This window comes from Ptychodera flava, chromosome 6 (genome assembly GCF_041260155.1).
Source record: "Ptychodera flava strain L36383 chromosome 6, AS_Pfla_20210202, whole genome shotgun sequence".
Taxonomy (NCBI): domain Eukaryota; kingdom Metazoa; phylum Hemichordata; class Enteropneusta; family Ptychoderidae; genus Ptychodera; species Ptychodera flava.
In genome coordinates, this window is record NC_091933.1 from 14,474,237 (window position 1) to 14,595,030 (window position 120,794).

Below are 120,794 nucleotides of genomic sequence, written 5' to 3' on the forward strand. Positions count from 1 at the left end.
CGGACTAAGGCAGGTGAGTGACCCGCTGTCCTGAAACGTAGTGTAAAAATCTTGTCGAATCTTCCAGATAGAAATGAGAAACAACAAAGCAGATTCCATGTGGTCGCCAATCCCTTAATCTTCTACGTGCAGAAAAGTGGAACTACCCTTATATATTTACGCACATATTTTGCACATTTTCTTAAAGCTAATATGTGCTGTCTAACGTGCAATGTTTCTGATCAAGCAATAATTGACAAACCGCGAATGAAAGAACAGTAAAATCTAGTGATAAAAGCGCAAATCCGATTATTTTATTCACCTCTCAAAATAAAAACCAAACAGATGACATACGTCCCTACACTAAAAGACATTGCAGTAAGTTAGGATACATATCAGTTAAAATACTCCAGTATCCATTAACTAATTTATATCTGTAATTAAAATTAAGCTAAGTTCGCTTCTAGCTCGTCTTTGTTGCTCTCGTTAAATTTTGGTCCGCTGTCTACGTGTCTACGTGTACACGTCTGTCTTCATCTGATGTTGATCAGCTTGACACATGTACGCAAAAAAAGAAATCCATAAATACTCTGTGTAGTTTTTTATCTGCCGCCGTACTTTAGTTGTAAGACTCCATAATAAACTTAGACGGGGCTTTGAAGAAACACATATTTATCTGTAATAAGTCACGAATAGCACGGTACGCACTTCTCAAAAACGAAAGGAATTCTTTATCGTAACATCCCTACACAGATTCTCTCAAGTCTCTGAATTCAAAAATATTTCACACAATGCGATTCTGCTTTTAAATACATTGATCTCAAAATAATCAACCAAAACACTTTCCATCAGATAAAGTTCTACTGTATGAAATTGTTTTTTCTTTTGTTTGAGGTTTGGACGAGGCAAAAAATTTAATTCGAGTGGTAATCGTGAGTATGCACGCGTTGTGAATATAGAGGTGGCGAGTGTCATTCGGTTACGATCTTTGACCCATGTTTCCAAAGTACAATAGTGTATTGTTCAGAGCACTGTCTCGTCGGACAGGCAGCGATGTCTCGTGAATGTTCGCGCTGGGCGTGTGTTCCACTCCAGGTGTCATATATAGTTGCAAACATCATTGGAGCTTGGCGAGGTAGAGTTGGACACATGCCAGATCTATTATTGTGTTACATTTCGTAGAATGGTGATTGGGTCTAACATCGTCTTTCGTTGAATTTCTCAAAGAGAAAGTACTTGATTTGATTATTAAGGGAAAAATCGTTTCTTGAAAAAACAGATATCGATACTTCAAATCTATATCCAGTCTAAATCTTGACTTAGTGCATTTCGCGGAGTAGACTAAACCCTCAGTTTTTGCTCAGTCATATATAGAATCAGTGTAGATTTCTTTTGTTCAAAATGTGGATCAACCTATTGTTATCTTTCATACAATAGTGACTCGGTCTGACATCGACTTTTGCTGAATATCTTAAAGAGAAAGTAGTTTGACCATATTGATATAAAAAAAAACTTTCAAAGATTGGCTATTGTCAAGTATTTTTAAGATTTATCTGGACTCTTTATAAAATGTGAGCCTTTGCAGTATTTCGTAGAATAATGTCTTGGTCTAAACTAAACTTTTAGCCGTTGATTTGAAGATTTTAAAAACTGGATAGTTCTGAAACTTGATCTTAGTCTTGATTCTTTATCAAATTAATACGGGAAAGATATCTAGAAGCTTTGTTACCACAAACTAACTTTTAATTTTTCTACTTTTTCCAAAATGTGTTGATTTTACAGAATGATGACTCTTAGTGTATGCTAACATATATATACTGACAGGTAGATAATTTTTGTACTCTTAGCAATTGCAAAATGGCGTGAACTGTTTGTAAATCCTGTTAGCGTGGTTGCTATTCAACTAAAATTTTGATTTTTTTTCAAAGTGTATACTGATAAATGAATTTCGCAGAATAAAACTCAAGAAAGTTCTTGGTTTACAAGCTATGCACAAAGTTACTGCACTCTCTTACATACAGTCGAAATTACACCTTGTGCATTTTATGAAGAAAATGTAATACATGTACTGCTGAGTAATTTTCAAACTTGATTTCTCATAATTATCTCTAAATTTTAGCTTAAAATTCAAAACAAGGAGAATGATAATGATGTATAAGTTGAACTTTAACAATGAACTTCGTTCATTTGCACAACGATACCTTTTTTCAGAGTCCGGAAAACCAATGTTCTTGGTTTGAATCATATCTTAGCGTATCTCGCAAAGAAGACCAGTAGCTTCGTCACTTCCCAGTGATTTTGAAGCCTCTAACCACTGTCTTGCATTTCTACGGTCATTCATCTGCAAATATGCTTTCCCAATTCCCAGACATATGTAAACATTTTGAGGATCAAGTTGATTTGCCTTTCTGAACAATGAAAGGGCTTCTCTCGGTCTGCCAAGAAGTAATTCTTTCTGCGCTTTGTGCGCAACTGGCCAAGCATCTGTCGGGTTTTTTCGTTTTTCATCTTCAAAGTACTTGTCGTACTTTTTAGAAATTGAAAAGTTCATTCGACCTTCGTTTGCTAGGACGCCTTTCATCTCTTCATAACCTCTGTCGATTTCTCCCATTTGCAGAAGACATATGCTGAAGTGATACCGTATCATGGCCACATCCCTCGCATCATCTGGGTCGTCTCTGATTTGTATGGCTCGTGTAAACCATGCCTTCGACTCTTCGTACTTTTCTGCGGCACAAAGAGCCATGCCGAGACGGGTCATTGCGTTCGTGTTGGTTCTGTCAATCTCTACAGCCACTTTCAGTTCCCTAATGGCTTCTTCCAAATCAGCTTCACCGCCTCTCTTTTCATAACAAACCAGTGCACTTATACCGATGCTTTGATGAGCAGCACTTGACTTGTTCGGAAATCTTCGGATTATGTCTTTGTACACCGCACTGGCTTTCCCATATTGACCTTTTTTTCGGTAATGGTGAGCCAGTTTTTCACATACGTAAATATCTTCAGGAGCCAGCCTGTACGCTTCTTCGTAACTCTTCTCGATGGTCTCATCCGGATGCTTCCCAAAGAATTCTCTGATTGCTTCTTTACAATTATTGTAAGAGTTCGCCCTCTGCAATATTTCCCCACGCAGCGCATAGTACAGGCCTTCTGCCGGGTTCAGATCTATCAAACGGAGTGAGTAACCCACCAACTCCCTGACATATTCAGGAGCGTCTTCGTATTTTATAGTATAGCCCGACACTCTAGTCCGATCGAGACGGCGAGTCATCACTTGTATTAGGGATTTCAATCTCTCCTGTGATTCTGGTTCGTCACTGACAGCGAGACGTAGCAAGTTCTCGGCACGTTCGTAGTATTTTTCTCCGAAACGGAAATAAATGAAGCCTTTTTCGAACCGTGCCTGAGATTTCCTCCGCTCTTCGTCGTGTTTGGGTAATGATGTTAGTTTTCGCAGCCATTGTTCTGCCGTTGCCTCGTCTCCTTCGCATCTGCACACATACACCAGGCTTGTCAATGCTATGAGGTTGTCGGGTTGGATTTGGAGAACATATTCAAACTTTTCTTTCGCTTTTGCAGCAGCCCCGTGAGGTGGATCCGAATAGGCTATGTACCCGATGACGTTGTGGAGAGCTGTGTTTCTCGGTTCGTCATGTAACCACGTCTCTGCTTTCTGCCTTACCTTGGAACGCAGTGTTTCACCATGATCTAACTCCCAGAAGAAAGGACAGGGATACTTTTGCCGAAGTTCAGCAAAAGCTTGTCTTAGTTGTACGGGTAAAGTGTCAACGTGGGGCGTGGTGGTTGGTGTCTTTTCGCAATACATGTTGCTGTCGGCCTGAGAATATGTTGTGTTTAAAGAGGATTGTCACCCAGGTCTAAATATCCCTAAGTAGCAGGGGCGAGATCGTGGGCGACAAAGAGGCAGGGAGGGATGGGAGGGGCTTATCCGAAAATAATGATATAGGTATGATGCAATTTCACACATCCCGATTGATTGGTTTATATTTTTGGTTAGCTTATTTGCTTTAAGTCTCCCTTTCTAATGTCTGTGTTTGCTATGCGTGTCAATTCACTTTTTTACAAACAGTTGCACACGTCTCTAAAGCTTGCCCAGGTAAAAAGCTGGATACTTTCCAAGTGCGCCGTGATGAATTACGTAGGGCTGTGACAAAGTCTACCGTCTTTTTTCGCCTGATTAACAAAAGGAAAGTATATTTCACTATTATGATCGAAGTTTTTTTAAAAACCAAACATACCCATAGGTGTAAATTTTAACTTGCACGTTTTGCGAAATTACTAAAACCTTCATTAGCTATCAGAAAATGATATATCTCATTCCTTTCTAGGGGTACAGGTCTGTTGATACATTTAAAATTCGTATAATGGTGGACTGGTTGTAGCTTGCCGAGTGCCTAGCTGAACACTCCCTCTATTATTCTATCACCTAACGTGCCAACATTAAGCATACTGACCAGACCAACAATACATGAACAAAGAATACACGTAAGTAGAGAAAATCGACGTGAGCTAGGAAAACAACAAATCAAAAATCTCTAAATTCTTCCTGTCGTACGGGAGTTTCAATAATTGCTTAAATATGACCTGTTGAAGTCAAAGAGCGTTGCGCAGTATTGTCCCTACGGCAACAAAATGAATCGTACAGCTGCAAAGTTATTTGCGGTTATTTGGAGGAGGTCGCTTGCCGGTGAACCAAACTTTGTCGGCAATGTACAGCTTCTCGGCTTGCTGCATATTGGTTGGCTAATTATTAATGACATTGATGAGTCATTTCAAAATAGCCAATCAGGTGAACCATAGCGTTAGTTTCGGACTTCTTCTGAGTTGCTGCGAATAATTGCATTCTACCAATTAGCTATACGACCTTCCAAACCTCTACAAAATCGCCCAAACTTTGGGAGGATTATTCCGTCCGACAGTTAAACGGTCATCACGAACTGAAAGTTCTGAGTCGTAGTCCAGCGGGGACAGGTTACGGTATTTTTAGTCATAAAATCGCTATTCTCTAAGTTCCATAAGGGAAACTACTTATTCTGTGATTTTGTCTTATTTTGCAGTTTTTTCAGTTTATAGACTCTCTTACATACCATACTAAAGGAATAATTACAGGGATGTGCCGGGATGTCTATTACGGGTCTTGCTGTCTTGCTGACTCTCTTTGCAATCTCTTCAACATAGCTCAAGCATGCCTTCAGGTGTACTAATATTGAAGGGGTTCCCATTGAGACTTGCCTAGAGCCTATGCGTCGATTACGGCCTCTGTGCCTCCGACCCCGGGCATGAAGGCCGTAAGCGATGCATAGGGTCTAGGCAACATTGAAACATATGTTGAAGAGATTGCAGAGAGAGTCGGAAGTGAAAATGTCATTGCTGCATCTAGAATGAATAAGTCCGTTCTAATGTTTTTAGCAACACTCGCAACTGTCACAGGGTGAAAACAATAATTTATGCTGTATAAGTCGACCCATAAATTATCCATAAATTGTAATATGTGCGTTTATGCAAATTTTCGTCCAGTTTACGTCAAACATATACCGAAACCCCATTTAGTACAATTTTATGCACATTTTTTCGACTTAAATATTCTGAAATGCACAATTTTGTAGCGTTCTTAAAGGTAGTGAAAACACTTTCAAAATCAAGTATCACATTTTCCTATGTCATTAAATAGTAACATCGACTACGATGGGTTGTGCTTTAAGATGACATCTCTGAAAACAAACCAAACAAGAGCTTCTATATGGCAGCGTATACGTCGAAAATTAAATCCTAGGTTGAGGATAAATGCAACCTTAATGTTTCACGCACATTGGTATACAAAATCTACTTTTTGGCGTGTAGTATTCGGAAATGAAAACAATAAACTTTTTCTCTCATTTTCAGACCCTCAAGTTTGTAATTTTCAGGGTAATTTTTATTAATATCCAAGTTCGTTTTGTTTCGAACTTGGGTATATGTCCCCTGAAAGCGATCATATAGGCACCATATTTTTTTTCTAAAGCCATGAAAGTTCGACGAAACTTGTGACAAATTTGTAATCCCTGTTTTGCATTGCCAAGATGTTATATGATCTTATTTAATGTAGACCTAAACTGGTGCTACTCTTTTCTCTGTCAATACAAATTCTTTCACGACTTTTGCAAAAAATGAAAATTTAGTCTCTAAATTAATGGACGAATATGTTCCAATATCTGAGCTGAACTTTGTGCCTCGCATAACGACTTACGATGGGTATGTTGTAGAATCAAAGTTCGCTTTGTTTTGAGTTAGGTGTGGAATTGTGTCTATCGCCGTGTTCCTGTTCTAAAGTCTGTGTATTGTGAATGGGAGCTAAATAAGCTAAACACGGCCAAATTACGATAATAAGCTAAACACAGCCAAATTACGATAATAAGCCCGATCTAAATAGTGTTCTAAACTTTCTAATGTAGCTGGAGTTTAGATCGGTTCTGAAGAGTCAAAAAAAATTTCAAGCGATTTATGACAATTGCGATATTTACGATAATTTACAATATTTAGCCGGAACTGCCACTATGCTACTAAAAGCTCCCTTCTGTGCGGAAAATCTTTATTGTTGTGGCTCAAAAATTTGGTCATGGTTTAAAGACTGCATAAATTTGCCACATGGTGAGCTTGTAGATTTTGACAAGCTATCATACTTTGACGCTGACTGAATGCCGCAGAAATATTCTGTATCTGCAATATAGAACTCCACATAATCAACGCTGAAAGAGACAGGTTACTTTAAAAGGACAGAAATAGTGTTAAAATGCCGTCACGAAAACAAATTCTAGCTCCCGAACTTCACCTACGAACCTGCCATGGCATAACAATAGAACACTGCTTACCACATATCTGCGAATTAGAGAAACACTAATTGTCCGATGATCGTGTAACAGCGTGAAACTCTTGAGTCACAACAGAACGAGTTCATCATTATTACTTGACTATATAACTGAATCTCTCTCTCTCTCTCTCTCTCTCTCTCTCTCTCTCTCTCTCTCTCTCTCTCTCTTGTTAAGATATTTTGTTGTTGCGCTCTATATCGTATTATATCTTCATAAAGCGGCTTACATGTTGTGAGTATGAAATACTGAGTGCCCGTCAATCCCACAGCTGGCGCATCTATTAGTATTTGAAGTGACCCATACACAAATTATAGCAACAGACAGGTGAATTCTTCTAAACAGATCTCAAAGTTATTGCCAAATTTCGCCGAAAGAGTACTATAATTGGCGTCTTGTTATGCGGTTGGACAATTTCTTGGCAGTTTAGGATTGCACCAGTACAAAGAGTGCGGGATGTAATCCTTCCATTTCCCCTCTTAAAATGACTACTTTTTGTCACGTTCACAGATTGTCTCACGGCCTTAATTTGTTGAAAACGTCTCTTTCCAAGGAGAACTTCAGCTTTTAGTGGGTCAGCTCACTGAGGTAGGTGGGATATGTGGCCAGCTACGACGTATAACGTCGATGATGGGCAGACAGTAGAAATTCCCAGTTAAAAATCGACGTGAGAGTCTAAAGTTACCACTATACTCTTTCTAAAATACACTCATCCGGAGTCCTGAGGAAGGGTATCCTTCATCGCATACGACGGTTTATATTTTATTCAGTTATTAAGTATCATTTCTTGAATATACCCGTAAGCAAGCTAATAAACAGGAACACGACTCTTTATTGACAACACACACGAACAGAATACAACTCTTTATTGATTCTTTTCTCGAGGGTCTATGATTGAAAAAAATCATATGTAACATATAAATAACTCACAAAGCAAGCAAACAAACACTGAGCCAAAACACCCTTTGCCTAAACTGTACAAACGATAGAGACAAAGCAGAGATCGCAACTAGAACATCGTTCTGGGTGTGTCTCAAACATTTAAGATCACAATATATCAGCATGCAAGGCAAGATAGACTAAAAGGGGCATTTGATGCTCCCGATGTGGAGATACTTCTTTGGTGCCACTTTGCAGAGCGCAGTTTTCTCTTTTGATGAAAATATATCCCGATTTGGATACTTTTTCGTACATATGCAACAGTTTGAAAATGTTTGAAGTCCTTGACGTGAATTGGACGTAAAAAATAATGGAGTTGATTCATGTGGCTAACATATATACATTGTGTAAGCGACAAGTAACTGCATCTCTTTTGCGATAGAATATATCACAAATATTCATACAATTGGAAACATGAAGAGAAGCCAATTGCAATGGTTATCTTTTTTTCAGAACAATGGTAAACCTATCCTCAAACTCGATAATGAATGCGTCGGTACTTTTTAACCGCGCAAAGTGTCTATTAAAGTGCGCAGAGCTATTATCATGATTATGTCAAAAGTTGTCCTCATGTTTGAAGAGGGCCCTGTCATCGGGAGGCATTTTATCTCCTGGTCGGAAGATTTCTCCGCATCAGGAGAATGTCTCCCTTCTGGTTTACATTCCCCATTATCCCTGTGATTTCACTTGTTTGTATGACTAGTGCTTCAAATTTCTTGGGATGTGGAGGTGAGCGAGTAAGGCAGGTGAGTGACCCGCTCTCCTGAAACGTAGTGTAAAAATCTTGTCGAATCTTCCAGATAGAAATGAGAATCAACAAGGCAGATTCCATGTGGTCGCCAATCCCTTAATCTTCTACGTGCAGAAAAGTGGAACTAACCTTATATATTTACGCACATATTTTGCACATTTTCTTATAAGGCTAATATGTGCTGTCTAACGTGCAATATTTCTGATCAAGCAATAATTGACAAACGGCGAATGAAAGAACAGTAAAATCTAGTGATAAAAGCGCAAATCCGGTTATTTTATTCACCTCTCAAAATAAAAACCAAACAGATGACATACGTCCCCTTACACTAAAAGACATTGCAGTAAGTTAGGATACATATCAGTTAAAATACTCCAGTATCCATTAACTAATTTATATCTGTAATTAAAATTAAGCTTTGTCATATCGTCGTATTATTCCATAAGGTGATTGACACTTGGTAATCGTTTAACAATCAGATGTTGAGACAAGTACGTTCGCTTCTAGCTCGTCTTTGTTGTTCTCGTTAAATTTTGGTCCGCTGTCTACGTGTCTACGTGTACACGTCTGTCTTCATCTGATGTTGATCAGCTTGACACATGTACGCAAAAAAGAAATCCATAAATACTCTGTGTAGTTTTTTATCTGCCGCCGTAGTCTAGTTGTAAGACTCCATGATAAACTTAGACGGGGCCTTGAAGAAACACATAAATTTATCTGTAATCAGTCACGAATAGTACGGTACGCACTTCTCAAAAACGAAAGGAATTCTTTATCGTAACATCCTTACACAGATTCTCTCAAGTCTGTGGATTCAAAAACATTTCACACAATGCGATTCTACTCTTACATTGATCTCAAAATAATCAACCGAAACACTTTCCATCAAGTTCTACTGTATGAAATTATTTTTTCTTTTGTTGGAGGTTTGGACGAGGCAAAAAAAATTAATTTGAGTGGTAATCGTGAATATGCATGCGTTGTGATATACATTTGGCGAGTGTCATTCGGTTACGATCTTTGACCCATGTTTCCAAAGTACAGTAGTGTACTGTTCAGAGCAATGTCACGTCGGACAGGCAGCGATGTCTCGTGAATGTTCGCGCAGGGCGTGCGTTCCACTCCAGGTATCATATATAGTTTCAAACATCATTGAAGCTTGGCGAGGTAGAGTTGGACACATGCCAGATCTATTACTGTGTTACATTTCGTAGAATGGTGACAAGGTCTGACATCATCTTTCGCTGAATTTCAAAAAGAGAAAGTAGCCTACTTGATCTAATTATTGAGGGGAAAAGTCGCTTCTTTAAAAAAAAAGATCCAAATACTTCAAATCTATATCCAGTCTAAATTTTGACTTAGTGCATTTTGCGAAGTAGACTAAACCCTTCTCAGTCATAGATAGAATCGGTGTAGATTTCTTTTGTTCAAAATGTGGATCAACCTATTGTTATCTTTCATACAATAGTGACTCGGTCTGACATCGACTTTTGCTGAATATCTTAAAGAGAAAGTAGTTTGACCATATTGATAAAAAAAAACCTTTCAAAGATTGGCTGTTGTCAAGCATTTTCAAGATTTATCTGGACTCTTTATAAAATGTGAGCCTTTGCAGTATTTCGTAGAATGATGTCTTGGTCTAAACTAAACTTTTAGCCGTTGATTTGAAGATTTTAAAAACTGGATAGTTCTGAAACTTGATCTTAGTCTTGATTCTTTATCAAATTAATACGGGAAAGATATCTAGAAACTTTGATACCACAAACTAACTTTTAATTTTTCTACTTTTTCTAAAATGTGTTGTTTTTACAGAATGATGACTCTTAGTGTATGCTAACATTTATAATGACAGGTAGATAATTTTTGTACTCTTAGCAATTGCAAAATTGCCTGAACTGTTTGTAAATCCTGTTAGCGTGGTTGCTATTCAACTAAAATTTTGATTTTTTTCAAAGTGTATACTGATAAATGAATTTCGCAGAATAAAACTCAAGAAAGTTCTTGGTTTACAAGCTATGCACAAAGTTACTGCACTCTCTTACATACAGTCGAAATTACACTTGGTGCATTTATGAAGAAAATGTAATACATGTATCTTGGTTACTGCTGAGTAATTTTTAAACTTGTTTTTCTCATAATTATCTCTAAATTTTAGCTTAAAATTCAAAACAAGGAGAATGATAATGATGTATAAGTTGAACTTTAACAATGAACTTCGTTCATTTGCACAACGATACCTTTTTTCAGAGTCCGGAAAACCAATGTTCTTGGTTTGAATCATATCTTAGCGTATCTCGGAAAGAAGACCAGTAGCTTCGTCACTTCCCAGTGATTTTGAAGCCTCTAACCACTGTCTTGCATTTCTACGGTCATTCATCTGCAAATATGCTTTCCCAATTCCTAGACATATGTGAACATTTTCAGGATCAAGTTGATTTGCCTCTCTGAACAATGAAAGGGCTTCTCTCGGTCTGCGAAGGAGTAATTCTTTCTGTGCTTTGTGCGCAACTGGCCAAGCATCTGTCGGGTTTTTTCGTTTTTCATCTTCAAAGTACTTGTCGTACTTTTGAGAAATTGAAAAGTTCATTCGACCTTCGTTTGCTAGGACGCCTTTCATCTCTTCATAACCTCTGTCGATTTCTCCCATTTGCAGAAGACATATGCTGAAGTGATACCGTATCATGGCCACATCCCTCGCATCATCTGGATCGTCTCTGATTTGTATGGCTCGTGTAAACCATGCCTTCGACTCTTCGTACTTTTCTGCGGCACAAAGAGCCCTGCCGAGACGGGTCATTGCGTTCGTGTTGGTTCTGTCAATCTCTATAGCCACTTTCAGTTCCCTGATGGCCTCTTCCAAATCAGCTTCACCGCCTCTCTTTTCATAACAAACCAGTGCACTTATACCGATGTTTTGATGAGCAGCACTTGACTTGTTCGGAAATCTTCGGATTATGTCTCTGAACACGGCACTGGCTTTCTTAGACTGACCCCTTTTCCGGTAATGGTGAGCCAGTTTTTCACATACGTAAATATCTTCAGGAGCCAGCCTGTACGCTTCTTCGAAACTCTTCTCGATGGTCTCATCCGGATGCTTCCCAAAGAATTCTCTGATTGCTTCTTTACAATTATTGTAAGAGTTCGCCCTCTGCAATATTTCCCCACGCAGCGCATAGTACAGGCCTTCTGCCGGGTTCAGATCTATCAAACGGAGTGAGTAACCCACCAACACTCTGACGTATTCAGGAGCGTCTTCGTATTTTATAGTATAGCCCGACACTCTAAACCGATCGAGACGGCGAGTCATCACTTGTATTAGGGATTTCAATCTCTCCTGTGATTCTGGTTCGTCACTGACAGCGAGACGTAGCAAGTTCTCGGCACGTTCGTAGTATTTTTCTCCGAAACGGAAATATATGAAGCCTTTTTCGAACTGTGCCTGAGATTTCCTCCGCTCTTCATCGTGTTTGGGTAATGATGTTAGTTTTCGCAGCCATTGTTCTGCCGTTGCCTCGTCTCCTTCGCATCTGCACACATACACCAGGCTTGTCAATGCTATGAGGTTGTCGGGTTGGATTTGGAGAACATATTCAAACTTTTCTTTCGCTTTTGCAGCAGCCCCTGGAGGTGGCCCCGAATAGGCTATGTACCCGATGACGTTGTGGAGAGCTGTGTTTCTCGGTTCGTCATGTAACCACGTCTCTGCTTTCTCCTTTACCTTGGAACGCAGTGTTTCACCATGATCTAACTCCCAGAAGAAAGGACAGGGATACTTTTGCCTAAGTTCAGCAAACACGTCTCTCAGTTGTACTGGTAGGGTGTCAACATGGGGCGTGGTGGTGGATTCCTTTTGCTGCGACATTTCAATGTCGAATTCACGAACTGGCTGTCTCACCTGCTTAAATGTTGTTTACTGTCCCACGGTGACCGTCATTCATTCAGTCCATCACCATTTTATACATCCTTTTTAGTAGAGAAGATAGTCCAATTTTCCTGTTACAGAGAAGAAAACATGGAACCTCACGAATAAAGAAAACTGTGACTTTGCCCCCTTAGCATTGTTTTGTTGACTAACGATATGTCGAAATTTTTCTGTCGAAATGTTTACAAATTGGAGCTATAAATAGTTTTTGTAACATTTAAAGTATGTGGAAGTAAGCGTACCTGTTTACTTTCAAATGTATTAATAATTGGTAGTTGCATGGCAAGAAAAATCCTTTTCCATAATTCTTTCATTCCGTTCACTTACAATCACCTTGTCCTGGTAAGAAGCATTGTCATAGTGATTTGTTCTATCATCGCCCTCCATTGAAAATTACTGCATAATGGTAGAGTCAGCCTTCGTAGAGTGCTGTAACTGCCTATGGTGAGGACTTGGAACAGTCTGTCAATTATTTATTTATATTTCTTTCTCTGTACTTTGCATTATGGGTATTACACAGAGATAGACCTATATGCTGAATAGACAAGACACTTAGAAGATAGCTGCTGAAAGTGTGTTGGGTGTAAATGATTACAAAATCAAGGTTTTCTTAATGAAATCTTGTCTTCCAGATTCATGGCAATAGACCAGTGGCAGAGGGGAGTATCTGAGAGGCGTGCAGTTTTGTTGGAATGATGCCAAATGACGCTGTAACAACACGGTACTCGGAAAGGCCTACATGTCTATTATGGTCGGTCCCTTGCAAACCTCGAGTCCACCGATCTGCCAAAGGCTCGGGAGATAACGTGGGCATTTTTCCGTATAAATCGGTTTTTTTTTCACTTTGCAAATTTATCGCAATAAAGGTTAACTCAGACACTACTGATAACATTTGTTGTCCAGTGATTAGTACCACGATTGGAACTAATTTGGAATAATTGGATGGTGAAAGACATCAAATCAGGTCCAATAATCGTTATCATTCAAGGTAACTAAGAAATTTACCAGGTCCAAGGAACATATTGAAAATGACAAAGGCAATGGGGTCATCTTGAACCACAAAATAGTGGTGGTACCAGGTGTCCGGAATGGGTAAGCGTACCCTGCCAGCTAGCCGCACCCGTCAAGATTGACCCAAAGCGACAAATCCATTGTTATTTGATGAATTCACCAAATTACTTTTGTGAGTCAAAATTTGGTATGCTGTCACTCATCATTTGAGAAACAGACAGGTCATATTTTGATACAACATCTCCGTATCTACCATAGAACTTCTTAAATGATTTCACTAATCTACTTTCTGAGAATCCTTGCCTCACTAACTTTTGAGCTAATAGGCTGTGTCTAACTCGAAAGTCTTCATATGAATTGCATGCTCTACTGTATCTAAGGAGTTGTGAAATATACACACCATAAGCTGGAGATGATGGTATATTGCTCGACAAAAAGGGAAAGTTTATGATTTCAAAATTGAAATCGTCTCTTTTGTCATACAGCTTAGTATATAGTGTATTTTGTCTAATTTCAAACAATACGTCTAGGTATGAAGCCGAGTCCACACTTTCAGTTGTTTCTTTTATTTCTAAATCATCTGGGTAGATGTGGTGTAGATAATTGGATATACCAGGATTGTTTAAACTGATGAGATCATCGATATATCTGTGGGTGTTGTTAAATCGCTTGGCAATCCTTTTACACCCAGATTTCTGAAGTGATTGTATGAACTCTGCTTCATACGAATACAAAAATAAGTCTGCAAGAAGTGGGGCGCAGTTTGTGCCCATGGGAATGCCTATGGTTTGCCTGAATGTCATGCCAGCAAACTTGATAAATATGTTGTCAATTAGGAAATATAGCATTTGAATCACCTCAACATCACTTTATTTGAGTTTTGCATCGCTGTTGTTGGTGAAATAGCCCAAGTTGCGCTTGATGGCAATGTATTCATACCTACGACTACCATTCTTGTAAAAGAAGGCTTTCTTCACGAGAGATGATAGCCTGTCTTTAAGTTTGTTATGTGGGATGGTTGTGTACAACGTTGAAAATCAAATGTGTGGATTGAATTGTACATATTTTTGTTATTTTGTAAAATATGTAACAATTCTTTGGAGTTCTTTAATATCCACATTTGATTGACCCCACTAGTTTCATAAACTTTGTCACAATACCGTACCAAACCAGATTTAATGGTTGGTAAAACGATGGTTAAAAGTTGTGACAAGCGTTTTGTTGTACACTTACTGGAACCAGCTATGAAACGGTTGTTATAAGGATTCTTATGGATCTTAGGAATCCAATATAGATTAGGTAATACCTTGTCATCTTGCGCTAACTTGATGCCAAATTCACTCAAAACTGTTGAATGGTTCTGCAATATTTCCTCTTCAGATAAGGTTGAAAGAGTATGTTGTGCTACTCTCATCATCTGAGTTAATCTGAAGTTCGTTCTTTAAACATTGAATGTAATATTGCTTGCAGACAAAGATGATGTTGTTTGATGCTTTGTCTGCAGGCACAACAACATATTTATCGTGTAAAGCATCTAGACATTCCCGTACAGAAGGGTCATCAAAGGCAGATGTAGTGTTGATGACAGTATGGGAAGAACGAAGACGTGAAATGCGAGATTTTACCTTATCACGGACTGTGCGAAGCCAGTCCGAAAGACATCCAACGTCTTCGTCTTCGAGGGCAGCCCACTTCTTAGCATAAGCCTCAGCAGCATCCATGATTAACTTAAAGTTCCAGTTTACTTTGGGTGGCTCGCGATATTTTGGGCCAAACTGGAACAGCTGCCGAAGCTTATGATGTGTAACTATCTTCATGTCACCTGTTATTATATGACCGTGAGGTTTGTAACAAAAGGGAGATGACATACAATCACAAGTACCATCATGAACATTGTTCTTAATATCAATTTCTTTCAAGACCCTATTGTAATTAAACAATTTCCTACCTATGGTCTTAGAATAGGTATAGGACACTATAGGAGGGTCTTGAAATGTAAAATAAGGTGGTACTTTGTCCATAACGTCCTTGTTGTGTAAGATATTGCTGATGTTAATCATGTCAATCCCTTTGTTAACAAACCTCAAGGGGAAAAACAATCTCTGCTGACTGTTGATGCTTTCTGTCCGAACAGGTTTGAATAGGCGATATTTGCCTATATCCATAATAATGGCGATTAACCGGTATTCGGGCAGCAGAGGGTCGTATACATTCATAACTTCAACAGTCAGGAGAAGTGATCTTAACTTCTGCAAGGAGCATGCAAACAAGCAATGCAGTTCTTACCTTGTGAACACCCAAAGGTTGATTTAACATGGGTAGTAGATCACTGAACTGGGGATTACTGGTGTTATTGCTGTGTCGATGGCCATGACTTCGTCGTCTTCTCTGGTGAGAATTAAATAACCCATGACATTGACAGTCTTTCCCTGGGCTAGATAGGTTACCCACACCTAGTATGTTATCATTACAGCCATAAGGCATAGCTGTGCCAAGTTCAGTGATCCAGTGGTGTTCACGTTGTTTGCGATAACTCCTACTCAGTATTGAACTATTAGAAGGATGGTAATTTTTTTCTAATATTCTTACTTTCATATTCAATACTGAGTGAAGAGGACCATTGAAGTGAGTGGAAAGGCAGGTTGGCAGATTGTTGTTAATTCCTGACCCATGCCAACACATCCTCTTAGAAAGTTTTTCCCCGGTCTCTCCGACATATATAAGACCACACAAAGTGCACTCTATGCCATAAATGATGTTCTTAGATTGGCATGAAAGGGACTCAAATGCCTTTGTGTGGTACGACTTTTTGGACAGATTACTTAGTGTCACAGTGGCAGTGATCAGAATATCACATGTCTTGCAATTTCTAGTCAGACACTGTGACACAGAACAATCACATTCCATATTTTCCTTAAGAATGTCATGTAGATTTAGCCTAGGGCTCAGTCCAACTGATGAATTGTTTGCCCTATACAATCCATCAGAGGTAGTTTACTCTGTTTGTCTGTTTACTCTGCAAATGTGAGCTCATCTGCTTTTCTTTTAAGTAATACACTTGTTTTTGTGAGTAATGTGTAATATTGCAACATTCAGCTATGTGGCGCCGAACATTTTTGAGAAATCTGAAAAATATGACAATCCAATTCTCCCAAATCAGTTCCAATCGTGTTAACAGCCCTATTATGATTTTTGAAACAACTACAAATACCTTGGTTCCTTGCAAACAACTTCATGCACAATCGGAGCTTAAATTGACATTTCCGTATTTTTATATTTCTTTCCACGTTTTAGCCTACATGCTCATAATATCAGAATCTGCATACTTGATACCTGTACCCGTGGCAGACATCAGAGTGGTCAATAGAGCCACAATTATTACCCCTATCGCCCCTCCCCCAAATGATTCAAATTACAGTACCTCCTTGAAGCCACAAAATTCTGGGAACATTGCCTAGATATTAAAGATATCCGAGGCGAGGCCTAGCTTTTTAGTGCGTAATGGCACCATAGGCCACAGGGGTACGAGGCATTATCAGTAATAAAACAAATAATAAATTTATGATTATGAACACTGTTGAAAAAAATTATAAATATTTCTGTCATTATTGTATACTTGTATACTCGTAGTATATTGGACACCCTGGCCGGCCGTCTCGCCGGCGGTCCATGTCATACACAATTTATCCACATACAGCGTTTTTATCGAATGCTGCTCCGCAGAAAGGAAGCTCAACCCGAATGAAATACTAACTCGGCTTTAGCGATATCAATATTTCTTAATTACGATTTATTATTTTTAATAATTACGAAAATAATATCATATTTTTAGACTTAATGTCTAGTTCTCCTGTGCGTGTATCGGTTCACAAGTGACTGTGCTTCGCCTGCCCTCGGATAGCTTGTCGTGTCCGGGCAACGTTTCGAGAGCCTGAACTTAAAGCCAACAAAAAACTTCTTGGCGATTTTTGCCCCTGTCTGGTGCCATAATCATGGAGCTAGAAATGGAGCTCCATGGTGTAATGGAACTTCAGTACACATCATACGTAGCACATTGGTGTCTGCAGTGTCTGTAATGCCGCCCTCTATGTTCACTTTGAAAAATGAACTGAGTGGCAGTTCCAGCTCACTGCCAGGACAGACAGTTGAGACAAGATCGTGTCCTGAGTCCATTCATCACATCTGTAAAATGTCGTGAAGATGGACGTTGAAACTTTCTCTTCCGGGCACACCAAACAAAGAGAAGACAAAATCATAAAAATCAGCCTTTTAGGGAGCCGTCATTATTTACGGCCAAGGGGTCCGGAAAGATTTCATTGGAAACTCTGAAATTTCGAGTAAACTTCCCCTACCAATTACCCTGATGAATTTGAGTACCCCCCCCCCCAACACAGAAATTTTGACTTACCCCTCCCGTACTTAGAAAAGTTAAATATCAAGACGTTATTTTTGACTTATTTGCTCTGTTATATGCAGACGACATTGTAATTTATGCGGATTCCATTTGATACTTACAATTTCTTATAAATATATTGAAAACGTTTTGTGAAAGGTGGAAAATGGAAGTGGACTTAGATAAGACCAAGATTATGATATTTCGTAAAGTTGGGAGAAGAGCAAAGGGAGAAAAATGGTATTTTGGGAGCACTATTATAGAAGTGGTAACATATTATAAGTATCGAGGGTTAGTACTCTCATCAAGAAACATATGGTCCAAAGCTGTCTGTACTTTAGCTGGGCAAGCTAGCAAAGCTATGTATAGCTTAATTGCGGCAAGCAGAAAAATTGGTAATTTTTCATTCAAATCCCATTTTAAAGTATTTGATTTTATGATTTTACCAATTCTAAGTTATAGAGCAGAAATATGGGGCTTCCAATATTTTGACGAAATTGAAAAGGTACAAAGAAAATGGTGCAGACATTTGCTTTCTGTATCTTCAAGTACTTGTAATGAGGCTGTCATTGGAGAATGTGGGCGTGTACCAATTTTTGTTACCACCTTACGCAGATGTATTTCGTACTGGCTCAAACTAGTAGAAATGCCACCTACCAGACTACCTCGACAAGCTTACAATATGCTCTTCAATTTAGACAACTTTGGCAGACACAATTGGGCGACATCCGTCAAAAATATTCTTCTTTCGTACGGGTTTGGTCACGCTTGGTATTTTCAAGAAGTTGGCAACAAGAAAGTGTTTCTGTCAAATTTTACAGTTAGAGTAACAGATGTTTGCAAACAAATTTGGTCTTCCAACGTAACAAATAAACCAAAGTTACGCACGTATAACACCTTTCAGAGTCTGTTAGAACCAGAGAAATATCTTCTTTTAAGCTGCCACTGTAAATACAATATTCAGTCATTTGCTAGACTTAGAAGTTCATGTCATTCTTTAGCAATTGAGGAGGGGCGACATCTGGGATTTGACCCCATTCATAGACGATGCAGTATTTGTAAAACACAAGATATTGAAGATGAATATCATTTTTTACTAATATGTCCACTCTACGCACGATTGAGGAATGAATATTTACCATCTGAGAGTTATGTTGTCCCGAACCTTTATAAATTCAAAAGACTTATGGATTCATCAGATACAGAAATTTTAACAAATCTGTGCAAATTTGTCCACAAAGCAATGCATGGCACTGAGAAACGCAACTCTTGCGAATTTATCGTAAGAGATGGTTACTGTTATATTTTTGTAATTTTAGTATTTACGACTCAAAATTTAAGAATGCTCTGTATATATATGTTACTGTGGTTCTCCACTTGCATATGGGCCGGAGGCCTTTAAACGCAATAAACGCATTATTATTAAATATCAAGACGTGTATTTGTAAAATTTACAAAAATACAGCAATAGTAAAGACCTTTCATATCCTGGTGTACCCTGCTAGATTATCATCGGTTATCTAATGACGGTTGAAAATGGTGAAACCAACAAAATGAAAGTCAAGTCACAACAAAATGTATATATAAAAGCTCACGCTATAACCAGTATCCAAACATATATATAGTATTGTTTGCTTTGGATGGTATCATGACAGGGTTTTCACTAAGACATTTGACAGGGCGGAATTTGAAAGTACAGGGGGAGAACACACGGGAGGCTAAGGGGGAAGTGTCAGAGGAGGTTGTACCCTCTCTTGCGTGGAAAAAATTGAGAAATTGATGTGTGCAATTGTGCAGGCTGGTGCAATGTGAGAGGTGTTTTCTATTTGTATTTTTTGACTAACTGTTAGAACAACCAAGGGGGAGAGTGCGAAAGGGGGTGTCGCCCCTCTCGCTTCAACAATTTTAAGAAATTAATGTGTGAAATGGTGCAATCTGAGGGGTATTTCAATTCCTTTTGCTCCAAAAATTGAGTAACCCCCTTCTTTCGTAAATAATGACGGCTCCCTTACCCATGTGTCATCATGGCCTAGGAACTGCCCGTTGTAGTTTTCTATGTGCAGCGCCCCCAACGCAAGGGAATGTCAGGACAAGATACATGTTACCCCGGATGGCAGGAGGACAAAATAGCAAAAGGGCCTCCTTCACATCATATCTGGGATGCTCAATGTTGCTTAAAATGGTAGGTACATGCGAAAACGGATGTGTATAGGTCACCACAAACAGAAACTTTTGGACAATTTACTCCATTTTAGGCTGCATTCACAAAGACTAAGCCTTATAAAAGGGAGAGGGAATCCAAAAAAAGTTCTCGGAGTTTTTCAAAAACTTCACCTAACACAAAACGCGTTCAAATGTCTCCATCCTGAATTCCTATAATTTTGAAATCCCCTCAAGTTAAAACTGTCCTGATTTTGGAATAGATATATTTTTTCGATCTACGTCTGTTTTGTTTTTTGTTCGTTTGTTTTTTTAGGGAAGGAGGGCACTGGTTTGACATATTTTCTCTCACTTCCTTTACCCATCAGGAAAAGTAAACTGAACATAATTAACATAAAAGGGACATTATTAGCTGTACCTTTTGGCCATTTTTTTTAGTATTTGTTGTGTGTAACAACTGCAGTTTCTTCTTCTACTCCTCACAGCAAGCCAGAATTACAGATATTCTGTTTGGCAAACTATTCTTTATATGAATGAGTAGAGACCGTACTCATTGCTATTGATGACAAATAAATTCAAGTATTGACTTAAATTTTAAAACACTTCTGTTGACACAGAACAAATAGGCTGGGGCAGTTCTATGTGATCTGAGTTGATGCCTATGGATATGAGAAAGTACCTGTATGTTTGTGTATGTATTCTTAACAATAAATACACAACAGAGAATGTTTTTTCCATACAACTTATTTTTTGTGACTTTTAAGAGAAACCCTACACATACCAATATTTCAGTCAGAGAGAGTTTCGGCTATGTCGGGGTATTTGAAGTTTTCTGTAAGAGAAAATATGTCTAAACAGTGCCTTCCTTCCCTGGAAGACAAACACACACACATTTGAAAAAATGAGAACTTTTTGGTTTCTCACCCCCCCCCCCCCCCTACTGTGAATACAGCCTCAAAGGGAGTAAATTGTCCTAAAGTTTCTTTGTATTGACGTATACACGTCCATATTTTCATACATGTATAGCTCATGGTTTCCACGCATGTGACAAGATCTTTTGCTGACTTTTACACAATATTGAAAAACGTACATTATTGTGAAACCTCCATTAAAAGCATAGTTTCAGCCGCTCAGAAGCTGCATTGCAAGTGAACACTAGCGGTAAGTTGCTAGCGAGTAGCCGCCAGGTACATTTCTGAAGAGCGAGTGAGTATGCATGTGCTGGCGCAGTCGACTCTGCTGCAAAGTGTTGTTTCTTCATACGTGGTACATAAGGCAATGACCGTCCTGCTGCGTACCCATCTGTCTTCTCGTGAAGTTTGAGTCGGGTTGTTTGAATATCAGATGGCCATTGCTTTGCTATACTGCTAACTGTACCAACTTGTGTGTGCATCTGACCTACTACCACCATACACAGGGAGTGGAGTCTATTATGGTTATTACCTGGACATTTCATCTTCTTACAACAGATGTGTACAGCACATGCATTGAGAAACCCACTGTCAGTTTGAATTTTGGGAGTCGGTGATTTGTCATAGATTATTCCTAACTCCAGTCAGATGGAATGTAACTCCAATGGAATTGCAATAGACCTTTTCCTGGTTATCCCATCATGCTTTGCTGTGGCTATGTTTACACTGGATATACACTCAAAACATTGAAAATATACTGTTTTTGTATTGTACAATGGGGTGTTATGCAGGAATGACACAAACTTGCAATGCAAAATAATGCCCTGTGTATATTCTCTATCAATCAGCGACAAAAACATATTTCAGGGCGTAATCTGCCATGCCATAGAATTCTATGAATAACACCCTGTGGCTAAAAAGTTCTATGCGTATCATACACTTTGTATACCCTAGCTTGCACTGCATCATGGAACTGGTAAAAGAATATGGTGTAGATTCTTCACTCACATCCATGGGTGACAGATACGTTCATCCCAGGCATGGTAGATTAATCTCTCCATTGCCTCGACACACTGCAATCATATTTCACAGAATGAATGAAGACGGGGAAGCAAGTACAGCAATAATGAGAATTTATTGGACTAGACTATATTACAAGTACAATGACAATGAATATAACAACATTCCAAAAAAATTGACGAAAAAAAAAAGAAAAAACGAACGGTCAAAAACCTTAAAACAGATATGAGAACACATACATGAAGTGAAGTGTGTTGGTCAAATGTACAACCACAAGTCATTGAATCAACAGACTGAAATGTGAAGTTTACAAAAGTGGACTGAGAATGTCTGAAGAATCCGTGTGGCTCTCAGCATTTCCTATTTTGTTTTGCCTTTCTAATCCAAAATACTACAGAGGACGTATTCTGTGTACTTCAATAGCTCTAGGGAGTGCACTTGCATCTGCATGTGACACTTTGAATTTCTTCTCAGCTCGAAATCTTTGCTTGGACGTGAGTGCAACTTGTAATAATTTCATTGTCACTCCTTTTTGTCATGACAATGAACACAACAGCAGTATTTGACCAGGGTGGAACTCGCTATTTCAAGTACAGAAATTTTCAACCTGTCACATATCTCACTGTGATAACTAGAGCAATTTATTGGGAAATTTTGTATCGAACGTTGAGGATCTTCAACAACAGGCATGCCGCAAAATTGCCGTGTGACCATTGGATGGAAGGCAGAACTTAAAAAGGACACCGTCTTCTCTTAATTTGCTTTCAGTGTTACTAATACTGTTTTACAATTTACAGTGACAATGTTCAGATGAAGACTGCATTTGAAAAGGCAGGTGTTCCTTGGTCAACTTCTGCATGGTGTTGGCATGGCTTGTATAAGACAGGTTATTATTGCACATAGTATATGATATGAATGTGAAAAAAGCACATATCTGGCCATGTTTAAAATACAGCACTGCAAATATGCCGAATGACGAAAATAATAACATGACAGATGGCAAATTATGTGAAATTCCTACTTTGATGCACATACTATTTGCAGATAATTGATACAATACACTTTTTCACTAGATTGTTTTGCCATTCACTGGTAGAGATGTAAAACGAGATGTTGTTCCCAGTCTCAGGGCCCCCCAAAAAACCCCCTGGACTTCCTCAAAATAAGTCAAGAATTCCAAGCCATTCTGATTTTGTTTTTTTCGTTGGTGTTAAACAGTCAAGGCTTTGTGGTCCTCAAAAGCAATGCAAATTGCCAGATGCATCAATATCACCTGTTAAAATTACAGCTTTCATGAAGTTAAAATATTATTTTACTTAGCAATCAGCTTGGTATGAGGAAAATTTCTCCACAATTTTTCTCAGGCGCTGAACACATGTAAGCACAAAAAATTTCCTAATTGTTCACCTGTCAAGTCAAGAAATCGAACTATGTGCTAGATACAATTGAGTTGAAAGGCCATTTTACAATGTGTGACGGTGCTGGGGGCAGGGGGGAGAGAAAAAGAAAGAAAGCAACCAACCATTTCTCTCTGGCTCTGAACACATTTAAGCATACAAAATCTTATAATTGTTCACCTGTCAAGTCAAGAAATTGAAGTGTGCTAGTCACACAAAACTTGTCATGAGTTGAAAGGCCATTTTACAACATTGGTGGCGGTGCTGGGGGGGGGGGGGGGGGCAGGGGGCAAGAAAACTAAAGAAAACAACAACTCTGAGCTCCAAGCATTGCGGAGATTCTGCATTTCTTCACAACCCTGTTTGCTACACAATCCTGGTTTAAAATGCCTGGCACATCTATCCTCCACCAAGTTGGTCACTGCTTATCCCCTCTGCTCTCCAGTTGAAGTTGACATTCAACTTTCTGTATGCCCAAAAATTTACAGGTAACTGGCAGACAATTCCTTTGGCCATGGGTGTGTTCATGCCTAGTAAACTTTATGAAGGGACTCTCTTTAGCACTGTTTTACTGACATGTTTGTCCTCAGTGAAATGAGAGGTTTGGCAAAATGTACTGATTGGGGCTGAGATTTTCGATTGTTTTCTTCCCATGATTTGATCCCAAGGAGCAAGCTTTGAATCCTGGAATGTAAAAAGTGGTTTTTTTTTGTTGTTGGCCATTTTCTCAAGTTTTCCAACAATAAATTCTGCTCTAATGAAAACCAAGACCCACCTATACCATGATCATCAAACGGCAACAATAAAAAAGTTTCAAAAGACCATTTTCGGCAGAAACATACAGGGGATACACGGGACGGGAGAGTTTTCACAGGATTGAGTGAAATTTGAGGTTCTGGCTGCACTAGCTACCCTACTCAGTAGTATAATTAATCATTTCAAAACAATTTATTGCACAATCTCTCTTTTTTTTTTAAAGACAAATTCAGGCACCATTTGCTTGGTAAATTTGTGTAATTGCCGAGGCAGTGATTGTATGAAGGCCTTTCTTGATAAATCTGTCGTGCTTTATCACTGTTACTTCTGTTTATTGTACCTAGGACTCAGCTGACTGACTATGCCAGCACAGAATTCAAGTCGGGTCTCAATTCAAACATTTCAATGATGACCGTCGCAATGTATTTACGGTAGACTGTTGTCGTTATGTGGCAATCAAATGTGGAGCAAATTGCTAACTAGCAAACAACTACAAATATTAAGTAATGGTAGCCATCGACAATGGACAGCTCACTCAAATACTTTTTGACGGACTAGTTTGAAACATCCTTGTTGCATACCCTTTCTTAAGTAACATTTTGGTATCAAATCAAATATCTTTAGGCTATAAATAAAGCTACTGCTATGAAAAAACAAGGCCAAAATATTGTTTTCCATCATTTTCTCCCCTTGTAAAAGCTTACACGGTCAGTGAAAGGCCAACGCTTTTTGCTGCCCACTCTGATGAGATGAAATATAGACAAAATCTCACATACTGTTGTCAACAAGTAATGTGCACCCAATGAATGACCGTACTAAAGCTTTACTCATATCTTGGCTCAAGAAGAAAAAATGTCAATCTGTTTTCCAATAAAACTTTCCAAGTGGCCACTGTGCAAATTCATGTATCACAAAACAAAAACTGTCCTGAAGCTAATCAATACTATAAATTAAAAGTGGCTGCCATTCTGTGTTAAAAGGAAAAATGAAAATTATTGTTGGGTTTTTACACAAACAGGATGGTTGACAACCTGCTCTTTAATGTTTGAATGACTTGAGAAATTCTGTAGAGCTGCACAGAATGGTAAAATGTTGTGAATTTGCTGTTCTAAGAGCATCTGTTCATGAGGTACGATCTACTTTCACTGTAGACTTAAACACTAGAAACATTTTTGGTTTCTACGAGAGAAAGAGAGACCGACTGGGTAAAGGAAGAAAATGGGATTTCAAATGAGCTGACAAAATGGCACTATACCATCCCTACACAATTATAATTTGTGAATGCTTATCAGTATAAACGATTATTGAAATGGACTTAATCTGGAGTTTTAAAACACGAAAGGGCAACACACACTGCAGTTTATACCATAAAAAGACGCAGACAGAACAGCACTCGGCCGGAGCCACAAAAAAATATTTCATAACTTTTTTAAATACAGATGTACAGTAATGTTGATTCACTAAAAACAAAAATGAACATGGTTGTATTGGTGCCGGCAATTCACTCGTCAACTTTTATCACTAAATTCCATTGCTTTTTTCACTAAGAAAGCTGAATCCATTTTTGCATGTAGTAATCCATTAAATAAACATGATTCTCCTCTACATTTCTCTTCAAAACAACATGCCAGTGTGTGAGCGGTTTAGTTTTTTTTTTCATTTTTTCTTTAAATTTTTTTTTGTCTTTTAAGTATAACATAGGTAAACTGTTACATGCTCTACATGTAGGTCATACTGAATGCAAAATACGAATATGGAAAACTGACTTCATCGGGGAAGATTTTACCACACGGAGGGTGGAAACAACAAAAAAAGTACCATCAGCCGACTGAATAGTCGGAATATTACAGGCTGAAAAGAGTACAAACTTTTGAGAGATGATTATGCTTCTCGATGAAGTTTTATCTATGAAGAATACATTTGCCTATATATCTCTACCCTGGGCTTGGATCAATACGAAGTCAATTCCTCAGGCTATGCGCTGCATCTCCTGTGGTCAGAAGTTCTTGTAAACAAAATATTAGGACGGGTTACATAGAAAGCGTATGCTGAAATACTTAATAACATACTTCCATTGGCTAAAGTGTGGCAAGTGTCAAGAGTGAAAAAATCAGGATTGGAGAGAGACCTCATTTTAAGATTACACATACACACTGCGATAACAATTGAAAAAAATGAAGAGGACAGACAAGAGATAGGTTGTAATGCTTGAAATATGCTGTGAGGGGTTAGTTTCTTCTACTAGAAATCTAAAATTGTTGTCAACAACACTACAATACACTAACTTTGACAAATGCATCTATTTTTTTTTGTAACCAATCTACTCTTAAACAGCCGTCTCATTTTTTTTTTCAAATCAAGCCATATTTTTATTCTTTTTGAATTTTTTTGTTAAAACTGTTGTGTCTCTCCTAATCCCTACATTTGGATCATGATCAGAATATATTTGTTCTTGAAATATCAAGATAAAGAAGAATGCACTGCATCTTGTTGCTGACATTAAGGCAACGATTGGTTGCGTGTTTCCTCTCTTGACACACAGCTTGGACCATAAGGATTTCCCCTGTTCAGGTGATTCAGATATTTACTTTTCTTTAATTTTTTTTCATGGTGCCAGTTTCATAAACAACAAGAATGCTGCAGACTTCCGTATTTCATAATAATAAAAGCCAATATACATGTACAAAGATCTGTAACGAGAAAAAGACAGAGAGAAGAAAACTGTTTTCGTTATCCGCTGTTGTGGACAGTTCATACTGATGGGGCAAATGATGCACATTTTGTTAGACACAATAATTCATGAAATGCATGATCTTGCATTTAATGAGATGCATGCTACAGAAAATGTCGAGTTTATCAGAATGGGTACAGAAATGGGAAATGTCAATGTTGCTTTGCTAGCTCATGATACAATTTTGTCCATTTTGTATTGATATCAGTCAGAAAAACAATGCATGTCAATTTTTACTCAACTATACGTTGAAATACGAGACCAGCAAGTAAAATGAACTATAAATAAAATTCACATGATAGTAAAGCTTTTTTAGTGTTAGTTGAATATGTTTACTTTGTAGCAGTCAACAGTGATTGTACATGATTGCATCTCTAGACAAACTGGATATACCTACACAAAACACTCAAAACCCTTTCAAATTATAGATCCAAATTATAGACACAGTACGCCTAGAGCTGAATTTAACAGAGACTACCATAAATAATAGCAAGCTCTAAGGTTCATCACAAAAGGAGACCAACTTATGTACGTACAGTGGCCTTTCTCTACAGGATAGGTATAGCATTTCTTTCAGTGTAGGTGGTGTGCTGAGTGGTGAATTTAGGAACAGATAACAGCAACTATAAAATTTAATATCACGACACATGCATTTATTCTGAAACAATTTTGATGCGAATATAAAATGCTTTCAGTCTCTGCGTGTGTTTTTGACAGAGGTCATTCAGAGCCAGATATGCTGACCATTTTACTCAGGTTTTGTACTAAACTGGAGCAGTTAAACGTCGCCACTGACCTATAAGAGAGGTGGCTCTTTTGTAGCGGTGATTTGGCATGTAAATTGTAATGGAACTGGGACAAGGTGACCACACTATAAAGAGGAGACTGCTCTGTCAGGGTGACCACTCAGACAGATTGACTGCACTTGAATGTACATCACACCATGCATGGAGCAAGGAGATGGACACCTTTTAGATTTATCAGTCAAAACCCCGACAGTCATTCAGCTAACGTGCATAAAAAAAACTTGCTGAGACCCTACCTTTGTTTTAGAAGAGACCGCAGTCTTTAAGGTTGTTCTTAATGATGACATCTGTGACAGCGTCGAATACAAACTGGATGTTGTTTGTGTCTGTGGCACATGTGAAATGTGTGTAGATTTCTTTCTGGTCCTTTCTCTTGTTCAGGTCTTCAAACCTCATCTGAATGTAGGCAGCAGCCTCCTCATAGGTATTAGATCCTGCAAGACATCACACAATTCAACACCAACATAATGTCAATTCAATATTAAATGTACATGTACAAATGTACACTGACTGAAATCAGGGTGAGTGTTTCTGTCAGGTGTCCTGCAACAGTAACAGGGACCTCATGAAATTTTTGAATTAATAGTTGAAAACAAGTCTGCATGTGAGGTAATTATGAAGGTACCACAAAGAATGCACTTGTAAGCACAGCATATCACCTGACGCCTAGCAGATGTGGGGAGCCAACGTGTCTAAGAGTATTTTGTAAAACTTAATTATTGATCACAAAATTCTGCTATTCATTATGGTAGATGTACCACGATACATTGTATTGCACACAAGAAAACAAAGTACTCTAGCAGGTGATGAGAAGTCAGATGTGAGACGATATATTGTATTAGTATGAATAGAGTATGACTGACAGGATATAAGACACTGCAATATGACTTGTGATACGCAATATGTGTATGATCTGATCTGATGGTGGCTGGTTTGATTGATGCTGCGATGACAGATTTCATGTGTGACTTAACATCGACTGATCATGCTCTGTGGCACTTTCCAAGTACAACACATTTCCCTGATGAGTTGCATGATCACCGAAGCAGAGACTATATTAAGTTGTTGGACAATGGCGGATTTTTTACTGTGAGTAAGGTTGGAACTCTCAATTAATTAGAGGTGGGCCGAACGGTATTGTACACTGACCCAGATCAACAAAGAAACTTGTCACCCAAATTGGAAAGCCTAACCAAGAAGATGTGGAAAGTATTTGAGAGGGTGTACAATGACTATTGTCATTCTGGACATGTAGCTGGATTTGCTACTGAAAGGAAAGGGAGGCATAACAGCTGTGTAATACAGTCACACATTGTTACATGAGAAAACAATGCAGCACGAGTCAGTGAACTACATACAATGGTGGTGACAATGGCACTACAACACACACTATCTCTGTTCCCATTCAAGCGGTGTAAACGACTGACAAAGGCGACCAGACTTGAAACTAGGTTGAAACAAGGATTACGAAGAACAAACAATACTTTGCACAGTGAAAAATCAATCTGATTGATTTTTTTTTATTCTTTTCTAATTCACACAAAAAAGGAGTACAGGTGTACATGTTCAAGAATCCTGGATGGAGTATCACTGTCCAGCAAAACACAGAGTTTCTGTTATTGGCGATTACTAGGCTTCAATATGTAAAGTTAGGCAACTACAAAGCCTGGCAGAAAAATGCTGGTACACCCAAGCATGGATCAGTGGCATTTTGTGTAGCCCTGGGAGAATAGCTCAACCAGCAGAGGAATTTCACAGAACGACATTGGGATTTCTGGGTCCTATGCGACTGAGATAGCCAGTGGTATGAAGACGTACGTGCCATGCTGAACGTTGCAGATTTACAAATAAAGATCACATCATGTACTTGATAAACATGGAAACAGACACGGAACCTCACAATTCTGATTTGAGATATTACAATATCCCAGTGTTAGTAGAAAATGGAAACCAAATTCATGAGATTCCTGTGTATCATGCATCTGATTTTTCTATGTTAGTAGCTTCACAAATCCTCTAATGAATATTTTCATCAAAGCATTCAATCAAAGCACAGATATGATCAAGCAGAATCTGTAATGCTTTATATATATACAGCGTGTCTGAAGTCAATCAGTCCATACATAGACTAGCCAGGGGGTGAAATAGAGAATTACTTCTCTGACCTATAAATTTTATGGTTTGAGGTCACAGTTGGTACAAATACAAAGTCTGATCTCTCCTGCATACGTGGTCCTACTCAATGATGCTTCTATAAATTACACCCTGGAAACTGATATTGGAATGACTTGCATATTTATACTGGATCACATGCATAAATTTTATTTGTCAATTTTCAGTCTGAATCCTAACCATATGCTAGTAGAATCAATGTTTCACCTGCACATTCAGAGTTGTCAAAAACGGTGCAAATACACCAACTCGTGCCAACTTTACCTGTGTATTCAGGGAAGCAAATGGTCAAAGGAGACTTGACGATCTTCTCTTCGAATAAATCCTTCTTGTTCAAGAAGAGAATGATGGAGGTGTCTGTAAACCATTTGTTGTTACAGATGGAATCAAACAGCTTCATCGACTCCTGCATGCGATTCTGTGAAATGAAAACACATTGAAAAGAGTAACCAGGATGTGGAAAAAAAATGAAGGGCACATTTGTACAAGCCAGTGACTACTTACAAGACACATAGAGGAACTGTGTGTGTGTATGGGTAAAACTATGAATGATTGTTTTAATCTGGATTCGACTAAGATGAACATCCCAATGAGAATGAATGAGTCATATTCAAAATATAATCCATCACACATTTGATGAACCTTTGCTGAGACCATGAGATGCACAGGCTAAAAATCCATGTCATGTGTATCAAATCACATTTTCATTGTGAAAATCTTTCCTCTTTTTAATCTTATTAGTATTAGATGAGCCTTTGAAATTTTCAATGAGTGGTGGTTAGGGTTTTGCAGTCAACATCAACACAGCTTTTATACACTCAAAGTGACTTTTTTCAGCGAATTTTAAGGACAGTTTGAGGTCCAAAATACCATTTTCCAGGTATTATCATTACAGTATGTCATTTTTATACATCATTTTACATCTCATTTTTATGATATCATGACTGATTTTGTGATTTTCAAGAATTGTGGATGCCCCATACATTTGCAAGGACTTTTCAGTAGTCAATATCAGTCTCAAGGACTTTTAAGATTTTAAAGTCTTTGAAGGACTCTCTCCGAGCATATGGACCCAGTTAACACAGTAAAACTGACTTCAAAAATATTGCTATTTCAATGGCACAAGTCCCTGTCTTTGTTTCATGGGTCATGTTTGTCTTTTGTTTTTCTATGATGATCTGTATTAAATCTGTTCTTTAATTTATATTCATGCTAATACCCAAAGCAGTGTTCTCCCCAGGATCAAGCAAAAGCGTAGCGGCTAATTTGCATAATCATTTGCATATCATTTATTATATTTGCATATGGATATAAGCTTGCACATGCACCCACGCATTCATATACACTCACAACAAAATGCAATGGTAACACACAAGTATGCAATTTGAACATCATGGAAACTCTTTATTACACTTAAATAAATCATCACAGTATCGTACAATTGCAATTAAAATAGAAGATTCAAACAGTAACAGCAAGTTCAGATTGAAAGCAAGAAAGGTTCGTCTGATTGGAGTTTCATTAATACATATATTGCTAATAAAATTGTCAAAAATTGCCAACAAAGAGGAAAATTCACAAGTTTAAGCTTTACACAATTCAAATGTAATTGAGTTTTATATCATTTTTGAGCGACAAACACCGCGAATAATGTTTCATCACGGGGATCAATTTCAATTTCAACCAGCGCCCCCCCCCCCCCGCATAACTACCACTGCCACTGAACATCGTTGTTCGATTCTTGATTTTAAAAATACCACTAAGATGATCACAAGACATGAACTAAGTACGACTAGAATCACTTGAAAATCAGGTGTAAAATCTTTCAGAGAACGTGTCAGAGTGGAACCACACACGCGACGCCAGGATCAATGTCAACACGTTATAAACACGTCGGCCAACATGGCCGCCGCCATATTGGAATTTATGCAATGTGAACGCGATCGCGATCGTGATCGTACTCGGACAAAAAAAAGATCATCGTTGTAAAATCATAATCAACCTCACTAGTCAACTGCTTCTTTTGTTTCTTTTGCGGTCCATTTTGTTGATCAAAGCATGGGAATGTGATCAAAAGACCCCGCTAGTGCTACACCGCCTAACTCTGTGAATACCTATTACTTGTCCTCGATGTATACCGACTGAGTAATAGTCGTTGTAGAATGAAAACTTGTGAACAACCCAGCCGATTCTTCTATTGTTTTAACGTTCCTCTCAACACTTACGGACAACTTATCGGACGCATACCATACTTCACACCTTCCACTCTTTCACCAGGTTGAAAGTTGCAGTGAGCGCTAATGAGTAGACAATGCATGCAACAGCTGGTAGCTACGCGTATGCAGAGCGTGTGAACTAAAGGATGGCGGGAATATTTTAAAGCGTAGCGGGGAGAATCAAAGCGTAGCGGGGAGAGGCGAAAGCGTAGCGGGACCGCTACGCTAAAATGGCCTGGGCAGAACACTGCAAAGGATATTCAACTAAATGTACAGCTATATATTCTGCCATGGATACACTCACTGCACAGTAGATTCTCATCTACTATAGTACCATCACTTCAACAGGATATAATTTTCTGAGGTGAGACAAATTTGCCACTTAAAATTGTAACCAGAGAAAGCATTTCTAGTAATTCACATGGAGGTCACAAACCTCGTTTGAAAAGGTTGTGACACCAATGTCTCTTGCAACTTCTGATTAGGTTCACAGAACTATAGTATAAGTCACACCTATACTCTGAATTTATCATTTCATTTAGTAAATGAATAACGTCAATAATTGCTAGGAACATACGCAAATGAATGAAACAAAAGTGAACAGTAATTGCAGATCTGGGAAATCTGTTAATAACATAACAGAACAATTGTAAAAATTGCAGTTTTCCGAGCTTTTCTTTTGAAACATCTTGCCTGCCGACAATACTTTGTTTTTGACACAATTCTGTTATCCTTATCCTTACACAATAGTTACTAAGTATATACTTGAACACCTGCAGATAATGTTCGCTAGATCATAGATGTATTTTCCTTCGTAATGTTTCCATTATCAACACTAAATATCAAATTAAATCTTAGCAGATGAATCCTGATTATCACAAGTCAAATAAAAGTTCCACGTCGCCAGGGGTACACCAAATACACATCTCACATGATCTAGGTCTCTGATTTCAATACTCTTATCACAATCAGAGACTGTTGATAACCTGATAACCTGTTTTGTTGTGCCACAATTTCATCTTGAACAATTGCCTCGAATACCACCATATTCACGTTCCATTTCAATTTCTTCAAACATTATATTCATTGGTGAGCAGTCAATGGTTATGAATACAGCAATAGAAGCATATTGCTTATATAAATGCAAAACTGAAAATGACTCGACTGCTGATTTGCGACGATGACTCAGCTGATGTGATTAGTTTAAGCCCTTACTAATCTGTTATTGCATTACAGCAACAGACGAGTATCCGAATCAAGTGACATTTCAAGAAAACTCAGAAATTACCAGTGGGTAGTGGGTTACACAAAGAGGACATTCAAAGAAGGATGATTGGATAGTATATAATCCACGTAGTTACAAATATGAAATAAAATATGCTATTTGTATCTGCCTTTCCACCGACAGGGTCATCTGTTTTAAGTAGACAGACTTGACACCATGCCTGAGTACCTTGCAAGGTCTTGTCATGAATTGTGCTAATGTTAAATGGGGACTGGTGATCTTGTAAAGTCTGTTCAACAAATTGAAGGATGCTGAAAAACAGCTAAATGCTGTCAAATTTGAGCAGTATTTTGCTGTCCTTGAAAGCTATGTACAACTTTTAATTAACATCTTTGAAACGCTTTCTCTGAAACCAGGCTATGCTTGTTCTCCTCATTGTTCATAACTATTTAATACATAAATATCAAACAATATTATATATCCAACGTAAAGTATACATCACTGAGTCTAGCCAAGTTCATGAACCAACCACTTCAGAAAGTTACTTCTGATGCAAGAAAATTGTTCACAATTTACATACTGGTATATCTGATTGATGCAAAACAAATTTCAATAAATGTTGTTATTCACACAAGTCTATATATGACATGATTGCAAGTGAACATGTACCAGGTCATGTATTGTAATAACAATTTGTATTCGAGGCAGAAATTGCAAACAAACTCACCATCTCTTCATCCTCAGCTAACACCAAGTCATAAGCACTGAGAGCCACACAGAAAATGATGGCCGTCACACCCTCAAAACAGTGAATCCACTTTTTACGTTCTGATCTTTGGCCACCAACATCAAACAGCCTGCAAGCAAGGAATTGTTCAGAGTATTACAAATCAGACATACATACTCCAATTTCGAACGACTTTTGGAGTCAAAACCGAACATCGAGGAAAACTTTGATCAAACAGACATCATCAATATGCAGAGTCGAAGATAAATAATATTTACAGCAGATTTGAAACAATTTACATATCAACCTTATTGCAAACGTCAATGTGCAGAAAAATATTATGTGCATGTCAGTAGAGCTCATACAAATATCCAGGCATCCACGTCAACTTAATACAAATTTTGTCCATGCATGCCATATGGTGCATTAATGCAAAATTCAAGAAGCATAAAAGCGCAAACAAGACCATATTGCTCAATGTAGTGACTGACCTTTCTGAACTAATGTAGCAACGAAGTAATATGAAAAGTGGGGCAGCTTGCAGCAGTCTTGCAAATATTTATATGATTGACTGCTTCCTTTTAATGTGCTTATTTCTTGCACCGGTCTGTGAATTTGTACAATTAATGTCTCCATCTTATATACCAACTGACATTTTATTTTCTGATGCGCTGCGCGTCACCATGATGTCTGTCGAAACAACAATGCAAAAATGATGATATAACATCATTTATGTGCTGTACCACAAGACCACTTGCACACCGAGTAAGTAGACTTAGAGCATCTGCGCACACTCACTTGAAATGTAGATCCTTGTAAGTGAAATGAGTCTCCACGATGCCAGTTGTCTTGACTCGAGTTCTCAACACATCCTGCTGTGTTGGGATGTAACCAGGGGCTGCTAACCGGTCCAGAGCGTTCAAGTAATACGATGCAGAATCATTAAGTTGGTACTCCCTTGATCTGTTGAAACATGCCTGCACACCGGAGTCCTTCCATAGCCTCTTCATGCATGCCGCTAATTCCGGGCTAAGTTCACCTTCCTCTGCCTGGCCGGCTAAGGCAAATAATTGCCGAGCATCTTCCTGCGAGAAATGAACAGGAAAAGAAATTTATAACTGCTGCGAAACATTGTACATCACAACTGAATAAGATAGATATATTGATTTTGAAAAAAAAATTGAACACAGAAATTGACGTTGACCACTTTTATTATTGCCTACAGAATTTACCCCATTTTGGTTCCTGAATATTTTTCGGTATTACAAACTTTTGTCAACTTTAGACAATAAAAGCACTCCAAAGACCAATAATATTCAGAGAAAATACATTTTCACATGGGCTCACACTGGCTGATTTCTTGTAAATGGGTCAGAAATGATCATATACCGGTACATGACTTACCGCTCTGTCTGGATGCCCAAAGTCTATTTTCAGTGATCCCATGGCGCGGATAATTGCTATCATTGACTGAATTGTATTACTGTACACAACTGGCTTGTACTGTAAACAATCTTCCTCCGTATAACCTTCTTCATGGATGATTCTGGTAGAATGGTGAAAAATTTTATGAGGAATATGGTGTGAGTGTTATATTCTACACACTGTTGTTTGAGAAATAGCACACTAAAATTCGTTTCTCTAACATGACACTAATTGCCTGCTATTCCTAGCAACGAGCACTGCTAGAACCTGCTGCCATGACAATTACACTCACAATACTCTATTAGCAATGAAAACAGGTTTCATGCAGTCTGCATGTCTCTGAAGCATATTCCATTTCATACTACCAGCACGAATAAATACCATCTATTTTGGCAGCATATGCATTTGGTAGGCACCTCAAGTAGATCAATTTTTGGACAGCAGTGAGCTCCTGGATACCTTTGTCGACAAAATTGCAGCGTCTGAGCTTTTCTCTGTGTGGTGTAGTAGCATAGACAGCATAGTCGCATTCAAAAGACATGACTGCAAAGCACCTCTATTTACTTGTATCAAAATACAGGATGCATTTATGTTCACTCTAGAAAATTCACCTACAATACAAATCTTTTGTCATCCACAATCACTGACAAATTTTATCATCACACTGTAATTGCATAACAAATCATAAAATCCTGCGACATAAGTGTGTGGTAGCTGTATTTTTACAAACAGCCAAGGATATGTGTACCACAGATATTTCTGCAGGAACTTACTTCATCTGCTTGACAATTGTACTCTTTCCTGACTCTCCCGCACCTATCAAAAAAATCCAAAAGAAAAATATCATGTTAATGTAGTAAATACACTACCTCTGAGAAAATACCTGCAGTAATCAAGAATAAACCAATTATTTCTAAAAACTGATTATGTAAATTTGTTTTTCTGAGCAGATATACAGGAATAGGACTTATGGTGTGTCTAGGTGTGTTGCTAACAATAGCATTGTATGCATGGCATTGTCAGCTGCTGACAACAGAAATGTTGTCAGTTTTGTGCCTGTACTTAGTTTCAGTAGATATTGAAGCCCACCATAACAGCTTTTTGTGAGTCTTATAATCCTTTTGTGGTAATAGCTCAACTTTCATAATTTTTGTTCATATGATTTCCAAAGTATTGTTGAAAATCTTGCCCACACATTTATTTTACGTATCCGATAGAAATGTGGTGCCTTTCAACACAAGCTTTACATACCATTTAAATATTCAAATGTTCTCTTCATTTTTACATGTAAATAATTTTAAAACAGGTTCATTTCAAATTAAACATGGGAGAAGTTGTTTCATCCTATTTAAAAGACAAAATTAGATATGCGCATAATTACTGAGGTACAATATGTGGCGTCATAAGCTGTCCCATCCTACCATACATGAAGGATGTACCACTTGTGGTTACTGAGTTATGGACAAATATGTATATTTGAGGTCAAAGGTCACTGAGGTCATGTGACATTTTGAAAAAAAAAATAGTATTGCTAAGTTATCCCTATATACCAAAAATCAGACCTCTAGCTCTATTGGCTCGCTCAAAATTAGATATGCGCATAATTAATGAGGTACAATATGTGGCGTCATAAGCTGTCCCTTCCTACCATACATGAAGGGTGTACCACTTGTGGTTACTGAGTTATGGACAAATATATATATTGAGGTCAAAGGTCACTGAGGTCACGTGACATTTTGTCAAAATATCTGAGATATCTGCGTGAACGGATGGACTCACGGATGGACTCACGGACGGACATGACCCAATCTATAAGCCCCCTGGACTTCATCCGTGGGGACTAAAACCAGTGTCACTGCATCCTTTTTGCAATATGAATACGATGAGAAACTAAATTTTTATTTTTCTTGCCCTTATACATGGGAGTCTATGGACTGCCTTATACATGGGAGTCTATGGAGACTGCCTTATACATGGGAGTCTATGGAGGTGAAAACTAAAAAGTCCTCTAACACGGCCAAATTTGATCGCATTGTGAAACAAATTGACGTGCATCTGTATGGGGTAGGGTTCTATCCTTGTGCAAAGTTTGAAAGAAATTGACCTGGGCATGTCTGAGATATCTGCGTGAACGGACGGACGCACGCACGCACGCACACACGCACGGACATGACCAAACCTATAAGTCCCCCCGGACGGTGTCCGTGGGGACTAATAAATCTCTTTGTGTTATTATATATATCTATATTTATATTCATTTGAAATCTTACAATTAGTGATACATACATGCAATGTCTGAACAAGAAATGCTTCTTTTCAATATAAGTAATACTACATATACATCAATGTTTTTGTTTACAGTATTAACCCTTTTCCTGCCAAGTCGGTGAAAATCCGCTTGAAATTCGGTGTAGCTAGAATCTGAGCAGCCACGGCCGTTATCCTGCCAAGGCGGTGGAAATCGGGCTACTTTTTGGTACCCCCTTTCCTGCCTAGTCGACGGAACTACGTGTAGCAAACCCTTGCTCGCGCTAGGGGTCGTTGGAGGACAGGTTTTGGGCGAGGAACGGCGTTTGCTCTCGAAATGGGTTCACAGAGAGTCCAACGACAGGGAAAGGTGCGGAAGCTACCCAGCCAGTCCCCCACCCCGGTGGGGGACTGTTTTTTTTGGAGGGACGAGTAGCGTACTTGGCAGGTTAGCACGTTGACGTATTCTAGCGGAGTTTGGGTTAACTTGGCTCTGAGGCACTACATAGATTGCGGCCGAAATTGACCGTCTCGGCAACGCTAATCTGTAAGGCAACCGCCTAAGACCGCCTCAGCTGGCGGTGCAATTTTTTGCCAATGGTGCGAGACGAAAATCACGGACTTAGTCCTGATTGACGGGAAGTGCGGACGGATTTGACGGACTCGGCTTGATTAGTCCCTGACATGGAACTGATCCGAACGGACTTGAGCGACATTTGTGAAGGGTAACCACCGCTTTTAACCGACTTGTTACCTTCTCGAAAAGACTACCCACTCAGATATCGGACGTTGTCGGCTGCACTTGGCTCTAGACGTTCAAGCCGTGCAACGAAACACACCGCCTCAGCCTTGCCATTCACGAACATGGCCTCAAAATTTGATACCATTGTTCACCGACTTGGCGGCTGCGGTTAGGTGCGTGAACCATTGTTCACCGACTTGTTACGCCTATGTTGTCCCTGTGAAGTTCGGCTAACGGCCGAGTCTAACGGGAGTTGGCAGACCTGTGTTTAGTTTATACCGTAGTATGACCGACTCAGGTAGAGGTACCTGTCGGTATATTCCGAGTTTTACGCACTCGGGCGTCAATGACGGGTTGTCATCACCGCTGATGACGTAGACGTGCTGGCCACGTTATTTGAAGGAGCCATGTTTGCCCAACGGACGAGGCCGAGACAGCTGTTGACAATTTTGGCATCCTTCATCTTTGACCGCCTTAGTTGGGTAAGCCGCTCGGCAGACAACGGTTATGACCTAAACAAGCCGCTGAAGCACTGTTCGTTGCCGTACAAGAACGAGACGGCCAGTCCATTACTGCTTAATGGGCGATCTGTCGGGTTGGCTTGTCACCGACTTGGATGACAATACGCCCTGCGCAGGCGTACTTAGAAGGGACATGAGGTTAAAGATACGGGTTTCCCACCCGTACTAAACATGGGCTTGGGCCAACGTCCTTGGGTGGCAGGTGCGCATGCCACGTACCCAGCTGGACGGAATGTCAAGTTGAGATGCTAATGACATTGACTATGTTATGCTAAGTGCTTGAGGGATTTGCATCGCAAATGAGTATTATTAGCATATCAAATGATGCGGACAGGCAATTTACATGACGGGTAGGAATGTCAGTGCCGGTTGGTGGACTGATTGCCGTAGGTCCATTATAATAACAGGTGGCTGCATATATAAACACCCCTGCATCCAATCATGTCCAGGGCTTTGTTTCCCTGTGGCTTTAAAAGGGTGGGACCTGCTAGTCTGTCGACACTGTTCCAGACATGAGCTTGACGGACCGCAAAAGTTTGCTGAAGGCGAGCAGACGACTGAAGCTCAAAGATGCAGAGTCTCCGGGCGGTAGTGGTAGCGATCGTTGTGATGTCCCTAGTAAACGTTCTAAGAAGTCGGGCAAGAAACGCTCCCGTAAGGCGAAGCTATCTCCGGCTGAAAAACCCAGTATAAGCGTAAACGTAAGACTGATCGTTCTGCCGATGAGGATGATGACGGGTCACCGGTTGCCAGTGGTTCTCACCGGCTGCTCCGGGAGAGACTACTTCACCTGCAGAGACTACATCTGCTCTTGTGGGAGATACTTCACCTGCACAGACTACGTCTGCTGCTGCTAGTGAGACAGTGAGTAACGAGACGGCTGATGCCATTGGTTCTCCCCCGGCTGCTCCGGGAGAGACACCACCTGTTGCGTGCACCATGAGCCCTCATCCTGCGTCAGGAGAGGTTCCTGTGCCCAGTGCGAAAGAGCTTGAGTCCTCGTCATCAGCAGAGGCTGCCCAGCCCGCTCCTGCCATAGTTTCGTGTGCTGCGATGTCCCCGCCGTAAAAAGATAGTGCGGAGGGTTCGTTATCAGGATAGCCCACCTGATTTTGAGACAGATATGATCCTTGATGCCGCTACGGGCGAGTTCAGGCCCAGACGCCCAGACGACGGTGATATCACCGCTGAGTCCGACTCGGAGGTTGACGAGGATGCGGCAGAGGACGATGACTTTTATGACAGGCAGTATGTAGGTGAGGCAAGCTCTGACGACGATGATGACGTTGCTGCTGTGTTGGCGGAGGACGAAACCCCTCCTGTCTGGCGTATGTCGGAAACTACCGATGCTAATATATTTGAGGAGACCGATTTTGACCATGAGAGAGAGGACCGACTTTCACCTTGCCCAGCCACTCCCGTGAGATCGATTACTTTTTTAAGTTTATTCCAGCTACACTGATCAGATTGGCAAAGGACGAGACTAATAAATACGCCAAATTCCACCAGCGATATATCGCTAGGAAAATAGATAAATACTGGCGTAACGCTGACTACCGAGAGGTGCAGGCGTTCATTGGCGTCTTAGTCTGTATGGGTATCGACCATAAATCATCAGTGGAGGATTATTGGTCTAGCGATCCATTTTTGAGAAACCGGGGTATTTCTACTGTGATTACCCGCAGTCGCTTTCAGCAGCTTATGCGATACTTTCATCTGGCAGACCCAGAGAACGATCCACGTCGTGATCCTGATGAGGCACGCCGCCGACGTCGGTGTCAGGAGGATCCCCTTTATAAAATCAATCCATGGATGGAGCCCATAGTTGACAGGTGCGTAAATAATTATAAGATGGGTAGAGAGATCTCCATCGACGAGGGCATGGTGCGATTTAAGGGCCGTTCTAAATTTAAGCAGAGATTACCGCATAAGCCTGATCCAGACGGTTTCAAGATATGGCAGCTGTGCGACTCCACCACTGCATACATCGCTAACTTTGCACCGTACCGAGGTGTGAAATTTCGGGATCGGACTGATGGGAGACGGCAGGAGCGAGGTGTGGTGAAAAGAATTACGATGGAGCTGGTCCAGCCATTCTGTGGATATAATCACAGCCTATTTTGTGATAGCCTGTTTAGCACGGTCGTTACTGCTAGAGAGCTGATGGAGACCGGGATCTACATGGTCGGGAGTTTTAACCGCCGTAATCGTCGCACCATGCCCCCTCAATTAATTCCGCCGGGTAAGAGGAAGCGCCTTCCTCTGTCTGTTGGGGATATGAAAGCCACGACCAGAACGGACTCTCGTCTTAACATCACTGCTTATCAGGATAGTAATGCTCAGGTGCTGATCTTGAATACGGTCTATCCACCCTTGGAGTGCGTGCCGGTGGGGGAGGGAGACGAGCAGCGACAAGTGCCTCTGTCGCTGTATAATTATCGCCGGTACATGGGAGGTGTTGACCGAGCCAACCAGAAGCGCAAGTACTTTCACACTGGGCGCAAGAATCACAGATGGTGGACATATCTGGCATGTTACCTGATTGATGTTGCCCTGGTAAATGCATATATATGCTTCAAGCATGTACACCCTGATAGTAAGCTGACCCATAAGATGTTTCATCTGCGTGTCGGGAAACAACTCATAGGCGGTTATTGTGGGCGATCGCAGCCCAGTGTGAGAGAGGTCGAGGCCACCGTTTCTCTTGCCTCGTACATAAATCCACAAAATCAGCCGATGCACGTTGTCAGCCGTTTGGAGGGGCGGCAGAAATGCTGTAAAGTATGCAGCAGAGAGGGTAAGACCACTGCGAGCGGACGACTGTCTGAGACGTCCAAAGGATGTAGTCTGTGCAAGGTTCATCTTCACGAGGGCGAGTGTTTTGCGGCTTTTCATCATCGCATGATGCTACGAGGCAAGAGGAGCGTTGGCGTGCAGACCTCTACTCACACAGCCCCGACGACACCCATCAGCAAGAGAACCCGACGTAAATAACGGACAGGGGACAGCTTCGCCTAACAGTGGCTTGACTGTATTCTTAACACGGACCATGATCACATTTTGAGCACGGTTGTGCCGTTTGTTTGTGCTTTACGATCCCGCTGATTGTAAATTGAAACACGGATTATTTTGTACAATCCCCCGATTGTAATCTTGTAACACGGACCATGCACTCGGACGTCGAGACAGACTCTGAGATTTATTATTCGGCATAATGTAAATTATTCCCGAATAAAATACTATCTACGGATCGCATATTTTCGTTTGTTTGTTTAGACGGATTATTTTGTACAATTCCCCCTATTATAATTTTTGTAACACGGATCTGCCACCCCGATTGTAATTTTTGAAACACGGACCATGCACTCGGACGTCGAGACAGACTCCGAGATTTATTGTTCGGCATAATGTAAATTATTCCCGAATAAAATACTATCTATGATCGCATATTTTCGTTTGTTTTGTTTTTACCCCACTTTCGTTTTTGGCAGATCCGTAAGGACGCTATAGTAATGGATGAACGTGCGTTGTATCATGTGGGAGGGGCACAGCCCAACGGAGGCTGTGCTCGTGCGACGTAGACGTTGTACCAACCATCTGTCGTTTGGGTTAGTGCATAGAGCAGTGCACTGTCCAGAGCTAAGGTGGTACAAAACTGCACCTTAGTAACAACTGCACAACTAACCTGTTAGGAAACGGTAACACTAACGAGCTAAGTGTGCACTGAACTGGCCAAACTACGTACACGCCTTCCTTCAATGGCGAAGCTATGTCGTTGACACTACGTCAAAGCAGACTGCACTGTGCGACTCTTCCAAGTCGTTCAAAGTACGTGGCCAAGTGACACAACCCAGGGGAAACAGGACAGGTTTGAGGGTGCTGCCGCACCCATAGCACTAACCCCTGGGTCTTCTACTAACCCACGAGCGAGGTGATGTTTCCCGGTGTGGCCGTGCGTGCGGCGAACGAGCTTTACTTCCGCAAAAGTAAGCTAGAAAAGGGCATAAAAGTGCACGTCCCCCGGGGCAAACAACGCCCAAGACCTTGTCATTTTCTCGACACAACCTCATCAGCGGTTGCCCCTCTATACGGGCATGCAAAAATTTTTGAAGTCGTAACACGTATATGGTCGTTAATCGTACCCCGAAAATGCGGTATTTTCCCGCCAAATGCCTGGCAGGAAAGCGTGCAGGAGAGCCTATCTTCTGTAGACACGGAAAAGGGGGCCGTTTTGACCGACTTGGCAGGATAACGGACAGGGGCGCTCGGCAGGAAAAGGGTTAATTAAAATTGTTGTTGACCGGGTTCTCATCACTTTGGTATGTGTATCAGTGAATACAACAGAATATCCACATGATAATGGCAGAAGCGTTATATTTTACCAAGATATTTACCATACTGGTAGATCTAAACCTTGCATATAGACTGTATCGGTATGTTAGAGTCTACAGAAAGATTTACTAGGACACATAGATTTGGATCATTCTTTCAAAACGTTTATCACAAAGTTCACCTACAAAAATGCAGCTTTATGTAAGGGATGGAACAAACATGTACAAATTATCCAAAGGTGATTGCAGATATGAACATGGATAGGTGATCAAGATTATCTCAGCATTTCAGCACATCTTATGTAATATTTCAAATTACTAACTGTCAGTAACAGATTACACTGTAATTACAACAAACAATAGGAGCACCATGGATACTGTATCTATGATCTGTATATTACAGGACTGACAACACCTTACACTTTAGCTACATGAATAATGTACAGCAGCATATAACATATACACATTACTAATAAAGTGTAAGAATCATTTATTTTGTAAGTTATCCTAATATTTTCATTCCATTTATTAATAGTTTGAGGCTATAGCAAGCTTCCTTCGATACAGTGATTGCATGGCAAATGAATCCCTGATATACTACTAGTACCACTATTGGTAACTGTTTTTCATGTATACATGTACGTTATGTAAACAAGGTACCTGACAGCTAATAATAGTCCTCATTATACTGATAGGCTGCTATCATTAGTGTCATGTATTCTCTTCATTCCTTTGCCCTTTGGATCTCCCAGGTCATATCTTACATGTACATATCCTGATGACACAGTGGGCGCAGCGTGAATTTTGTCAAGAGAGTTAACAGACACTAGTATCATCCAGACATGCCTGAGAAGCCTTCCCCAAATTGATGTGCAGGCTGATACAGGAATTATGTTGAAAACAAACAAAACAGATCTACCTGTCTGGTTGCTCATTATGCTGCCACAGATAGTTGTGTAAACCAAACATGCATACGGGTACACATGTATGGTTTACAGATAATTCTGTACAGACTGTGACAATGATTTTGGGCAAATTGAGGTGCTATCACTGCTATTGTTAAATTTGCTTCTTGTTGGATAACAAGCTTACTTCTGTCACTCTATACTATCAATCCTTAGAACATACAAAGTAAAAATAGTTCATAATTACCACCCCTGGGAGGTTACCCTCTCACTTTTGATCAAACAACTTTTAGTAACTAATTATACTCCCGTGCAGTCACTGTAGACAATAATTTAGAAATTATCAGCATCTTCCATTTTAGCACGGTACCTCTAAGCGTGATTTTAGCAATGCAAAAATCACATCACGTCTTGTACAATGAAGATTTTGTTTGGTGTTTATTGAACATGGGCCTGCTTCATTCCCATACTGTACTCTATGGGAAACTACAGACATCCTGATATCCTGGGTGTTGCTTTCACAATTATCAGAAACTGTGTACCAGATATGTTGAAGCGTTTAGAGTTCTATCTGTGCCTTCTTTTCATTTAGGAAAAGTGGAACGGATAAACAGGTGCTACATGTATGTCAAGGGAGACCTTTCTAAGTGGCATGGATTGCATGACCCAAAAAAACAAGATATCATATCAAAGCAACCACTGGATATTGGTGTCTTGTTTCTCTCTACCAAAGTGACTTTCCCCATTCTACATTTGCATGTGAAAACTTTTTCCCTCTATGGCCGCAGTGTCCACTGTTACTCCAAGTTACGGAATCTCATTGGCGTTTTTTATCACAAGCTTTCGAAGTCCTTAGCGGTATAATACTAGTTGCTCCTTTGCTGATGGACTTATGACCATTGATCTCTGGTATCAGAGTGATTGATGGCAAAAGAGCACAGTTCAAGTGGTTCAAATTCCTAGACTGTGATAATATACTTGTTTAGGGATATCTGCATGGGCTTTGGACGCAGGCTTCAAATGACAGTTCATGAAAGTTACGCTTGCAAATCAAATCACGGCTTGTTAGAGTTTCCCTTTTTTTGCACTTTTTTGGAAAGAAATACATTCAGATCAATATGGTAGAGCAGCGCCACAGGTTGCACTTTTCATCGGAGTGATTATTTCAGAATTCCAAATCCGACTGCCCATTTTTTACAAAGTTACTCTGTACACTAAGAGATGCCAACACGTTTCAAGTCAGCAAGTGTCACTATGCTAAATGACATAACTTCTTAAACCATGCAAAAAATAACCAACAAATACGTCACTGTCATGGAGAACTTGTGAGATTATACAATTGCCATAAATACACATGGAATCCGAGGGAAATTTCAAAATTCTCTTCCGAAGACATCATCATTTCACACCCAGTACTAGATTTCATGTCCTTGCTTCTTGTGTCACAGAAGACTGACACATGTATGTGTTTTGGGAAGAATTTAAACTTTGACCAGATACGAAAGAAAATGGCACAATTATACACAAAACTTCTGAACTGGGAAAATGAAAATCCTACCTCAGAGGGTTGTCCATCAAACTGGGTTGCTTTCCATTTTTCAGAAACTACTTTTTCTAATAGCAGAGGCACCCGCGTTTCCAAAAAGATGTAAATATCCAAATAGTGTGCCAGAGTTTCATCAAACAGCATCTAATTAAACTATTCAACTTGTCATGAGTTTTCGTTGGGCAATGGGATGAAAAGATACCCGCAGCTTTCTTCTTAGCAGCGCTGCTTTCAAATTTCCCCTGGTATTAAGAATCATTAGAACTCTTTTGTTTATGATGATCATATCAAATGCTATGCAAGGGTGCTGGGTGTACACATACCAGGTAAATGTACATGTATGATACTTTCCATTCAACTTCACAAAACTTTCTTGAAAAAGAATGCCAGAATACGAGCATGTATTACAACAACCAAAGCAAATGAAGTTCTAAAACCAAATCTACCACAGCATTGAAAAGATATCAGGGCACAGTATCTCTTCAAATTACTGTATGATTTATGAAATACCGCAAACCAAACTTTACATTACTTCTTTTACGACAACAATATTTTTTATAGTACAATTTAGCTTGTAAATATGGCAGACGACACCTCGTTCCCAAAAGCCTGACAGACATTTTAAAATGTCACTTTGACTTGGTGTTTTCTCACATATTACATTAATATGGGTCTTTTCAATCCCATTATTCAAAATACTTATTTCGCTCTAGTTCATTTTTCTGAGAATGATTAACATGTGGGAATATTTTTATGAAAATTTCTTGCAACAAGATGCTAGTGTACTAATAAAAAATATGGTTGAAATTGTTGTTAGTGCTATGAAATCTACTGATCTTGCACTCGCTCATTTTAACAAGAATCCTGTAAAGTTTCAAATGGCACAGAAATTGCTTAATAATAAGGTATTTTAGCAAACATCTCAATCTCATTTCGCCATTTGTACAATGTGACTTACAGTTTTCAACATATAAAAAGAAACTACCTTATTACAGCATATGAACTGTAGAAAGATAATATGTAGGGGATTTTATAGTCATAATATGTGATTATGAAAGAAGTAAGAATGTAAATATTTTTTCAATACAAAGCACTTGGCCTACAAACAAACTGATAATATACAGTAGATTTCTTGCTAGTAATAGACAGATGGGTCATGTCTAGCCAACCTGATGTCTTGTCTTCGACATCATCTTGTAGCCCTCTCAGTTTCACAACAGGCATGCCATTTTCCTATGCTATTTATTCCTATTTCATTGAGGCTGCCATGATGAAATGTGTTCCGAATATTGTTACATAGTCTGATGTTGATCCTGGCAAATTATGATTAATATCCATTACGGTTATGATAATGGGTTGGCAGAGGCACCGGCACAACTAAATAGGGGCCATCATCAGGTTTTCTTACGTACAACAGCATATGCTGCCTCCACATTAATTCATAATTGGAAAAAAATGAAACAATGCTTGTGAAATCAATCATATTTTGTTTCAATTTCATGAGTGCAATTTTTTTAATGACTGCAAGTGAAGTTCTTCTCATGACTACTAAATGAAGCAGAGGATATTCTAAGAAAACACGGCAATTATTGATGATTTACAATATAATTGAATTGTTCTGTGTTAAAAACGTTACATGTACATGACAATATTCTGTGGTACGTGTTCAGAACATTCTCATGTACATCATTTGAATACCATACATCAAAAGATACAAAATAACTGTCTCTATATGTCCTTGTAGACCCCTCTTGCTCATGTTGGATCTTGTTCCAGACTTGTTTTGTGCCTCATAACATGCCCAACAAATATTACAATTTTAGTTCGAAAACACTATACAAAATATTGACACAAAATGTTATTTTGATATTTCAAACATACAATGGCCATTTATATTCCGATTACTGATGGCATTGAACGGATGACATCAAATCAAATGGAACTTTTGTCTGTGCATTTTTTTGTAATGATTGAACTATATGCCATCACAGAATAAGATTACTCTCAACTATTATTAACATTGAAATTTGACATACAATATACGTACCATGGAATATTTCATATTTGGAATAAGTTGAATGAAAAAAATTACAAAAATTACTTTAAAAATGTACAAATTACAGCTGTACACATCCATATATGGTGTTTTTGTGAGACTTAAAAACAAATGTATTGTAGCTAAAATGTACCCATGGTAACAGGTAAAGAGTATACACAAGTATGCAAATCAAACCTGGTGCAGTATATACACATCTACATAGTACATGTATCTGCTTTGGCACAGCTATCAAAATCTGGCTAGTTCTCAATATTCGTTACTTCCAAGTCTCTTGGCATAAAGCAAGTAATGCATACGTTATATCAATAGATATTCTAATGAAACAGTTCTGATATTCTTTATTATTCAGAGTACACAGGGGTATTATAATTGCAGGGTTTCGTTTATGGCAGAGTTGAAAATTTAATTCCACGTCCATTGCCACATCTCAATAATGTTTCACTTCAAAAGTCCAAAATAAAATTTATAAATTCTCTACAGTTTGTGATAAAAAACCAACATGTAAATGCACTCTTTGGTGATATGACATTGTGGTATAACAATATTTTAAATGTGTATTACTACTGTACAGTGTTTTGTCACCTACATGTGAGCACATATACATGCTCATGTAACAAAGACACTTGTCATTTTAAATTTCCAAGATAATTTTAGTCCTCTTCAGCAGTTTTTTTTTCAAAAGTTGATAAACACAGTAATATTAGTACACTTTAACTCTGTCTTCCTTTCCACTAGTTGTCTTTGTATTGAGACAGGCACACTTGGCATTGATAAATGTGACTAATATTTGGACATGTAAATGACAAAGATAAAATGATGCACACAGCCATTGTTGATCAATAGGATGATGATGATCTCACACTAGAACCATCAGACAAGTCAAATGTCAATGTATGCTACATGTTTACACTTCACTGTTTGACTTGACATATGGACAGTAGTAAAATATCTCCACTTGACTGACATCCCAACCTTGTGAAATTAGCATTTTGTGACATTTTATTAATTTGCTGTCATGCAATATTGGAGATTTGAGAAACCACTGGCAATTAATTTCAGAATCATGGAAAAGGAAAACTTGACAATTTTTTAAATATCTTGTTTCCATGTCATGTACAGACAATGCTGCAACATTATTATATTGTACTAATGACACCTTATAAATATTCAGGATGTTGAAATCATAAATTCACGTAGTTGAAATTATCAAATGTATGATCCTTGAATCAGCACCTGTTTTTTCCTAATATTTACAATATTATTATATTGTACTAATGACACCTTATAAATATTCAGGATGTTGAAATCATAAATTCACGTAGTTGAAATTATCAAATGTATGATCCTTGAATCAGCACCTGTTTTTTTCCTAATACTTACACAGAAAAATCGTCCAAAAAATGGTATTGAACGGGATGTTGACATGCTTAAAGTGCATGGTCTTCACAAAGAAAAACATTATAACGGTAGGTGTTCATTTTCATGACAAATGATAATTAAGCACATGACGCATCAACATTAACCCTGAATCACCATAAAACCAAGTCAATTGCAATAGCATCCTCAATTTCATTTCTGAATGATAAAAAAAAATATCCATTATATTGCTATCACATTTTATCAGCCTGTGCACTGATCTAACAATAAGCCATTGAACATTTATGACAATTTTTTTTTTGATAGGTGTAATTGGCTGAGCATTTCCAACATCTGTCATAATGAAATGCAGAGAAGCAGCTGGAATGTCAACATGATCAATTCTATAAAGACAAGCGCATACTCTTTATTTCATGGGATGGAAACAAACACTTTACACAAATATAGCTATGTAGGTCAATGTTGACACAGTTTTTTGAAATAATGGCACCTCTGCATGTGATTAGAGGGCACTTATTTATAACCATAGCAACAAGGCCATTTTTTTAAAAGCCTGCATGCAGCAACTCATGGCGTCATAACAATGTTTCTAAAATGCTGTGGCAGAGTATTGCAACAAATACCCAACCAAAAAGCAACTATTTGTGATGAATTTTGCATTCTCTAACTTGCAGATTTCAAAACCATGCAACTCAAACCTTATGTTATACTTTATACATCTTTGTCACGCAAGGCTGATCAATGTACATCTACAGAGAACATAAATTATGATTATAACAGTGCGCTGTATTAATCATACAATGCCTGCACTTGTCTGAGTTGCAATTTTAAGATCTGTTTGGAGAAACAAGAAGCTGAACAGTGGCCTGTTATTGTGTTGAATTAAATCAACAATACACCTTGTGTGTCATAAATGTCAGGTGTTGCTTATCAACGAATCAATCAAGTGCTTATTTACACCGGTTGCTATGGCCACCAATTGTCAAGATACACAAACCAATCCCGAGCTGATGTCAAAGGTAAACCTTGTAAATATTTGAAGGCTGTCAAATTGGAGAGTGCCTAAAATTAAATATGCAGAGACGGACATTTTATGCGTATGTGTATGGATATTTGGGTATATCTTTACCACCACTACCACTGTAGTGACCATACTTGTTATACGTAGTCACCGTACATAGCAAAGTAGCTCACTTGACACAACAAGGTTAAGATACTTTCCTGTTGTACAAGTTAAAATATTTAACTCAGATTAAATATTCCATATTGCAGGCACTGGCAGATATAACACAGGGGACATATCAAACAATGGAGGCCATGTTGGTTGTTACCTTGTTCTGTCATGGTAGGCAGGTAGATTTTTTTCATTCTAGTTTAAATGACCATAATGTGATGATAAAAAAAACAGGTCTACGACAACAAGCTGCCTTTAGACTGCAAGGTTAATTAATTTTGTATTAGTGGATGGCATTTACATGTACATCAGCTGGCATATGTGACAAATATATCCCATTTTAGACAGATATTTACTGCATGTACATTTTTGTCTTGCTAAAAACAAGTCAAGATGTGATTACTTGATCAAATGACTTCAGTTCCCATACAACGAAAATTTGAGTTTTGCTATCTGCATTATGAAATTTTCCTTGGGGTAACCGAACATTTGGAGTAACTTTGGATTGATTCAGGACTTGTAATACTTTCCTGGAATCTATCGCTACTTTTTCAAAATTTACAATAAGTATCTGTGTTATTGGACCACAAAGTTCATACAGTTGTATGATACGTATACGTTTTATCAGAATCAGGATTTGAACCATGTCATTGGGACAGCTGCCACATTTTAGATGTACCAGCTTGCTGAGATACAAAAAAGGTAGCACTTGAAAAACAAACTGTATGGACCAGTCTGGGCTCTGCACTTCTGTAATATGTATGTATAATGTAATACTTATATCTAACATACCACAATCCCCTGGAATATATATATGACTTAAGCCGCAACACAAAGCAGGAATTATGTATTTAACTGTGTATAAGGAGAATCAGGTACAGGCTACATTCTAGGCTGCGTTAAGCTCATCAATGCAATTTGGCTACAAAGGATTGTAACCCTACCTACTGGGAAATTCTTTGTAGCACTAATTCTTCAGTGCCAAGAAATGTAAATAGTAACCTGACAGTTGACAGAATCTGTGTGATATACCCACAGTATTTTCTCTGACCTTATGCTGAAATGTCAAATCCAATGCCCCAAAATATATCTGAATATCGAATTCTCTCCACTGTGTGGTACAAAATTCATTTGACACTGAATTTCTACCAATTTTGGTTAATATCATGTCAAGCACAGCTGGTAGATTTTGTCCAGCCAGTACAAAAAAATTTGTGAAAGTTTATCAGCATGCTGTCTAAGTATTCAAGACCTATATTATTAACACCTTGATTAGGGTCTTCTCCAACCATCTGTCCTGCCCTATGAGACAATCCCAACACAACATACCTGGCATGACGATGGCAGTTTTTACCAACATAGACAAGACAAAATTTATTGACAGTGTTTCTCACGCGATTTGGTATGATGTCATTGGTATCAAGAGAAGAGATATCAGCATCTGTGAACAGTTCTATGCAAATGAAGTTCTTGGATCTGAATTACGACATCACCTGTTATCATCCATCCACCCATCCTATTTCTGCATCTTGCTTTTGAACTGAGGAAAGTGAGATGACTTTACACCAAGCTGACGTATGTGGTGAGGTAGCGACAACAAGACTGCTCACAAATAAGAGATGAGTGTTGTTGCCATGGTGACTAGTCTATATGTGCATGCATGTAAATAAAATGCACAAAATGCATCACAAAATCTCTTTCATAAAAATAAAAGCATTGTGCAGACAGATACCATATACACTTTTGAAAAGCCTCTGTATTTTCATCATCTTATCCCCCACCTAAGATTACTAATGTTGTTGTTGTGATTCTTACATTTGTTAAACGAACATGATAAATTTGAGTCTGTATATGCCATAGTGTCCTTGAGTGGCTACCAATTATATAAAGTACATGTCATCTGGACACTATACATCCTTGGTTAATTGTAATTGTAATTTTTTATGATTTTTCATAAGTTTTGTTCTAGATAAAAGATACACTTTCTTATTCTTCTCCCTGAATATTATGTTGAACAATTATATCAAATACCAGCCTTGCTAATAGAATGCATTGTCTGTGTGGTATGCAATGCTATTGCGGACAAATGAATGCTAGTCAAACCAAAATAAATCTCAGTTTTTATTGCTTACAAAATGTGTGGTTTCATTGATTAAGCTGGCATTATGAAACAATTATAGTATGGTTGCTGTGATAAGGTTGTTTTCATGGAAAATGTCAGTTCAAATATGGATATATATTAACTATACCCTAGACTGATGTATATTGGTTGTCACCATAGGAAGGCCTATCAGAGCTGGGACAGCATGTGTACATGTACAAATGTATTCTCTTTTTTAAATTGCAATTATAGCTGATGTAACTCACAGTAAGGGTAAAGTTTGGTGGTATTAACCCTCTGAGTGCTGTTAGTTTTTTCCGCAAAAATCTTAGTGCAAAATTTTAAACATTTTCATAATTTTTGTGATTTTTTTTGCCAATTTTGGATCAATTAGGCATCACTTTTCATTGGCTACTGTTTTTGATCAAAATTTTGGAAAAAAAAAGCCTGGCTAATGTTTATAAAAGCAGCAAAAACTTATTTTGGCGCTCACAGGGAAAGGAGTGTTTGAAAAGTTGCTGATGCAGCTATAATTATAATGACAAGTGTTTTTACTTCCATTTTTTGTTTTAATAATTATAAACACAACCTTTTCACTGTGAAATTATACTTCAAACAAGAAGTGGGATTTCATCCTGCACCATTCATTTACTCTGTATACCATAAGTAATGATTATGGAATAATTGCTACGTGTACATGTACGTCAGCATCACTGCTCTTCACATTTAGTTTATGAGTTGTTTACAGAAACTGCAAATGCACGAAATAGGTCAAAAATCTCTGTTTGGTCACGATAAGGGAAAATAATATTCCATTTCAGCACAATTATTTAGTAGACATCATCAGCTAATGTGCCATGGTTACGACCTAAATCGAAAAGAAGTGGGTTGTAACCTGTCAGTACTAGCATTGGTGACAACAGGTGTACTGTATGTACACATCAGAGTGATCAGGTACATGCGCTAAGACCTTACAGCTGTAGGGCAGGGAGTGAAAATGACAAAAACGCTGTCCATTTATCTACGCATATATTTTTAAAAATCCAATGCATGTATTAAAGGGTTGTATCAGATGTTTTCATGAACTGTACGCTAGACCAGTTTGGAGACGTCTTCAAATATTGTTCGCTGCCAGGTATAATAAATCACGTCTGCATGTACATCACTGTAATGGACCTTTGAGCCTTCTACGCCGAGTTGGACAGCGCGAAAGTGATACCGAGTTAAAAGCCTTACAGGTATGGGTGTCACTTGTCACTCTCTCAATAGATGCTCGCCATGCAAAGTGAACTGAATCATGCCCAGCGGTAGTGTTACTGCACACTGCGTTCCGTGACCTGTGATATATCATTCCCAGCTTCTTTATTGCCACATTTCAAAAATTGTCATCTTCAGGAACCGGCAATCATCTATCAAGCACAACAGTCTGATGGATGACCAGTCTCCAGATATTAATCAGCAAAGAACCATCCACTGTTGACTGGGAACGCCAACGACGAGTAGGAATAAATAAAATGCTGATCAAGCTCTATACTAAGTCCCCAGTCAATTACTGTCACATCTCTCGGTAGTTCTAAAATTTGACCCTGGTACTATATTAATATGTGATACACTTCTTGTGGAAAGTATGTGTAATGAATTTGCATCCCCCAACAAAATTATTTGCTTTCTACACAAATAGAAAGTGTATTAGTGGATGTGAACTGCACTAAATTAGCAACACCTCTGGATGTACACCTGTACAGTATCTGAAAATGTTAAACAGACGCACTCCAACAACATATGCCACAGTATGGACAGAGGCTGAGTGGGTGCTCAATTACCACAGAAAAAAACTTTTGTGGATCCTGCAGCCTGACCTATCATGACATTTGCTAATTGGCTCTAACTTTCAGAAGTGTGCATCATGTATGAATAGCCATGCTGAATAACACAGGAATTAGGGTGAAAGGAAAAAAAATTCAAAAAAAAATACATGTAGTATTGACATCCTAAGAGCAACAAGGGGCCCCCATTCAATCAATGATGGTCAGGGGCAAGCTTCTTTATTGCACCATTACCTGTTCGAAAGGGAATTTCTTTGTCCTTTTTAGAGCATTTGTCATCAATTGAATCTTTTGAACGATATTTGTATTGCAAACCATCAAGCAGATATCAGCAAAGCAGTAGATGCATGGCCTCTTCAACATATGGACAAAATATTGCCATACTTGCCATTTGTGTGTCAACTTTGCCTCTTGTCAAATATTGTTTTTGTTGGCAATTTTTCAGAAAAAAATTATGTAAGAATGATTGCTGTTGTTTCCGTGTTTCAGGCCAAGTTCTTGACACCTACAGAAATTGCAAATGATGTAATAATTTCACAAAAGACACTTGGTGGCAGTTTTTATACAGCTGAGTACAGTAATGAGAAATACACTCAGTGTCACTTAAGCACATGTACATGTACTCCACCCAGAAATTCTTTTCACTTTGATGCCATGTTGAATTTCATGAGTTGTTTATGCTATAAGGAAAGTGGCTCAGCTTTACTAAATAGTGCCCTGCTCAGTATCTATTAGTATTACCATATTTATTGCATTGTCATGGTATATCTTCCCAGGAAATTGACTTTTCAGTTCATTCTGCACCATAAAGACAATGTCAATCAGCACATATGATAGGAGATTGCTCTTATCTGGGACAGCACAGCCAAAAGAATGAATATGGCAGCAATGCTACTGACTGGCTCTCTAGTGTCATCCATTTTGTTTAACAAGTGTGACCAGAGCTACAAAAAAGCCACCATTTTCCACAATCAGAAATGTGGACATATATTCAGAAATTTTGGGCATAATCCACATGTCATACTAGCATATTAATGGCGCAAATACAACGATATGATTGGTTGAGACATGAAACATAACCGGGCTGTATTCCTGATATAGCAGAGTTGGAATTCACATGAGCTCTCAGCTACAGAAAAATGCCCATTTTGAAGTCTCACGCCAGAATTTCAATATACTGTTACTGTTACGATATAATATCCATAAACCACCTCAGCAAGGGGTATACAACTCGGTTTTGACAAGTTCAATCCAAATATGCACTTGCTATCACTCGTGCATGTATGTCGTAAACCATCCTCCATAAACTGGTCAAATCTTGTGATATACTGTGGTTTATAATGGTTAATATGTAAATGATACCAAGATTTGTTGACTGCACAAGTGACATTGTTGAAGCATAATCTAACACACTGGATACCCTTGATATTGCTGATGCCATTAAAAATTTTTGATGTATTAAAACAAATAAAACTACTTTCACTATTGCAGTGGGAAATGACTCCGTACACCTTTTACTAAACATACCAGGTAATCAGTCAACATACAGTCAAACGCGCTAAAGGATATGCTCTTAAAACTTAATCTACACTAATTATTTCAACACTTTTCAGAACTGCCATAAAAATCCCGACGAACCAACCCGGATTTTGAAAAGCATGTTGTTGTTATCAGAAGTAGGGACACTTTTGTATTAGCTACACTACATAAAGCTGCTTCTGATGTACTTTGTAAATATTATGTCCACAAACTTCATGGGCAAGCACACTGTAGCTAGTTCTATTGACAGCCAAATGGTATCTCTTTTTGTATCCTTTGCAACAGATGAGCTCTGGCAGAGTAAAACTAAAATGTGAGAATTGCGTTGTTAGCAGTATGTGTGCTGTATCACAGTATGCAACCCATAACTTACTGAACAAAATTTTATTACAACCGGCAGAGGTAAAAATTTCTAATTATAAATTTGGAAGTGTTTTTGTGACCCTTGATATTTATAACACGGATAATACATGTTGAGGACAACAACATGGACAATGGACAATGCGAAAAAAATAGAAAGTTGACATTTTTCATTTTCATCTGCTTTTAAATCTGAAAAATTATTTTTGTTCTCAAAACCAAAATGATTACAAAATCAATTACTTCATTCTGAAACATCTCTGGAGTGGAAACATTATCTGATCATCAACAAAGTCATCACAACCTTTCAGGTTGCCTCATGCAACCTCATGATATACACCTAGTTCACAAAATGTAGGAATGTCGAAGGACTGCAGTTTGCCAACACACAACAACTTTGAAACCAGCATTATTACCTGGTTCTCGATGGACATACATAAAATGTAAGTTTTGGGCAGTGGCAAGCCAAAACAAAAATATCACCAAGATGCCATCAATGGAGGTGGGGAGGCTGCTTTGTGAACTGTATATCCATCATTGAGGAAAAATTAATTACATTAATTGTTTCTGATTGGAAGTATATGAAACTGCAAATTAGGACGTTTCTCATCACCACACAAAGCATCATGAAAAAAAGGATATTTTTGGCAGAATTACATGCCTGATAAAAATAATATGATAAATGACACTGCCCTTGCATATCAAATGAGTAAAAAATCTACAAGTCAGGCTAAGACTACAACATCTAGGTTTCTCATTACCTCATTGTCAAGTAATATTAGTGCACTGTCACAGTCCCTCCCTCTATCCACAGAGGGACTGTGGCACTGAGTACTAACATACCATCCTGACATTTACCATCTTTATGGCTCAATAAAATGGGGCCCTTGTACTTGCAAAATGTTAAACAGCAAACAAGCCTAAAAATTATCACTCTAATCTCTTCAGTACACTGCAGAACCAAAAATATGCACAATGGCCATTAATCAAAACAATAAGATAGGTGTGGATGTACACATCGATGAATGCATAAATTAGCATGCCTGGTAAAAACAATGCCAATAGAAAATATCTCATGAGGTTGTTTTACTGCCATTATATTATATCAGACAGTGATTATATTGTAAACATAGTACCAAAAGATGAACTCATTTTGAAATACTGAGAGCTTCATTCACGGAGATACTGAATTGCTAATGATATTGCATTTTAGAAAAGCATGCACATCAACACTTATCCACTGCTAATTCCTTTGAGTGTCTTACTATTTCACTGTGAAGGACAAACAAAATCAGTCTGCAGTCTTTCAAGGGGACCAAGTTTTACATTTGTAAAGCAAAGGTGTTCTTTAATAGTTCTGCAAAGTACAGGGAAGGCATCACTGTAATGGATTTACTAAATAAAACTCATCACGTTTCAAAAGTCACTTCATTTGAACACATATTGAAATACAGAGTTAGCTGAGAATTAAGAATATTAAATTAATGTATGCTCATGTACAGATAGAATAGAATGGCCAAAGCTATGATGTGATTCCTAGCACCTTCCTGAAATAAATGCTGAGCTACATGTACTAACTGTCCTATCATATAGCGGGTTTGTAGTTTACAAACACAATGCCATTCACCGATGCTATTCTATGCTAATTTTACATCTAAGATGGTATGGCAATTTTATTCCTCAATCTAACAATTTTCAAAAACTGTAAGTTTGGCTATTTACATATCAGTATCATTGTGTGAAAAATTCAACAAATTACTTTGACATCAAAAGCATTGATCAAATGCATGTAGTTCTACGCCACGCAATAACCAATGCCAAGACCGTATTTTATTCACAAAAATAACGACACAACAGGTAGCAAAATACAACTGTAACTTCAATACTATATTTTCTTATTTACTGCTCTCCATCAAGTACATTTCACAACTCAGTACCTGTGTCCCAAAATAAAAATTTAGAGTCACTACACATGCCCATAAGTTCAGCTTCACCTACAACCTATGGACTTTTGAGGATGCCAGTTTTGATGTGAAACATATGCTGACTGTATTTACCTGGCATCAAGAGCATTGATCAAACGCATGTGTTTCCAAGCCACCCTATAACCCCCAATATTTATCATAATAACGTTTGCCTGTCAACACAATACCATCAACCTTATGACAACACATATGTTTACTAAATAGGGCCTAGGGCTATCAGTTCAAGGGTTAATTGTTTTTTTCTCCAATTATTTTGTTGAAATAATCACAGCTTGTTTGAACTGATGACAATAAAAATCTAGATTTATCAGTCATCAAATTAAACAGTAAATTTAGATCATCCTGAAAACAAATGCACAAGGCAAGGCCAGGGGACAGAGACCACTTCAACATCAGACACGGACGCTGGCCTTCCACCAGTACTCGATGAAGCCATACACAAATTGGTCATTACAACATTTCCTACACACGTTCGAGTTAAAAAGGACATCCAAGAAGCATGTAACTTAAAGTACACCATTTCCACGTGTACAAATGAGCCAACAAATGTCTGTGCAGCATGACATATTAAATTATCGAACGGGGCAGAGTCTATGAAATTACCACAGCGTGCGACAAGTAGTTTGGTTTAAATGGCCGCTACCGCGATGCCGACTACTTGATCAGCATATTCAAATGTTCTTCTCGTCAGAGGTAGGAACGATGGTTTGTACTCATATATTCGCGCTCCTGACTTTTCGAGGAAACGGTAGCGACTTGATTGGTATTTCATTGACGCTGGATGATTTCCCCTACAACCCAATCACAGCGGATGATTATGATAAAAATAGCACATCTCAGTACATATCGATAATTTGAAGCACCCGCGGTGGCCCCTTGACCCTAAACCGACTTCTCGAACTGCAACCGTCAAGCGATAATTGGTTTCCGATCGAACGGTCATGTATTTTTTTTCGAAACAAAACTCTATTTTAAATATTTCACATGGAAAATGGGTTCCAATGTTATTTCAAGCTATAAATGTTGGCGGGCCTATAAGAGGCTGTTCAGTATATTTTCTGCGAACAAGACAGTACATACGAGCACAGCCAACAATGAGATTTGAAAAAATAACGCCTACAATAAAACAGTGCGGGTCATTCATTTTGTCGATGCGTGAATATTATGTGTTCCGTCATTTAAAAAACAAAACAGAAACAATGGCCTTACCTAATAGGAGCAACTTGACTTCTCTGGCCGCCTTTTCTCCATCTGCTCGGAGGTTTTTATCGATCATTTTTGATCGCTCGGCAGCCGCTTTATCCTCGGCACTGAGAGTGCACCCCATGATGTTGTATGTATCGAGACCTCAAGTCAATCCCTAAACCGGCGCCCAAAAATCTTCTCAAAACACAGGAAATTAAACAAAAACAACCCTTGTAACGATACGAACTCTTAGAAATTATATTATAAAGACACTGATTGGTTTACCCGACGAAAAAAATGCAATTTAGCGGATGTATCGGACCATGTAGATGTCTGGATCTCTGAATCTGTTGATCAATGGATGACTATTTTTCACATTAGCATAAAACGAACCTGTATGCAAGGTATGCTGGGAAACGTACCCGGATGTAGACCGACCGTTGGACGCGTCATTCGTCCTGAAACGCTCAAGCCTGAAGACGACTACTGTAGCGTGACCAGGAGTGTGATGGGATTGTATTTTAACTCTCAATTATGCATTCAGTGCTTTATGCATTTCAAAGTGCCGAAAAGTTTGGAGACAGCATATTTCGTTGCTTCCAGGACATGTAAACATTGATTTTATTTAAAGTTTACCGGTATAAGCTTACTCTTTGGTACACAGGTGTAGTTCACAGTGATTGTGACGGGCGTGGAAGGACAGCCCGGAAGAAGGACAGTTGGCTTATTAGGCTATGGGATGGGCGCCACTTGATATCCCCAGGGGATAGGATTTATCAGAAAAAGTTGTGGTGACCATGGGTACCCTTTACCATAAAAGTCTTAAATGGTTGCAGTGATATAGGAGATAGAAGATGGATTGGGTGGCATTATTTTCCTTCCATCTCTACTTGGCTTTATTTTGCAATTCTGGCAACCTCGGAAGATTTTTTTACTATAGGGCCTATGTGCGCACAGGCATTGTTCTCTTTCTATTTTGTTGAGACGTTTCTCTTTATACAAGACATTACGAAAGCGAATTGCGAAAGAAAATCACGTTTAGCTGTACAAAAGTGAGATTTGACTTGTATGCGTACAGCACACATCGCATTGTTCCCCATTAAACCATTAGAAATTAGCTTTGTTTGGTTGAGGGAGCTTCCTTTTCTCCAATGAGTTCTGAGCATGCTCAGTTTGTCGATGACGTCATAATACGCTGTGGCTGCTCCCTTGTGGAAAGTGTACTCCCTGGCTTACAAGCAAAATAAACTAAAAAAAGACAAATACTGCAAAAGGTGAGAAGGAAGGTTTGTTTATACCTTCAGAAGTCAAACTGCAGCTGCTGTATCTGATGATACATATCTGTCTTTTTGAGAAGGTAACAGTAAAAACGAACCAGCCTGGCATGGCATATAACCAGCTCAAGACTTTCTTCATGTGAACTCAGAAGACAGTAATTACATGAGAATTTTGCCATTCTTTCAACATCATAACAGTGCACTCTCACACTTTCAGTGTTATCAGTCACTTACTGCCAACAAACTCAGTACTAGTTGCAATGATTTATTTTTATTGAAAATGTGACCTTATAGGTGTACATACTTCAGTTGCATACATTTGTTACATAACAAATATTGTACAATAAATTATCTCTGCATTCAAAACGTGGGACTCCCTCTTTTCGAAGTCTGTCACCAGTCCATAAGAGTGGTCAATAGCACTGTACTGATATGTCCTTCTGCAAAATAAAATATGAGAAACATAATAACATTAATATTATTAATGTACAGTAGATTGAATGGAATGCATGAGCAGCTGTCACATGATAAAAATATTGATGATAAATATATGTATATGTCCATGCACTTGACAGAAGTGACAGTTTTTTATTGTTCACAGTAAGCGTCATAGCATGCACAAACCACTTTGTCAATTCAAGAGAAAAGTTAAAACAAACTTTTTAATTTTTGTCTCCACGCTATCTAATTACGTTTGGAAAAACACAACTGGCAATCATCATTGTGTGGCTTGAAATCAACGAACATTACTCGTAAAAAGCTGCCGTCGCCGGTCACCAGTTTTAGATCTAAATCAAATCAAAATCTTCCTACAATCAACAATGTTTTGACACGATTGTAAATAGTGGGTTGACTTGCGTCTGGCTGGTCTAAGCCTAGCCCTGCGTACGATGCTGTGTGTTCCGCTACAGCTAATCGCCCCGCTCACCACACCACGGTGAGCGGGGCGATTAGCTGTAGCGGAACACACAGCATCGTACGCAGGGCTAGTCTAAGCCCTAAATAATTATGTATATTGACGTCCATGATATTAAACAATGTTAATTTAAGTCTGGTTTCTACGCTAAATTTACTCCTGGAACATATCCTACACGTATTGCCTATTTCGTTTTCACGGTCGTTCATTGTCTGAAATGCTGAAAACCGAGAAAACAGCAAGCCATTCAAAATCACGGCCGTTGAAAACCAGCAGATCGATTTGGTCATGACACGTCTTGTTTGATTCAGCGTGACACGATCTTTCACGGAAAAATATCGGTCTTGCACGGAAAATACGGCCGACCTGTTATAAAGACTTTTAGGGAGGGCACTTTTAGATTCTGAAAATAACGATTTTTGTTGAAAAAGATTCGAGAAACTGCGAAAACCTACCTATTTTCCGAAGTATTGGTCCGATTTTCTTCCGGTTTTCGATGTACAGCACAGGACAGTTACCCTAGTCACTGATAGTGCATTCTGCACATGCTCAGTAGTGATATATAGGGGGTTATGGGAGTAAATATCAGATAGAACGGCTAGGAAAAGGGGTAGGCCTTGTTGACAGATTTGAATTCTGTCGATGGTGGCGCTACACTTTGCGAGTTGAAACTACGGACTCCCATTGGCTAAGAGATCGCGCATGCGCGCGTAATAGAACAAGCAAATTTCTAAAGGACAATTCGATGTGCAGCATCTACTTCAGGAAGTTTAAAAGAAAACATCAAGGAGTATAAGCTTACTGCAGTAAGATTACTGAGGACAAGGGGTTTGCAAAAGATGTCATGGTAAAATCAGGCTGTGAAAAAGACTCTCTGTTTATTGAAATACTTTGTTCAGGGATGTAATGTCATTCCATATTACCCCAATATTAAGCAATAGTAATTAATGTCAAAGGTTGTGAAATACAGCACTGCACGATGCATAGAGAGGCGTTGAATCATATGCACTGATGAGGCGAAACAATCCAACTGAAGGGAAGATCAGGAGGGTGTCCCCCCCCCCCAAAAAAAAATTCTGAATATCACAAATCAGCGTCATTTAGTGACCTTTTTGGAGTGTTTTAAACATGCAGTCTTCAAACATTTTCGACTCAAAATTTTAACATCCCAGTTCGGAAAAATCTTTTTTTAGAAGCGGCATCATAAAACCAAACTGCCGCTTTTGTATTTGCTACACAGAAGTCCTCGTGCTTTCTGAAGTTCTACGAGTTTAGGCCTATATGAGGAATAGACTCAAAGTCGGGATACTTGGTATGAATATTAAATTAGGTGCGACTTATTCTTGAAAATTAACTGGTGTATTCCATAACATGCTTTGGAAGACAAAATCAGTAAATTTTTGCTCAGTATTAATTCTAACATGCTGCTAAGGGAGAGAACTGTAGCAGAAGCACATTGAATAATACCAGCAAAAATGTCAAATTGAAAAACTAAAGGAAAAGTATGAGTTATAATATTTATTAATATAGCCTGAAGGTCTGCTAATATATTGCAGATATTATGAATCTGGGGCGCCAGTGGTAGAAGGGCGCGCAGAGAATTAAAAGTAATGACAGAAGGTTAAACTATCGGTACACATTTTTTTCGTCTAGTGTGCTTGGAAACTTTTTTCCTGCCATATACCCCCGCCCCGGGGGGTGTACTCCCATAGGAAAGGTGTACGAGTATCTGCCGCCCGAATGAATCACATTTTCACGACCTAAATATGGGTCGATTTTTCATCCGAAAAAAACTCTAAACATGGGTCGGTAACAAAGCACATGTCCCATGCATGTTTAAGGCAAACCATCACATTCAACGGAATAAAGATGAAAATTCCCCAAATTTGTCAAGCAAATCCCTAACAGTGGGTCATATTTTTGGCATATACATGGGCAGATGCTTTCAACTTTGGGAGGCACATCCCCGCATGAAAATATCAGGAGTAACTCCCCCCTCCCCCCGCCCCATCGAGACCATATGTGACTGGATATTTTTACAGGCAACTTCTTCTTCTTCGAATCTTTTTAAACCCAAATATTCGAAGTGTCCCCATCCCCGATATCAAATGGTTAACTGAGTCGCCTTGGTTAAGGGGACGGATATGCAAGGGATTATACGTACGTTCGGGCGCATGATGTTTTAAGAAATGTTGGACCGTATAGAGCCCGAGTCTGAATTTTACACTTAGATTTATACCCCTCAGTGTAGAATTAAGTTACATTTAGACCTGCACGTACTGTCCCTCACCTTCTCACCTTTTACTATATTGGACATTTGCCGTGCGTGCTCCCAGTAAACAAGTAGCATCTTTTCACTTCACTCACAGTCCCCCTTGGTGAAGGGACTGTGCTGTAGGGGTGGACCATTTGATATCCTTAAGGGGCTTGGAAGGTTTCGGGGGAAAAGATTCAAAGGTATTGCCTTGAAAAAAAAAATCCAGCCAAGGATGGCAGAAAAAATAAAAAGATTGCCAGCAGATATGAAGTAAAAATACTGCACAGTATTTCGGCGCCCTCTGCAGTTTTACAACATCATGAAAATTCGGCGTGCCCTTTGGCACACCATTTTTATATCTTTCAATGTCGGCGTTGCATTTCATATCTCGGCTCACCCTTTGTTCACCACATTTTCATAACTCCTGAATCCCTTACATTTTATTTAATTAATGCTCTGATTTGGTTTATATTTTAACTCACACTTTTGCTGTTTTACATGTGCCCAATGTTTCAATTTGAAACAGAAATTAGCATTATTCACTTGTTGTACTTATGCTACAGTTTCTCATCCTTACATCTGAAAATATCTTGAATACCCAATACAGCTTGTCTTTCAAAACATTTTATTGGATAAACTCAATATCCAATAGAAGCTGCATTCTAAAATAAATAGCAAGCATACCCTGAATTTGAACCAAACTATCACATAAACTTTTGAAACATTAGAAATCCCAAAGCACTTCTGTAGCATATACATATGCACAAGCTGCATTTTGATTTCTTTGCACAAAGTAGTGAAAAATAGCGATTTTCCTAATTTATACTCATATGTCTCTGTTGACAAGGTGATAATGGGAAATCATTTCATGTCTAATATGTTTTGAGTCTTCACATCGGCCACCAAACAACCTCATAAGTAAAATTCAAAATCTTTCTGTATTAGAAGGGTGGTATACCCCCTCCTAACCACCCCAAGTAATTGGATTAATTGTCGTTTCAGCATTCAGCTATCTCTATGCATTTGCAGTCTTTCAAATCATTGGTCGGGTTGTATGTCACGTGCTTTTAGCCTACTACCTAGAACGTGATCACAAGCAGTGGTAGTGGTTTTCTTGCAGATTGAGACCGTAGTGACTTCTAGTCTCCATCATTTTGCTGTAGTAAAGGATGTTTTGTTTTCTTTCATACTTTCCAGCATTCTGAAGTAGATGCTGTTTGCCTATAGTTCCATGTAAACTTTGTGCTGCTTTATATTTCTTTCCTTATTCAGTTTTGTCAAGTCATTTGAAGAAAAGCATCTTATAACGAAAAGAACAGCAAATTTTGGCATTTCAGCGCGCGAAAAAAAGAATCCTCTAAGAGAGAAAGTGAAAACAATGACAGAAATTACACAGTTGAAAAAAATAATTCAAAATGAAGCAGTGAGAAAATAAAATGCCCCAGAGTCATCTTCCAAACTTACCCCCTCAGACTATCAAATGGTCTGCCCCTTACTACATACGTAGTGATGTATTTTGAGTAGGGGCGATTCATGCCTATACTAAATTATTTCATATTTTTGAGTGATAAAAGGGTTATAAATGCCTATTAACAATATGGACTGCCAGAAAACGCGTGATATGCCGCACCCGTCTATGTCTGAACATCATTGATTCAGTCAGAGTAGGGCCGTCATCTACTGCCTCTCAGCTTCTATAATTGGACATGTTCCGTCATCATGTATCTATTAATCGCGGCACTTTCATGTACCGGTTCAGGCCTATCAAACTCTACACAATCAAAACCACCTGTATAGGTGTTAGTATTGTGATCCGTGGTAGATGATCAATTGGCTTTTATCATTGAATCAAGTTTTGGATTTGGACTCGAATACGAGTTGCAGGGGTTAACTACACGTCTGCATCACATACTACAGAAATTTATATACATTTCAAAACATAGAAAATCATGAGAAAAATGCAGAAGGGAGCATTCATTTTTACGGCTCGGGATGCGCCGGCAAAATCCTTTGGGAGGGTTATTTGAGATTCGTAAACGGCAAAAGACATGTTTTTGTTTGTTTGTTTGCTTAAAAGTCCTTGTTTCTGCGTACAAAAAATATTTCCAGTGTGTAGAAATGATCAAACACATGTATTCCTTCTCTAAAGTAATTCGACTTAAAACTGAATGCAAGTATTATATTAGTCTGGCAGAGACCCTGCGATTCGCGTTCTTCCCTGTTGGAACACGCGCGCGCCCTTCAGAGACGCGACGCGAATCCCAGGGTCTGGACGTTCTTGCAAGCGACCGGTCGGATTTCTGCCTGATCCGGGTACTTTATAGAACTCCACACATCCGTTAATCAAAACAAAATGACAAGTAGCATAGCCAAATAAAATGAAAAATGAAAAATAAAAACATACCGCGTATATAGGTCTACCAGCTACTAGTATATATTCTCTCCGCCCAGTTAGATAGGTGTTTCTTTTGACGTCACTACCCTTATGAATATTCATATACTTGCAAGAACCGACAGTCGCTGTGTCTGGCAGCGCGTGCTCACAGCTGCACAGCCTTCGAATGCAGGCCCATCGCGGCGCGCGCGCGCACAAAACAAGGCACAGCGACTGTGGAGAGTCTAGTATTATATGTGTGAATAACATCTTGCCTAGGCAAATCTGCGAAGGCTAGTTATTGGCAGGCGAAGCACAAGGAACGAAAAGTGCCTAGCTTAAGGTAGAACGCACCATGGGGCCCGGGGACAGACATTCGGACTCTCAAACTTTTACAATTCTCTTCTGATATACCACATGTGGGGGTTCATTTTAAAGCTCTTGGTGAAAGAAAACTTTTCACCGGCTTAGTTTTTCGAAATTCGAAAATTTTTCTTTTTCTTTATAGAGTTAACACAGGGATGGCGGCCATTTTGAATTTCTAATATTGGTAAATCTTGGGTAATTTGTTTCTCTAGTATCAAAATTTGCACGGCGACCCCCTATTTTTATTCTTGATTTTGAAAGAGAATGATTGAAAGATTCCTTGAGGAAAGTTAGAGCAAAAGTTTGAGTCTTTCACTTTCGAGGTGCATACTACCTTAAGGACACATTATTGTGACCATGTCCATGTATCTGTAGTGACGGGTTACTCAACCCCAGCACCCTGATAACACCTGATATACGTTTAAAAACCGGCGTAGCTGCGTTATTTGTGTACTTAATATCTAGCTCCATTTAACATCCACCTTCCACAAGTAGTTCACCTCAACTGAGCAAAACAAAAAGTCTGCCAGGAACTTTTCATCAGACCCTGCTTCCGCAATTTATTTTAAGACGATCCTTTCTTGATTTGCCTAGACAGGGCTTTAATAGACAGAAAATACTTGAATTCAAACTTCATTAAAACGACTTCCGAGAATGAAAACGTGCGCAGGACCACTTATGTTTCCCGGAAACAAGATTCAGTTGATGAAAACATGTGATCCCCAATTCTGTGCATGACATGTGACATCCCTTTATAGTTTTCAAATTTCACACCCCGGTCATAATTACTGAACGCTTCCTTACATCATGTCTTTGAGAAATTGTCTGCGTTGTCTTAGGATTCTTCATTTTAGGGAGGAGGAAGTCGATGGACTTTAGCAGCGTATGAAATGCAAAACTTCAACCCCCTAAATATTTTTCTAACAGATCACATCAAAGTAATGTAAAATGTGACCCTTCCGAACGATTTTTCTTATTAGATCGATCACGTGACATGAAACTGTGCAATTCGCTCATCACCTGTCAGACAAGGTTGTATGTTTAACATACCGTGTAAGAGGTTTCAAACCAATAATATCGCCAATGAACTGGTAAATAAGCACTTTTCACGGGAGATGTATTGTGAAGTTGGCCCGCAGAGGACAAAGTAATTCTCAGTGGGGTCCAGCAGGAATGAAGATCACGATAGTGTAACTCCTCATGGAATAAATACAAGACCAAGATATATTAGAGAGATATGTGCAACGTGTCTTAAAGGGGAGGTCAGAAAGATCAGTATTCTCATTATTTTCCGTGTCAACTCACTTTACCATAGACCTAGTTTTCTCTATATACAGTCTATGCTTTTATTCACAACACATAGATAATCACCTTATTATACAGCACTTTTGATATTGCGGTTTCTTAAACCTTAACTTTTGGTAGTTTTTCTGCCTCCAGAAGTTAGAAAAGTATAAATATTCTGACTCCTAAATCATTTAACATTCCTAAGTTAGCATTTTGGTATCCTTCATCTGACGTAAGGATGCATGCACGGAAGTACGGCATCCTATATTTTGTGCAGAGGTAATGGCCATCCAAGCAGTACATAACAGTAACGACCCTACAGATATAATCTCGTCGGATTCGCACGACGTTAAACTCGGTATGAAGATATTGAAAGGCGTTTTGTTATATTTTGTGAGATTCCCCCAAGCTGCCGCCATCCCGGCTCCGACCATTACCATCTTTTCATACAAGAGACTTGTCAATGCTCTTGATCGGCTTATCCCTAGAGCCCTCGTTTCCGATAAAGATAACACTCTTGGAAAAGGCTGACAGTCATGAGTGGTTTGACGCATCTCAAAAGCTGAATGCAGTAGGATAACTTTCCGGTGGTCGTTGTAAGGGTTAGTGATAACGGCATCTACAGTCGACTGAGTCAGGTTCTAATTCGGTGCCGATTGTCAAACTGTGAAAAGATGAAAACTGAGATAATATTAAAGGTGATAAAGCCAATTTTTAGATGTCACGAGGACATAAGCTCGTCCACCCTGCCATGACAACATTGGGGTAAGCATTGTTCTGCACCGCTGTGAATGATATACTGTACTTAATTTTCTTTATTTAAAATTTGTCATATTATGATGAGTGACGTGTGATCGGCTCAACTATTAGCTCTTCAACCTGCTGTGCACTGATGCCCTACAATTTTGAGGACGACCTTTCAAAATGTGCCCCGTTGGAACACTATACGCACATCTACCTGTCTTCTGCAAGGCGAACGCGCGTGCGATTTAGTATCTCTGGTTGCCAGGCAACTTCTTGTGATTCACGGAACCAGTGCGGACCGAATCGCTCTAGAACGTTTCGAACATGCGGAAAACGACGTCCAAACATCTGTCGCGTAACAATTTTCATCAGGGAAAAGTTTCATTTTTTTTGTCTAAAGACTCCTAGAGTATGGAAAGTGTGGATAAACAAATGAAAAGAGTTGCAGGTGGTGAGGATGGCGGGTAAACAAAATGGGGAAACTTTCGTGAAGTTCGTAAAAGTACATCCGCAAATATCGGTCAGTGATGCCGATGCAACTGATGGTAAGTTATCAACATCTCACGATCGGACAATTTTGTCGGGCGATGCAAGCATATATGCAGCCCGGGGGTGACGTTTTACCTTCAAATCTGACTCTTTATTTGAAAACCCGTTTTCTACTTTCGAGTTAATTTTAGAAGTAACGATAAAGGCAGGCGTCAGAAAGGTAATTTATGTAATTTCAGTCTGATTCTGAAATCCAACCAGGTTCGATTTGTGCTTTGTTCCGTTCTACTCGGTAGACCATAGTAGTATAAACAAAGTTTCACAGGCTTGTATCATAGTGTAGCTAGTTTGCATGGGTGGACTGAACAAGAAAGTTCTATGGAACAAATGTTTCTTTTAATCATGCAAGTGGACATCACTTTGTAATAGAGAAGTATGCTTTTTCTGTTTATAGACACTGGGGTCTTGGAACAAACGATTGAAGAGACTGATCAGGCCAAAAGGAAAAATGTTCGATTTAGCACCCTCAGGCCTACATCAACAGAATTAGGTGGTACCCATGGGGAACCAGTTAATAATCTGCATGGTTGGCGATCTCCTCATGATGCGCCCCAAGCCCACAGACGGCAAAGCTTTGACAACCCCGCGCCAAATTTCCCAGGAAGCAGATCGCATGTATCCTGGTCGTCGACACCTGGAAGCAGCCACGCTCTGTTAGATGTAGGGGGAAGTGAGAGGCACCGACGAGCTAGTATTATATCACAGATCGACGACATATTTTCCACACAACCCCTCGGGGAAGTCTCCGGGGTAAGACGAAAAAGCAGTGTCCGGGATGACAAGCCATTTTTATCGCGATTCAACCAATCTTTGCAAGAGTTCAAGAGGATCGAGATAGCAAAAACTGAAGTCAGGCGGTCACTGAGTAGGGTCTCCACCATACTGTGCGGTTTAGCTATCATCGCTGTTTGTCTGATGGTCGTCGATCTGGAATACTACAATATTAAAACACGAGACCTTCAAGAGTTCTTCCCGAACACGACTTCGACGGTTCCAGTATCAGGCCTAGGTAAGAAATATTAGCAAAGCGTACGGTCCATATCGTCAGGATGGAATTCTAGATAGCTAAGCTACGAAGTCCCACCTATGAGATGTAAAACACAGATAGTTGATGACAAAATCTAGGTTGTCAAGACGCAATTTTGACGATTTTTCCCGTCATACATGCCGTTTCAACATGGCGGCCTAGGATAACGTCGATGCGAAGGCAGCAGTCGTGGTAAGTTTTTACCGTTATTTTTAGTTTTGAAGTGAGAAATCGTGAAAAAATGTATCGCCTTCCGGGTCAAATATCATGGAAAATGCCCTCGTGAAGTATTTTTGTCGAACGTTTGGTATTTTTAGATAAGATAGATGTTAATTGCGGACTGCTGTGGGTCTGCTAAGCTGATCTGTGCGATATCCATAGAAAACCACGTGCGTATCAGTACAAGTATGGTACACGGTATGGTGCAGTGCAGTGCAATTTAAGATCTCAACTCGTTGACTTGGTCGTATACAACATGCGACTTCTACCATCTGATCTTTGAGATTACCGTATGTGCAGGGTCTAGCTTATTAAATGGTACTCATGCAAAGTTTGCTCTATTTCCTATTAGTATTTGCAAAATCGCACAGATCTGCTGGTAGACCCACAGCAGTCCGCAATTAACATCTATCTTCTCTAAAAATACCAAACGTTCGACAAAAATACTTCACGAGGGCATTTTCCATGATATTTGACCCGGAAGGCGATACATTTTTTTACGATTTCTCACTTCAAACTAAAAATAACGGTAAAAAACTTACCACGACTGCTGCCTTCGCATCGACGTTATCTTAGGCCGCCATGTTGAAACGGCATGTATGACGGGAAAAATCGTCAAAATTGCGTCTTGACAACCTAGATTTTGTCATCAACTATCTGTGTTTTACATCTCATAGGTGGGACTTCGTAGCTTAGTACTATCTAGAATTCCATCCTGACGATATGGACCGTACGCTTTGCTAATATTTCTTACCTAGGCCTGAGTATGGGCACGTTGTAAATGGGCCGACATGCCCCCGTCGTTTACCATAGTTTTCATTCTGAAAATTGCGATATCCGTAGATTCCGTGCTGACCGTTGCGGCACTGTACTACTTCTATTACAAACAATGCAGGATGCTCATCATCAAACATCACCTCCCAGAGACAGCCACGGTGCTGACGTCACCACTGCGCGGTTATTACCTGGTCGAACTTTTCGTCTGTGCGTTCCACGTCCCGCCACTCCTGGACACGTACGTGCCAGCCGAGCTGCAACTCCTGATTTTCCTGAGATTTTACCTGACTGCCCGCTACATGCGCGAGCACAACGAGATGGCGAAGAGCAAATCAACTCGTTTTCTGGCATCTGTCATGCAGACTGAGTTGCAGTCCAGTTTCCTCATCAAAAGTTATTTTCTGAAGCATCCTTTCGTGATGATTTTCATTTTTTACTGTTTAAATATATTCGGAGTTGGATACGCCGTGTTCGCTTTTGACAGGGCCTCTAGCAGAGACAACCATTACAACACGTTCCAGGTACAGATTTTTTTTTCTTTCTGTGTTGAAAATTCTTTGATATGGTCTGGTGAAGACATCGTCACGGCAAAGGCCAGTTGCAATTTCTCTTTCTACATGCAGAACAAACGATGAAAGCATGGACTTCTTTTGCGCATGCTTACAAGCATTTAGTCGGCGAATGAAGCGATGGATCAACTAGAAACATCTCTAGGGTTTTGTATCAGATGCAAATAATCATGACGACTCGAGGCCTCTTCTCGGTCGGCACTGTCAAAGCACTCAGAACTGGACCGTCGATGTCACATCGTTTCTATAGCAACACACAATAAAAATGCATAATTATATTGACAGCAATAATGTTCTTGGTTACTTTTCCAACCACCCTGACAGGACTCGGTTTGGATGTTGGTTGTTACCATGACAACGCTGGGTTTTGGCGATGTGGCTCCCGAATCTTTGCTGGGGCGCACTCTAGTGGGCATCTCTTCCATATTTGGTATTTTCCTGATGGCTCTTCTGATAAGTGTCATACATGAAGGTCTAACGCTGACTCAACAAGAAAAGCGCATATTAGCATATGTCGACAGGCAAGGTAAGTTACAAAGCTAGTGGATCGTATTAACGCTATTGTCATTGTCGAGATGGCAAGAAATTCACGACAGATGAGTAGGTTGTGATAGCACCCGAAATCAATGTACTATTTTCAATTTTTTAACAATCAATATCGACATACATATATGACCTTCTAGTATTGATCTTTATTCAATTGATGCTGATGAACACATCACGTATGTTCATGCTCCCAAATTGCAGCACCCAGTGCTCAAAATAAGGCGAAAATTGCATTCTCGCCTCGGAAACCGTGAATTGCTGGCGGGTAAATATTGCTCCGAAGGACACCTGTGTTGGCTATTGTCACGTCTGTTTCCACGCAAATAATCTATGACGTCACAACCTGGTTGCGGTTTCCTTTGAAAGACGTCCATCGTGTTGCAAACAGTGAAATGTGTGTCTATATAAAATGAAATTACGAAATCTACTTGGGCATGATGTTACAATTCACAAAAGAATAAATAGCAAACTATACAAAAAAGCTGAGATTCCACATTTCTATTCACACAGAATTTATGCTTTTGAGGAAAGATTACGCAGCGCGCTGTATCCAAGCAACATGGAAACTGTATCGCCATGACAAGAAAAAAGAACAAGAAGAGCGACAGAGGCGACGGAAGTCAATGATCCATAGCCTGGTACTATACAAATCACAGGATGACATAGGACGACAGTTGAAATTTCAACTCTACAATGCTCTGTACAACTGGAGAGCCGTGCGAAAGGGAAGAGGTAGGCTTTGGCAAGCGGTAGCTTTCTTCATGAAATGAGTGAAAGAACCCAGACGAACTCGTATATAGGATTCAGTGACGTGCACCTTCCCACCTACGCAGGTCCATGGCCTGCGGGGAGGGGGTGGGGGGGCACCACAGGCGTACGGAATGTTTCCTAGATCGTCGTCGGATGGGAAGTGAATGGCACCCCGGAATTTTACTCGGTCAATCATAGACCCTCGAGGGTGTATGGGTCAATATGCAAATTCATGTAAATTTCTCAAATCCTAGCTTAGCTAGGTTTTGCCCCCTTAGCAATCATATAGCCATGCTACGGCCGTGCTGCGTATACTGCTACATACACTGTAAGCTAGATTATTTAAGCAATAAAGCACACCCAGCGATGGTATACCACGAGATTTTGACCAGTTCACGACATATATGCACGAGCGATAGCGAGTGCATATATGAAGTGGAATGGTCAATATCGAGTGGTATACCGTCGCTGGGTGTGATTTATTGCTATTATATCCTAACAGTATCTTGAATTTCTGGCGTTGAATGTCATAAACGGAGTTTTGCCCAAGCTGAGAGCTCGCGCGTATGCCAGCCGTGGTATATCGTCAATATACCACGGTTCTTTTCGTGTCTCGACCAATCAGATCGCTGTATTTGCACCGAGTCAATATACTGGTATGATATAATTTAGGATAGAGAACTGGTGGGACATCGGTCCATGTGTTTGCTGTTCATAGTTTGAGATTGAGTGTAGATTCTTCTGTTTTCGTGAAAAAAAATATTTGGAAGCTGTATGTTTTTAAAGGAGGAATACAGTTATGACTTGACCAACGATGACGTCAGAAATACCGGTCTCCCGGCAGCACAAATCATTGGAATTTCTCCTTTCACCGTTATTCATAGCTGAGTCGCTGTTTTGTTGTTTGCTTTTTGGAGTAACTCAATTTTTATTTATTTATTTGTTTATTTATCTATTTATTCACTTATTTATTATTCTTCCATTTAGAGGATCACTGGGTTCGAGAGTTCGTGTCAGACAATACGGCGATACTGTTAACAGATGTCGCCAGAAAAATTGAACTAATAGAGGAGCAACTTGTTGAACAAAAAGAAAGTCAACTTGCAGAAGATGAATTAAAGTCGAGCGAGGGAAGTCATCAGGTGAGTTATAATGGTGTTTTTCAATTGATTTGTTGCTTGTTGCCAAGTCGACGAACTTTCTGTCATGTTTTTACAAGGTTTCCTAACCGAGGCCCGTAATTGTGATAACTTGAAATCAAAGTCACTTTAGTATCGTTCTATTCATCTTACATTCTTCTTGATGCAATTTGAATGTGTGTTTTCCCCGTAAAAACAGCATATACATGTACATCACTGACAACAGAGCGGCTGCCGCCGGCTCCCCTGCACATGATGTGGGTATGGCTACCGGCACCGCCCTGCCTCTTGAAAAGCGCCCTCTGTTGGCAAAGGCAGTTTTCAATTATTCTTAGCCATATAGGATTTGTTTACCACATGTGTCTTGTCGGGGCCTTGAAGCAGATATCAAAAGCTACTGATTTGGAAAATGGATTATTGTTTTAAAAAGTTGAGCACATAGAATTTAGAAAAATCTCATGTTTTATAAAATGTATGTAGTACAAAATGGGAGAAGCAAACAGTTATAATTTCTTTCCAATCACAGGCAGGTGCTCTGATTGGGTAAGCTTCATTTCTGTGATACATAAATACCGTAATATTTACAAACGTTATTTGCCAGTGTTATACACAGGAAAAAATCAAAACGCACTTCTTCAACAATTCTCAATGTAGGAATTACATTCAGTCCCTCACACGGTGTGGAGAGCTGAGGACACTCTCAGTGATGGCAGCAACCAGGTTATTGGTCAGCCAGCAATGGTGCTTGTCAAGCCAGTGTCAACATCAAGTGAAGAGGACATGGGATGCAGTGGACTGTCAACAGCTGCTGTGCTTAGACAGATCAATGCCCTAGACGTCAAACTGGAAGAAATGTACCATGGTTGTAAATCAGAGTTGCATGCCCTCCACAGCCTTGTCACAACAATGACTGCTAACAAGAAAGTTTGATATTTCTGGCATTTTTCATAAAAATAAAGCAATAATTTTTGGAAAGTTTTGAGAGGGTATGTTCTCTTTTTCACTGGACATGTTGATATGCCATGCGCATAAATAAGATATGATTATTATAAAACTGATAAAATGACAATGCATTGTATTCCCTTGTTCCAGCTGATGGTTTTTCATGTCCTGCTGTTTACATAAACTTTATTTCAATAGCAGTGCTGGCTTACTGAAGACATATCTAGATCTAAGCGTTTTTAATCGTAGAAAATACATATACACCAGTTATTTCAGAAGAGCTTTCCCTACTGCTGGAGCAGCTTTACAGAAATCATGACTCAAAAAAGATAAAATACTATTATATCTGATAAAGGGAATATCATCAACTGTATTATTACCTCCCTCTCACAAGTCAAGTTACCATAGTTTCCATGTTTTAAAGATATGTGAAGACAAATGAGTTGCTTAACAGTTGACTATTCATTAAGAAGGGTGGATGACGTCAGAGTACTAGGCATGCTTGTAATGCATTAGGGGAAGGCTGCATTAACTTGCATGGTACCTGAAACCTGAGTTCTTGCCTGACCAACTCGGGTGACAAACAGAAGACTTTTAATCCCCAAGGTGTGAATGTTCCATTATGCTTATCTTATCCAGCTGGTGCCATTGTAGTGCCATTGTAGGAAAGGCAGGTCTGTGAAATTGATCCTCTAGGGAAGTCGGGTATTCCCGGTAAGTTAATGGAGATTTCCCGTAATGGAGTACTGGTAACATTTCCTGGATTTGCGGCTAACATGTACAACTGTAATTGTATATGGCATACGGAATTGCACATGGCAGGATACAAAGTGTTCCTTTTTGATAGAATCAGGAGATTCAATGTCTGGCTGATCAATCAGAAATGGTTCTGTTTGATGGTATATACGTGGTTTTATCAAAATTCAATTGTCCTATTGTCTGCCATATATAATACCTAAACTATAGGCGGCAACCAACTGCTGTAACAAGCTCCTAGTGGGCCTGATAGAACAGAATAGTGAGAACAAATTTTGAAGTACTATAAAATTCAACCTCTCTTTCAGATACACCTTGATAATATTAGAATTAGATTTTGGATGAGTATACCACGGGAACTTTGGGTGTGCTCTTTTTATAGCATCAGAGGAAACTATTGTTTGGCAAAGGTCACTTCAGACATGGTAGAGTAATTAACTATGCTTCAGAGCAGTGGCATACTGTATCTGTACATAAAGCTGCAAAGCCCCTGAATGAATATCCAGTTTAAACAATTTACAGTGGCTTGCAAAGGATGAGAGTGGACAACAAAGGACATGGAAAGCAGTTATCCTTGTGAGACATATGCTGGTAAATTCATGTGACACTGCTGGATCAGTATTTGCATTATCAGTCCGGGTCAGCTCCAAAATTGGAGCGCTATACCATAATATTTTCCCCTCTCATTAGCCAATCAGCGGCCAGCGCGCCATCAGTAAAAATTGTATTTCCTGGCAACCTCCACATGCGTCCTTCGTACGTACGCCATACTGTGTCGAACTCCCGCGCCGTATTCTGTCATAATGTCGAACAGTTGTGTGGCCACTCTGTCAAAACACAATTTCAAAATCGCGTACCAGTTTTATCTGGCTAAGACAACCAAACCCCATATATCGCTGTGATTCCTAGACTCTGGCTTGAAGTCCTGCGAAATATAAATTGTGTACCTACACAGATCGTTCAGAATACCCCATTTGTGTCGGAGATGGCAGCGATACAAATTCTACCGTATAGGGAACAGTTGTGTGGCCACGCTGTCAACACATTTTCAAAATCGCGTACCATTTTTAGTCTGCGTTTGACAACTACAAACAGGTATCGTTTAAAGCTCTGACATTGCTCTTCTTTCTTGCAAAATGTTATACGCGTACCTACACAAATAACCTTTATAACAGTATTTCTAATAGAGATGACGAACATCCACAAAATGATTCTCGGTACTTGAGGGAAATCGATAAACTTGGGGTAGAAATGAATCGTCAATATTTTGAATATTTGTTCACTAATCGGACTCCTTGTTGGACATGACCTTCTGCAGAACACGTGGATTATGTTGACTGTCGAAATTCGTCGAAATTCACAAGACAGGGGCTTAATAAGCGGCCCAAAACTGCCGATCACACTTGGTGGGTAATTTGTGACACAGCGCGTGACCCCGTACTTTTTAATGATGTAATCTGGTCGATGATTGGCTGAATGCCGTAATACATTATCATAATGAGTCTCCAATTTTGGAGCCGACCCCGGACTGATTATTGATAATGCTGCCCCTCGCTCCAAACATTACCCTGGGTATACAAACACAAAGGTTTGGCTACCAACCTCACATCATTGCTTTGAGTTCTATACCATGTAGTACTTCACAAAGCACTGAAATCATACAAAATCATATGTTACAGGATACTTCTCATTCCCCTGGCAACCACTGCCCATTAATATGAATCCTTATGAATACCTAATATGAATACCCAGTGACTGTCACACCGAAGGATTCATATTAATGAGTAGTGGCTCATTAATATGAATCCTTATGAATACCTAATATGAATACCCAGTGACTGTCACACCGAAGGATTCATATTAATGAGTAGTGGCTCATTAATATGAATCCTTATGAATACCTAATATGAATACCCAGTGACTGTCACACCAAAGGATTCATATTAATGAGTAGTTGCTCATTAATATGAATCCTTTGACGTGACATTTACAGGGGTTAACCTTCCACATCATAGCTTCATGAAACACACATCAAGTCATCCTTTATACAGTTTGTTCTGTTTATTCTTTTGAATGTTTCAAATAAAATTAGACAATGAAAACAACAAAAAAATTTGCTCTCTGCAACATGTGCAACATGCAACAGACTATTTACAGATTACTGACCAGACATACTGTACCTAGTCAACAATACTCTCAATGGTTAGCGTCATTTTGATGAGCTGATGATTTTACAAGTTATTACATTCACTGAAATTTCTGAGTCTGGTATTATCTTTACTTTGCTACCAAAGCTAAAACAAAATAAAAGTTTTATCCATTGTGGTTTTTTTTTGTTTTTATTAAAAGTGCTGACGAGTAAAATCAATTATCTTTTCAGTAAATATAAATATACCAATTTTACAGAGCTTTTTCCTTTTCTAATAATTGCTGTAAATTTCAGAATTTTGCACTTTGTCAAGACTGCAGGGTGATTCAAATATCCTGTTATTTACACCTATGCCATGCATTGTGGTTTTTTTCTCAGTGTTCAAATGACTGGCTGCCAGTTTAAGTCTTCCTCATCCTCCGACGTCCCTTCCAGATCTGGAATCAGCGAAGACCTGCATATTCCCCAGAACTTCTCCGGCTTCAGTTTCTTCTTGTGAGACGTGAACTTCCAGCCCATGTGACTCGCACAGCCACGGCACTGACAAATTGTCCATGCGTATCTGTAGTCAATACAAAGGAGTAAGAAAAGCACACCTCATAAAAAACTTACAATTAATTTTTTGTATCAGTTTCTGATGTGTGAGGTCATTTTTTTTAAAGTACAGAAGCTTGATTTGTGTGCTTGACTTGGCTTTTGAGTAATTCAGTAACTGGCCATTTTCTACAATACAACTGAAACATATACAAACGCTGGCATGGCAATGTGCAGGGGCCAATGTGCAGAGTACTTATTTTCCAAACTAATACTTTTATGTTATACCATTGGAAACATCTGTGCTGTAAATGATGTTGAAGTTTTTACATCGTACTTTGATTTTACCCACCCTGGAAACCAGCTGTTCTCAGTTGAAGGTCGACCGATTAGATTCAGTCCCTGTGCTCTGTAACAGGTTAGCGTCTCATGTACATAGCCACCTGGGTTGACATAAGCCGCCATCGGGCCATCCAACGACATGCTACAAATGAATGAACAAGAAAGAGAGTCAGTAAACACAAAAGCATAGTATCACCACATAGATATTCTAGTGGTCTTATGGTGGTCCTGAAAAAACCACCAATGGATTACGCATATGAAAACACTGATGACACATTCCCCCATAATAAATATATATACTATACCATGAATTTTCACATGGCCAACCTTATCGTATCTCTCTTGATGGTCACTGGAGGGCACAAACAATGCAATGCCAAAAGATCTACAGAATTGTCATCGCATTGTCAATGAGGGCACTACACAAAAATTCTTATACTTCACAGACCACTTTCTTCTGAACAAGCAAAACTTTTTGATGTTGCTCAATATTTTCTTCTCAGATATATATAATTATATAAAGAGTCTTTCCCAGGTTAAATTTTTTATACCACAGGTATATAGAGTATTTGATAAGAAATATAGAGGAAGAAAAGCATGTGTTGCATTGACTTTTAGAAATTCATGCACTTTGTGTGAACTATCCCACATGTAACTCTCAAATTGTTATAAAGGAGGATGGTAGCTGACAACTCACCTGAACACATCACTCTTTTTGGCAATCTGTTGATGACACTCTTTACAACATAAAACTGTACACTGTTGGAAGGAAACAAACAGAGAATATGAAATAATCAGATGCTTGACACAGAGAGAAATCAAGTACTGCCAGTATGTAAACCTAATGTGAAGCACAGCACAGATGTTCATGATCTAGTTATAGGAAATATATACTTCCTGTATACAGGAAGCCATAATACTGGCAATATCCCAAATGCTTGCCGAACATGAACAATTTATACCATTTACACAGTTTTTGTTGTATCAAGACATGCTACATATTTGATAACACTGAAAATCGACACTTTTGATTATATTGCTTTAACACCCGTTAAAAATTAAAATATTACTTATAAAGTGTTATGAAGTAAAGTTTTTGTAAATTCCTCTGGTATTTTGGATACAGCAAGAAATCTAATTACAATTTACACAAAATAACAAGAGCATATATCTTTTATGTTCAAGTACTGCATGGCTCAGATGGCAGGCATAGTCCATGCCTTGGGACACAATGGGTATATTACTTCGTCACAACTTCTATACTAAATCTTATGTTTTTAATTGTAAATTTTGAGTCATTTATCTTTCTCATTTGATGAGATAATATAGTTAACCACTGGCAAAGGCAAGAATGCCTTGTTTCATGCTATCTTCAATTGTATTTCAAAGAATCACAATAATCCTTGTTTTGGCACATAGTACAAGCTCCTTTTACTGAACATTTCGCATCCAAAGTACAATCTGAAAACATAAAGACCTGATTTCAAACTACTGCTTGCACAAAGTTTCAGTGTTTTTCCATCAACAAAATAAAGATACACCACACATTTACGGGAAGAGTAAATCAAATGAAAGTACAGAAAGATCAAACACCTCATAAGATCTGTACCCATGTCTGATTGGGAGACTATGAAGTGACATGTATGTAATTTTACAATGAATCATAATGTTCTTTTGGAAAAGCAATTAGCACACAAATAAAGGCAGATTGACTTGAACTTTAACCTGTTCTCCCCGTTCCCTGTAGACAGGTCCGCACACTGACTATTTATAACAATAGATTTGGGCCAAACCATGGTGGTGAAAGGGTTAAATTTGCCATTCTTACTAAAGACAGTATACTTTTGAAGCCAATTTTGTGGATTCTCACCTTTTTAAGGAGACTCAGCTCACATCGGAGCCTCTGCACCGCTGAATTCAATTCAAGTAAATGTAATCTCCATCTATCATTCAATGGTAAGTTATTTGCAACCCAGAAGGAAAAAGCTGCCAGAAACAGATCACAAGAAACACCATTGCAGTCACTCCTTCATTGTAAACTTTCAAGAAGAAGAGGAATACCACAGTGATGCCACAGTGATGCCATAGCTCCTAATGATCACACTTAACATACAATAATCACATAATATGATCTTCCCCTACTGCAGATTACTATACAGAACAATAAACAGCTCAACAATATGGTGAATGGTGTTGCCCTGTAGTGCAGAGCCATTCCAGTAACTCAACTATCCAATGTACATGTATGGTTGTGCTAACAAAGACCATAAATAATGTGGTTTACGGGCACAAATTACCTGTTGGGTTAGATGGTAATGATGACAAATTGGTTTGTGTTCCTTCATACCAACTGGCTAGTTCAGTTCGTATTCTGTTCATCAGTAAATCCTGCAGAGCAAAATGCACACATACAAGAGTTGAATTCAGAGGGTCTTGTATGTTTTCTAGATGTACAATTACTTAGAGAACAGAAACGCAGTCTTTCCACATACATGCATAATACTATCAACAGAGGAGAAAAGAATAAATTCAATGGACTTGACCTGGAGTGGAATGCACAGTGTCATATACTTCATGAATCTGAGGTGGGAAATTCAAGACAACGAGAGCATATTATTTTTGGTTTAACAAACTTGCTGAGATATCTTGGGCATTCAGTCTGGGTCAAGTTCACTCCATTCTAAAATGATGCTTAGAATGCAGAAGTCTTTTTTAAGGTGTCAGGAATACATAAAAATGTAAAACCCTTGTCGACTGAAAGTGAAATGCTCATGCCTGTGTGATAAAATGCCATACAATGCAAGATGCAAGGTCAGATTATTCCAGATTGATAAAGAGTCCTTGGCATAAAATTTGAATAGCAAAACAATGCTCATTAATGTAATCTGCATAAAAGAATAAATGAATACTAATTCACCTTGCATTTTGCACTAAGAGTAAAATGCCCACAGCTTTAATTCTACATCACTGTAAATGTTTGTTATCTGAAACATAATCAACAAGTCATCGTTGATGACACAGTCCCCACTTGTTAATGGGTACTTTGATTACAGGTCCTCAGAGAGGATAGAGTCCTCTTCATTAGGTCTGTGATAAAAATACTTTTGAATAAATCGCTTGATACATGTCTGAGCTGTAGTTCAGGACATGAAAGAATCGTAATAAAATGGCCACATGGCGGCCTTATTGGATCGTATCACAGAACAAATCTATGTGCATATGTATGACAGACATCCAGCTCTATGGGTTGCTCAGAATTAGATATATGCATAATTAATGAGGTACAGTATGAAGCATCATAAGGTCTCCCATCATACCATATATGAAGGGTGCACCACTCGTAGTTCCTGAGTTATGGACAAATATGTATATTTGAGGTCAAAGGTCATTGAGGTCATGTGACATTTTGTCAAAATTATTGTATTGCTAAGTTATCCCTATATACCAAAAATCAGACCTCTAGCTCTATTGACTCGCTCAAAATTAGATATGCACATAACTAATGAGGTACAATATGTGGCGTCATAAGGTGTCCCATCATACCATATATGAAGGGTGTAGCACTTGTTGTTACTGAGTTATGGACAAATATGTATATTTGAGGTCAAAGGTCACCGAGGTCACATGACATTTTGTCAAAAAAATTGTATTGCTAAGTTATCCCTATATACCAAAAATCAGACCTCTAGCTCTATTGGCTCGCTCAAAATTAGATATGCGCATAATTAATGATGTACAATATGTGGCGTCATAAGCTGTCCCATCATACCATATATGAAGGGTGTAGCACTTGTGGTTACTGAGTTATGGACAAATATGTATATTTGAGGTCAAAGGTCACCGAGGTCACATGACATTTTGTCAAAAAAATTGTATTGCTAAGTTATCCCTATATACCAAAAATCAGACCTCTAGCTCTATTGGCTCGCTCAAAATTAGATATGCGCATAATTAATGAGGTACAATATGTGGCGTCATAAGCAGTCCCATCATACCATATATGAAGGGTGTAGCACTTGTGGTTACTGAGTTATGGACAAATATGTATATTTGAGGTCAAAGGTCACCAAGGTCACATGACATTTTGTCAAAAAATTGTATTGCTAAGTTATCCCTACATACCAAAATCAGACCTCTAGCTCTATTGGCTTGCTCAAAATTAGATATGCGCATAATTAATGAGGTACAATATGTGGCGTCATAAGCTGTGCCATCATACCATATATGAAGGGTGTACCACTTGTGGTTCCTGAGTTATGGACAATATGTATATTTGAGGTCAAAGGTCACCGAGGTCACGTGACATTTGTCAAAATATCTGAGATATCTGCGTGAAAGGATGGACTCACAGATGGACTCATGGACAGACATGACCCAATCTATTAGCCCCCTGGACTTCATCCGTTGGGACTGAAAACTGTGTCACTGCATCCTTTTTGCAATATGAATACGATGAGAAACTAAATTTTTATTTTTCTCGGCCTTATACATGGGAGTCTATGGACTGCCTTATACATGGGAGTCTATGGACTGCCTTATACATGGGAGTCTATGGACTGCCTTATACATGGGAGTCTATGGACTGCCTTATACATGGGAGACTATGGACTGCCTTATACATGGGAGTCTATGGAGACTGCCTTATACATGGGAGTCTATGGAGGTGAACAACTAAAAGTCCTCTAACACGGCCAAATTTGATCGCATTGTGAAACAAATCGACGTGCACTTGTATGGGTAGGGTACTATCCTTTGTGCTAAGTTTGAAAGAAATTGACCTGGGCATCTCTGTGATATCTGCGTGAACGGACGGACCACGGACGCACACACGCACGCACGCACGCACGCACGCACGCACGGACATGACCAAACCTATAAGTCCCCCCGGACGGTGTCCGTGGGGACTAATGACTGCAGCTTTCAAATCAACTACTGACAATTCTGAATCAGCATCTGAGTTTGTTATCATACTTGGTAGGTCCTTTGAAATCATTATACAGATCGTAGTGCCTAGATGATCGCTTCAACACACATTACTGCAATACAAACCATCACTATCAGGTCAACTTTGGAATCATTATGTTTGTCACACTAATGGCAAGTGAAGTCAGTGAAGGTCACTGAAAACCATGTTTACTATTGTTTTTAGGGAGCTTAACATTGTCAAGTAGATTGAAAGTAGCTACATGTACATGGGGGCATCTGATGCTTTACTGATTTTGATTGACATGATATTCATAGATGAACTTGATGTGAAAAGAGTTTATGCAAACATTCTGGCATAAGACATCTTGACATTAAAGAAACCCAACTTACACAATCATACTGTTCATAGACCCATGGTGGCCACCATGTTAACTTGGCAGGTGAGAACCTAGTACGTTTGATCCAAGCAATATCTGTTTGACTACTCTGGTCTTGGTCTTCTCGTCTCCTCCTAGATGACTTCACACTTCTCAACCTAAACCGGTTGTGTGAATCAAGCCGTGCTCCTTCAAGACATTCTGGTAGTTCAGTTTCAGACAAAATTTTCACTTTTGCCATGGTGACCCTTTGCAGGAAAAGACAGGTGAGGGATTGTCAAACATCGGGACCAAAACAAAAAGTTGTTGGGACATCAAATGTAAAATATGTCAGTAAATGATATAATGCAGCAAATATACAGATGACAAGTGTTTCCCCCTAAGGTTTATTTGAGTGCTATTTGTGCAGTGTCTTCCACTGGCCTCACAATGGAATTTCATGTTTTGTGCAAATTTAGTTTCAGTCATTTCAATCAGTATTAGTTTTGGTAACCATAAACAGAACTCTTGGTGAAATGTGCGATCTCAGTGCTGATTTTACTTCCATGTTTTGAGTTTTAGTGCTCCTCGCCAATGCAGTTGCTATCAATACAGGGTACGCGTACACGTTCAGGGTACGTTGTGACTACATGTAGGTGACCGGATTTATGTAACTTGATAAATTAGCATACATGCAGAAGACGCAGCATGGCTGTCTCTGTGGTCACTGTACCCTTCGGGCACCAAAGCCTAAGTTGCGCACCCTCTCAAACCCTTAGGGGGAACACTGCAAACGACACATTTGTTCCAAAGTGAGATGATGTCCTTTTTTGAGAAAGACTTGATTGTATTGATTTCTATAGGAAGCACAGCCAGCCCCCATCCATCATTATCAGACATGCAATTGAGCATGTGCATGATATTACACATACGCGATTAGAAAAAACATTGTTGTCTTACCTACACCCATATCTTTGATTTTTCAGGGTCATTTCATTGGTTGTATGACTTATAAAGTCCATATTTTTCATCAAACAATAGAATTCAAGTGGAGTGACTTACCCATCAGCTTGTCTTCTTGTTTCAATCAATTTAAATCTCTGCCTTCCTGTTGCCTTCATTCTCATCGTATCAATGCCAGCTTCAGACTCTTCCTTGACTGAGAAGATCTCTGCTGTTGTCCCAACCTTGGCCATGGTACGTTCCCCACTCAAGTCATCATAACTGCCAAAATGACAAAAGTCAACACATTGACAATGGGACACAGGCTACCAGTATTTTGTTTTTAAGTTAGAAGACTGTAACTTGGGAATTCTTGTAACATTTCTTTGCTAAAAATATAATTGCTTTGGTATGCCACAGACAAACCAAGGTAATGGGACTTGGGAAACCAACTTACGCCTTAAATTTACACCACTCAAAAGATATGGAATATTAATGCAAACCTTTTCAGATCTTGCACAACAAAACTACTCCCACGTTAATTAAAATGTATAAAAAGTTTGGATTTTAGTGATTCCATGATGGTGACAATTCTTTGGTTTCCAGAGCGTAGAGGCTGTAACTTAGTTTTATAAAGATGTATTGACTGAAAATATTTTGTCATTATTTCAATACCGGGTTTTTTACAGAGTAAGCTGCATGAAAGCACAGTCGTTTGGGGAGCTATTCAGCGCTGGGACTATTCGCCCATAGACGAGTAGCAAGAAATACCCCAAGTCTGGAAACAGAATGGCTATAAAAACCACGCCATGTCACATTCCGTGTCCGATTTCACTGTGAAAATTAGCAAGTTCACCTATCATGCAACCGTCGATCGTTCCCTACCATTCTAAAAATTCATACCTGATACTTATCTGATTCAAAAACGCTCGTTTCGTGTGATTTTCGGCCGAATTCGACGGACACCTCGCCAAAACCTGGGGGTGAGCAACATTCCGGTCACCTCGCGCTGAATGCTGGGCACCCCTACTTTATTGACGGTGGCGCCGCCTATCCATATGGGGTGACTTGAATGTTGCTCACAAGTATAACTTGGCGATGTGTCTTCCGAACTCGGCGGAAAATCATAAGAAATAAGCATTGTCGAAGCAGATAAGTATCAGATATGAGTTTTCGTGTGATTTTCGGCCGAGGTCGAAAGATGCAGAGCCAAAACATAAGCGTTGGCAACATTCCTGCCACCCTACACTTAAAATTGGTTAAGCGGCGCCGACGTCACAGCATTATGCTAATATATTTTTGTATGGCTGATGTCGATTGGACAGCTTTGACTAACGGTGAAATAGTGGTTGAAGGGTTTTTTGACCGTTGGCATTTCTGTTCGATACATTACCGGTGACGTGTTGTTGTTTTGTTCGATGTCTGGTATTATACTCATCAAAATGACGGAAGAAGAGGGCTTTGTATCATGGTAATGTATTATTTTGAAATATTTACCATTATTTTCATAAAAATGTATGAAAAAATATTCACTCAAACTTTTGTGGCTGAAGTGAGCGACCAAAAACAGAAAAAAGTGAACTGACTCTGTTTTCATGTTAATTACCACAGTTCATCTGGGGACAGCATGTTCAAGACATAGGAATTGTGACGTCATGGCCCTTGCATTGAACAAAACCAATATGATGTACTTCATCAGAAATACAAATTACACACACTTTACATGGTTCACACTGAGAAAAAAGGCTGTTGGATGAAATGAGATTTTTATTTTTTGTGTCTATATAGGCCTGAGTCCCTGCAAATTTTTCCTAAGCCCAAGGGGGGGGGGGGGGGGGGGTGGTTAAAGAAGTAACAACTTAAAAGGCATTTGTTAATTTAATGTTACTCAATTTACAACTTTTTAATAACTGAACCAATATTTTTTAAAATTGAATTCACATTAGGGCAATTCATAAAATGTTGAATCAAATAACAAACCAACCTGAGCCTCAGAAGATGTAAAATCTGTCTGCTTTCCCACAAAATTGTAGGAATTGGTTCAAAAATTTGCCCAAAAGGTCATACTTAATTGGCCAGTAAAACAAAACTGAATAATTGCAGTTATTTCCGCATTTGGTATTTGGCTTTTGTTTTACTAAAAGATTAACAGCCATTCATCAAACATTTTTGTGTAAGGATAACTGCACACTTTATGTATATTTGGTCTGTCCTGATAAGCTGAAACAGAACATTTGAACATAATTTAGTGAGAAGACCAAGAAAGAATAGTTTCACAAAATGTGCATCTGCAGCCCTTAAATTGATTGTTCATTATAAAGTTCAATATTGAGTCGCAGTCTCTCAAAATGAAAGCACCATACACCATTTGTACATTACTAATAAACATTTATTTACAATTATAAGAAACAATTACATTAAGCCACAAAAAAAAACTGTTCCCATGTTCAATAGAAATAAAAACATTCCATTACGGTAGCATGTTCTCTTCATAGTCCATAGTGGTAGTGATTCATCTAAGCTGAAAAATATAAAAATAAAGATGTATTACTCATGTGAGTTTATATCTTCAACAATATTTTCAAGCTAGTTATTGTTTTCCAAGATGACTATTCATTTTTATTGTAAATAATACAAAATTCATTAATTTACAGGATGAGGTCTTCATATGACTTTGTTGAAGGTTGGGGTGACCTTCTAAATGCAAATGACATCAGCCAAGACTTCAAGAATTCTACTGGAAGGACAATTTCCTGTAACATGATTGGTCGGCTGGTTGGAAGTGCATTTAGTGCAATAAGACGGGTAAACAAGAAGACTGATAAAAAAGTTTTCCAAAGTTTATAAGGGCTTAAAGAAAAAGTTTGCAGGGAAAGAGGCTGCACTTTGACTTTTGAACAGATAGAAAAGTACATCCAACATTTATCATGTTGTGAAGTCCACAAGTACAGCTATAACTTTGATACATTTCACTGGTGATATCTGTAATGGCCACAGAGTCACAAGAGAGGTGAATATCAAAGCTGATGGACATATAATAGTGAAAGTTTCAGGGGTTCAAGTCAACCTGCATTCAGCAGGAATAACTCCACACGTTGAATTCACATCACAGTCCATTACCAATGTTCTGACTCTGATAAGTCAGCTGCGTGTGTGCCGTGGTAAAGAAAATGTTCTCAGAGATGACACAATGTGTGAGAAGTGGAGTAAAGTAGACAGTAGTGATGCAGAATTTAGGTTGAGGAGTCCTACATGTGAGGGTGTATTGTCTTTCACCAAAACTGCTACCTATTGCAGAAAATGTACACAAACTGCATGGAGAAGCCTTACAAAAGATCAGTCTTGCTCACACAATGATAGTGACAGTTTTCTTGATCTTGATGAAAATGATAAGGATGACCTTAACAGCTTATGGGACAAACTGAAAAACAAAATTGGTGATATGGCTAGAGATAATGAAAAATTGAGCCTCCTTCTAGAATCACAGAAAGAAAATCTCTGTGAAAATGATGTACGGAAGAGAAAGTGGCATCCACGGTATTGTAGCAATCCCCTTTTGCTTAATGCATGTAACTTAATGCATGAGGTTCAGCAAAACTTTCATTACCAAAGTCATCCCCTATTACTTGTTTCATGTTTAACACTATTGTTTGGTTATTTAACTCTAATATGATTAAAGGGAGGGGCAGTTGGAACTGCGCGTGTGTGACTTTCTTGTTCACAAACAATGTATTTCATGCGTTATATCGAGATGCATCACGTCAACATGTTATAATTTCCTCAATTGCCAACGTACCCTAGATACAGTGTTTACATTGATCTTAGGGGCCCTGGAAACCATGAGAACAATTCAGAAGACCCCCCCCCCCCCCTTTAATACAAAATCATCACAGCTCTACCAATTCAAGCATGTACACAAACTTTGTCAATATACGCCATACATTATGTCTTTCAAAAATTATTGTAATTTCTCAAGCACAGAGGAGTAAACATATGACAAACAAATCAGCATGTACAAATGAAAGAAAAAAAAAGGCTGAGCATGTATTTGTTTTCTTATCACAAATTTGCATGTTGTACATGGAAGCAGATACAACAGTACACAAGGAATATTTATTTCAAACTGTTATTCTTTTCATTTACAGCATAATTCAGCTTTGTCTGACACTGTGGGCCAGAAGCCCACAAGCATACAATGATCTCAGAGAAAGTGGATTTTTGGTTTTACCAACTGGTCGTTTACTTCGGTACTACAAACACAGTATCAAACAAGAGGCTGATTTCAACAGAGATGTAATGCATTGGATGCATATTGAAGCCAAAAAACACGGAAAAGAAGACTCTTGGACTGGTGGCATCATCTTTGATGAGATGTCAATCCAGGTAGTCAATCATGTTGAACGACTTTTATGGCTTACCATACATTACACACAGTGCTGATATAGTATATAAAAGGGACTTTAGATAGAAATTTGATGAGTTTGTCCACTTTTTGGATCTGTATATCAAGTTTCCTTTACTTTCTCCTTCAATTACGTTGAAATTTCCAATGTTTTGTCACTGCATGTACATGTGTACTGTGCACTGCTATCGTTTATTCTAGTAAAGACTAAAAAGAATGCCATTTGTACATTATTAACGTAGGTCGCTGGTAATGCGAATTTTCGTACTGCGCACCGTATCTGCGCACGCGAACGAACGTTCTTCTGCGAGCGTTCTTTCCGGAAGTGGTCTTTTTGTCGCGATATAGCATACAATTACTTTGAGGTGCGACTTTCAAATCTGGTTTGTCAAAACAGTTGACACCAAGATAGCAAACTTTGTGTAACAGGCCCGTTTTAAGTGTGACAAATGTGGGATTATTTGCAGTATTTAACTGAACTAAACTTTATTTAATACCTATTAGAAAAAGTTTCGAATATATCAAACTAAACAGGGATCTGTCGCTAGAGGGCGCTTCAGTGTAGCATTTTTGTATAAAAAATGCCCATAACTTAAAAAATTGTGCGGTGACCCCCATTTTTTTCGTTTGATTCAAAATCTATATATTGTTGAGCTTATTGTATGAGAGTTTAAAGAAAACGTAGATTTCAGATCATGACATTTGTAATGAAAATATAAAAAATTGGCCAAACTTTGCTCTTTTTATAAAAGCACTATTCATGGAAACGTTGCTATATTTTCTGATATTTTCAAAAGTAGACCACAAAACTAATATATTACAATACGGGGACTTGTGTTGTATAAAATCTGTCAAATTGTTTTTACTTTATTTCAGTTTTATTATTCAATAACACTAGTTAATCGAATAATACAACATTTTAACCAATTTCAGCTAAATGTTTTCGCGGGACAATATAGAGGGCGCCATATCTCCAAAATTTGCATGGGGACCATATTTTTTTATTTTACTATTTGACATATCTACCCCAGCTTGACATCTGTGCAAAGTTTCAGAAAAATCCTGATTTCATTTTTTTCTTACTAGCATTCTACCTTAACGTGATATTCAGCATATGCTCTATACCATATACATTTAAGCCTGTTTTATAAAGTGGAGCAAAAAAAAAAAACATTGACATAGAGAAGAGATATCATGTAAAAATTTGAAAATTTTCTATCTACTTTCTCTTTAAGAATGTTCAACAGCATTTTTTTCTCTTTGTCATATACCATCTACATTACCCATCCCATTCCCGTTAAAGGATCATCTTATAAAATAATGCATTGTAATAAAGGCTGTCCCCGTAATGATTATCACTGTCCATTCCGATGCCAGCAATACTGACTTGTGGGTTTTTCCACTGTTTTCATCCTGTTTGTCAACTCCAATTTTCCATTCTTTTCCCAAAGAGCATGGTGGAATGCCCAGTCTTTTTAATGTCAACTGAGCCTTTACATGGGTAATGGTCATTGTTATTGTAAAACAATGAATTACAGTATCTTCAATAGTAATATTGCTGATTGCGCACAAAATGACAATGTTTAGATGCCAAATACTTGGCAATTCATAATGCTATGATAAGTAGAATGTGAATATGGAGTTGATATAAAAAACAGAAAAGTGTTGAAAAAATAAACAGAAACTGATGTGACTTGGACTTTAAAGAGAGAAGTAATTTGTCTATCACATGTTTTTTTCTTTGAAGGAGGATTTGCACATCAGCAAACGTGATGGTAAATGGAAGCTGGTTGGTTTTGTAGACAATGGAAGTGACAATCAAGTGTTTGACTTACTCTTGAAAGGTATGCAGTTTGTACTGTATTGTAAAATAACTACATTGTACAATTTCAGCATAGAATTGCCATTTTTCAAACTAGTTAAAAGGTGCAGTACATGTATATGTAAATTTCTGTTATCATTTCATACTTTTTTCTTCAGAAATATATGCTTTATTTGCAATTCACTACAGCATGATGAAATGCCAAGTATTTAGCTTCTCAATACTTCTCTTATGTCTACAATCATTATTTTACTGTTGAAAATTGAATTCTAATCTGGACTTAAATATATTTGTTAGGGATAAGAACAGATGTGATATATATATTTATCATATACCCATGCCCATATTGCTACATCCTAGTGACGTTCACCGTAAAATATCAGCCGTGATATTTCACGGTAAACGTCGAGATATGCACGATGAACGTCACTGGTTTAATAAGAGTTTTCCCGAACTATCGTATATTAGTAGTTTGTTGGTAAACAACGTAAACAACAAAGTGGCTGCCGCTCCCTGCCTGCGAAGCGATGTCGCCGATGTAAAAACTTGAAGGGCTTCGAGGAACACGGGTATTTGTGGTTGCAAAATACGGAAATAACACATTGAATCTTGAAATGTTTTCCCATGGTATTTTTTTTTGGTCAAGTTCTAGCAAACATTCTACCGTTCGCACGGCGCCGGCACTATGCACAGTCTCCCTGAACAGGAAGTGAGCGCATGGCGTGACAGCAATGTCACGTGCTATATTGATATTTATTGATATTAATGCGCAAGGCGTAATTAAGTAAAGCATCAAAATTTTAGGGTTTTCGTTGTATGATTAAAATTATGGGCATTGGTATATGATAAATTGTTTATTACCAAATGTCGCCTGTTCCTTGTGTCGTATCAGCATTCGTGTCATTTGTGCTGCATCAGACACTCGACTTTGTCTTGTGTCTGACGCAGCACAAATGACACTCATGCTGATACAACACAGGAACAGGCGATATTGGGTAATAACCTCTAAATATAAAGTATACATACGTCCTCTTGAGAAATTATAGTACTCAATGCTCATCTGTCTGATGATTGCAGAGATGCGTGAAACTTAAGTAACAGATATCATTACTTTGAAGTAATTTCGTGTTTTATATATATATATATATATATACATATACATATACATACACAAAACACACAAAACAAACAAAACATTGAATGTTTTGTCTAATTGTATTGCAGGTAAAAAGGAACCACAGCTTGCAACACATGTCCTCCAACTAGTCTACCTTGCAGGAAATGGGTTTAGATTTCCTATAGCTCATTATCCAACCAAAGAGGCTACTGCTCTACAGCTAACAAATATTTTCTGGAAAGCTGTGTCAGTCCTATCTAGCTGGGGGTTCCAGGTAGGGATTAATGTTTCAATTATTTTCAAAACAGGTTTTCAATTTTTTGTTACATTTAATTCTGAGATGTTTAAGATATGTTTAGAATGACTTGTTGTACTATTGCAGCCTTAAAATGTCATATTAAAAACACTGAACACCTCTCTCTCAAGCTTTCCTGGATACAACACTTGCATTGATACTGTTACCACTCAAAATGTTATTTTTGCCTACATGGTTTAAAACACTTAATGGTATTTGTTTATTTATGCACTGGTGTTACATTTTGACGGTCTTGTTGACATTTTCAAAAATATTATTTTTTGTCACTTTTGTTTTTCAAACAGGTCCAGTATGCCTGTATGGATGGTTCCAGTAGTAACCGTTCATTTATAAAGATGCACTTTGATGGTAATCCGAGACATGAGGCTTTCATGATGCCAAATTTGTTCAATCCTCTTCAGAAGGTCATCTTTATAATGGACCCATCTGTAAGTTTCATGCATATAGGAGAATTTGATACAGCACTTTACATATGTCAAATTTACATATCTCAGGGTTTACATTCTGGTTTTGTTGTACTTTACAAGACACTAAAAGTTTTATATACATGGTGTCATTTAAAATTAGACTTTTATTTAGGTGTTGTCTATTTTATGAAAAATGCTGAATTACTGGTCATCAGTTGTCAAGTCTTTGCCTGGTTAGAGAAATTAAGATCAAACTTATATGATATAATTATTTGTACATGTTGTAAACTATGTTGTTGTTTGCCTGCTTATGTATCTTTGAACTCACCAATTTTAGTAAAACTCTGATAACCTGGCATTTAGGAGTTGACACAACGCCACAAATAAAATAGAATTTACAATATTTCATGCCCTTTTCTAGCACCCTATAAAAGTTCTCTACAAGTCATCTAGCTTGGCAAGTAACTACAAAATCTTTAACAATCATCACATTATGATTATTCTTAATGTAAGTTTAAATTTGCAACAAAACAATAAAATAACAACAATAATTTTTCTTTCAGCATATCTTTAAGAAGATAAGGAACAATCTCCTAAAAAGTGGGTTTGCCAATTTCCATGTCAGACAGCTTAAACACAAAGGGAATTACATTACTTGGGAGCATTGGATCAGAGCATACCAATGGGACCAAAGGAATAACAGTGTTAGAGTCCATAGACGACTAACGGATGAACATCTGTTTCCAAATCCGCAGCAAAAGATGAGAAACAAATTAGCGGAACAGGTCCTTGATGTGGATATGTTGTCATTAATGAAGGTACAAGTAGTCATAACTGTTATTGTATGTCTGAAGTATTTATTACCCTGAATTAACTTGAAATCACTAACATATCTTGGTATTAGCTGAGCAAAAAGCCATATTTTATTTAAAATGTCAAATTATTTATTTATTTTTAAATAGAGCAAATTTTTCTTTGGAATACCCTTGAAGCCTATGGCTAATGTTTAAGATAAAAACCAAAAGATTTTCTGTCACATATGGAAAAGTGAAACAGGACCCACACAGGAATAATTTTTAAAACATGAAAGAAACAACTTGAATGGATTCAAAGCTTTGCCAATCTTTGTATGTTAATGATTATTTGACAGGTTTGGCAAATTGGCTACACGTTTTACGTGAACGTGAATGCGCAACGATACAAATTTCTGTGATGATGTCGTGGACTTGTGCATATGTTCTCCACGTACATGGAGACAGCAATGCGTAATTACGTGGATACGCTGTTTTCACATAATTTGTAAACGTGTAAATTTATTTTCATCTTTAGGTATCAAAACATGATATAAACTGTGAATCATTCATGCACATTGTTAGTTGGATATATGATAGAGACATCCTCAAAGATATTCATGAATTTTCGTTATTTTCATGCTAAAATTTCTTCGTCGATTTGCGGCATACCGGGTTACCTTTGAGCTGTCTCTGTGATGCAGAAACAGACTACGGGAACTCGAGCCGTGCAGAATCATTTCTTGGACTTGCCACACGAATGCGTCACGTAATGCATAGCCACACAGATTTTTGCACGTGAACGTGTACGCCAACGCTGACATGGAATCTAGGTGTTCACGTAAAACGTGTAGCCAAACCTGTCTTCTATAGCCATGCTCACTTACCTGATTATAATAGGAGACAGTCATCACCATCCTAATAATATTTCAGGATTACCAGCACAGTACAACCAACACAGGATTAGGGTCCACCATTGAACTGCTGGAGAATACAAGCACACTTGTAAAGAACTTTAGGGATGTACGGCCAATCACATCATGGGACGATGAACGTCTGAAACAGAATGAGGTAGTTCTAAATTGGTTTACAGCATGGGAGGAAGACATTAAGAAGAGTAATCTACCAAAGAAAGAACAAGAGGCGTCATTAATGAGTTATCAAACGCGTGATGATATTGCATCACTGTTAATGGGCTTTAAGCAGTTATGCTACCAAAAAGTCACACAAAAGATGGGCTCAACTGTTCCCGCTCGCCTAAACAGTGATATTGTTGAAAACTTATTTTGTCAACAGCGAGCCAAATTTAATGGATCAAACTCCAACCCAACATACCTTCAGTACTGCAACACGATGAACAGTATAATTCTTGGGCAAAGTACAAAATCTCAGAAATCAAATACCAGTGACAACTGTGCCACTCCGTTTGCACTGTCTACTTCACAGCCACTGAAACGGAGAAAATTGAGTGTGATAAATTAATGAGGACAATCAATGCTTCCCATTGCAGGAATGAAAATGATTGATATTGGAAAGTCAGTTAGAGTCAGCTTTATAACTTTTTGCTGTGCTGTCAGTGTATATGTGGACTTAAACAGTGAGATCTGATCAATAATGATCTATTTAATATGATTATTTTATTCAATTTTGCTAGTGTACAAGGGAACTCAATCCCAGTGATTGCTAAAACCTGTAAATAAATGTTGATACAGTAGATGATCTGTTAACACTTTTGTACCCTTTCGAAATTCATGACAGCACAGATTCAACGATGTTGTTTTTGGCAAAATTACTGACATATATATATTCTGATATATGACAGTGTCAAGAGTTTTTGACATTTGTGATATTTTTGTTACTTTTGATAGAGTTTTTGTGTTTTTCTTCTAACTTAAATATGTAAGGGTATATCATGTGACAGCTGTCATAATTGTTGGCGCTGAGAGAAAAATATGATTCAGAGTCAGAACACCCAAGCTTTGTTTTAGAGAAGTATGTGTATACATATGCAGTCAATAATTGTGGGGCATATACATCTGACCTGCTTATGACATGAAAGTAAGACCTATTTGTAATCCTTCCAGAAGGTGAAATAAAATTTATGTAAAATAATCATTTTTTTTTCTGTATTAATTTCCACCTATTGTCCGTAACTTGGGAAAAATGCATTAACAATTGCAAAAGCAATCATACAATAGCATTTAAATGTAACACAATCCGATTATCTAACCTCATTATATGGCTGAAATATTACATGATTCCACAATCTGGGCAAATCCATGGTGATGTCTCAATCGCTTTCCATTTTGTGATATCAATGAGCCCTGCACATTCACGGTGGTACCAGGCATCACAACTGTCACAGCAAACCCACTGTTGCTCTTCTTCAGAAACAGACTGGCAACCCATGCACATTTCTGAATCCTGTGATTGTACTTCCTGTGCTTTCCTTTTCCTTTTCTTTGATGTTTTTTGTGAAGTACTCCTCCCAGCAAAAGTGGTTGATGTTCTGAAGAGGGATGATTCTGCAGTATCACCGGTACTGTTTCTCACATGTTGCAGTGTTTGAGACTGTGATGGTTTCCCTGTATCTTCTGTCTCTACTTGGAATACACTGTGTGTTGGCTGCCTACGTTGCTTTTGGCGTGTGGCATGGCTAAGTGGTGTATGAGATTGGAGTGAAGTTGTTCCTTCAGCTGATGTACTAGGCTTGACTGCAGCAGGATCATCACATGTAGTAATCAATGTATACTTTTCTGAAGATGATGAAGTACCTTCATCGAAAACTCCTGGAGTTTTCATGGTACTGCTGTCCCGAACAACATCTGTAAGCTTCCTTCCAAGAACTTGTTTAGTAGACTTGGATGTGTAATGAACATCATATGCTTGGCATAAAACCTGAAGGTCACTCTTACTATATGATGATTGTAAGAAGTACTGTGTATTTGAAAGCACAGCAGCCCTCAACAACAAATGTGATGCACACTTTCCTGATGTCCTGTCACTTCTGATGTAACTTATGTCAACATGATCCTTCTTTTTCTCTTGCTTTTCCATAACTGACTTTCTGTGAGCCATTTTTTTCTTTCTCTCAAATGTATGGAGCAAGTCTTTTCTTGTTTGATTGTTTGTTACTCTGGCATACTTTGTGACAACTGTAACGTACAGATCATTAATTGCACCAGATTCATCACACAGATTTGCTACAACATCTTGAATGACTTTGCGTTCATCATATCGACACCAGCACTTGAATCTTGAGGCAAATGTTGTTGAAAAAGTTTAAGCCAATGCTGAAACAAGTTTGCATCATTCATTACTTTTTCTTCAATTTTCATCAATAAATTTGAATCTTCTTTTCCTTTGAGTTTTGACGCTGCTTGTACCCTGCATTCTTCAACTTTCATAAAGAACTGTAAGCATCATCAGTGATGTTTGTCAATCCAGACCTGATATTTTGTCGTCTAGCTGTTGCCTGCAGACTCTCTGGATAGTTTGTTGATTGTATCAGTTCGGAATGGGATGCCTCTAGCATTTCCAACATATCTACATGACAACCATACTGTTTGACCAATGTGGTTTTCTTCCTATCGTACATGTGATGTCGGATTTTATCAATGAACTTGTACTTTGTCTTAGCGATGCACATCCCACCAATATATCTTACATTACCTTTGGCTTCATCAGACAGATTAAGAGTGACAGCAGATTCTAATTCAGGTTCCTCTGCACTGGTATCCTTGATTTTTTCTTTCAATACCAGATTATTGATTTCCATGGCAATTTTCATGGCGACAGTGTACTGTCTTCCACTTGGGCTACGACAAAATAACTTCTTACAAGCAGACATATACACGTCGCTTTTGTGAAAATATATCAGCTTTGACCGATACTCATTCAATTCCTTAGTTGTTGTTGGTACCTCATTAATAGTGTCATTCCTGATTTCTTCAGTTTTTGTCCACAATCGGGTGAAAAAATTCTGGTAGTGTGTTTCACTCCGTTCAAGTTTTTCTATAATTTCATTTTCTTCCTGTTGTTCCTTTGTGACCGGATTTTCAAATTTAAGCAAAGACAGCACAGTCAAAGCTTGGGAAGATAATACAGATGGTAATATCAATTCATCTATAGCCATAAGTTCAGCCAAATCAAACTCTTCACTTCCTTCTTGTAATATGTCAAATTCTGTCTCAGGGATGTGTTCGCATTGACTTGTTGTTTCAGTTGTGTCTTGAGACAATTGGTCTGCACATATAGCCTGCCTTTTACAGCAAGAGAAGTCATCTCTGCAGTTGATGCTACCAGGTACATCATAAAAGGATGCACTTTTGATACTGAAGGAACACAAATTTTCCTACTAAAGTCAGTTACACAGGTACCATCAATAGAGGTTGCTCTTCCTACAGCAACGGCAAGTTGACCTGGATGGTACATTTTATTACAGTGAATATTGACATATTCAAGAGACATTCCCTGAGATTTATGTACAGTCATGGCGAAAGCGAGCCGGAGTGGAAGTTGTTTGCGTTCAGCGAGTAACAGATTGCTTGCAGGATCATATTTTGTGAAACTGAGCTTTTCAAACGTGTGTGTTCTATTTAATTTTTGAAAGTTGACAGTACATGTAGATTCACCAAGTTTGACAACATCCCCGATTAAACCATTTATCAACTGTGATGAAATATTCCTTGTCAGCATTACCAGTGCCCCAACTTTCAAATATAAGACATCTTTGACAGGAAATTGACCAAGGATATGTTTGTCACCTTTGTCTTCAGCTTTGTACTTGCAGGGGTCCCCATCCATCTCCAGTAGCTTTCTGGCATTGAAACAATCGACTTCAAAATTTGTTCCAAATAAATGTACTATTTTCCTCTCTGGCACATCAGTCAGTGGTCGTTTTAAATTGTAAAGCTGCAGTGTTGACTCAGTCAAATCACCATTTGTTAAATCTTGAACTGCTTTTGCCAGAGCCACATCTTTTTGGCGAACTACACTTTGAAGCAAGACAGTGTGATCCATACACAACTTCCATTTTTCACTCTCAAAGCAGAAATGGCCATGGTCACCAGTCAATACATCTGGCACAGGTGGCAGCTGACGGAAATCTCCCACCATTATAACTTGCAATCCACCAAACAAATACTGATTGCCTCTTACTTTTCTACACACATATTCAAGATCTTCAAAAAGTTTTTGCTCATCATGGAAATTTCATCAATGATGAGACAATCAGAATCACTAATTCTTCTCTACATTTTGCGTACCTCTCATCTGCTTGAATAAACTGCACTAGGGTCTGTCTACCATGGCGTCCATCACCCATGCCACTCCAACTGTGGATTGTTGTACCATCTTCATAATGCGTACTGCTGAGTCCTGTTGTTCCCGTTACACTTACTTTTTTGCCAGCACTCTTCAAAGATCTCACTATTTCTCTCACAGTATGGGTCTTCCCTGTGCCCGCTCTACCACTCAGGAAAAAGCTATGACCACACATGGCCAATTCTAGGGCTCTTTCCTGCTCTGAATTCATGGCTTTCAACGTGGAGTTAGAAACTGATACGCTTGATACTTTCAACAAGTTGAATTCTAAGATTATGCTTGTGTTATCACGTTGTGCATATGCTGGGGTCAAGTACAATGACCAAGATTATCATACTAGTGAGTTAATAATTAAGGACGTGGTAATAATTAACGCGGCTATATAATCAACACTTGACGTTATGAGGGTATTTATATCAATAGCTTTAGTGGTATGTGCTCTCTGCGACTGCCTCGTCCACAACATACGGTGGTACAGTTACAATACCGGGGTTTTTGATCGCATTTTGAATTCGAAATTCAATTTCCGCTGCACGTATTCAGTGTTTACATTCTTACAATATAGAACAATAGACTGTGGTGGTGCTGGTAACCTATGATAAAATCGTTCGGAAGGATAAGACTGCAAATTTCGAGTGAGATCTGTCAATATCACTGCTAAGTGCCTGACTTCCGCACATGTCGTGTCGCCAGGGAAACGGTAATCAACGTTTGAACTTGGCTGTATGATGTATATACGTATTAAAATAAAAGTAAACATTATCCCACGGCAATGTATGATAGAAAGTGCAAATAAAAAATGTACTTACCTGTTTTATATCGTAGCGATTTTTTTGCAGAAAGACCCTTATTGTCAATAATATAGCGCATCCCCGGGACGAAGCACAAGGCCTGGCAAAGGAGGTCACTCAATGAAGCCCACTACGCAGGCCCAAAAGGTAGCCAATCAAGGCACCGCTACTTTATTGGCGTCGGTCCCGCCTACCCAGCATTCAGCGCGAGGTGAACCGGAATGTTGCTCACCCCTAGGTTTTGGCGAGGTGTCCGTCGAATTCGGCCGAAAATCACACGAAACGAGCGTTTTTGAATCAGATAAAGTATCAGGTATGAATTTTAGGAATGGTAGGGAACGATCGACGGTTGCATGATAGGTGAACTTGCTAATTTTCACAGTGAAATCGGACACGGAATGTGACATGGCGTGGTTTTTATAGCCTTCTGTTTCCAGACTTGGGGTATTTCTTGCTACTCGTCTATGGGGCGAATAGTCCCAGCGCTGAATAGCTCCCCAAACGACTGTGATGAAAGCTAAACTCGATGCAAACTTCTTACATCTGTTTTGACATCAGAAATTGACATGTCAGTCACTGTTACTATGACTATGTTCCCAACTACTGCATATATCACACAAGACGTGGCAGATTACAGACACGTTGGTTGTTTCTTACCTCCAAGTAACCAAACCAAATGTCCTGTTACTCTGTAACACATGTTTCATCATAGCAACCAATCTCGGTTGAAAGAGATGTAGCGGTAATGTCTGACCTGGTATCAGGACAACGTTGGGTAACGTTAGCAAGGGTAAATTCATGTAGCTATCATCATCTAGAACTGTACGGCCACTGTATTCTTCTAAATCAGTTCCTAGGTACTGTGGGGTTCACATATGAAAACAACCTGTTGTTATTGAGGGATTGAGTAGTATTTCTGGAATTTTAAATCTAATGCCTGCAGTGAAACAGTACAAAAGAATCAGTGTCCTGTTGCTGTCTCTTTAAATTTTTGTGCTTCAGGATGATAGTTGGGAACAGTACCACGAATGGCTTAGTGATAATAAAATTTAAATGATAGATGTTTAATTGCGGATGTTAGTCTCCTAACAATTGTTTGTTGATGTATTATAGTAGAAACAACTTTATAAAATGCTGCAGATTCTTGGCCAAAGTCGACATGACTTTAACGACTTTAGTATTGGACACTAAATATGTCAGAGAAAGATGTAAATCCCTACAATTCAGTTCATGTAATGAGGTTATCAAGGAAAATACCACAAAGGATACACAAGGACATTAGCACAGGGTATCACCCAGTGTGATGTGGGAGGTGGAGCACCTCACCTACTGTAACTACAGTACTTACTGAGTGGGCAGTTGGCAAGGCTGGGTCATAGTTGGTATCTGATGGTTTGTCCGCTGGAGGTGGTTCAGGATCAACATGCATTTCTACTTCTTCATTATCACTGTCTGTAAAGAAGAAAATGTTGGGCATTTGTAGTGAGTCGTAATAACCTGGTTCAGGTAGCCCTTTTTAAATTTCCATTTTTATAATTTTTTTAATTCTAGCAGTTCACATGAATGACTTCTAGACTGAAAATTTTTTTTCAGTTGAAGTTTATTATTACTCAGACTGGTAATTGCTTTTGCATTGGTAGCTAGTAACAGCGTCTCTTCAACAATACCTGTGACTTAATATGAATTAATACACAGTTTGTTTCCATATTAGCATGAAATAGGAAACATATTACAATCAGTGTTAACTGCACATGACCATGGAAGATTTGACTGTGTTTAACTTTGTGCCGAGAGAATAATAGCTTATTCTGCTACAGTGTATCACGATGCTAACCTATCACTCAATTGAAGAGTTGGATAAATTTGCGTGCTAATTGTGGTGAAAAGCAGATATTAATGATATTTCACTGTTAGACATTTCTGCAAAGCTCAGCTTGTATGCTGACAATGCGATGATCTATCACACCATCACATCCCTCGCTGACTGTGTCATGTTACAGCAAGATCTTGACAAATTTGCTCAATGGTGTAACAACTGGAAGCTGGCACCAAATATTAGTAAATGTAAATTTATCAGTTTTACACTTATCAAAAGGGTCATTTCCTCTTTTGATTACTCCATCAATGGTACTCCTCTTCAACGGATGTCTGTTATCAAGGACCAGGGCATTTGCCTTACTTCAAATCTTAATTATTCTTTTCACATCAATAACATTGTTTCCAGAGCCTTCAAATCTCTTGAATTTATGAAGTGTTTTTGCCTGCCATTCAGTGATATATCAGCAATTATTTCTCTGTATTTTGTTTATGTTAGATCTATTCTAGAGTATGGCTCTGTTGTGTGGTAACCCCACCAGCAGGGCCTGTCAGACAAAATTAAGCGAGTGCAAATTAAGTTTGTTGAGTACATTTGTCGCAAACTCGATGTTCACTGCAGCAAATCCAGCTACCCAATTTATTGTAGAATTTTGAACATCTCAGAGTTGTACAATAGAAGACTTATCCTTGATATGTGCTTTTGATCTAAAATAATCCACTCACATTATGAATCACCCAATATTTTAAATCAAATCTGTTTTTATGCCCCCAGTAGAAATTTACGCAAGAAACCCCTTTTGAAACCAGATTTGTGTTCTGTTAACTCGACAGTGTCCAGATGCATGTCTGTTTTTAACGATATCTCTTCCAAATGTAATGTAGATATTTTTCCTATGCTGCACAGTTTTAAATTTTTTTATCCAGTCATTTTAATAGTATGGCTTTTTGATTTGCGTATTTTATTTTATCTCCTGTAACGTGTTTTTTTGGTGATTGTCTCGTATATGTTCTTGTGATGTTGTTTTTTTTGGTTTTGCAGAACTGTTAGTGGGTTTGCCCGTTGATCTGTATTAAATAAAATAAAATAAAATAAAATAAAAAATAAAAAAATAAAAATTATCGTCAAAATCTATAATTTCACGATTATAGAGTATCCATGGATCGATTCACAAAAGCCCTATCAAATAAAAGTTTGTTACTTGATTAAAGTAAAATATCACTTTCCTAGCAAACCAATTCACATCTCTGCTGTGCATGATTATTTACTGAACAATATCTCCTTTGTTAAAGTTTGTATATTTATTATTGTGGAATGTGTTTAATAGGCCTCTGACATTATGGTAATCTCTTCATTTTTTCAAAAATACATTTATTTAAAATAATGTGTCACAGCTGAGACCTTGGCATTATTATAAGAGTAATACACTTATCAGAATTAATGTGTCATAGACCTTGACATTATTATAGATGTAACACACATAAGAATTAATGTGTCACAGACCCTGACATTATTACAAGTGTGATGAGTATACCCACTGCATTTTTGCTCTTCCCCAGAAAACAGTTAATGAAATCCAAAAGGTTGTGCAGGCTGGTTCGATGGTTGTGCATACAATCAACATCATCCAAGTCAATGAGTCAGTATATCAGGTTCATGGTGACTTCAACTGTCAAGGAGGAAGGGGGCATCGGTGATTCTAGACCTTTGTAGTGTAGTTGATTATTCCTTGTGGTAAATGCAATGAAGTTTACCTCTGCATATGGCATTTTGTCTGTTCCATGAATCACACACCTTCCAAATGATACATCAGGACAATACATCTGTACAATGTTGTGAATGCCAGGCACTGATAGGGAAAGTGATTTTTGTATCAGGCAACTTTACTTGTACTTTCCCTTAGTTGAATCACTGCAACACCCTTAGAATATCAAACATGATCATCTAAAATATCATGTTACTTGCATTCTTCATGGTTTTTTATTAAAGCATCAGGCTTAACATACACTTCTCTGGCTGTGTTTTTCAAATGTGTTACTGTGCATCATGCATACTGGTTGTTTGTATGTAGCCTAGCATAGATATATTTTCTTTCTTTGAAAATTTTAGCAGATGTTTTAGTTGTATGCATTTTTGAATCATATCTGTTGGTTGTCAAAATGCATCTTCTTGTATCACTTTTACTCTACCTACTCCTGACTCCTGTCCCTGGCTGGCTAGTTCATACATAGATGGGGGACTGCAATACCGGTATTATTAATTTGTTTATACATTGAAGTTGAACCATGGAGATAGGATTGAACTGATCCAACACACATCTCCCTACAGACTTTCGATAAATTATATTTATATCGGTCAAACAAGACTGCTCAATGTTCAATCCCGATTTTTGTGCAAAAGTCTGGGACAACAGCTGCAGTTGTCAAACTACTGACTGCACACTTTGAGCATGGAGTTACTACCTCCATGCTTTGAGCAACACAATGTCGACCAGTCAAAATGTTTCAAGAAAGAGCACATAGACCTGAAGTAGGATAGCCCGCGATATCAAGACGTGCACGTGGGTTCATCACCGCTCGTATAAAGTGACGATAACACAACAGCATACACTTACATTGCGACAAGCACTGACGTAACTCTGTACATATATTTAGGCACTGCAGAACATGATGTAATGTATGCCGTAATAACATGATACTGTAATTTTCTTTGCGAGTTGCATGCACCTTTTGTTGCTATCAATCTGATCGCATTTATCGAAAGTTGGATAGAGTAGTTTCAAATAAAGAAGTAAATATCAAGGTACATTATTACCGCTAGCTGAAGATTCTTCATCTTGCAGAAGCAGAGGAAGTCTATCGTCAGCCATATTTGTTTACTGGTCAGGCAGTGCGAGACTTTCCGTGATTTTGTGAGAGCGCAGTAAAGTGGACATTACTGAAGTCACGTGGTTCTGTGTTACCCAATCATAGCGTGAGTCGTGGCCAAGGAGTAATATGAACGGAAGTTCCGGGTTGTGAACGTTCTGACCGCAAAGTAGCGCAGAAAGTACACAGTTGCACCACCTCGAATCAGGTAAGTAACATTCACCTGGTTTTCGCACAAAAATTTCGTCGTGAAACTTTCTTTATATTTCGAATTTATAACACAGTTAGTCGCTATACTGTAGAACGTACATTGTCGAGCGACAGCCTTGGGTGTGCGCACAAAATCACATTAAGTGGGTTATGACATCGTCCTGTTACACAGTACGCGTACGAAGTTTATCGAAAGTTCCAAATTCCAATTTCCATACTAATTCGTCTGCTTTTCTACCCGCTGTACCGTAAAATCACATCAAAGTCCTTCGATCCCTCCGTACGCATATCTTTATTGCAAATAAGATATAGCGCGTTTTAAATGATCCTTTCTATTTCTAGTAGAGGGATGTGCTATAGTCGAAAAGCGTCGACATTTTCTGTTCGACTGTAGCTGTGCTGTAACTGTATTACGTGTGTAGGTAGTCTGCCAGCTGCTAGCTGTCAAATAGACCGTACCAAGACTCAGCTCTTCTCACAGTCTCAGATGATCAGAGCCATAGTTTATTGGCGACAAGGAGTCTCCGTACCAAGAAAAGAAAAGGGAAAAAATCAAAAGGTAGAAGAGTGGGTTATGACATCGTCCTGTTACCTACAAGATACATAACCAACGAAGGTTACATTTCTCTGACTCCTTGCGCCAATACTGTCTTATGCAACGCATTTAGAAGAAAACGTGTAATACACGTTTACTACACGTTTTCTTCTCCTGAAATTATTTAAAACCAGAAGTTATCATTACTTATCATTTTACTCCGGTGAAATTCATACCTACCATGACAAATCACATGGCACTGATTACTAGTGATAGAGTCAAGAAGTAGAAGAATAAATCACCTAGGCTGATCTTGAACTAAACTTCTGAATATGATATTATTTTGTGTACGAACGTAGAGGTAGCACGCAGTGTGCAACCTCCACGGTAAAAATATCCAGGGTAGCTTAAGGCTGTAGTCCAACAATTATGGTCTACTATGTTCTGAATTGGCCATTATTAGTATCTGCTGGCATACCACCATGTATGTACATGTACATCACACTAATTGAGACTGCTGTTTGCAGAACAAAATAAAAGTAAAGGCTGCTGTTACTAGTAACTGTGGATATTAATATGAAACAAGGTTATTGCTTTCATGTATTAATTTGCGTATTTATTTACTGAGGTTGTGGAAATCGTGCATATAGTGTCAAATAAAAGTGATTGGCAAGTAATGTTTTTCATTGCAATTGTACATCATGTTTTCAAACATAGACCCTCGAGAAATGTTTTTCTCAAGGGTCTATGTTTCAAGGCAGTTCCATTTACTACTTCCAAGACAATGCTGTTTTGTGTGGTGAAAACTCCAAAACCCCTGGAGATTGGGAAAATTTCAACGTTGTGAGATATCTTCAGGTCAAGTTTCGTATTTGAATCAGTTAGTAGATGATGATTAGGGTTTCATTAGCTGTTAGCAAACAAATAAGATACAATTAGTTTGGTGGTAATGGAGATGTTATGAACTATCTAGCTGCTAACCAACTAATGAAATAGTGAAGTTTCTCAAATTTATTTTTTAATATTTTCAAGTTCAGCAAATTTGGATCCTTGTTGTAAGCGCTCACCAAGCAAAGTGTAAATACTTATTCTGTGCACAAGAGCAAACTTTGTGTCATGCATTTTTTCAAATCTTTGAGAACTACAATTTACTCATAAATGTTCTTTCCTTTGTTCTTTTCAGGATTGTTTTCATGTCAAAAATGCAGTATCAACAGCTGTTGATTTTTTGTACCTGCATTCTACTGTGGTGTCAAGTGGTGTATTCCAAATCCAAGGACTACTATGACATACTTGGTGTTCCAAGAGATTCATCAGATAGGCAAATCAAGAAGGCTTTCAGGAAATTAGCGGTAAAATACCACCCTGACAAAAACAAGGACCCTGATGCAGAAAAGAAATTTGTTGAAATCGCAAAAGGTAAAGCATTAATTTACTTCTGAAATTCAACTGTAAACTTTGCCTTCAAAAGCATGGTAGATTTAGGATACCATATGGTACCATATGTGTTCTGTTTGAGCTATGGGAATTTTTTCTTGGCTATACCTGTACAAGATTTGCTTGTATGAAGTGAGAGATATCATATTGCCCTGAGCCCAGCACAGCTTTGCTTTATCAGTTCCCAGGACTGTTAAAGCCCGACTAGTATTGGTACAGGTAATTTACACTGTGTTCAAGGTACCATTTTCCCTCATGTGTATACATATGATCCATGTAAACCTGGATTTTTGAAATAGAATGCTTTTTGTTATATCTGGATATCAATAACACAAGGCATTATTAATACTAGTATAGCAATAAATGACTCAATCTTTGGTAAGAAAAATCCATATGTAGCAATAATAACAACTTTTAAGGCACTGCTATATTCATAAAGTATGGCAGACATAATAGGGTAAAAGGAAGTAAACTTGTGCAGAGATTTGAACACTTGGTCAAACTCTTCTTTCTTCACAGCATATGAAGTACTCTCAGATCCCAACAAACGCAGACAGTATGACCAGCTAGGCCCATCAGCATTTGAGGACCAGGCTAACAGAGGTGGTGCTGGTGGCGGCGGAGGGTTCGACTTCAACTTTCACGACTTTTTCAAGAACTTTGATGACAGTTTCAATGCATTCCATGGACACGACAGTGGTCATAGGCGAAAAGGAGGCAACACTTTTGGGTTCAACTTTGGCGGCAGTCATTTTAAGTTCGACCAGGATTTCTGGGGTGATGACGGTGACGATGACGACTTTGGTTTTGATATGTTTGGAGATTTCTTTGGGAGTCACGGTGGCGGAGGCAATGGATTTCATTTCAATTTTGGAGGACCCACTGTTAAACAACACCATCAAAATACACATACACAGGTACTCATAATAATTTCTTTTCTTCAAACCTGTCACACAAATCATAAATTTATTTATATGATAGATTCATGACCTGTTTGTAATTTTGCATTTGATAGCAGCTCACAAGATTCAGTTGACCGTGCAGAAAATAGTAACATAAAACATCCATATGGTTCCCTAATGACAACAAAAAATGGATACAATATGGTCAATAACAAACACAGCAATACATGGCTATACATGCTTTAATCAAATGTATTACACACTAATATCAAAGAAAGTTAAATATAAATGAACGAAACTTTCAAATATTTGACTCTGTTAAAATACACAAAGCTTTAGTTGACTATTCCTGCCAGACAGTATCATTTCTCATGTACTGAGTCAGTACAAAGTGGTATTGAGCCAAATTCAAATGTAATTTCTTCTAATCGGCAGGGCATGTTACAGCAGGTGTGGTCAGTAAAAGTCATATTTACACTATATAGGAATTCGTAAGCCTTCAAATATTCAATCTTTTTTGAAAATGTAACATATGGTATGTTTTATGCCTCACTGGTTTTATCCAACTTGACCTGATGGTGACATATAAACCTAACAGACAGGCAAGGCGTTTTAATAACTCTGATCATAGCTATGGCACAGTCAAATGTGAGAAATGTCCGTGTGTATGCTTTTGAAATTTTTTAGGGTTTTATCGCTAGTTGCTGATAGAGACTGACAGAATTTCTAGAACTTGAAATATCAAAACAAGATATCACTTATTATTATATTACTTCTGTTATGCATCCATGACAGTTTCTGCACCAATTTATCATTTTGAATGATTATTAGCTACCTTTACATATTTTGCATCGTTCTGGTTTTTGAGAAAAACAAGGTGTTCCCAGTTCCATATGTAATTGATTTTCTGAGCTAATGAAAAAATGCCATATCTAATTTAATGATTGTGACTCATTTTGATTCTACAGACACACAAGACAGTTCACAAACAGATGAATACTCACACATCAGGTAAGCCAAGTATTCATGTCTTTAAGATTGACTACTGTTGTAAAAGACAGTGTGATAGAATTATTGTAACATCACAGCCTTAACTGTTGCTTGTGAGGGGGAAATTTCAAAATCCTCTCAACTAGTTTCATATACTTGTGAAAATGTCAAACTCTATTCGCATGAGAGCTCATCCTACCCTTATCACTTTCTTTACGGGTATAAAATGACTTACTCTGGGCTGTTTGGGATAAAGAGAGAGAAAGAAGAAGGTGGGATTGCAGTGTTCCCTAGAAAAATTTTAATTGAATATGAATACCCATCAATGGTTTACTTCTCAATGAGGTTTGTCTGTAAGTATTAAAAGAAGATCAGAGAGATTTGGCCAATAAGAGTTTAGCATATTTGAAAACATGATTAAGGTAGTATGCACCACGAAAGTGAGTCTAAACTTTGCTGAAACTTTTTGTTGGGAATATTTCAACCATTCTCTTTCAAAATCAAGAATAAAAGCCATGGTTACCATGCAAATTTAGGTACTACGGATTTTTCTGAGAGTACGCCCAGGGCCGTTAACAGAAAATGGCTACATTGTCTGCTTCACACCTGTAGCTAAATAACGGCCCAGGGCCGTAATTCGGTAAAAATTTTACCGCCAATTATTATCTAAAAATCAAGGAGTTATCAAGATTAAGTTCGTTCGGGGTAGTTCGGGTGTTTCGGCCGTCCCTCGGCAGTTGACAGATCTTCAAACATGGCGTCACGTGTCCAAGCGTCGCGTCGGGAAGTTCGAGTCGTTCCACTGATTTTGATGTACACGATGTTAAAGAGGTCGAGGAACAGATAATTGAGGAAGGGAGCTTTTGTATCTGCAAAGGCGCGGAGACTGAGTTGATGATAGCGTGCGATTACAAAAAAAAATGCCATACATCGTACAGCAGCATTGTTAACACGCCGTTAACACGCCAATCCAGTTCTTGGTTCTTGCCGTGTTTTATCATGTTGTACTGGCATTAATGATATTTAAGGTTAAATAAGAAAGCATAGCTTTTAACTGCTACGTCCATGACTTTAATGAATGGTCGCGATATAAAAACAACACGTACGATGCATTGAAACAAAGCGTCGCAGCGTCGCCTATGGCGTCGCTGGCGTCGCGACGCGTCATTAAACACCCGGGAAACGCTACAAGTTTAACCCACGCTCACGGCAGTGCTGCAGTCCGCTGCACCATACTCAGTACCACAGGCGTACGGAATGTTTCCTAGATCGTCGTCGGATGGGAAATGACTGACACTGTACTGTGAGGCCGAAGGCCGAACCTCGTACTGTATAAGAATACTTATACAGTACGAGGAAATACTTATACAGTACGAGGTTCGGCCTTCGGCCTCACAGTACAGTGTCAGTCATTTCCCATCCGACGACGATCTAGGAAACATTCCGTACGCCTGTGCTCAGTACATGATTGAAAAGTTCGTGATCAGAACTTTCATTCTAACAAGGAAAGGTTCCTGCGATCGAATGTAAAGTATATAAAAAACGACGTTAAAATTACCAAGATTTTGAGAATGAAAAACTTAAATTCCTTGTAACTTCACTTTTCGTGGACGGAACGTGTCGGTTCTTACCAGGTTCTTACACTATCATGACGCACTTGACCCAAGCTACGCAAATACAGTCTTTGCGCATGCGTTATGACACTGTGGAGAAACTGAGTCGCATGAGCAAACCCAGGTTAATTTCACTCGGTTCGGTTGCGAAGGTACCGTCGGCAACGCAGATGGCGGGAAAGGGGTGTTAAACAATGGTGCACAATAGTAATAAACGTAATTATCTCAGTTGTGACTCCTTCTCTACTACCTCCATGGTTTGTCGAACGCATTCAAATTTAAGCGAAGAAAATCATCGATCAGATTTTGACGTGTGCACGTGTTCTGAGGTTGACCTAGTTTGTAAGTGTGACAAGTTAATCAAAGTAGTCGAACGTGTGAAAATAGATACAGTGTTTCACATTCGTTGCACGCAAAGAGGTCAATAATCGTAAACAATTGTGGATCGTACCATTTCTACTAGGGATTACTACTACTGTTACGTTTGTGAATGCAACAAATTTACGCGAAAAAAATCATCAGATTTTTGTATCAAAGCGAAAAAAACCTGAAAAGTAATGATGTACATTAAATAAAAAAATAATGAAACAGAGTTATTTTTTATGATAGTCATTTTATTTATTTCATGATCCCCATCGTGCAGAATGGAAAATTCCTGGCTCCTGCTTCATCTGTCAATCATTGTCGGCATTGTGTGGCAAACTCTATAACGTTGACTTTGCGTTCTTCTGGATCATTCCACCTGCATTTTAGTTGCGTAAATAGGAGGATACGGACATATATCGCCGAAGTAATTATCTTAGAAGTGTAACTTATTTTATTTTGTACGCTATATAAAACTTTTTGACCTTTGCGTAGGTAATTTTTTTCAAGGGGAGTCAAGTTGAAATGCCGTAGACAAAGGTTGAGATGAAATTTAAAATTCTTAATAATGGCCCACCCCCCAAATAACCGCCCATGGGCGGTTTTTCGAGTGGGCGTACTCTCAGAAAAATCCGGTAGAGAAACAAAATACCCGAGATTTACTGATATTTGAAATTCAAAATGGCCGCCATCCTCGTATTAACTCTATGGAAAAAATAAAATATTTTATTTTCGAAAACTAAGCTAGTGAAAAGTTTTATTTCAACAAGAACTTCAGAATGAACCCCCGCAAGTGGTAGATCAGAAAAAATTGTAAAAGTTTATGATGCTGAATATCTGTCCCCAAGGTGTGTTCTACCTTAAAGAATTGCCCACATATCAGTAACTTTGCATCGTTATTGCTGATACAGAAACTATTTATAAATATGGTGAATAAATTAATAAAATAGAACTGGTATTTACGTCTTAATCGTCTTTAGCAAATCTGTTGTATACTTGTTTACGGTGCATCATATAGAATGTAATTATACTGTTAGAAAAACATTTCAAGATCTCATTGAAAACTGATTGAATAATTGTAACAAATCAATTATCATATCAGATAATTGAGTATTATCACATCATTTAGTGAATCATGTCGTATCTTTCCATTCATTCACTGCAGGAGGAAGAACATGTCGCACAGTTACACAAAGGGTTGGAAACATGGTGACAACGTACACAGACTGTTCATAGGAAAACCCAACATTGCCAAGTACTCCCAAAATAAATTCTTTCATATCACTATTGCTAGAGGTTTACCATAATGAACATCCAAAGAGTTCACTGCAGTTTACATCATTCAATGTCCTTGGATTTACCATCATGAGTTTCTATGCCTCAGAGATCTCCAAAAACTTTCAATGTGATATCATGTTGACATGAGTACTATTTTACACCTTTGTGTGCCAGCCTTTTCTAAATCATTTAATAAAGATAAAAGGGAAATATCGTAACAATGAGTAGGAGAACATTCAGACTTCACATGTTGGTACGCATGGACATTTACATATGCAGTGGAAATATTTCAAAGAACCTTTTTGATTTTGTTACCTGTTTTTTTTACATCAGATTGTTTTTGATGTAGCAGATATACTTTATAATGAGAAAGTCAAATTGTTGTCAAGTTGCCATGACAGCTTGTTCACAAACATTGTAGACGGTACTGGTACTGCTATCATGAGGTATATCCCTTTACGAGTCAAATGTACTGGCAATGTCACAATCTTGCAATGATGGATGATATGGACATTGATGCCACATTTATGAACCGTGATCAAATTTGACATGTTTCTAATGAGTTCATACGTGTTCCTGTTCCATTCAAAGACAAAGTGAGAGCACAACACTGTCATGAATATTGTTGGCTGCAGTCTGTTTGTAAGTGCAATTCTTTCAAAATGTTATGTTACAGAAAGATCTCTCTATATATATTTTTACCCATTTACTGAACGCGTAGGAGTATCTGTTATCAGACCTCTTCCAACTGGTTTGGGTTACTTCAAGAAGCTATGAACGGTGAAGAACATAATCGTATTTTAATTAGTGTCTTGCTATGGTAACATGTCAAAGTGGTAAACAAATAAGTTTCGTCTTTCGAGAATAACACAAATAACCTGAAAGTGGAGGCTGTACCTTTTTATTTGTGACAAAGTCAGATGACAAGCAATTTATTCTATGATCTGCAAGACTTACAGTCGATTCTGAAATAATTTTTATAATGTTTGTTGTTTCAATTTTCCAAAGAAAGGATCTGACATCAAAACTGTACAAGCATTTAATTGTTCGGTAGACATAGCAAGGTAACTACAAAATATCCTGTTCTTTATGTAAGCATAAACTACTTATATCCTCTGAAGGTGCGGGAAAAATTTGTCATGGTCAGTAGTTACATCGGGATGGGAAGATATTTGATGAAAAATTCAAAAAATTCATTATCATTATTTAAATTTATTTGTTATGTCCAGTCGTCTTAAGAGTGGTGCTGAATAAAGGTAGTTCAATTATTCACTTTCAAAATCAGGAATGAAACATCAGGGGTAACTATGTAAATTTTGATAATACAGAAACAAATTACCCAATATTTACCAATATTTGAAATTCAAAATGGCTGCCATCCCTGTGTTATCTCTCTGGGGGAAATAAAATTCCTGTTTTTCACAAAATTAAGCCGCTGAAATCTTTATCTACTTCACAAGCTTCAAAATGAGTCCCCACATATAGTTGGCCAAAAAAAAATGTTGTGAAAGTTTGAGAGTCCAAATATCTGGCCCTACCTTAAGGGGAAAATATGTATTAAACTGTATCATCAACTGATTTACTGTTCACGTGATCAGGAGATGAGGTCTGTCGTACCTACCATTTACAAAATATTCATGTCATCTTTGAGTCTTGAACCTTCATTGTCAAAAATTTCTTTGCAGCTGTGCTTTAAACTAGAGTTGAAAAGTGACTTCAGACTTGGTAACAACAGTGTTATGTATAAAAAATGCAGTTCTGTAATCCTCATATTTTTGAAGTCAATTTTGAGACAGATTTATTTCATGCATAACTGAGATTATTTACATTGTAAAGACATCCATGTGCATTTCATTTACCCCAAACTGTATTTCTCATTCTTTTGACGTACAGTCTCTTTCCCAAAATTATATACTGAGTGTATTTAAAAAATGCTTGTCATTTTTGGTCAAATCTCAGAGAGTGTACATTCTTCATATTTTTACTTCAAGCTTCACCTCTTCACTCAGAGCTTTACCATGTCATGCATTCTTTCATTTGCCCTATGTAAATTTCCTCTCTCTTGCGTGTATGATACTCAAACTGCGAATTTCAGTGTATGTACGAAATGCTTCTCTGTGATTGAGATATATTTTATTAAAGATACAAACATTTATATGTTAAACCATGGTGTGCCTGTAGTGTGTTCCTGTTCACAAGTACCAACATGATCCTATGATGTGACACTCACATTTAAAAAAGCTTTTCAGATTTTGTATGTGCTATCGCGCCCCTTAAATGATGCCATGAAGAGGTTGTTAGCTATCAGATGCAAAGTGTACAGGGAAAAGCCAACCATGTCCTGTCCAAAAAAGATATAAATTCCGTTAGAGAATCAAAACTTCTCCTGAACAAATCTACAATCTACGTCAATATATCTAATTTCAGAGGTGGAATGGGAAAGGTTCAGTTGGAGTGTGTCAAATTTGAAATACAATAGTGATAAAGCTTGAATATAGGGTATGATTACATTGTGCAAATAATCTTGGCAAATGTTGTGATATTGACAACTTTGTTGGCCAGACTCTTTAGCATGCATAGTAAATCAAATTCAAAGGAAAAGAAGGATAATCCCAGTTTCACACATTCTTACAATGACTTAGGTGTCCAATGAACCTGTCTTTTTCTAAAGCGGACCATCTAGATCTGTTGAACTCTCTCTGGCAACAATAATATATATAAAGGTGCCCTTCTCAATCCCAGGTTCTCGCATTAGCGAATGTGTCAACAGCCCATTAACAGTTTGTCATTCTTTTGTTTTCCATTGAATATTTTATCAAGTAAATAATATTTATATTAGATAAATCTGATAATTGAGTAGGGGCTCATGTGACAAAATCTATTACAGTCACAAAAATGAATGTCATGCATATTTAGACATTCAATGAAGACATGAATAGGTTGGTCAATTATCGATTTGATTGTCATGCATACTTGTCATTTCAATTTCCCACACAATTACTAGTAATGTGACAGAAGACTCATACAGCTTTGCTTTTCAGAAGAATAAACAGCTGATAGAGGGCGCACATACGGTTCTGGGATATGATGTTCTCACTGCCCAACAACTGAGCTCATAACCCATGTATTAAAAGTGTACATTTTCCGAAAGCCTAATAATTGGAGAATGCTACGATTTTAGTTTGTAATCATTGATTTTATGAGGATCATATGACAGTTGATTCGAATAACCTGAAAAATCGTTTTTTATCGTACCCTGCACAAACGCTGCTAATTTGCGTGATCAACGGTTGTTGTTAAACTGTCTGCGATTTTTGTTGTTGGAGGCTCGAGGAAATCGTAAGTCAATCGCCATTAAAAAGTACAGTTATGACAAATAAAGTTACGATGGAAATTTAAATGAAAACAAGGAAAGCTCAATTTTATGATATTGAGTAACTGTTACAGTGATTTATGTATAAGGCACTTCGGTTGCCGTGTTAGTTCGTTCTCAAGAATGCGACAGTTTTCCAGCACATGTACCAACAAAAGCATAAAACAAAAGCATAAAAATAAAAAAATCACGACAGTTGCCAACATCGAGGCTTTCAGAAAATAAATATTTACGAGTTGACGAACTCACCTGTTTCTTTTGTTTTTTGGGGGTTTTTTTGCAGAGAATTCACTGCTTTGAAGTGGCAACTATTTGTCATGGCATCTTGAATATTTCAGCTTTAAAGTAACCCTGAAGTTTTATTGTCAACAACATTAAACGACATTGATATATATACTACATTCTATATAAGAGTATAAAAATCCTGGATTTTCAGTACACGCAATTTTGCGAGGTAGCTCAGGTTTCACTTCAGCTGTAAAATTTCAAATAGTAGATTTTCTGCAATTCGCTTCTTTAAACCTAAAATTCGCACGGAGACCAATGATTTTTTACTTTTTACTATGAGTGAGAGTCGTTCAAAGTTTATTTGGGCAAAATGTGAACAAAAGATTAAGATTTTCATCTGTGGTGGGCGTACTACCTTATTAAAAGATGTATGATATGTCACTTGGTATGTTCCCTCCAAAAGATATGTGACGTCATCAGGTTTCATCTAATACCGATGTAAATGTACTCCACAAACACTGATGCGATATATACTTTTTCCAATTATTAAAAGTGGTTCGATCACATTTCATACAGCAAGGCACATCGGAAAGTGCAATTTTATGTAATCTTTAGGCTATTGAAACAAACGCGTACACTATTACAGATATAAAAGCGCGCACTTCGAGATATTTGTTTCCCGTAGTCCTACGAACACAGTTTTGTCCTGCTTTTCTAAAGACAATAACTAGCCCGTCAAAACAATGAATAAGGCGTATAGAACCACATTTTGAACGGTGTTTTATTTTGTACTTCCCAACAAAATACTTAACTAGTATTTGTCGACACGCCATACTTCTATAAGCGGAAGTCTAACATTGCATTATTGCATGGTGTAAAGGACACGATTTGACCTATATTTGGGAAACTGCATAAGGTGAAAATCAATGCTTTAATTTGTTAGAAGTATTTGTGGTGCAGAAAATACCAGACTGGACTTATTATTTGTTCTGTGCAATTTAAAACACTCATATGGATAATGAGTAAAAAGCATGGACATGTGTAAATGTGTCTATTTCGTTCGCAATCCCCATTCAAATATCTGAAAATAGTTGCAATCGTTTTAGCATTGCCGCCACTGACCTCCAAATGAAACAATTTGGTATAATGAACACAATTGGAACAAATTTGGGATAATTGGATGTTGAAGTAATGTCTGTTTAATCTGCGAATGTGAGCTCATCTGCTATTGTTTTTAAGTAATACACTTGTTTTTGTGAGTAATTTGTGATATTGCAACATTCAGCTATGTGGCGCCAAACATTTTTGAAAATCTGAAAAGTATGACAATCCAATTCTCCCAAATCAGTTCCAATCGTGTTAATGGTAGAATCGTTATCGGTAATGTAGGCCAAAAGCCCGTTTTTTGATACGGCAAAAGTACACAGATAAACTTCGGGGCCGATAATTTCTGGAAACCCCTGCACCGGAAATTTTCCCCTCGTCTAGCATTGAGAATCCATGATAAGCTTAATTAATATTGGGATGTTGAGAACTGGGAAGATTTACGATCAAACTTCGTTATTGTCGGCAGTCGGCAGGTCACGAGAGTAATACGGGAACAAGCTTTATCTCAGATATACACAGGATATCCATCCTATTTCATTCATATTGCATACCTGGTATATTCTGGCTTCCCTCGGTATGTTTTCAGTCGAATCGACCACTTTCTATAAGTGGAGTATGATTTGACATTCGAAATATACTTCTACATATTCCTGTATTTACAGCACATAAATAATTCTCTAGAAGAGGGTGTTTTTATCAAAGATTATATGATTCAAAAGTCGAAACGGAACTTTACTTGTGCATTTATACCGATATGGAACTGGCTACATGAATAAAGCGCCCTCAAAATGTTTAAGTTAGGAATTATCATTTGCAGGGGACTGGACTTGATATATGCTTATGTTATACATATTTTTTTGTATTTCTTATTTTCCTTTTCTGTTTACATTATTGAGAAATAAACATTGATATTCACTACTTTTACTATTACACCACAGACAGTAGAGGGGGAAAGACTCTACTGTCTGTGATTACACTAACATAAAGACCACTCTTTGAGATTTCTCCGATGCTGCTAATATAAAGGTTAACTAAAAAAGAAGATACTATACCGGAAGTTTGCTGACCCAAAGCCCCAAGTGTATACTAGAAATTAGGGTTGGTATCAATCATTGCCTTCCATTGGTAAAATAGTTACCATGGCTTTCCATGCAATCATCAAGATTATGGGGCCATTAGCTATAACTTTCGACGATTTTTCTACAATTTTTGTTTTCTTTGTCAATTGCAAATTCTTGCTCTGCTTTCAAAAATGGCATGTCGAAGCACCTGCTATTTAGTTTGTCAATACAGTATCGGTAGTTGTATATTTCACTGTTATTGTGTACATTTTAATTATAATCCGGACAAGAATTCACTTGTCAACAGCAACAATGCAGTCTACGCATGCGCAATCTGGCTTAACAGCTGAATACTGTGCATCTCAACATTTGGGGGAGTAGAACAAGGTGTAGTCGACATAAAAAACAAAACAAGTGAAAAAAATTATCAAAAGTTACGTGCAGCTACTGGACCTTTTAAAATCCCCATTCTAGGGAAATCTTCATATAAACATTTCGGTTGTTCAGTACTCTCAAAAATTGTTTTCTGGACGAAGCATGATAATCAAGCTGAGTAATTTCCGTAATTAGAACGTTTTCCTTTTTGCTACGCTTATACAAAAATAATAAAAACTGAGTAGAGCTACCGGTTTAAATTACGTCATATTGGTTGAGAAGATATAAATTCGATACCTAAGAAATCACAAAGAAGACGACAGAATTAATCGAAAATCCGTGTTATGCTGATGGTAAGTAATTTTATCCGTGCCTCTAAAAAGATGACAGAGACTGAGTTTAGTGTATGTGTTGAGCGTAACTGATATATTCGCTTTGGAAGCTAATACCTTGTGTGGACTTGAAAAAAGGGAATCGATGCTTTACTGAGCTGTTCGTCCAGTGATTTTTGATTTGTTTTTGTTCGAGTTTAGCCGCCTGCATTGAACTAGACTAAGTTTTACATGCTGTGCCGGACTGTTGTTGATGTTGACTCCTTATGAAGAGTATCGAGAAATGAAGTTCTCACAGTCTCGTTTTCGTAAACATTGAAAATTCGATTTTTCCCAGTAGAGTTAACACACGGTAGAGTTGCCATTTTCCATATTTAAAATATCGGTAAATTCGAGGTACTTTGTTTCTCTGATCCCAAACTTTGCAAAATGACTATTGATTTTTATTCTTGATTATGGACAGAAATGGTTTCAAGTTCCTTTAGGCGATTCTGAGTTCAAAGATTTTGTTAAACTTGGATTCAATAGAGTACCTTGCGTTGATGTAAGCTATAGCCTCGGAATAAATGTATCGGAAGAGATCGTATGTCAAGTACCAGTAGGGTTTCACAGCAGAGTTCCGTGGTTTATAAAATGTGAAATGAATCACCCGAACATGCACATGATGCATGAACCGCAGTTATCTGTTTCTTTGCTGTGTAGCATTTCAACTCTAGAGGGCGGAATGCCAGTGCTGCCTTTGCAGTGCCCTCTTCTGTGAAAAAGATCGGGAAGAAATATAAGACTAAAATACATCTGGGGTGATAACAAAAATGACTGGCTTGAACTATGGGAAATAATAGCCAAAATTAGGTGAGTTACAAACAGACATAACACAAGAGGGAATAAAGACTGAACGTGTGAATTCGATTCAAGAGTCCTGGAAATGGTCAGGTCAGATGTACGAAATGAAGAAAGTAATCATACCCTTGACTTTGAGAACTATCATCTGACAAAGTGTGACGGTAAAACCAAATCACTTGATTGGAAATTGATTAACAAGAAAAAGCATGAAGTCAAATGTCAAAGGTCAAATTAGCTAAAAGTAGACTGAGTCTCGCCAACAATGACAAAACTTCTTCATTTAGTCGTTATAATGCAACAAGAATCGTATGCAACTCAGAGAATGATTTAAATTAGAAGATATTCCATAGGTACTAATCACCGGAATCATGGCTAACACATTTAAATTAAGTCAAAGAAAACGTGACCAAGGTGAACCTCTGAAGCTCATCTCATCTGAATGAAAATATGTAAAAGAAATTTGGCCAAAATGTATTTCTTGTTTTGTCAGAAAACAAGGTTAAGAGCAACACCAATATCAAAAGATTGGCAACAGTAGGAATTGAAAATGAAAACAATGCAACATTAGATATTATCTACTCTATCACTTCCTAAGTGAAATACACAATGTTCAATGTAAGAAATTCAGTTACTCTTGATGGGATTAAGGTTACCCTGCGATGCAACTAAAATGTTATCTGGATGACATTGTACATTTCTTTGTAAAACAGTGAAGAAAGTTAATAATTTTATGACCAAGATTTTAAGCCTTGTTAGACTTAACGGTGAATGATGTACTTGTATGCATTCCTATAATAATATTCTTATTGATATTATTCATCTTTCAAGTTAAATACAACAGCTGTTTTTTTGTGTGAACAGTTCAGTCACTTTTGATGGGGGTTAAGGTTACCCTGCAACTCAAATTTTATCTATCTTCATGGATGACATTGTACATTTCTTTATAAAACAGTGAAGAAAGTTAATGATTTTATGACCAAGTCTTCAAGCCTTGTTAGACTTAACGGTGAATGAAGTGCTTTGTATGCATCCTATAATAATATTTCTTCATTGACATTTTTTCATCTTTTCAAGTTAAATACAACAGCTGTTTTTTTGGTGTGAAAAGTTCAGTCACTTTTGATGGGGTTAAGGTTACCCTGCAACTCAAATTTTATCTATCTTCATGGATGACATTGTACATTTCTTTATAAAACAGTGAAGAAAGTTAATGATTTTATGACCAAGATTTTAAGCCTTGTTAGACTTAACGGTGAATGAAGTGCTTTGTATGCATTCCTATAATAATATTTCTTCATTGATATTTTTTCATCTTTTCAAGTTAAATACAACAGCTACTTTTTTGGTGTGAAAAGTTCAGTCATTTTTGATGGGGGTTAAGGTTACCCTGCAATGCAACTCCAATGTTATCTTCATGGATGATATTGTAATTTTCTTTATAAGA

General features: G+C 38.3%; 8 protein-coding genes and 1 long non-coding RNA gene across 10 annotated transcripts; 4 read left to right on the top strand and 5 right to left on the bottom strand.

Moving 5' to 3' along the window:
* Positions 1-2,227: 2,227 nt before the first annotated feature.
* Positions 2,228-3,805, bottom strand: LOC139134206 (interferon-induced protein with tetratricopeptide repeats 5-like). Its single transcript, XM_070701119.1, has one exon. It carries the CDS (start codon positions 3,803-3,805, stop codon positions 2,228-2,230), a length of 1,578 nt encoding a protein of 525 aa, XP_070557220.1.
* A 4,985-nt stretch (positions 3,806-8,790) lies between these two features.
* Positions 8,791-12,938, bottom strand: LOC139134927 (interferon-induced protein with tetratricopeptide repeats 5-like). The gene is made up of 2 exons (XM_070702025.1): positions 12,708-12,938; positions 8,791-12,528 (listed from the first exon to the last, which is right to left on the bottom strand). Exon 2 carries the CDS (start codon positions 12,395-12,397, stop codon positions 10,820-10,822), a length of 1,578 nt encoding a protein of 525 aa, XP_070558126.1. The 5' UTR covers positions 12,398-12,528; positions 12,708-12,938; the 3' UTR covers positions 8,791-10,819.
* Positions 12,939-22,048: 9,110 nt separating this feature from the next.
* Positions 22,049-59,689, bottom strand: LOC139134928 (guanine nucleotide-binding protein G(i) subunit alpha). Its single transcript, XM_070702026.1, has 8 exons — positions 59,330-59,689; positions 36,181-36,223; positions 35,387-35,528; positions 34,781-35,067; positions 33,983-34,112; positions 30,079-30,232; positions 27,879-28,076; positions 22,049-26,795 (listed from the first exon to the last, which is right to left on the bottom strand). Exons 1-7 carry the CDS (start codon positions 59,445-59,447, stop codon positions 27,886-27,888), a joined length of 1,065 nt encoding a protein of 354 aa, XP_070558127.1. The 5' UTR covers positions 59,448-59,689; the 3' UTR covers positions 22,049-26,795; positions 27,879-27,885.
* Positions 59,690-60,833: 1,144 nt separating this feature from the next.
* Positions 60,834-62,027, bottom strand: LOC139134273 (uncharacterized). The gene is made up of 2 exons (XR_011552762.1): positions 61,954-62,027; positions 60,834-61,022 (listed from the first exon to the last, which is right to left on the bottom strand). It is a non-coding gene; the product is annotated as an uncharacterized lncRNA (long non-coding RNA).
* A 6,889-nt stretch (positions 62,028-68,916) lies between these two features.
* Positions 68,917-70,098, top strand: LOC139134208 (uncharacterized). Its single transcript, XM_070701120.1, has 2 exons — positions 68,917-69,071; positions 69,470-70,098. The coding sequence occupies exons 1-2, from the start codon at positions 68,984-68,986 to the stop codon at positions 70,096-70,098; spliced, it is 717 nt and encodes a 238-aa protein (XP_070557221.1). The 5' UTR covers positions 68,917-68,983.
* Positions 70,099-70,861: 763 nt separating this feature from the next.
* LOC139134929 (intermediate conductance calcium-activated potassium channel protein 4-like) lies at positions 70,862-76,196 on the top strand. Its single transcript, XM_070702027.1, has 5 exons — positions 70,862-71,619; positions 71,992-72,193; positions 72,724-72,945; positions 73,951-74,105; positions 74,757-76,196. Exons 1-5 carry the CDS (start codon positions 71,113-71,115, stop codon positions 75,030-75,032), a joined length of 1,362 nt encoding a protein of 453 aa, XP_070558128.1. The 5' UTR covers positions 70,862-71,112; the 3' UTR covers positions 75,033-76,196.
* A 1,646-nt stretch (positions 76,197-77,842) lies between these two features.
* Positions 77,843-104,778, bottom strand: LOC139134930 (protein cereblon-like). Of its 2 annotated transcripts, none has more exons than XM_070702029.1 (10): positions 104,651-104,778; positions 101,369-101,472; positions 100,678-100,880; positions 85,170-85,331; positions 84,142-84,376; positions 81,123-81,213; positions 80,696-80,811; positions 79,523-79,584; positions 78,836-78,967; positions 77,843-78,511 (listed from the first exon to the last, which is right to left on the bottom strand). In XM_070702029.1, exons 1-10 carry the CDS (start codon positions 104,703-104,705, stop codon positions 78,331-78,333), a joined length of 1,341 nt encoding a protein of 446 aa, XP_070558130.1. In that variant the 5' UTR covers positions 104,706-104,778; the 3' UTR covers positions 77,843-78,330. The 2 variants fall into 2 exon arrangements, with proteins under 2 accessions (XP_070558130.1, XP_070558131.1); XM_070702030.1 differs by lacking the exon at positions 104,651-104,778 and adding an exon at positions 103,375-103,964.
* On the top strand, positions 86,492-95,775 carry LOC139135999 (uncharacterized). Its single transcript, XM_070703819.1, has 9 exons — positions 86,492-86,520; positions 87,704-87,854; positions 88,162-88,586; positions 89,195-89,432; positions 91,199-91,295; positions 92,498-92,664; positions 92,991-93,134; positions 93,677-93,931; positions 94,838-95,775. The coding sequence occupies exons 1-9, from the start codon at positions 86,492-86,494 to the stop codon at positions 95,384-95,386; spliced, it is 2,055 nt and encodes a 684-aa protein (XP_070559920.1). The 3' UTR covers positions 95,387-95,775.
* LOC139134931 (dnaJ homolog subfamily B member 9-like) lies at positions 104,774-114,195 on the top strand. The gene is made up of 5 exons (XM_070702031.1): positions 104,774-104,911; positions 106,632-106,867; positions 107,405-107,802; positions 108,756-108,798; positions 111,919-114,195. The coding sequence occupies exons 2-5, from the start codon at positions 106,642-106,644 to the stop codon at positions 111,987-111,989; spliced, it is 738 nt and encodes a 245-aa protein (XP_070558132.1). The 5' UTR covers positions 104,774-104,911; positions 106,632-106,641; the 3' UTR covers positions 111,990-114,195.
* Positions 114,196-120,794: the final 6,599 nt, after the last annotated feature.

Excerpts from the sequence above, each read along its gene's own strand:
- LOC139135999 (XM_070703819.1), top strand. The coding sequence starts at position 86,492 with ATGACGGAAGAAGAGGGCTTTGTATCATG. Across the intron at positions 86,521-87,703 it reads GAAGAGGGCTTTGTATCATG|GATGAGGTCTTCATATGACT; the intron begins GTAATGTATTAT and ends ATTAATTTACAG. Across the intron at positions 91,296-92,497 it reads GTTTGACTTACTCTTGAAAG|GTAAAAAGGAACCACAGCTT; the intron begins GTATGCAGTTTG and ends ATTGTATTGCAG.
- LOC139134206 (XM_070701119.1), bottom strand. The coding sequence starts at position 3,805 with ATGTATTGCGAAAAGACACCAACCACCACGCCCCACGTTGACACTTTA.
- LOC139134927 (XM_070702025.1), bottom strand. The coding sequence starts at position 12,397 with ATGTCGCAGCAAAAGGAATCCACCACCACGCCCCATGTTGACACCCTA.
- LOC139134930 (XM_070702029.1), bottom strand. The coding sequence starts at position 104,705 with ATGGCTGACGATAGACTTCCTCTGCTTCTGCAAGATGAAGAATCTTCA. Across the intron at positions 85,332-100,677 it reads TTTGGTTTGGTTACTTGGAG|TTATGATGACTTGAGTGGGG; the intron begins GTAAGAAACAAC and ends TCATTTTGGCAG. Across the intron at positions 78,512-78,835 it reads GAGAACAGCTGGTTTCCAGG|ATACGCATGGACAATTTGTC; the intron begins GTGGGTAAAATC and ends TATTGACTACAG.
- LOC139134931 (XM_070702031.1), top strand. The coding sequence starts at position 106,642 with ATGTCAAAAATGCAGTATCAACAGCTGTTGATTTTTTGTACCTGCATT. Across the intron at positions 107,803-108,755 it reads ATCAAAATACACATACACAG|ACACACAAGACAGTTCACAA; the intron begins GTACTCATAATA and ends TTGATTCTACAG. Across the intron at positions 108,799-111,918 it reads GATGAATACTCACACATCAG|GAGGAAGAACATGTCGCACA; the intron begins GTAAGCCAAGTA and ends CATTCACTGCAG.
- LOC139134929 (XM_070702027.1), top strand. The coding sequence starts at position 71,113 with ATGCCCCCGTCGTTTACCATAGTTTTCATTCTGAAAATTGCGATATCC. Across the intron at positions 72,194-72,723 it reads AGCATATGTCGACAGGCAAG|AATTTATGCTTTTGAGGAAA; the intron begins GTAAGTTACAAA and ends CTATTCACACAG. Across the intron at positions 72,946-73,950 it reads AGCCGTGCGAAAGGGAAGAG|AGGATCACTGGGTTCGAGAG; the intron begins GTAGGCTTTGGC and ends TCTTCCATTTAG.
- LOC139134208 (XM_070701120.1), top strand. The coding sequence starts at position 68,984 with ATGGCGGGTAAACAAAATGGGGAAACTTTCGTGAAGTTCGTAAAAGTA. Across the intron at positions 69,072-69,469 it reads TGATGCCGATGCAACTGATG|ACACTGGGGTCTTGGAACAA; the intron begins GTAAGTTATCAA and ends TTCTGTTTATAG.
- LOC139134928 (XM_070702026.1), bottom strand. The coding sequence starts at position 59,447 with ATGGGGTGCACTCTCAGTGCCGAGGATAAAGCGGCTGCCGAGCGATCA. Across the intron at positions 34,113-34,780 it reads TACAAGGATCTACATTTCAA|GCTGTTTGATGTTGGTGGCC; the intron begins GTGAGTGTGCGC and ends CCTTGCTTGCAG. Across the intron at positions 28,077-30,078 it reads TTGCTTCCCTGAATACACAG|GATCTAATACCTATGAGGAG; the intron begins GTAAAGTTGGCA and ends GATGTCTTGCAG.